Source organism: Pelodiscus sinensis, chromosome 5 (assembly GCF_052426305.1).
Source record: "Pelodiscus sinensis isolate ZL-2025 chromosome 5, ASM5242630v1, whole genome shotgun sequence".
Lineage (NCBI taxonomy): Eukaryota > Metazoa > Chordata > Testudines > Trionychidae > Pelodiscus > Pelodiscus sinensis.
The window spans coordinates 43,926,126-44,053,730 of NC_143056.1; the positions used below are offsets into that span (position 1 = coordinate 43,926,126).

Consider the following 127,605-nt stretch of genomic DNA (forward strand, 5'->3'; position numbering starts at 1 on the left):
CGTGACGACGTGGTGCCCTGCCCAGCGCCCTGGAAACCAAACAGTAAACAGCTCGCGGGGGAAGGGCGGCTCAGGGCAGGCTGTAGCAGCGGGACGCGTGCAGGCGGCCGATGAGGAGACGGGTGGGAGCTGGGAGCCAGGCGCGGCGCGTGAGGCGGGCCGGTCTCAGGTCCCGAGCGGCGTGGGGCCAGGCGTGGCACTGCGGACAGGCAGAGGAGCGCGCGCCTTTCCCCGCTGCGTCCCTTCCGAGACCAGCTCCAGGGAGGGCCCCCCTCGGGACTAGCCCTGGGCCCCCGGACCCCTGCTAATCCCCTTCCGCCTGTATCGAACCACACGGGGTAACGTGCAGCAAGCCGCAGCCAGAGGCGCGGGCAGCAGAGCAGGCGCGATGTTTGTGCTGGGCAGAGAGCGCTCCCTCTGAAAGGGGGGCAGCGCTCCCCCATGTGCCCAGAAGAAAGGTTCCTTAGGGTAAAGAGAGGGGCGGGCCTCGAGTCTTCCGTGCTGCGGCAGAGTTATTTTGTGTCCGTGAACCATCTCGTGTGATCAATGACACACCCCCTTGCCACTGGGACATCGCCCTTTCTCAGCCTGATACTGGGAACTCTCATCGGCAGTGCTAACTTCTTAGATTTGTGCTACCCAAGAGGGGTAGCCCTATTAGTCTGTAACTAAAATACTTAAAAAATAACGAATGGTCCTGTAACACCTTAGAGACGTAACCAAAAATATAGATAGTATATTATGGCAGTTACTGGCACTGAAAAGTGCCTGGTCCTGTTAGATTCTTCCATAAGGTAAAGGCAGGCACAGAGGAAGTTGAAATTTGTCAAATCCTTCTGTTTTTCACAAGCACAAAGCAAAGTGAATCTTTTGATGAATAGACTATTGCTACGTTTTCCCAATATTTGGAATTAACTAATACTGGAAACCTCAGTGATTACCTCAAACAGCTCAGTAATTACACAAAACAAAAATAGACATGGCTAATGGATTTTCAAAACCATATTTAGAAATGCTATCACTCTTCTTCAATAGTGAATGATGCTGATAGTGCTACCTAAGAACAGCCATACTGGGTCAGACAGAAGGTCCATCTAGCCCAGTATCCTGTCGTCTGACAGTGGCCAATACCAGGTGTCCCAGAGGGAATGAACAGAACAGGTACAGGTGGCCCCCGATTTGCAACACAATTGGATCTTGGAGAAACTTCGCAAGTTGGGGACGTCGTAACTTTAACCCACATTTACGGTAGGTATCAGGCGCCGTCGTAAATGAAGGGCCGAGGACATAAGTTGGGGGTTTTCGGACCCTTCTGCACTTACAAAAATGCTTGTAAGTGCAGGGGGTTGGAACTCAGGGGGTTAGAAGTCAGGGGTTTCCTGTAACCAAGTGTTGCTCATTCCCAGCATTGGAGATTGCCATCATACTGATATTCTAGCAGCAGCAGGTTTAGTCTAATGATGTAGGATAGGGTTAAGAATTGATCTCATTTATATGCAAATATCATAATTGTCTGTTCAGTCCTAATCTATATACCTGATTTAAAAAACAATGAATGGTCCTGCAGCACCTTAAAGTGCATCTACACTGCACCCTTAGCTCAAAATAAGCTATGCAATTTGCATAGCTTATTTCAAGTTAATTTTGAAATAGCACCACATTTTGAAATAAGCTGCCTACACAGCACCAGATTTCAAAATAGTGTGCTATTCCAAAACATCCTTTAATCCTTGTGGAACAAGGTCTGGCCCACTATTTGATCTGAGGAAGTGGGTCTGGCCCACGAAAGCTCATAATCTAATAAACCATCTTGTTAGTCTTTAAAGTGCTACATAGTCCTGTATTTTGCTTCAGCTACACCAGACTAACATGGCTACATTTCTATTACTAAGGTTTACAGGGACATTGGAATAGTACACCCGTTATTTCGAAAGCTATTTCAGAAGAATCCCAAAATAGCGCTGCTGTCTGGATGCACCCTTAAAGACTAACAAAAATGTAGCTAGTATCATGAGCTTTTGTGGGCACAGCCCAATTCTTTTATCTGAAGAAGTGGGTTGTGGTCACAAGAGCTCATGATACTAGCTACATGTTTTATTAGTCTCTAAGGTGCTGGGAAAAAAAAAGTTCAACTTTTTTCAGTTACAGACTAATGTGCCTACTTCTCTGAGACCTATGTACCAGATTGTTAGGCTAACTAATTAATTAGTTAATTATTCGGATTGTTTTATTTTTACCAAAATCTATGTAATGTGAGTACCAAAATATGATTGATAACTGAGGATTATGTATTTATTCAAAATGTAGATGTATGGCTGCATCATCCCATCCCATGAAAATATTCAAACAAAAATAGTTCTTCCTTGTAAAGTAAGTCATGTATGACCATGTAGTCCCATGGAATAAGAAAGTAAATAAGATCAGACTCTGACTGTGATTCTGTTACTGGATCTTTTGTGAGTAGAGTCTTGTGCTCACATAACTCCTCCCCCCAATATTGTTCTGCTTGCAGAGCCCACTGTAGGACAGGTACCTATGTCTGTACTTTAGACCAGAAAATCAGAGCAAACAGATTAAGAGAACTCATTCTGGGTGAAACCCTAGCTCTACTGAAGTCAATGACAAACCCTTCTCCCCATTTTGCAGATAGTCTGTGGCATGTAACTCAGACCAAGGAAATGTTCCATAGACAGGAGGGGATTTTTATTTATATTGTACAACAAGCATTCATATCTCCATAAGTGCATTCAAAAAGACAAAGAGTTGTTTCTGTGCTGCGCAAATCACACAGCAAAATCTAGAGGGTCCAGAGCTTTAAGCCATCTTTAAACCTTTTGAATTGTGAGCTGCATAAATCAGAACAACTTCTAAAACTTAATCTAGGTTGGTTAAACATGATGTAGGAACACATTTTTGTGTATTAGCATAACTGTAAAACTAAAGGATTTACATCTATGATGTCATAAATAAAATTCAAGATATTCTAATTGCCTGTTGTCTCCACTGTTTAAGCAAATGTCGTATGTCCAATTTCTACTTCTGGACTTTTCGTTTTCACCACAGTGTGTGATAAACACTGACTTATGTTTTCATCAGTTGTGTGTAAAGAAGTCTGATCAGACACCACTCTTTGAGAGGGGGCTCTCCTTACTACTTGTAGATTTCTGTTCAGTCCCTCACAAATCCATCTCCCAGTACTGCTCTTCGGACCACACATTTTGCTCCCTCTGTGCCAGTGGTTCTCAAAATTATTTGATAAGCCCCCCCCCTTCTTTTTGTCTGCAGTAAGCACTTCTCCCTAGTACATACACCTACTCCGTTCTGAAGGCAGAATTGAGAGCAGCAACTGCTAGCTGAGCACCCAGCTTTGAGGGTAGTGCCATGCCAGCAGCAGCACGGAAGTAAAAGCAGTGATGTGAAAAATAATATTTATCAATATCACTTTTCACAGCAGACTTAGTGCCCCATTGTCACCATTCAATGTTGCCAGTGCTGCCACCCCAGGGCTGTAAATGGAGCTCCGCTGCCTCCAGTTGATGAATAGGCTGGGGGGAAGGAGAGAATCTGACCCTGAGCTTTCTTCCAGTGAGAGGTCGGAAAGGAGAGCCTAAGCCCAGATGGTAGGGTTTCTGGCTGTTCCCCTTCATCTCTGTCTTCCAGGTGTTCGTGGTTCTTTTGCCTGAGCCCCAGCCACGTTGGACTAACAGCTCTTTACAAGAAAAAAAAGCATGCTGCTTGTGCCTCCCTTGAAATGTTCCTATGTCACCCTTGGAAGGCCTGCCCCATGCTTTGAAAACCAATGATCTATTTATTAGGAGCTTTGCCAAAAAACAGCACCTCAAATATATTTGAGTTTAGATTGTAAACTCTAATGCATGAACCTCACCTTGATAATTGTTTCTCACAACCAGCACACTATTAAAGCTAAATCTGTATGTCAGCTCACAGTTTGGTACTGCTGCCCATTACTATAGTGTGTTGGCACTTTTCACATAAAACAGATTGGCAGTATCTGTTTCTAAGTGTTGGATGTCTGACACTAGGATCAATGCTTGAGATCTGTGTCATCTGATAATAGGAGATTCCTGTTTAATGTTGTTGTTAAAACAGGAAGTTACATAAATATTATCATCATACAGTATGTAGCCTTAATGTTGAGAGGCTATTTATCTACAATATGGATACAAAGTATGGTACATGTCTGCTCTTGTATCTCATTTTGGGTAAAGAGGCAGAGTATACTGTTGAAGCCAGAGAAAACAGAAGTTAAATTAACTAAATCTAGAATAGCTGTAGTAACTTCCAACAATAAAAGCATTCCTGCAGGTAACCAAATGCTACTGGGGCCGGCAAGATATTCCTGCCTCAGGAGCTTTCCTAGTGCTATATCTAGAAGAACCACTAGTCACCTTGGGCTGGAAGCTGTAGAAGATTTGGTTGGTTTCACTCATCACTGTCCAGGTAAGATGCAGCACCTGGGGAGTATTTCAGACTTGTCTCATCTAGAAATTCTGCAGAGAGCATCTAAAGGATATTGCCCCTGATTAGGCTTCACACTTATTTCTAATGTTAGTAATTCCTGGTTTGGGGAATTGAATCCTTGAAACAACCTTTGAGTGACCCTATGCTTCTCAAGACATTGACACAATTTCTGAGCTTAGTCTAGACCACAGCCTTCTTTGTTGCCCTTGCTCCTTCACTACTGCAGTCAAGTTTAGTGTCTACTCATCTGATTTTAGAGACAGAGAAACAGTCTCTGCCTCCAAGCTCATAGCCCCTGCTGCAACTTTATCTTCATTCCAAATTACTTTTAATAAATTTGTATATTCCCCCTCAGAAGAGCTACTGAGTTTCTATACCCAAACACAGGGAATCAGGGAAGGGAAGGCACCTTAAGAGGAGGGAGGAGGGAGTTATTTTAAAACATGTCCAAGGGGAGGGAAAGAAATCTACAGCCACTAGGCTCTCCCATCTAATAGAAAATGTATAACTATATCCATCTTTGCATGGGTATAAATAAAGGATAATAGAAAGAGGGAATGAAGTAAAGGGAGGAGTTGAAAATTCTTTGATAGACAACATGTATTGCCATTTGAACTGTGATATTTTGGGTACTTATGTTTATGCAGCATAAAAACATGAGATGCTCAGGTTTTGCTATAGCAGGATTTGCTAAAGATGGGCACCAGAGGGAAGTTAATGGTTTCTATAGTGTTCAGGCTCTGCAGAGCCTGGACTGCCTTGTGAGAGTGAGGTTCCAGTCCTCATAGCTGCAGAGAAAAATGTTACTGAACACAAGCCTAAGTGTTTTTCTTCTCCTTGATCATGTACTGACAGTGATGTGTCCACTGTTAAATACATACAGATATATTGCTAATAATTGAGGGAGTGGGAGAAGGACATATTATGGGAAGAAAGATAAGGAAAAAATAGAAGGATTTGCTGCAGAAAATAAAACATGCAGAGGGAATAATGGTATTGTCCAGAGAAAGATGGCAAAATGAGAATCAGGGCAAAATAAATCCTATAAAGTAAGGCTATGTTCCTCCTCTCCCCACTTCCAATGTTGCTTCTGGGTCATTTAAGTTCAGTTACTCCATGATCAATCTAGTCCTGACCTTTGTTTTCCTCTGACTATAGGAGGCTTCTAGGAATCGTAGGTTTTCACTGACAGACCATAGTGTAAGGCCAGCAAAGTGAGGAGATAGCATGAGAAATGTTGTTTGTATGTGGAAGTTTGGCAGTAGCACATTGAGCCCCGCAGTTAAGTAGTGAATATGCCTATTAAGTAACTTTTCACAGCACTTGGCTGTTAGTCTCATTAAAGACACCAAAAACAGGTATAGCATTTAAGTTGAATGCTTTTATTGACAATGTCTCTTAACAATAATAAGCAAACACTGCTTAAGTTTCATCCAAATTCACTTTCCACATCTCAAAGACCTCAAGGTAGAAAAAAATAAAATAAAAATATAAATATCTGAGAATCCATCTTAATAAATAAAATAAAGACACAATAAAAACGTTTTCATGGAAAACTTATGTCAGAACATTCAGACCACCTCAACAATGCATGATCAGTACAGTTACAATGAACATTGATGTAGAAGAACTACAGTACATGGATATAGCTATTTATCTCTATCTACTAGAAAATGATATATTGTCTCTTTCCCAGTTAAGATGGGTCATTGCTAAAGTCATCAGAACACGATATTGCCAGGAACACAGTAGTTATTGTTAAATCAGCTGCACTAGATACGAGTTGGAGATACCCAGCACCAGGTTAAATTCCAATCATTAAACCAATAGATTAATTAATGCTAGTGAATACTAAGTAGGGAAAAGAAATCACCAACCCAGCCATGTTGGACATGCTACAGACTACCAGCTCTCATGGATGGGTCACTGGGGACAAGACAAACTCCATGCGATTTGCTACATCTCTGGAAGAGGTCTGAGGCCTGGCTGCAGATCATTCTGCAGGGTCCTTTAGCACCGGACCGGCCTACGCAAGCCCAGGGGGAAGGACGCTTTGCCCTCCCCTAATCTGGGGTGTCGGGCTGCAGGAACCCCCCCAGGAAGAAGGTGGATCCTTTGTGGTGAAAGGCCCCCCACACACATACAGCAGCAGATGGGAGGCTCGGGATCCGCTGTGTTCACCCCTCGCCCTGCAGTCAGTGCCCTGGAGCTAAGGCCCCTCACAAAGCCAGCAGGGTAGGGGAGCTGAGCGAGTCGGAGGAGGGCTCGTTGCTACTGCTGCCCTTCCTGTGCGCGGCCGCACAGCTGGGGAAGGAGTCGGCCTCGGGGTAGGTGAAGACGAAAGTAGAGGTGTAAGTGCTGGGGCAGGGGGTGCAGGTCACCACTGGGGTGCAGAGCGGCTCCAGCTCCCCGCACGCCCCGGCCGCCAGGGGCTCCCAGTCTGCCGCATAGAAGGATGAGGAGCCGGCTAAGTCCATATCGGGCACAGAGCGGGCAGTCTCCCGGGACGCGTGCGGGAAGAGGAATTCATCGAAGGGCTCGGGCTTCAGCTCCAGGCCGCTGCTTCCTTTGGGAGGCTCCGGCAGGGGCTCGGGCTGAGCGGCCTCCTGTATCATGGGCAGAGCGAAGGCGGCCTCCTCGGACTCTGGGGAGCTGGGCACAGGCGCCTCGCTCAGGCCGCTCAGGTCCAGCGAGGAGACAGCGAGCTCCTCGGAGAACTGCAGCTCCTCCGGGATCTTGCAGGCTGGTCGGTGCGCAGCCAGGATGAACTGGAGCTTCTCCTTCTCCTTCAGCAGGTTAGCGATCTCGGTCTGCAGCGCTGACTTCTCCTCCTCCAGCTGATCGGTCTCCTGCGGGCACAGCGAGAGGGGAATGAGACAGAGTCGCAGGCGTGCCCGGTGCCCCCTAGGGGCGCACAGGTGCTCGGTGCGCGGCTTGTGGTAGGGGTCGGAGGCGGAGGAGAACTTACCGCTTGCAGCGTGTCTGTCAGTTCTCGCCTCCGGTTGCGGCACTTAGCTGCTGCCATTTTGTTCCTTTCCCTCCGGATCCTCCTCTTTTCCTCTTCCTCTGGGGACAGCTAAGGAGAGAGAACGAGCACGGTTAGAATCCGCTGCCACCCCACGCCGGTGAGCCCTGGCTGCCTCACCACCGCCAGGCCAAGCTCCCCTTCCGGGTCTCTCCCGCCTAAGCCATGTTAAGGTGCTCATAGACTGCGTCTAACAGGCATGCCAAGGAAGGTTCTGAGCAGGAGAACCAAGCGAACTCCAGCTCCTCGGACAGTCCTATTGGCGCTGAGCCGGGTTATCCCTCAGCTATTCACCCTTCCCATTCAGTGCAACTGATAGGTCAGTGTCTTCTGCTGAGCGGCTCTCGAAGAGCCGTCAGAATTGCCCTTCCCCTTCTATCCCCCTGCCCAGATGCTACCTAGGGACGATCGCAGAGGGCTGTGTACTCACCTGCTCGATTTTGCCCCTTCTTCCAATGCTTTGCCCTCTGCCTCCTGCGCTTTTGACAATTCCAGCTCTCGAATAGGCGCTGGCTGGAGGAGTAGGGACCCCGTAGAGATGGGCCCGGTTCTGGGAGGGTGCCACTGAAGAGATTAAGGTGGGCTGTACCATCCATTGCAGATCTGGACTGGTAGAGATGGCAGTCACTGTGGGTACGAAGTTGGCACTTGAGACAGCTAGGTCCGTGCAGAAATCCTGAAAACACAGAGAATTGATATTAGTAACAGAAGCCTAGGCCTGGATGAGGAGGAACCCCCTCTCCCCGTCCTGCACCCCCTCACCAGGCATATCAGACACAGTGACCCAGAGGCTTAGTTCTGTGCTATTTTGAGCCAGGCCTTCAGCCCCCGGAGCTAGGCAGGCTCAAGCGCTGCGCTACCATCATCAGACTCCACATGAAAAGGGGGTTTGTTATAAATATCCCTGACGTCTGCACTGACGCAGGCGCCGCTCCGGAGTCTCCTCAATGAACTCTCGTTTTATCAATGAAACCGCTTTACACACCCGCCGCAGAGCGGAGCCTGGGCCACAATCCCTCTTCCCTGTTGCAGGGACCAGACAGTGGCCTCCCCCACATCTCAGAGTAGCCTCCCCCCCCCCCCCCCGCACACACACACTAACTCTCCAGGACAGGGAGCTAGACTGCTGCCTCCTTCTCTCCCATGCAGAGGCACCGAGGAGAAGAGGTGCGCCCAGTGCAGGACAGACCCTTCCTGATGCGGGTTATCTCTGCACCTGAGTTGCCCCGTCTGTCACTGTGCGATGTTTGGAGGCGCAGACTGCTCCCCCTGCCCGCAGCAGTTACTGCCCCGGGGGCCGTCACCAGCCAGAGTCCCGGTCCCTCACCTGCTGGTTGACAGGCGAGCCCATGCTGGAAAAGGAATCCGCCGGGGAAGTGTAGTAGGTGAGGCTGTCCCCGGCCGGAGAAGCGCTGCTGCAGCGGGAGGAAGACGCGTCATAGTCGGTGGTGAAGCCTTGGTACATCATATCGTCTAGGCTAGGATTGTCCAAACCCCGTTTAGGCGGTGAGGCTGTCCCGGTTGACTGTGTGTCTGTCCGGGCCGACTATCCCTCTGTCCGGATTGTCTGTCCCCAGCCGTATCTCTCGTCCCTTTCCCGGCTCAGTCACTCAGATTAGCTCTGCTGCTGGAGTAGAGTGCGGAGCCCCACCTTTTAAACCCTCCTTTGTGAATGAAGCCTATGTCGTCACTGGCAGACCCAACATCTGTGGGAGGGGGGACGGCGGGATGCTCCGCCTCTAAGCTTTCACCACAACTTCCGCCTCCCTCTCCCATCTTTTACGTAATCCAGTGGGCTCGCCACTCCATGTCAAGGTGGTTACCCTGAGAATTTTCAAGGGGTCTGAGCCGCTCAGGGTCAGGAAGGGCTGCTGGTGTTCCCCCTTCCATAATGGTACAGTCCCAGCTCGGGAACCCACTGACGCAGATATCCTTATATGGGATACATCCTGTGCAAGGGGGTGTGACTGACGGGAACCGCTCCAGGCTGCAGCCAAGTGAGGAGCGCGAGTGTGTGTGTGTGTGTGTGTGTGAGAGAGAGAGAGAGAGAGAGAGAGAGAGAGAGAGCGAGCGCTTGGGCTATGTAGGCAGATTGCAGGTCCTCTTGTTGAGGCCAAACTCAGGTTCAAGTCCCTGCTGCAATAGCGTCCCACCCCCACAAGGAGAATCACGTTCGGTTAGTTAGAAACCTCCACAGAGTTCATTCACCTTTAAGGCCCAAAGGTGACTTTTTCAGCCCTTCTGCTATCTGCACCTGCTTCCTCTTACTCAGCCCCGTTCAAATAGTTCTAAACAAGTTCGATTGCAGCTATATTACCACATGATATTAAACTTGCTTTTCACTTTACATACACGTCTGAAGACAAGGTCCCTGACCAGACGGACTCAGCTGTTAACAAACAAAATACAGAGGAAGGTTGGGAAAAGGATAATAGGGGCAGCTTGGGAAAAGCAGTGTAAGTAAGCAGCAGAAATAGAAGGCCAGTCTTGTTAGTTTCATTATCTTTTTTTATTGTTGATTTTTTTTAAATATCATAAGGCTTTCCTAATACCTTTTAAAGGTAGATGGAAAACAATAAATGTCTTTGCTATTATTTAGGGAAGAAGGATTGTGCTGTTTTGTTGGTTGTTAGAATAACTTTTAAATTATAGCTTAGCTGTAAAAGAGCTGTTGATCATGAAGAAATGAACAGTTGTGTTGGGGGGGTTGTTTTGTTTTTGAGAAGCCTGTATTTTATGTTGTACTTTTTATCCAGCATATTTAAGTATCTGGTGTTGTCCTATCTTATCTAACATTTCTAAATTAATATGTGCATTCTATATAATAAGCCTGTTAATTGTATACAAAGTGTCATAAAGTAAGTAGATTTCTTGTTATTTGCTGTGTAGTACTGCCCTTGCAGGGAGTCAGGTACTGTGCATTTCACTTTAGGATATTGTAAAGTATTTGGAGAAAAGTTAATCACATTTTTGTTCACCTTTAAAATGCTTTTATATAATGAAAACTTGCAGCTGGAGGAACTGCCTTTACAAATCATAGAATCAAAGAATCATGGGACTGGAAGGGACCTCGAGAGGTCATCGAGTCCAGCCCCCCGCCCTCAAGGCAGGACCAAGCTCCGTCTACACCATCCCTGACAGATGTCTGTCTAACCTGTTCTTAAATATCTCCAGAGAGGGAGATTCCACCACCTCCCTTGGCAATTTATTCCAATATTTGACCACCCTGACAGTTAGGAATTTTTTCCTAATGTCCAATCTAAACCTCCCCTGCTCCATTTTAAGCCCATTACTCCTTGTCTTGTCCTCAGAAACCAAGAGGATCAAAGTTTCTCCTTCCTCCTTGTGACATCCTTTTAGATATTTGAAAACCACTATCATGTCCCCCCTTAATCTTCTTTTTTCCAAACTAAACAAGCCCAGTTCATGAAGCCTGGCTTCACAGGTCATGTTCTCTAGACCTTTAATCATTCTTGTCGCTCTTCTCTGTACTCTTTCCAATTTCTCCACATCTTTCTTGAAATGTGGCGCCCAGAACCGGACACAGTACTCCAGCTGAGGCCTAACTAGTGCAGAGTAGAGCGGCAGAATGACTTCACGAGTTTTGCTTACAACACACCTGTTGATACAACCTAGAATCATATTTGCTTTTTTTACAACAGCATCACACTGTTGACTCATATTTAACTTGTGGTCCACTATGACCCCTAGATCCCTTTCCGCCATGCTCCTTCCTAGACAGTCGCTTCCCATCTTGTATGTATGGAACTGATTTTTCCTTCCTAAGTGGAGCACTTTGCATTTCTCTTTATTAAACTTCATCCTGTTTACCTCTGACCATTTCTCTAACTTGCTACGGTCATTTTGAATTATGTCCCTATCCTCCAAAGAAGTTGCAACCCCACCCAGTTTGGTATCATATGCAAACTTAATAAGCGTACTCTCTATCCCAATATCTATGTCATTGATGAAGATATTGAACAGTACGGGTCCCAAAACAGACCCTTGCGGAACTCCACTTGTCGTCCCTTTCCAGCAGGATTTAGCACCGTTAACAACAACTCTCTGACTACGGTTATCCAGCCAATTATGCACCCACCTTATCGTGGCCCTATCTAAGTTATATTTGCCTAGTTTATCAATAAGAATATCATGCGAGACCGTATCAAATGCCTTACTAAAGTCTACGTATATGACATCCACCGCTTCTCCCTTATCCACAAGGCTCGTTATCCTATTAAAGAAAGCTATCAGATTAGTTTGGCATGACTTGTTCTTCACAAACTCATTTTCTGCATTTTGCTTTATATGCACTGCAAAAAGAGCTGTGTTATCTAGTGGTTATCAGTGCAGTCACCCTTATCCAAAACCTATTGAAGTCAATAGTGAGGCTCCCATTAACTTGAATGTACTTTGGAACCTACCGATATCATGGGCCATTTTCCCAATCCATCCAGAATATATCATTTCACTTGCAGAAATTTGAATGGCAATTATACCTGTTTGTGTCCAAGAAAAGGTGCAAGTTATATCTACTTTGTGAACATAGATTGTATCCCTTTTATTTTTTCTTAAAACAATATTTATTATACAAGACCCAACAAACTTAACTAAAAGCTAAATAAAAAATGATGCGGTGTATACTGGGTGTTATGGAGCAGTTACTCACTAAAGAAACACACGTATTTTATTGTAAATAAGTCCGGATCCCTGGCATAGAACTCTTTCTGGCTATACTTTGGGACTGGAATATTACAGAATGTACATGTGGAAAATATAACCGCCTCCATTTCCTGCATTGGGGAAAATGTTACACTCCTGTGCAATTATTATTCCTGTTATTAAATATGTAGAATAATAGCTGGGAATATAGTGAATAATGGGCACAGGGAGGAGTCGTTAGTTAAAGTCCACCCTGTGCTTTGAAGGAGGACAGTGCCACAGGGGAGGCTATTGTTATTTACTGGGCACTGAACTTCCTAAAAAAGCTGTATACAAACAGTAATGAGAGGGAATTGTTGAGATATGCCCTGTGCCATGGTATGTAGATAGGGGGCTGCTTGCCTGGGAGACTGCCAAGCAGCGGTGGTTTCAGGCAGAGGAGTTTTCTCCTTTCCCAGAGTTTGGATTTGCTGTAACTCTCGTGGCAATGAAGTTCGGAGACACCCACCCACAGTGGGGATGTCAGGCAGCCCAGGCTCAGGTCAGGCCAAGTCAGGAGGAGCCAGACCGCAGACTCGCCTGGCACGGGAGACAAGAGATCGCACAGCTATACATAGTAACAGGGAAGCTGCAGCGCTGAGTCTGTTTACAGCAACAAACAGAGCCTCGGGCGCAGTCTCCAAGCAGGGAACGTCACAAGATCCAGGCTGGGATGATCCTGCTGGCAGCAGCTCCTGCTGCCTGAGCTCATGGGCTAAATGCAGCGCTTGATGCTGCTGCGCGGTCACCTCCATTCTTAGAGATCTGGGCCACGGGGGCGGAGGAACCGGGCCAGCGGCTATGTCAGATCACCAATACTGGCGGTCGCCCCCCCTCCCCCGGGGCGGCGCGGGGAGCCTCTCTGATCTCTTCTGCAACTCCTGCCCCAGGATAGTCTTGCTCTCTCCCTGCCCTGGGACTGGGCTGCCCCAGCTACAGGGTAGCCAGAAACTTGCTGCGATTCTGGATTACTACCCCAGTTGTGCTGGTAGATGTTCTGGCTTCTTTCAGGCAGATTTCGGAGCTGGAAATCTTAGTCTTAGTTCCATCTAGTGTAGAGAGCTATGGCATGGGCAGAACTGTGCCTAGCAAAGTGAGGCTGAACATAGTTGCAGACTGAGTTCTGCGGGGCAAGGAGCTTGATCTTCATTCCTGTCGTATAACAGCTGTAGAAAAAACATCAGGGCAGTGAAAAATCAAACCCAGTGCTCATTAGCACAAAATTGAGCAACCAGTGTAAATAGTTGTTGGGTCCTTCCTCTCTTGGGCTCCCAGCCTGACTCCCCATTTATTGTCAAAGAGAATTCTACTCTGTTCTGCTGCTTATAATATCAGAGCAGTCCCCATGATGTCGAATGCCGCCAATGTGAAGACTTTGAAACCCAAGTTAAGCTTCTGTATATTTAGAGGAGTCTTTCTTTCAGCCCTACTGCTTTTTGATATGTATGCTTCCTGTAAAGTGCCCAATACCTGGTGCACACTAGACAAAACAAACCATCAAAGAAGGGTGACAAAATATTTGTTGACAAGACATGTATTTGGTGCCTGCAGAGGGAAGCTGGTTTGTTCTTCTCATCTCCAACAGTTACTGTGTATACTCTGTTTGTATCAATGGAAAGTACACAGATGCTGCACACATCTACTATGAAGACAGGGAAACAGGGAAACTGAAAACACATGACGTGGGTTTGTTGTTTCCTTCTAGCATGGTGCACATACATTTATACCGCAGCACGTGAGACAAAGGAGGAAGGCAACACCATTCAGCAAGCACCACCATGGTGATAAAATACAGTCACAGCATAAAAATACTGTGTACATGGCTGAGGCTGAGCTTACTGTCTGTTCTTTCAGCTATGCCAACTTCAGTACACTGCGGCACAATCTGTATTAGTATAGCAGGCCCTAGAGACTCCACAAATAAGATGGGGCTACCACTGTGCTAGGTGCTGTATATACATATAGAAGGAATCAGTCCCTGCCCTAAAGAGCTACACTGAAAATTAATGTAGTATCTGAGTGGTAGTCCAGTGCCTTGTCCTCTGGCTCATGCTACCTTTTTGCATAGCTGAGACAACAAACAGTTCTGTGCCATCTCTGTGGATGGGGCAACATAGTACTAGGTCTGTTCATGTGCCCATGCCATTTTTAGCTCGCTTGGCCATAATTTATGTCTACATTTATACAGGTTAAAAGTCCAGAGGGGAAAATAGGACATGGTAGCCTGAACAGTGCACATCTAAAAAGAAGGGCAAAGGGAGGGAGGAGATGAGCTGTTCCAAAGGTTCGGAAGGGAGGATAAAACCAGATCCTACTTTAAACTGCTGCAGCTGAATCCCATCTCCTCAGATTAGGAAGTGCAGCATTTAGCCTGGGACTTTTATTGTTTCGACTGTTTATAATCCTTTTCTTATTTTTATTTCATATATGACTTTGCTAAGTCCTTAAAAGCCACAGTAGAAAAGCACCTGAGGTATGTAGCACAATGTAATACACAGTGGAAGTCAGCCTCTGGTGCTGAAGATGGTTAAGTGTAGTTTTTGCTGCTTGCCCTAGCATTGTAGTATTCTCCCTGGCATCCGACAGGAACAACTCTGGTGCTAATCCTCTGTCAACTAAAACTAACCACACAGAATGGATCCATGTGTCACTTTCCACATCAATATGATGACACTAATGAGCCTGAAGTTAAACATGAGCTGTTGATTTTGGGGGTGTTCCAGACTGTCACTGTGTGCCAAGGGGACACTTTGCTTTCTGGAACTTAAAAAAAACAACCAACATGACAGATTTAAAATGCTGTGCAGGACTGAAACATGCTGACTGCGAAACTGGTTACTGAATTACTAAGCTCCCTCCCTAACTAATTGGAAGATCCTACAAGTGCTACACATTGTACCAGTGGAAACTTACACTGAAACCTTATCAGGGTTGGGACTATGTCTTTATTTTTTCTTTTAAATGCAGGGCACACCTATGGTTATATCTATATAATAATTAATAATAATAACAGCTTCATGTGAATTGATTCTCTAGGGAGTAAAATACTGCATATGCACACAGCTTGGCATCTCATGTATTCTCTGTCCTGCTATGGGCTTATCTACACTTAGCTACCATGACCCCTGGATGCTGTTCTATAGTTGAGGACCCTGGAATACAGTGTGCTTCACTCATACCTCCTTCTTCCCCTGACATATCCCCTGCCTTGCAGGCTGCAAGGTGATGTAGATATTCAATAACTCTATGCCATTGTCATCTATTTAGCATTTATGCAGTGGGATTTTGCAGGGGTTATTTCTGCTAGATCTCTGGCCTTTTCATGCCACCAGTAGTGGTGCAAGGCATTTGAAGCTGAATGGAGAATTTAGACTCAGATTTTTTGATTTGTCTTTAGCGTGACATGCACACTCATAGTGCTGCAGGCTAATAATCATGCATAGTCCTAGGGAACAAGAATCAATCCAGCAGTGAAACAGGCATAAAATAGCCAAAATAAAATGTTCCCAAAATTTATAGAATCAGTGAGTTCCTGAAAGATTAGATGGAGTGATAAAGAAGGTGCTCAGGTTCCCCAGTGACAGGCAGCAGTATAAAACTCTAATACAGATAACTTCCTTTTCAGTTAAACAAAGAAATTAAGGAAACTACAACTGTGCCCTTTCCTCTGGAACCAGAAGAGAAGCATAAAACAATATCCTATCGACTCAAATAGTAAAACTTAGCCTTTATTTCAGCTGAGGGTCTCAAAGCCCTTTATGGCATTGGCTGTGAAGTTATGGTACTGAAGTTCTCACTGCATGTGCTTGCCATAGGATCTTCAACACTGTGAGTTTTCTTTAATTCTCTTAATCAAGACATCTTAGAATACCAGTCAAAGCACAGTGCATGTACTTCTATAAGGAAGTCCCATAGCTGCCATGATGTTTTAAGCAGCAGCAGGGTGCTTATGCAATGGAGCCAGACTGCTAGAATAATGCTACATTATATGCACGGACCCTGTACTCTCAGGAAGCCATCCATCTATATTAGATATGAAAGTAGTAACACCCTGTTTTCTTTGTTGCCAAATAGGTGTGTCCCTCTAGCAACAATATGACAAAATGTTCTTAAGCTACATATGTAAGAAATGTTGAAATCAAGAAGAGGCGGAAGCTCAGTTTGGTTGAGAGGATCTTTCTGCAAAAGTTCAACAAATTGGCAGAAGCCAAAGAAAGGGATAGGGTGTCAAAGACTATTTGGTCCATGAACAAATAAATCCTGAATGCTGAGACTACAAAGTGCCCTGGAGAACTGCTCCAGAGGAGAATCATTGTCTTTTCAGGGGCACAAAGGGCCACAGAACTGAAGATCTCATGGGAAAAAAATCCAATACTTTTACTCTTACTAAGGAAACAACCTGACTACAGGCAGTCCCCGGGTTACATGGATCCAACTTACATCAGATCCCTACTTACAAACGGGGTGAGGCAACCCCACACTAGCTGCTTCCCCCCAGCAGACCAGGGAGATGCGAAGCTAGCACCCCCCTCCCAGCAGACCAGGGAGATGTGGAGCAGCTTTTCTCAGCAGACACCTCAGCTTGAGAATAAAGGACTGAGGGAAGTGAGGTGTGGGAGAATAAAACTGAGCTCTGGAGAAATGTTTGGCTAGAGTTTCCCCTACAATATGTACCAGTTCCGACTTACATACAAATTCAACTTAAGAACAAACCTACAGTCCCTATCTTGTACGTAACCCGGGGACTACCTGTATATTTGAACAAACCCCAAACCCTTTCCTCACCTCCTTTTTATGCAGTATTATATTTAGATACCAAGTTACTGAACAGGCTGCATAGAAGGAAGATTTTAGACAAAAAACTTCCTTTTTAAACTCTGCCAGCATTCATCTTACATGCCAGTGACCAAGCCATAAGAACTCTCAGAGATTCAATTTCATTTATTCCAGGCTACAGCATGAAACCTCAGTGTGGATTACACATACTTGTTGGTGCTAAAACAAAATGGAGAGATTTGATGTTTGCTGCTTGTTCCAGATAAACTGCAGACCACACTGGACAGCAAGACTGAATATTACACAGACACAGAGAAAGTTGTCAGCTGCATGAAAAGATGCTGCCACTGCAGAAATAATGGTCTCAGCAAAGAAGCAAGAGAATATAGGATGAGACAGAGCCACAGCTTGAGTGAATGTCCCTCCCTTAGAAACAAACAGTGGAAAATCACCCTGAGGAAACTGAAATTTGTTAACAAGTATTTATGAACTGAAATAAATATTTTATTTTATATAACTTTTAAAAATAGTTTATGGTTACTCAAAATATAAAGAAATATATTTACATAAAAGACACTGTGTGATGCAGCCATCCCACTCCTTTTGCTTTGGTAATAACGGGAGAATGCAAGTTGCCAACCCTAGCACTTTTGTTGGGAGTGAGGTCTTTTGTTTTGCCTCATCCAAAACTAGCCCTTCAGCAATATCAACATTTAGGGGGGAAAAAACCATTTACTGATACAAAGGGGCAAGTGTAACACAACCAACCTAACCCTAAATTGTGATTACTGACCATCCCCAACCTTAAACTGATGTAGTTGATGCACTTATTCGCCCAATGAAACATGTACATTTTGATAGTCAAATGACCAAACAGCTGCTCCCAATCCAGCTCTACAGTGCAAAGAATGTGCTCACACAGGAAATATTCCAGAAATATTAGTACAGCATCTCTGATTGCAAACCCTAAAGTAGGAGAGTCTCAAAGCTGTCAGTTCCAGGACACATTACTTCAAACTACCTACTGCACCAAACTCTCCCATCCAATACAATGACAAAAACAAGCAGAACTGTGGGCCTGCTCCACTATAAGGAATTATCCAAAGTACAAACTTTTTAGACTGCACCAGATCTATCCCCCACCATTGTGGCAGCCATAAGGACAGATGCAATTCTGGGCTTTTCTGACACAAAAGACAAATTTCTTTTGTATTCCTGATGCCCAAACTATACCCAGATCTATGTGTTCAGTGATCTAAGAATCCACTCAGCTTTGCAGTTCGTATAGCAAAGAATTAAAATGTGTGACAAAAGGAAGAAAATCCTATTGTAAGAAGCCTGGGTGGTGCCAGGACAGGGACAAGAGAGCCTTTCATCTCGTCTGCTTCATCATTTCCAAGCCAGTCTCTTGTTGGGTAGACAAAATGGTGGGGCTAGTTGTTAGGGATTTAAATTCTTTACTATTTCATGGCTACTTGGTAATACATCTTAATGTTAAATGGTTGGGTATCTGACTCCTGCTTCTAGCTGGTGGCTGTTTATCTCACAAGCTCCTCCTCTACTGACACTAACTTGGCCCCCTTTTTGGAAAGTCTCAACAGAGGGCCAAGCACTGAATGGGGCTGGGCCTTAGAGGCTGAATTTTTCTCTCCCTTTGGAGGCAGCTCCCCCAGGGCCAGAGCAAAGCACAGTGGTAGGGCAATGTGTAGGACAGTTTGTCTTTTCAGCGCCTCCAGTGGCCAGCCAGCTGAGCAGCCAGTGCTCTAGATTCTTGTTGCAAGTGACAGATTTTTGGCTGGGCAGGATCCCCCTCTTGCAATGACGACATAATATCCAGGGCTCCATCTAGTGAATGTGAGCACTAGTGAATTTGAGTTATCTGCCCCCACTTGCCCACATTCTGAGGCTGAACAACTAATCTGAACTACTGCAGGCAAAGTTCTCTGTCCTTTCCTGAGCTACCCCAAGCCATTTTCACAGGAGGGGAGGAGAGAGTTGAAAAGCCCAGTTGATCAGGAAGGCTCTGCTTTCTCTTCCCATGTGAGTAATGGGGTTAGGACAGTTCCTCTTCTCTTCCCCCTCCCTGCAGAAAGACTGGGAAGGGGCAGAAGAGGCTAAAAAACCCCTGGTGGGGCCTCCCCTCCAGGCTGGAAGAAAGTGAGGAGGGTTGAAAGTAACTTAAATTTCTCACAAGTACTGTCCTATCACAACCTGCCCCCTCTTGGAGGGGACTTAGGGCAGAGGATGGGAGGGTTATGATACCAGCCTGCAGCAGGAGCACAGCTGGGAGAGCACACTGCAAGCTATGGCACCTGTCAGCTGGGTCTCAGTGGAGTGCCCCATCCAGCTCTTGATGGAGTACAGCCAGCTCTTGCTTTCACCTTTGGAGGAGATTCCCCACTGCAGTCTTTCCTTATGGATTCCCAAAAATTTAATGTCATCATGATTCCCTTCTTGACTGTCCAATTACTTTATTTTTTTTCTTATCTTTTAAAGCGGCTGTCCCATTGCGGGCGTGCTCCCAGGCTTTGCTCCCCATCTCCCTGGTCTGCTGGTCGGGAGACGGGGAGCAAAGCCGCGGAGCACGCCCGCAGGGGGACAGCTCAAGCGCGCCCGGGCTGTCCCGCTGCAGGCGTGCTCCAAGGCTTTGCTCCCTGTCTCCCTGCAGACCAGGGAGACGGGGAGCAGCGTTTCTCGCCCCAGAGGACGGGGGCGGCGGACCGCGGCGCATCTGGGCGTCCCACCGCTCCCGTCCTCCGGGGCGAGAAAAGCCCCATTCGTAACTGCGGATCCAACATATGTCGGATCCGCGTAACTCGGGGACTGCCTGTATTGTGTTGCAAAAGGGTTGAAGTGCGACTTTGTTGCTTAAGGTGAGGTGGGCTCTCAGGCCTAACTCAATTAGTGCTGGGAACAATGGACATTTATCAAGAAAGCAATTTGTGATGTCTGGCCTGGTGGAGATCTGAGCATTTGCAAAGATAAATGAGCCCCAGAAAAGCTCTCCAAAGAAGGGTGGCCACTGGCTTAAGAGACAACAGCCTATGCCTATAAAATCAGAAGAAATTGCACAAGTTGTTATCCATTAGTTGGAGGGACTCTGACAGCAAGGGAGTCTCATGAAAGGTGGATTCCAGATTTCTGAACTGGACAAGCAAGTAAGACTTAACCATTGGATGAAAAATACCATATTAATTGGCTAATAAGTATAAGCGCTATATTGCATTTTTATGCTTTTCTTTTATCTATAACCTTGTTCTCAAATCCTGTTACTTGCTTTTATTGGAATCTCAGTCTTAAACTCAGTTAAATAAACTTCACTTTGGTTTTACCATAAGTGACTTTTGCTCAGGAGAGACTTGAACTGAGGTGAAATCAGTGAACTGAGGCATGCTACTCCCATGGAGACAGCAAAACAGTCTATAGTGCAGGATCCAGAAGTTAAAAGAGTGGGCACTCAAATCTAACAAAGTTAGGTGTGAACTGCTAGCTTGTCAGAACAACGCAGGGCTCACAGAGCCCAGAGCAATCTGGGTTGCCAGCAGCTGACAGTGGGGAGCATTTGTCCTGCGAAGCTCCCTGTACAGCAAGCAGTGGTACTGATTCACCCCAGACACCTCAAGTAACCCCCCAAAGTGTCTCACCTATCCTCCTAAATTGTTTGTTTGCTCTGATGATTTTCAGTAAATGGGGATTCAGCAATTCCTTTCAGCAGAAAAATCCTGCTTCTACCAGATGTCCCACAGTCAATGCTGTGGAGTGACAAACCCAGCACAGGACTTGATGCATTAAATTCGATTATCCATTCTGTCTGATGCAGGTTGGGAGTAGAAGCGGAGGGATATGAACTGGAGATTGGAATAAAAAGATAGGAGCTAATTGGAAGACAAGTCAAGAGAGAAGAGGGTTCTTACCAAGTGGATAGCAAAACCAACTTCCTGTTTGCATTGTCTAAATATACATCCCCTGCCTGCTGACTGCTTCCTGGGGTAGGAACTACCATAGTAGGATTCACACATGTGTTGTTCTCTGGCTCTCCCATGTGCTGGATGTTCCAACTTTAATTTCAGATAAAGGACAATTTAATATAAAAATCCAGGCCAAGTCTTATGCATGATGTGCCAAGTTAAACCTGTTCTGCCACTCCGCCCTCTAGCTGAGAGCTAACCCAGTGGCAGAGATGCCAGCCTCTTCCTTCCCACCTTTGTGGGCTGCCTTTCAGGCTTAATTAAACACAAGTCAGTGTCCATCCCTAGGCCCAGCTGTAGAAAGGGGAACCTACATATTTCCAGAGTGGGAGACACACAAGCAGGAAACACAACCCCTAAAACTTGACCTGCCCCAATATGTTAATAATCCTCTGGACTGGGGTACTATATATGCATGCCTCCTGCTAGAAACAAACATGATTATTTTTACATGAGGGGTAAAGGAAATAATGAAAAGCTGCTTCTGCGAGGAAGTGTGGACTGAATCAGAAAAAAAAGGGATGTGTATGAATGGAGCCAAGTTAGGAGAAGGCAGCTGGGAGAAAGAGAATAGCCTTTGCTGCACTAGATAGCTCCACTGCCAACTGTTTTTGAGAAAAATGGTATTGCTTCCTTGCTAGGAAATGATCATGTGCATGGCCACACACGAACCTACTGGTCATTTGCACAGACACACATGGCATAAGCGCAGGAGCATTTACATGCATGCACGCATGTTGTGCAACACACTCCATGCACCAGCATGCACACAGGTACATGACCAACCCCACTCAACATGCAGGCACGCATGAGCACAACTCTCCCCCCCACACACACAAACGCTCAATGTACAGGCACATATAGGTGCACATCATGAACAGGAGACCGCGAGGTCGAATCCTGATGGAGTTCAGGGTTGGGGGGCTGTTTCATTCTTTGCTCCTAGCAGAGGAAAGGCCGATCCAGGGCGAGGGCCCGGACACTTGGAGTTCCCGGAGCAAACCCCACAACACCCGCCCAATCTGCTACGGACCCCCGCATTTCCAAGAGAGAGGGCCCCGCGCGGGCTTGCCCCCCCGGCCAATCCTCGCGCTGTTGCTGGGCCAAGCCGGCCGCCTGACGTTGCCCTGGAGACGACGGAACGTTGAAAACATACAAAGATGTTGACGTGAGTGCGTAGTTCCCATGTCAACGGCCGGGAGACGTCATCATCTTTTCCCTCCTCCCTCAGCGCTCGCGGGCGACGCAGACGCGGCGTCGCGGGGAGGGGAGGTGATAGGGCCCAGTCCTTATGGGAACAGGAGGGGTGGAGCCTAGTTACCATAGCAGCTAGTGGAGGGTAGGGCCTAGTCACTATGACAACGGGAGCGGCTGTTGTTTGTTTGTTTGTAGTTGTGATTAGACGGGTGCGGAATGGCGGGTGTGTCTGTTCCGTAACTGCGGGCTCTGTCTGGGGCGTGCTGGGCAATTCCTGGGCCCGTCTATCTCCTGATCTCGTGTCAGCTCTCTCCTGCGCCCCACCCGGACCTCCCTCCCGCAGGGTTGGGAGAGCCCAGGCCGCACCCTCGCAAAGCCAAGGGAGACCCGCGGCTCCCGGGACCTGCCAGAACAGGGCCTCCCGACCCTACCGTGTCTAAAAAGACCCATGTTCTGGAAGAAGTAACTTAAAACTTACAGAGCTCTCTGGACTTTTTCTTCAGAAAGAAGCAAAAAGGCCCATTTCTCTCCTGGCTTTAAGTCCTTTGAGAGGGCCTGGCCCTTGCAAAAAGGCTGGGGCAGACATTGGCCCCTGTGATAACCATGATTGTCCCCTCCTCAGCCTTTGAGGTTGCTAGCTGTGGGAGAGGTGGCTAGCTATGATCCTCAGCTACCGTAGCTGTTCCTGCACAGCTTTTGTCCATCCTCCTCCAACGCATATGCTTCCTGTTTGCAGGGTTATGTGTACTGGGGCTAAGGGTGTTTATTTTTTCTTCTCACATCAGGTTCTTGCTGTGCGATGTTCAGTAGAGAAATCCCTTTTATGTGACACACACAAAGCAGGGAGATTTCCCAGTCTGATAAAGCTGGGGAGACCCACCTACAGGTAATTCCTGATATGATGCCCTCACATGGGTGGGTCACACAAGCCAGGAGGTTTCCTAAAAATGAAAATACTGGCATGACAAGCTGTGCACGTACAGCTGCTAGATGAGAAAGGACAAAACATAGAGTCTCTGTCTAGAGGCACATATGGTACATCAGGTGCCTACAGGGTGGGAATACCCAGCACCTCAACCTGTTGAGGCTGGCAAACTGAAAGTCAGGTTCTTTCCCACCCCTACGCTGTTGTCATCATTAGGTGTTTTATGTCAGCACTGTTTGACTTGGCAGACAAAGGGTAGCAGGCTCAACCCACTGGTTTTTGAGGGATGATTTCTGCACCACAACCATGAACAGTGCTTACGTCTGGGGATACCCTCATCCCAGAGCCCGAGGCAGGCAAAGGGTGTGGTGGGAATTACCATTTACTTTTCATGGACAAGCCACAAGCTGTCTGGCTGTGTCTAGACTGGCCAGTTTTTCCAGAAAATCAGCCACTTTTCCAGAAAAACTTGCCAGCTGTCTACAATGGCCGCTTGAATTTCTGCAAAAGCACTGACTTCCTACTGTAAGAAATCAGTGCTTCTTGCGGAAATACTATTCTGCTTCTGTTCAGGCAAAAGTCCCTTTTGCGCAAAGCTTTTGCGCAAAAGGGCCAGTGTACACAGCTCAGATTTGTTTTCCGCAAAAAAGCCCCAATCGCGAAAATGGCGATCGGGGCTTTTTTGCAGAAAAGCGCGTCTAGATTGGCCACAGACGCTTTTCCGCAAAAGGTGCTTTTTTCGATTAAAAGCATTTCCGGAAAATCATGCCAATCTAGACGCAGCCTCTGTGTTTCCTAGGTAATGAATGTGTGCCAGAAAGCATCCAGCAACTACCTGTATACTTGAGGGATAGTAACATGTGAGAAGGTGTAAAGTCAGAGAGGAAGATGCTGAGAGGAGGCTATATTCCCTGAAGCAGGAATCACACTCTGACACTGACCAGCTGAAATACAGAGATGTTTGAAGTCCTCTTTCAGAAGTGTGATGAAGGCAAAGATAGTTTCCTCTTCACCCCCCAGTGTCCTCAAGGTCATGGCTTTTCCTATTACTTTGCTGATAAGTCTTCTTAAATTCAGTCTCATCTGCATTTACAGCATCAAATCCATATCAGAAGAGGATGAGGAGGGAGTTGTGGAATGTATTTCCTTAATAGAAGGGGGGACATTTCATCCCATATATAAGGGAATACTTTTCTCTTAGGCTGCATCTAGACTGGCATGATTTTCTGCAAGTGCTTTTAACGGAAAAGTTTTCAGTTAAAAGCATTTGTGGAAAAGAGCGTCTAGATTGGCACGGACGCTTTTCTGCAAAAAGTGCTTTTGCGGAAAAGCGTCCGTGCCAGACACGCTTTTCTGCAAAAAAGCCCCGATCGCCATTTTCGCGATCGGGGCTTTTTTGCGCTAAACAAATCTGAGCTGTCTACATTGGCCCTCTTGCACAAAAGCTTTGCGCAAAAGGACTTTTGCCCGAACGGGAGCAGCATAGTATTTCCGCAAGAAGCACTGATTTCAGACAGTAGGAAGTCAGTGTTCTTGCGGAAATTCAAGCGGCCAGTGTAGACAGCTGGCAAGTTTTTCCACAAAAGCAGCTGCTTTTGCGGAAAAACTTGCCAGTCTAGACGCAGCCTTAGGGTTTGGGGATAGGCTGCCTCCAGAGTGTCAGAACCATGTTGGAGTTGGGGAGGTAAACACAGTCTTCTTTAGCTGAGGCTTATGTCTATCTGGCATGGGTCCTGCCCTATGAGCTGTTGGCAGTTTTTGCCCTCTGAAGTAATGGGAGATGACTGAGGAATAGCCTGTGAGATGGACCTGCTCCTTCTCATCTTATAAATCTTAGTGAGGGATCTAAGTTCCACTGATGGGACTGTCCTTTCCTTTCAGCATTTCTCACTGACGTGATAACCAACACAATGGTGTGAATCTTGCCATTTATCCTCAGACTCTCCCTTTTTCAAAGTGGGTTGTGGACAAGAAGGCCATCCTGGCAAAACAGTTTGCTACTGTTGGCCTTGAGGCAATAATCCTGTTGACAGACACCGGTAAGGGTGGGAGTTGAGTTTGTGTGGCTCTGCACTTTTCTCCCTCAGGGATCCATGAAAGTGATGTTGAATATTTGTTTATTTTCCCCAAATATTCCACAGGGTTCTGTCATGTTTCCCTTCTAATTGATGTATATTGGGTAGCTGGGCATTGTGCTGAAAGACGGCTAGGGGTTCAGTAGCATCACTGTGAGTATGTCTACACTCGAACTTGAGTGACAAAACTTTTGTCATTCACAGATGTTTAATCCTCCCTCCCACTCATGAATGACAAAGTTTTGCTATGGTTAACTCTGCTTTTTTGGCAGGAATGCTCTCCTGTCAAAAAAGCAAAGCCTGCTCGTTGGGGATGGAAGTATTTTGTCGGCAAAAGCACTGATAAACAGAATGTCTGTCTGAGATTGGAATGTGGATCAGAATAAGATGGCTGGTGCTTGGTCCATATAATCTATGCTACTGGTTGGTTTAGGAGTGATGTCTGCTTAGCCTCAAGATACAAATGGTTTTATTTTTCCAAATTAAGTCATTTGTCCAAATCCGCACAAAGACTGTTCAAAAGTCTGAAGATTAATTGTTTTTATCTGCAAAAGGTCAATCTTTTCCTCTGACAGGGTTAAAGGGTGAACTGAAGTCAGTCAGATTTCACTGAGTAGGAATGAGTTGGGGGTATAAAGAGACACTGGGGGCAAGACACTGTTTCCAGGGATGAAATAATTATTGCTAGGGAGTTTAGAGAACAGAAAGTACAGGGTATTCAGAGAAGCAGGAAGTGAGAGAAAGACTCTGAGAATGCACGTGCCCAGAAGAGGCTTCATTTGCTTTTCTTGGAGCTGGACCACAATCTGTTCCTTCTCTTACAGAAGGAGTGTATCTTGTTCTGCACCTAGGAACGCAAGTGCTATATATGGCTGTCACGAATGGGAGCTGCAAAGGAGAGCTTAACTTACCTGGAGAGTGAGGAAAGGGTTAAGCTAACCTTAAGCTATTCTGCACCTGAGGGAGGGGGCTTTGGGCATTGAGCCAATGAAATGCAGCTAAAGAATTTCAAACCGGGGGAAGCAGTCTCCTTTGTTAGAGAGAGACGGGAATCTTCTTCAGGCACAAAGGGAAGAAATTAACTTCCCTCAAACAGATCCCCTGGCTTCATCAGAATGTGTGAGTAGGAAAAAGTTTAGGTTGTCCGTCAGATTTATTGTTTTCCTTATTCGGGGTTTGGAAATTATGTCTGAGATGGTTAATTGTCTTTTTTTCTTTCTCTTGTAATCAAGAATTAATCCTAGGGAGAATCCTTGAGTTTTGTTTCAATTCATGGCTTTTTAACACCAAGTCATTTACTATGCTTGCAACGATAGTCTTGTTTTAATAATAAAAGCGTTTCCTTTTTTTTTGTTCTGTTAACTAGTATTGGTTGATATTTTGTGTCCTTAAACTTAAGGGCTTGGCTGCAGACACATTATTGGAGAGAGAGCACAGGTTCATTGTTCTCTGCCTGAGTGTTCTTGTTTGTTTTCCAACTCCTTGGGGAAAGGAGGTTAGGGGTTTTGCCCTCAGGGAAGAGATTCCAAGTGATTTCTTTCCTGGAAAAAAGGGTACACTTGGTGGTGGTAGTGCTACTGGATTTCAGGAGAAACTGAAATCAGGAAAACATTTTTTTGGCTCTGAGAACTGCAGAGATGGGATTTGACAAAGTTTTTATTTTCCTAGCCAGACCCCATTACCTACACTCGAAGTGCTAGGTTGGGGATTTCAGCTGTGACAGTGGCTAATGAAGGTCAGGAGGTAGAAGAAGGATGAAGGGGAGTATAATTGTGTTTGTGTGTGGTGGGGGAAGAAGATGATCTGAGCAGCCTGGGAAAGAGATGTGAGTCTTCTAGGGAGCTATGCAGGAGGAAGCAACAGTGATGAAGCAGCAGAATCAGAGAACAGGGCTGAGCTAGAGCTCAAGGAAGATTTGGCGAGGAGAAAGGGAGCTCAGAAATGAGAGAAGAGAAACACATGACTTAGAGCTTTGCTTCTGTCAAGGAGGAGGCTACTCATCCTGGGGTTGGAAACAAGTGCTGGAGTATTTGAGATGAGAGGTGGCATCAGGGTAGGAGCAGAGCTGGACTTAATGGGGGGAAAGAAGGAAGAGTAGGGGTCATTATCAAAGGGCCCCCAAGGGGAATGTGCCCTCTTGTTTAACAACCATCACCTCCAGCCAGGAGCCGGCAGATTAGAAGCTAATGGGAGCCACCTGGCCCACTCAGGCCCCTGTCCCTTCATGTCTTGGGAGCCAGGGCAATGGCTGGCTGCCCAACAACCCTTCTTACCCTGTTCCCTGAGGTGAACTACCTCTACACAGCTGGACACTTCCCAAGCAGGCTGGTGGCACAGCTCTGAGCTCTGCCCCCAACATGCTCTTGCCTCTCCGTGGGAGGAGACCATTACCCTGGAGCTGGCTCCTGACTGCAGAGCTTGGCTGCCATGAGATGCTCCCCGAGGTGCTCACTCACTGCTGCCCTGGAGCTCCTGGCTGTGCAGAGGCAGTCTAGCCCAGAGAGGAGGACAGGGATGGCCACTGGGCAGGCAGCCATCCAATGCTCTGGCTTCCACAGTGGGGAGAGCCAGTGGCCTGAGTGAGCTGGGTGGCTCCTGCCCATTTCTAATCTGCCAGCTCCTGGCAGTAGGTGAATGTGTTGAAACAGCAGGACATGTCCCAGCAGGCTGCACAGTTTGAAAACCTCTGTGCTAAATGGAAGGCAGAAATCTGAGGGAACATGTGACCTCACATGACCCCACCATGTCACTTCTGCCCCTTGGGGCATATGACTCTGCAGCTCTCCCATCACCTCTGGGGGCCACATGACTCCACCTGGCCCCCATTGTCTCTGTCCCTCTAAATATAGAAGTTAAACTACATCTATGCTGACTGGATGTATTGTGGGCTTCCAGCTTAGGAAAAAATCATGCTGTCTTGCTTCCATCTCTTTTGCTCTTCCTTCCTTCTCCTTACTCTGGTCCTCTTCTTCCTTTCCCCAGTCTCTGATCTGCTGTCATCACTTTTCCCTTCATCTCCCCTTCCTGCTCATCTCATCTCATTTCTTCTTTCCCCACCTGCCATTTCTTCTTATAGAATTTTGGTTTCCGGTGTTCCTACTTTGATGTATCATAAAGGGATTATAAGCTAAGTGTCTTCTTTCTTCAACATTTCCCTTTGAGTTGTAGGCAAAGCTTTGGGGCCCCCCATGGCTGCTGCCTCAACCATCCTATGGATGGACCATGGTGGGGGATTACCTGAGGGCAGACCTGGTGTGGGAAAGCAGCAGGGGTTGCTCTTATACACTCACTGTAGGGGTGGGAGGTGGAGCTACCCTGCAGACTTCTCTGCTCCACTGCCCATCCCCCAGCTGGGTCACTCCATTTCACCACAGCAGCAGAAAGCAAAGTGCCCTGCTCTTGGCCCCAGTCCACTCCCCGGAGCCCTTCATTGCTTGGGGGATCAACCCAACTGGGTGAGGGTGGCAGGGTGAAGCAGAGCAGGCTGCCAGGTAGCTTTAGCTCCCACCACTACAGTGAGTGTGGAGGGGGTGATCCCTGTTGCTACTGCCCCATGCCAGGCCCTCCCAGGTAATGCCCAGGGTTGCGTCACACGATGAGGGGGCTTGGGGTGCAATGGGCGTGGGAGGGAGCAGAGCAGGGACAAGAGGAGGAGGGGCACAGGTAGAGCAGGGTTGGGGCTTGGAGAAGGGTGAAGTGGGGCAGGGTAGGGCTTGTGGTGAAGGGTTTGTCCCATGCCCCATATTTGGCCCTGGTTGTAAGAGAAAAGGGGAGGTGATGCTATGGGTGCTGTCCCTTTAAGAGGAATCAGACCACATTATGTTGTCTCATGTACCTTTAAATATCCTGTGAAGGAACAGATGGTTCTTCCAGGGAACTTACTGGAACCCTGGCTGGGACAGAATTGTGCCAGGAATGGAACCTGAGCAGCACCCATGCTTGTATATAGCTGAGGAACAAGATCTAAGGTTCATGAGAATATGCATACAGATGCACTTGTATTTGTCTAATTTCTGTATAGCAGCTAGTCCATAGAGAGATAACAGCCTGCTACGGCTGCAAACTAATGGAGTTACTCTGTTAGCTCAAGTGATAGTGTGCTTTGGTGCTAAATGTCCTGGATTCAAACCCTGCTGACAACCTGTGGGAGGTGCTGTTTTACATGCATGCATTTATGCTTGTCACGTGGCCACATTCTCCTATATGGTGGAGTTAAAAGATCTAAAACTCCACGAGCACATGCTATATATATATATATATATATATATATATGTATATATATATATACACACACAAACAAACACAGCACATATGTAAGAAATGGACAGGACTCAGAGTGTTTCTGCAAATCATAAAATCATAGAACACGAGAACTGAAAGGGACCTCGAGAGGTCATCTAGTTCAGTCCCCTGCTCTGACGGCAGGACCCAGTACCATCTGCACCATCCTAGATAGATGTTCATATGCTTTCCACACAACATGCTAATGATGCCCAAGCCCCATGTGCACATACATACGACGTACCTGCAAGAAACAGTCTCCATGTATGCACACACATCTTAGCCTCCAAGAGCTAAGGGTGTAAAAATCTGAGCTGATGACATACTGTGTCTGAGAGAGGGAGAATGAGAGAGCTCCAAAGCAATGCAGGTCATGGCAGAATGCTTTATATAACCCAGAGCCACAGAGAAAACCAAAATAGCTGCCTCCCTGCTGCTCAGTTAAGTCTCCTCCATCAAACATGGATAAAATTAGAGCAGGCAATGACGTTCACCTACGTCTGCACAGGGACTCCAGGGAGACAGAGGGAGCCAGGCTCAGGGCTCTGCCATCAACTGCTCGGGCTGCCAGAGCTTTCATAAAGAATCTGTCACTAGGAATAGGGTGTGAGTGCAAGCACAGAGATAGGGAAGAGAATGAGGGGAGAGGACTGAGACATTACTGTTAGATGGTCATAAGAATGTTCCAAACCAAATCCCTGCCTCTTGGGGAAAAAAGCCTAACATGTTTGCACACAAGCTGGCATTTCCCAGCTATTCACCCACGGCTCTGAACTCCAGCAAGCCTGCTTCAGAAACAGCTGATGAGCCCTGAAGCAGGTGAAGCTCAGAGGATATTCCCTGTAAGAGTGACTCCTTGAGCATATAAGCTGCAAAGCACATGTGCTTCTGATGAGTGACCTGTACAACAGTTGTAATGCAGTGGGGTGGTCCTTGCAGACTTGCAGTAGTTGCCTGGTGGAGAGGTGCCCCAGAGCTGGCGGTGACTCTCCCAGATCCTTGCCGTCTTGTGGAGGGACAAACTATATGTTACTTGGAAAGTGGCAGAAAAACAAAATCAGAAAATGCTGTATGTGAAGGCAGAACCTTCTCAAACAGAACTGAGGCAAAATGTTCACACAGTCCTATGATAGCCACCTACATCTATATTGAAGGGAAAACTCAGTGAGCTTTGGATCACTTTTCAGAAGTGCTGAACACAACTCTTGTGAATTGCAACAGGAGCTGGAAATGCTCAGTACATCTAAAAATCAGGTCAAATCATATGTTAGGTGCCTAAACCTGATATAGGTGTCCAATCTCAGTATGTCTGAACATTTCAGTCTGAGCTTTAATGTTGTTATGTTCAGTAATCTGAGCACAGGATAGTAAGCCAGGCAATGAGTTATAACTCCAGCTCAGATGCTTACCTGCTCTGTGACCTTGGGTAGATCTTTCCCTCTGGATATGTCTTAATTTCTCTTTTCTTTACCTGAGGATAATGCCCTTCACCAATATTCTGGAGGTGAAATGGCAGTTCATGAAGACTGATGGAGTTAATATTTGTAAAGCACTTTGAAAAGGACAAGAGCCCTAGGGAAAATCTAAGTGCTAATTATTAGCTACAGAGAAGAAGAAAAAAAGTACATAAGGTTTAAAAATACTTTTCTGTTCTGAGACACATGCATCCATTAATGAAAATAATGTATGCCTCCATCCGCAGGGGTTCTGCCATCCACCCCCACCTTGCGACAGTGCTGGAAGCCTCTGGCCTTGGAGAGATGGCTCAGAACTCAGTAGGTTGCTCTAGGCAGGAATCAGAGGTATAAATAGCAGCACAGCAAGAATCAAGCTAGACAATCATAGCAGCAGCTTCTCACTCTGGACTTGAAAAGTCAAAGAGAAGGAAAGAAATCTCTCTTCATCTCCCCCATAAGTCCCTGAGAATTAGTGACCCAGAAAAGGAAAGGTGAGAAATAGCCAAGTGTGACATGACCGGTGAGGGCTCCATACCCATCAGGGCTCAGTCCTGTCTTGACTCTACCCTGGCTAACTGGAAATGGTAAGGAAGGAAAATGTTTCCAGGTCATCAAAGGCAAAGAGAGTCACACACTATTTCTGGGGGCCTGTCATTAGTGAGGATCCATGTCTGCCTATCATCTCCTTTTTTAACCAATGTATGGTACAGTACTTCAAGGCACCATCGCCAGACAATAATGAAGACTCATTAATTTCATCTGCAAATAAGCACCTTTATGCTTTCCCCCATGCTACCCCTCATACTTCAGTGGCAGTCCCTGTAAACACCCACATAGCTACCTCATTCTGCAACTTCTCATCTCTCCATATAACTCCTCTTTACAATATCTAAAAAAACACTTGACAATGGATGGTTTGTTGGTATACTGATACCACTGCCTGCCATGCTGATCAATATTGTTTCCTTGTACTTCTCTGTTGGTCTACCTGTATCCATCTGTTCTCTCTTGTCTCAGACTTAGGCTATGTCTACACTGGGAAGGGTTGGCAATGAAAGTGCTGTCGACATGCAAAAGTTGCCCAAAGTGAAAACCAGTCAAACTGTTTTTTCTGCCTCCCATTGTCAACATTTCATGGCCACATTGCTAGCACCCTGTCGATAGAGAGAGCAAAGCAACGTGGATAATCATCCCACAGTGCAGTGTTGTGGAAAGGCAGAGCTGATCTCTGCACTTCTTGGGATTCCTTCCTAGCTCTATGAGCTCTCCGTGCTAAGGATGTTAAAGTAGCACAGCAGTGTCTCCAGCCCTCCCTCTGCAGCAACAGTCTGCCTGCCACTCTGCTGCTAGCAGGAAAAACAGTAGCATTCCAATTATTTGCTCTTTGTTTGTTCCAAACAGAGCAACTCACTCAGCTGTCAGATACTAACCCAGAGCTTTGAAAGGGGGGGGGGGGGGAGGCAGCGCATGCCTGCAGTGCAGCAGAGATCACAAAACACTGAGCACAGCCATCAGGTCAGGAATTGTGGAATACTGGCGGAAGTCAGTTATCTCGACAAAAACTAAAAGAGTCCAGATTACCATACTGCTAGGGACTCATATACCACATTTCCTCTTTTTTAAAAATTTAAATCCCCACTTTCATTAATGATGAAAAATCATCTAAGAAGGGGAGTAATTGCTCCTCACATCCCAGCTGTGCAACATCGCATAATACTTATGTCCTATCCACACCGTCTGGTTATACTGCACCCTCATCATGCAGCACCATCATTGCTTTATACAGGGGAACCTACTCAAGGGAAGCTGAAAGCAGATAAGAGGCTTTGAACTACCTGCTGTTAGTGAGGTGAAGGTAGCACAGCTCTAAAGAAATGTAACCTTTGTGCCTCCAGCAGAAATCTTGAGAGGACAAGAAAACACCCTGCACTCCAGTACCTCTGTTCCTTGGTCCATCTCTTGGGAGATCAATTGCACAACAATGGTGCCATAAGTAATACATGAATGTAGAATATTATGAACATTTATTATGGAGAGCAGCATGTTTACTCTCTGTTTCTAGTGGGAACTAAATTTCAGGTTGGGATCCCTGTGGGATTATCCAAAAGAGTCGTGCACATCAGTGGTATCTGTGCTGGTCAGATGGATAGGGGTCAGAGTTAATCTGCAACCTCTGCTGCAGTTTAGTGGCTGGGAGTCTCCTGAGAATGCCCTTGGGGAGCGGGGTACAATAATGAGCTTTGCACTCAGTCCAGGTATCCCTCATGATATTTAAATCATTAGGAAGATCTCAGGAATGAATACTCTTCCCTTGAACAGCAGCAAGGAGCCCTGGCACTCGTGTGGTCTAATGGGGATTTTGGCAACAAAAGTGCCTCAAATGTTGCTCATTCACAATTGTCCCTACGCCCAGAAATAACCCACATTGGCAGCTGGAGCTCCTGCACAAAGAGGAAGCAGGGGCTCCCAGCAAGGTCAGAAGGAAGAGCACCCTGTCTAGTCTGACATCCCAGGGGATTTCAGCCTTGGCGACTTGGAAATCCCCCAGTCCTAAAGCTGCCTTGCTGACTCAGAGCTGACTCAGGTACAAAGCAGACTCCAGAATGAATTTCACCCTTCCCAGAAGGCAAGCACCAGCACCTGTTAATCATTCCCAGCTGACCTTAAAGAGGGTTTCTGGAGCATTTCTATTCCCACTGCACAGCAAAATTATCTTCTATGCTGCTCCTATATATCCACTCTTAATTAGCTCTTCCTAGTCCCCATGTCAGGGCAAATGTGCCTCCACCTGCTTATCCATCCCCACAACCCTTGTTTCTGTCCTCATGGCAGCTACAGGGCCTGTCTGATGCTGCTTTTGTCTCTGCTTCCATATCAAACATTGATGAGTGTGAAATTGTTAACCACATTCTTTTCAGCATTGCTTAGACCTTGCCAGGGCCATTTGTCTTTGGCTGCTACAATTAGGATGCTTTTTTGTCGCTGACTGATGTTGAGAAAATCAGTGTTTCTGAGACTTCTGTTTCTCTCTTCCAGGTCCTAAATTGAGCCCAGTTGCTGAGCCTGTCCCTTCCTAGGGAACCCCAGAATGCAGAAGTTGCATATTTTCACAGTCGCAACATCTGCTGTGGTCTAGATGAGACACCAAGCCCAGGAGAAGTCTCTCTTTAGAAAAGTTATTAATAGTCCTTCTCTCCACGTGCCAGGCTGACTTTCTGCCAGGGACAAGTGCTCCCCTCATGTGCCTATGGAGAAAAGGTACTTCCCAGTGCTCATTCACTGCTTCCCATTCCTGCCTTCTTGTACACTGATCTCTGCAAAGGGTATGAATGTATCCTGCTGATTCAGTCTTCATTAGGCCAACTTCCCCTTTCCTAAAGGGGAATATTGATAACACTCAAGTCACCACGGAGTGCAGTTTGTGGATGACATCCAACAAACATGCCATTTAATTGTCTCCTTTACTGCCAAGCATCCTACATCTGGGTAGTATGCAACGGCCTTGCTATTAAAAGTTTTGGGTATTTTTTGCAGTACACCAGTTAGATGTGCCCCTCTCAGGAGGTCGTTAGAGAGCTGTGCCTAATATAGGTCTGCAAATAGCCAGCAAAGCTTTTTTGAGTCACACAGATGTGGCTTCAATCTGGATAGAGCCATTTAGCATGGCCTTCTATGTAAAGCTTAGCTTGGTACTATTTACTGAATCTGTGCTTGTCCCTGGCATGCAGATTCCTTTGAAATACACGGTGAAATGCACTCTATGTAAATGTAATACAATTTGTTCCCAGAGTGATGTGGGGATATTATTATGAAGGCATCAATAGTAACTCCATACTTAAATAGTTTTGCATTTAAAGTAGGGAATCAACTTCTTCGGTATATATGAAAAGTGGCATTTACCCTGTCCCAAATTACATCATTCACTCTTTCAGTACAGAATGAAGTTTCTGAGAATTGATAAAGCGCCCTGTTAGTTAGCATAGGAATTAATATTAAAATTAAAAATAGGTCCTTTATGAAATATGGACAACAAAGTAACACACCTATTCCAAGCTTTCATTAGGCACTATGGGGATTTTGTTTAGTATTCCGTAATTTGGTGACCTTTTCCTCTACCCTTTGAGCATATTCCTGCATCAGTGCCCCTCTCTGCATTATTCTAGGGGATAGCACTATGGCACATATATAACGAGGGTAGGAGATGCCCTGGAAAATTATGGAAACCAACAGTCTGTGTGTGACTGGGCTATCAGAAGCAAACTTTGTTCCAACACACTGAAATTAAATGCAGTTACTGTGGTCCTTCAGGCTATGATCCTAAAAACAAAATTGAAGAGCTTCTTGCTTCCTTAATCAACTCCTGATGAAAAAAAATCAAATGTGCCTTTAAAATCAGTTTAATCTCATCTGGCTCACAAACACTATTCTATCTTAATCTTAATCACATGGTATCATTACATAGCATAAGATTTCTGCGGAAGAAGAAACTTTCAGCTATGTAGAATAGAAAAATATAATGAATCCTATTTTTTTTAAAAGACTCTCTCAGTGTAGTGTACCAACAAGATTTCAGTGAGTTTTACCTTTGACACAGCAAAGTTAAGGTTGTATTGACTCAATATGGTGTTATATTGCTTCTTAATATAGTATGCAACAGATAATTTAAAAAAAAATAATTGCCCACTAATAGGAATTAATCTTTCCTGTTCAATTTCAATAGTTCCTATTCCAACCTCAGAAAAAAGGCAATTCAGAAATCTCATGTGGCTTCCTTGCATTGGCATCCATTTTTATTGTTGTAAATCTCATTTGCAGATGACTTTTGTTGCTTTCATGTCTGTCCAGAATATGATACCTCAGGCTTCGTTCTTAGATTTTTCATTTTGGTTATGTTTTGCATACTCAGCTCCCATGTTGTGTAGTATTGTACCATAATGTCCTTTGTACAGAATCTCATCATATGCAGCAATTACATCTCCATAGTTCCAAAAGGACTCTGAGGCTACATCTAGACCAGCAGGGTACCTGTGTTTTTTCCTCTTTTTGTGCAAAAAACCCCTCTTCCTGGTCCACACACACCTTTTTGCAAAATAGCTCTTTCGCAAAAAGGCATTCTTCCTTGTAGAATGAGGAATACCTACGTTGGAAAACCCCCTCTGTTCTTTTGATGTTTTTGCACAAAAATGCACTTGAGGTGTGGACTCTCTGCAAGTTTTGTTGGAAAATCGGCCATTTTTTCTACAAAACTCTGCAGTGTAGATATAGCCTGAGAATATTTGTCTCAGACTTTTAGGCTATGTCTATACTGCGCTCTCTTACGCGATAAAATATGCAAATGAGGCGAAGTGGTGAATTTTTTCACAAAAACCTCCACTTGCACAAGAGCTGTTCTGCTGCTTTTTTTCAGGCAGAACGGCTCTTGCACAAGAGGGGGTTTTTGCACAAAAAGGACTGTGTAGATGGCTCCTTTTTGCACAAAAGCCCCTTGTGCAAATATGGTGGCTCATTAACACTGCTTCACCTCATTTGCATATTTTATTGCGCAAGAGAGCGCAGTATAGACGTAGCCTTACAGTATTGGGTAATTTCATGTTTCTTGTTTGAGTTTGTCTAAAAATGGATAGTACTTGAGTCATGCTTACTTCAAACTATTCTACCTACAGCACCTTGCTTTCATAAGTTCTCTTGAAAGCAGATTCACTATAATTAGATTTGGAAGAATTAGATTTTTATTGGTAAATGTCAGTTTCACCATACACATACAGAACCATGAAAAAATATTTCCATCAATAACAGAAATGTATAGAGAAGCAAAGAAAAATGCTGTGTGAGAACACAGAATTTGATTGATGGATATTTATTTGGTATATTTTGATGTGATGTTGACAATTTGTGTTTTAATAGTTATAAAGCTTCAACTTTTTAAATCTCAACATTTACTGTCATTAAATAATTATCTATATCCCCCATAATCTCCCTGACATATGAAAATTTACATAGATATAAAAATACTAAAGACACATAATTTTGTGCAACTGTGAACATTTAAATCCATAATAATAAAAAGCTTAAAAATAAACATTGGTATTGTGAACATTGTAAAAAAAAATAGAAATCTAATTTTTCCAAGTTCAACTACATTGCCCTCACCAAGCATGAATTCCACTCTTAACGAGTACTTTTGCAATTGTATTATAATTTTCACATGGCTTCTTTAACACAGCATGGTAATGAATGCTCTGTTTATGCTCTGTTTCTATCTCAGCTGTAAACCCTTCTAGCTTACTAAATAATTGCTGGAATTTATTCTTCAAGCTGAACATAGGCCTATTGTGTTTAGTCAGTGTTTTGGAAACATCTGTCACTGAACAATCTTGTTGCAGGACAGCACCAAACCTACATGCATGTGCATTAATTACAGTATTCAGTTCTTTGCTAATCTAATATATAAAGGAGAATGTTTGTAAGTTTGTGCGCTAATAACTTAGGTACTATAAGAGCTACCGTAACCAAACTTTCCGTGGGATAACCTTTCCTCCAGAAGGTTTAAAGGTACTTTTGGACCAGATTGGGCCCAATCTCAACCTGTAAAAATAAAAAATAAGCTGCTGCGCTGTGCTGCAGGGGCAGCCCTGCCCACCCTAGGTCATGTGCTGGCCACCTGCGGCCCCAAAGCGCTATCCAGGACTTGCCCCGCCCCCACACACACAACAGCTTGGGCAACCGCCCTTCCCCCTGTGGCTACGGTTACCAGGTAGTCTTAAAAAAAAAACCAGCCACACTTGATGAGGGAGGGGAGAGGAACCGACCGGGAGGGGAGCAAGGCTGGCTAGGAGGAAGTGGGGGGCTGGGAAGCAGGGCTGGTCGGGGGGACTTGTCGGGGGCAGCAGGGCCGGCCGGGGGAGATCGGGGAAGGGGTGGCCGGCAGGAAGCAGAGCTGGTCTGGGGGATGGGGAGGAGGTGGCTGGGGCAGCAGGGCTGGCTGGGGAAGATTGGGAGAGGGGCGGCTGGTGGGAAGAAGAGCTGGTCGGGGGAGGGTGGGGACAGCACGACTGGCTGGTGGAGATCGGGGGGGGGGGTGGCCGGCAGGAGCAGGGCTCGCCAGGGGAGGGGAGATCGGGAGGAGGAGAACAGGCTGGCAGGAAGCAGGGGTGGCGGGGGAAGCAAATTGGCCGGCGGGGAGCAGGACCGAGCAATGCCGGGTAACTCCAGCTAGTCTGAAAATATTTCAGTTTAAGTGTTTCAGTGACAACTTCTTTGCAGTCCTAAAAGCTCTTCTTGTCAATCCGCCCAGTGCCATGCAGTAATATCCTCAAATAGCATTCTGAGTGGACCACTCATTTGTGGCTTCTGTAAGGACTCTTTTTGGGGAAATCCTTTGTTACTGATTATATGTCCTGCAGAACAATCTCGTTCAGTCCAATCTAGCACTTAATCTTGTTTAATTATTTTTTCAAATTTGTTTAAGGGCCTTTTGTTTGGCACACTAAAGAACACGATGCAGTCTCACTTTATGGTGCTGATGATTTTCACCCCCATACTAGATTATAATTACTTTATTTCATTCCATTTAGCTCCTCAAAGACAAGAGATGTAATGCTTTGGCACACTTCTTATGCTGAGACAGTCCCAAAAGGAAGTCACTTAAACATGCAGTTAACAAAAGGAAAGGTGAAAGGACAACATTTTGCACTTTCTATATCATCAGACCTTTGCATCTGAAAATGTTCTTGCAGTTGTTCTCATGGATAGCTCCTGCTTTCAACAAACTTTTTCAAATCTTTTGGCTGTTTAATCTGTTTTGTTATGTTAGAATGATCATACTGTTAACACAATCAATTCAAGGAAGAAGAACAAAATAGGTAAATATTGCCAAACTATAAAAAACCCTAGGGAATCTGTCAGACCTAGGTAGGTTCTGCTCAAAACTAGGGTATACACATTGTTCAGCTTTTCATGGCCTGGTCTGTTTGCCAGTAGCAGTCAATCATGATCCAGTAACAGGCTCTTACAAAGCACAATGCATCTTTGCCATCTTGGTGGGACAAGTCTCATGGCTGAAATACGGGTATTGGGGATACAGTTTGGTCAGGAAGGACCCAGAGGACAAAAAGGCAGATGATACATTATAAATCAAGAATATATACAGTTACTGTGATGTCCAGGAGGATGTGATATATGCAAATATGCAGCTGCATGGGGTACCAAGAATTTGGGGCACCAAATTGCCCCAAATTTCATGATGCCCATGCAGCTGAGTGCTGCATATATATTCTGGTGGGTCCGAACCCTATCCCCCCAGCTGGCCTTGATTCCTATGAGCTCTGCTCCAGTTCCTGTTGCCAGCCCCATCCCCTGGCTGTCACCACCTCCATGGACTGCACCAAGCCTGCACTCACTGGGAAGCAGCAAGCGGTGGGAGCACAGTTCAGAGGACTGAGGAGCAGGGGCAGCCACACAGACAGCAGCTGAAGGAAAGCAGCAGTTTCCCCTTTAAACTGCTGCTTCTCTCTGGCTGGCTTCTCTTGAATCCTGTGGCCTTCACTTCCGCTGCTCACTTCCACCTGCCTGCTCCCCTGAGTCTTCAGGTGAGCCTTCCTCCTTGCCCAGCTCCTGTCTGAGGTTGCCAACCAGACACTATTTGTGGCAACGGCATCCAGTCTCGAAAAGGTGGCAACCTTACTCCTGCTCCCAGAGCGCTCCCCCACAGGGTGTGTGTGCTGTTGCTGGGCTTTGCAGGGCTCCAACATTGGTAGGGAAAGACCTTGGAAAGAGCTAATCATAATGGGGGACTTTATCCACATATCCATTTAAAAAGTAATCCATTCCAAAAACTTATTGGAAAACTTATTGGGAAGCTTGAGGCCACTCTAGCCACAGTGGGAGTGGAGGTTTGGGCTGCCGTAGGTGTGGGTTTGGGCTGTGGTGGATGAGTGGGGTCGTCTAGGATTGTGTTGCTGCAGCAGAGGAGGAGGAAGGGAGCCAGAGCTGGGCCCCAGCCACTACAGAGTTGGGCTGGAGCTTGTCTGTCTGTGCTGCTCCAGCTGTGGCATAACTGGGCCAGGACTGGGCTGTCTTGTCTGCAGCAGTGTCTGGTCACCCCAGCCACTGCAGGATTGGGCTGGAACTGGGCTATGTCACTCCAGTTGTGGCACAGTTGGGCCACAACTGCCCAAGGCAGAATCTGTGCCAGTGCCAGGCAGCCCTGGCTGCAGCAAGTTGGAAGGCAGGTGGGGTGGATCAGCCCTTCACCAACTGCTGCAGGTTTCCACCCTGCATGGGGCTAAAAAGATAGCTGCGTGGCAATGTAGCTTATAGGGAACTTAGGTGGGCTGGAGGCCTACAACGACAGTGGGAAGCTTGGTCCTATGGGGCCTTGAGAAGTGGCTGGAAAGCTCACCTCCCCTAGCTTTAGGTTCACCCACTGCGCATGGCTGTGGTGTCTAGAAATGCAGCTGTAGCTGAGCCACTGTACCTTAAGCATAGACATAGACTGAGACACAGGAGGTAATTGGCCTATTCTACTTGACACTTGTGCGAGGCTTAATTTGTGCCAGGACTTGCCGGGGCTGAACACTGGCATCTCTAGGCTTGGCAGTTCATAGTCCCAGCATCTCTGGGCTTGGTGCATCTGTTTTGAAGGTAAAAAAAATTGTGAGAGTCTCACCTAATTGCTTAAGCTTTAACACCTCCTTAATTAAAATTAAGCTCTGAAAGGTGGAGTACTGTATCTCAGCCACATTTAGTAATAATGACACACTGGAGGTCATAGGAGAGGAACCTAAAAAATAAAAGGTTTAAAAAGCCTGACCTCAGAAGAAAAAGTAAAAACTGGGCAAGTTTCATCTGATGAAAAGATGACCTGGGTGAGGATCTGATAACTGTCTTCTAATATGTCTCAGCAGATAGCTGTGTGACTCTGTATCTGCAAAAACAATGAGGAATCTTGTGGCACCTTAAAGATTTATTCAGGCATACATTTTCATGGGTTCAAAACCACTTTGTCAGATGCATTAATATGTCTTCTAATAGGTTAAGGGTGGTTTCAAAGAGGACTACAATCTGAGAAAGTGGGTCTGGCCCACAAAAGCTCATCATCTATTAAACCATCCTGTTAGTCTTTAAAGTGCTACATAGTTTTTCCTTTTGTTTTAGCAAGATCAGACTAACACGGCTACCTCTCTACTACTATTCAAGGAAGACTGTGATCAGCTGTATTCTCAAAGTCGACAGTTGTATGTGAGACAAATAACGGACAGCAAGGAAGATTTTCGATTAAATATTAGGAAACTTTGTAACTACTAAGGGTCTTTAAAAAGCTCTGGAACACGCCTCCGGGGAGGTTTCTAAGACCAGGCTGGGCAGACACCTCACAGGGATGGTCTACGTTACTCGGCCCTGCCAGTGTGCAGGGGAACTAGACTTGATGACCACTCCAGGCTCTTCCAGCCCCGCACAATTTCTCCCGAGTCTCTCTCCTTCTCCCACGGTCGGTCAGTCGCTGTCTGGGCCGATCACCCCACGCAGGTAGCGCCTCCCCCACCCCAATGCCTGCACTCTCCCGACACCCCGCTTCCTTTCCCCGCCTGCCCCCCGACTCGCCCTCACCCGCGGGCTCCCCCCTCTCCGGCTCCCCCGACACGCCGCCCAGCGCCGCCGGCTCCCCCGCCTCCCTCACGCGGCGGGCCGGCGACGGTCACGTGGCGAGGAGAGGCGCGGCCTGCGGGAGCCGGATCCGCCGCCATGCCGCTGCCTGTGCCCGGCTGCCCTCGGCTCGGCCCGGCCCTGGCCCTGCTGCTGCTGCTGCTGGGCCCGGCGCGGCCCATCTCCTTCCAGCTGCCGGGCAAGGCCCGCAAGTGCCTGCGCGAGGAGATCCACCGCGACACGCTGGTCACCGGCGAGTACGAGATCGGGGCCCCGCCGGGGGCGGCCAGCGGCCCGTCTGCCAATCTCAAGGTGCGGGGGCGGGGCGGCCCCGGGCGGGCGCTGAGGTCCTAGGTTCCCCGCGGGAGAGTCCCGGCTCCCCGCTCAGGCCGGGCCTGTGCGGGTCGGGCAGCGGGGTGACTCGGCCCTGACCGGAGCAGAGCGGGACCCACGGAAGGAAGTGCCCCCCCCCCCGGCCATCGGTACGGCCGCACCGGCAGGGGGCCAGACACAGGCCCATCGGGGTGCCCTGTGCACACGGCACGTTGGGGAGGAGGGGTGACAGCTATAGGGCCCATCGGGATACACTGTGAGCACACGGCACGCTGGGGGAGGAGAGGTGACAGCCATAGGGCCCATCGGGATACACTGTGAGCACACGGCACGCTGGGGGAGGAGGGGTGACAGCCATAGGGCCCATCGGGATACACTGTGAGCACACGGCACGCTGGGGGAGGAGAGGTGACAGCCATAGGGCCCATCGGGATACACTGTGAGCACACGGCACGCTGGGGGAGGAGGGGTGACAGCCATAGGGCCCATTGCGATACACTGTGAGCACACGGCACGCTGGGGGAGGAGGGGTGACAGCCATAGGGCCCATTGCGATACACTGTGAGCACACGGCACGCTGGGGGAGGAGGGGTGACAGCCATAGGGCCCATTGCGATACACTGTGAGCACACGGCACGCTGGGGGAGGAGGGGTGACAGCCATAGGGCCCATTGCGATACACTGTGAGCACACGGCACACTGGGGGGGAGAGGTGACAGCCATAGGGCCCATCGGGATACACTGTGAGCACACGGCACGCTGGGGGAGGAGGGGTGACAGCCATAGGGCCCATTGCGATACACTGTGAGCACACGGCACGCTGGGGGAGGAGAGGTGACAGCCATAGGGCCCATCGGGATACACTGTGAGCACACGGCACGCTGGGGGAGGAGGGGTGACAGCTATAGGGCCCATTGCGATACACTGTGAGCACACGGCACGCTGGGGGAGGAGGGGTGACAGCCATAGGGCCCATCGGGATACACTGTGAGCACACGGCACGCTGGGGGAGGACGGGTGACAGCTATAGGGCCCATTGCGATACACTGTGAGCACACGGCACGCTGGGGGAGGAGGGGTGACAGCTATAGGGCCCATTGCGATACACTGTGAGCACACGGCACGCTGGGGGAGGAGGGGTGACAGCTATAGGGCCCATTGCGATACACTGTGAGCACACGGCACGCTGGGGGAGGAGGGGTGACAGCCATAGGGCCCATTGCGATACACTGTGAGCACACGGCACGCTGGGGGAGGAGGGGTGACAGCCATAGGGCCCATCGGGATACACTGTGAGCACACGGCACGCTGGGGGAGGAGGGGTGACAGCTATAGGGCCCATTGCGATACACTGTGAGCACACGGCACGCTGGGGGAGGAGGGGTGACAGCCATAGGGCCCATCCGGATACACTGTGAGCACACGGCACGCTGGGGGAGGAGGGGTGACAGCCATAGGGCCCATCGGGATACACTGTGAGCACACGGCACGCTGGGGGAGGAGGGGTGACAGCCATAGGGCCCATTGCGATACACTGTGAGCACACGGCACGCTGGGGGAGGAGGGGTGACAGCCATAGGGCCCATTGCGATACACTGTGAGCACACGGCACGCTGGGGGAGGAGGGGTGACAGCTATAGGACCCATTGAGATACACTGTGAGCACACGGCACGCTGGGGGAGGAGGAGTGACAGCCATAGGGCCCATTGCGATACACTGTGAGCACACGGCACGCTGGAGTGTGTGTCACAGCAATAGGGCACATTGGGGTACACTGTGAGCACATGGCGCACACGGGGAGTGTCTGACAGCCATAGTTCCCATCGGGATACACTGTGAGCACACGGCACACTGGGGGAGGAGGAGTGACAGCCATAGGGCCCATCGGGATACACTGTGATCACACGGCACACTGGGGGAGGAGGGGTGACAGCTATAGGGCCCATTGCGATACACTGTGAGCACACGGCACGCTGGGGGAGGAGGGGTGAAAACCATAGGGCCCATCAGGATACACTGTGAGCACATGGCACGCTGAGGGGGAGGGGTGACAGCCATAGGGCCCATCCGGGTACACTGTGAGCACACGGCATGCTAGTGGGAAGGGGTGACAGCCTTAGGGCCCATCGGGGTACACTGTGAGCACACGGCACACTGGAGTGTGTGTCACAGCAATAGGGCACATTGGGGTACACTGAGCACATGGCGCACATGGGGAGTGTCTGATAGCCATAGGGCCCATCGGAGTACACTGTGAGCACATGGCACATTGGGGGTGTGTGATAGCTGTAGCACATGGCACACTGAGGGGGTGACAGACATAGGACCCATGGTACACTGTGAGAACATGGCACTCTGGGAGTGTGACAGCCATAGGGCTGATCGGGGTACGCTGTGCGCACACAGCACACTGGGGGACTGACATCTTATAGGGCCCATCATGGTACACTGTGAGCACTCGGCACACTGAGGGGAGTGTCAGTTGTAGGGCTTATCAGGGTGTGCTCTGCACACAGCATGCTGGGGAGGTAACAGCCATAGAACCCATTGGGGTTCACACTCTGAATGTGCATGCTGGGGGGATGGGTCACAGACATAGGGCCACACTGGGGTTCACTCTGTGCACATGGCATGTTGGGGGGATGGTTGACAGCTATAAGACATAGTGGGGTTCTCACAGTGTACATAATATTCCCAGAGGATTGTGCCACTCAGGAAGGATTGGTCAGAGTTGCATGGCCGTATCCAGTCTGATCTCTGCACTAGGAATGTAGTGACTGTGTTGCCGGGATTAACTTTTCACGTTGCAGGGTTGGCAATACAGATAGGGAGAAGTTTGGAGGGCCATACCCAGGCTCACTCTCTGCATGTTGCATAGTCTATTGAGGAGAAGGCTATGAAGACAGTGTTATGGGGAGACTATTCCATTCTTGCTGTTGCCATGGGTATTTGGAGCAGTTTTATTCAGGGGAGGGTGGCAGTTTGGTGCACTAGCATTTGATGTGAGGAAGAAAGCACAGAAGTGTGAGCACAAGGAAGATGTGAGAGAATGTGAAACGATTGTTGGAGCTGAGGCTAAGACCAAGCAGCATGTGCATGAATCATACAAAGACACCATCTATGTGAAAAACTGCCATTGTAATGCAGCTTTGACAACCTTGCTTGCATCGCACCCAATAATATGTCCTCCCTTGTGGCCTCTTCTAACTTCACAAGCACCACCCACTGGTATTACCTTTTGAATCAGTTTCCTAGTGACCTGCTCCTTTTTTCTTAAATATGGAATATTTTCCCCTTATTGTCCCTATTTTCGGTCCCGCAGGATGAGAATTTATGATGAATGTAAGTCCAATGTCTTATGAATCTCAGGGTCAGAAACAGGAACATTATCCCACTGGAAAGGGAAGATTCCCAGTTTCAGTGAGGGGCACAATATATCAGCCCTTATGCTACTTTTATGTCTGAAAGGCTCTTTTAGATCATTTTAAATTTTATTAAATGTTAAGCTACGTCTGCACTTTAACTGCTGCAATTATGCTGTTTTAGACTTTAGCTGTAGATGCTCACTGCAGTGATCTGTGGGGTTCTCAGGTCATTTTAATGAATCCACCTCCCTGAGAGACGGTACAAAGGGTAGGGATTTGAATGACCAGTCGACTATCCGATAAGCAAATGCTTCAGAAAGAGGCAGCAAGAGGGGGAGAAAAAGAAGGGGGGTTCAAAGTGGCAGCTCCACATAGAACCTGGGGTCAGCTGGGCACTCCTGCGCTGACCCTGGGCTCCATGCGGTACTGCTGCTTTGAAATGCTGTGTGGAGCCTGATGCCATGCTCCCCACACCATTTCAAAGAGGCAGCGTCACATGGAGCTGGGGATCAGCTGGTGACCTAGAGTCCCCAGCTGACCCCAACTTCCATGCAGAGTTGCCACTTTGAAATGCTGTGGGGAGGATGGGGCCAGCAGTTGACTGCCTTTGAAGAGTAGAAACAGCCCTGAGGTTGTTGCTATATTTTAAAGGCGGAGGCGCCCCATTGACTAATTGAATAGTCAATGCAAATTGCATCAACTATTTGATTAGACAGTTAATCTAAATTTAACATCCATAAGCAAGGGCAACAGAAGAATTCTTTTGATCAAGCACTATCTACACCAGGGTTTATATTGATTTAACTGTCACACACAGGGAATATGGATTTTTCATACCTTGAGTGATATATGGGTAAGCATAACTTAGTGTAGATCTGGCCTAAGTTCTCTCTCTTTCTCTCTCTCTCTCAGCGCTGTACATTCTTGCGTTCCGGTTACAGTGTAAGAACAAAGGATGCAAAATGGTATAAGAACTCAAATATTTCTCAGGATAGCCTTGTCAGTATGTAACTTTAAAAACAATGAGTAGTTCTGCTTTACCCATAAAAGCTCATAATACTATATATTTTTGTTAGTCTCTAAGGGTATGTCTACACTAGCCCCCTATTTCGAACTAGGGAGGCTAATGTAGGCATTCGAAGTTGCAAATCAAGCCCAGGATTTAAATATCCTGCGCTTGATTTGTATCTTCCCGGCCGGTTGCCACTTTTTTGAAATTTACAAGTCCGGACTAACTGCCCGCGGCTACACGTGGCAGGGACCCGGTAGTTCGAATTAAAGCCCCTAATTCGAACTACCTGTTATTCCTCCTGCAAGGAAGTTTAACAGGTAGTTTGAATTAGGGGCTTTAATTCGAACTAACAGGTCCCTGCTGCGTGTAGCCGCGGGCAGTTAGTTTGAATTAAAGCCCCTAATTCAAACTACCTGTTAAACTTCCTTGCAGGAGGAATAACAGGTAGTTCGAATTAGGGGCTTTAATTCGAACTACCGGGTCCCTGCTGTGTGTAGCCGCGGGCAGTTAGTCCGGACTTGTAAATTTTAAAAAAGTGGCGACCGGCCGGGAAGATGCAAATCAAGTGCGGGATATTTAAATCCCGGGCTTGATTTGCAACTTCGAATGCCTACATTAGCCCCCCTAGTTCGAACTAGGGGGCTAGTGTAGACATACCCTGAGGTGCCACAGGATTACTCACTATTTCAAATATTTCTGCAGTTGTTTTTCTGATAGGTGTATATATGGATTATAGAGCCCCCATACAAGCAGAGATGGTGCTTTGAGGCCTTTTCAGAACTCTGTGCTTTCACCTCTGTTCTCACTCAGTGACCTAGTCTCGCCTGGCTCTTTGCTTGCCTGTCCTTTGTACATCTGATTCCACTTCATTTTCTAAGACTTTTGTCTTCCACAGAAAGCCTCACACAGATTCCTGATGTAGCATTACACTTGTGCCAGGGTTGGATTGTGGTTTTGCTGCCTTATGGGGTATTGAGTTTAGACTGGCAGGGGGAAACATGATTTATTTATTAAAATGTTAAACAAGCTTGAACTGAAAATTATCTCCATTTCCTGGCAGCACTTCAGGCTCTGTAATAGTCTGGGGAATTTCTTGCTCCCCTTCCATTGTCATACAGGAGTGTTATGGCCAGCCCTTGTATTCTAAGGGTGCTAACTCATTGGCTAGGTTTAAGCTCCTTTTCTATTGGGTGTGTTTGTGCAGTGCGGGAGGCACCTTCCCCACAGCATGGGTCACTAGGAGGACAGAAAAATGTCACTGACATGGCCTCAAACTGAGAAGCAGCCCCCCAAAAAAGAGAGCGAGAGAGACACTTATGTCACTCATGCAACTCAGAGCTCTAGTGTTCCTTTCATGTTCCAGCCCTGTGTGTGGGTCATAGAGATTCAGGACTTTCCACTAAGGCCCGATTAACTCTTATGGAAACCTGGGGCTAGTAGATTTTGTGGGGGGTCCCTAAGGTCTGAGGTGAGGTTAAAAATTAGGGATTCAGTGTGCAGGACAGGGCTGCTGGGGAGCGGTGTAGGGTTTGGGAGGGAGATAGAGTGCAGTTGAGGGTGTGGAGGCTGGTGGCAGGGAATTGGGTGCTTACCTGTTGCAGCTCCTGTTTGGCTAGTGTGGGGGAGGCAGGGAGGAATACAAGTGGCTCTGCACTTGCAGGCACCGCCACCACCATGATTCCTAGCCAATGGGAGTGGAGCCTGCAGGCAAGTGCAGGAACGGAGCTTCTCTGCACTGCTATTCCCCTGGCAGGAGGAGTGGGGAAGAGCAGCTTGTGGAACTGCTTTCTGTCTCCTGCCAGGCAGAGCTGACCATGCAGGATCCTTAGTGCCGGTTCCTCGCTGCTTCTCCTACCCTGCAGCAGGGAGCCAGTGCTCAAGCTGCAGCCATATGGGGGCGGTGGGTGCTGAGGCTTGGAGACTGACCATGGGGCTAGAGCAACAATGCCGTCTTGACGCACTGCAGAGGGAAGCCTAGAGCTTCACCGGGAGTTGGATCTGGCCTGTGGGCCTTAGTTTCCCATCCCTGGTGTAGGAGGTTGATAGCTATTGTGTCTTGTATTGAGGATGGTTCCTGTAATTGAGCTGGGCCCTGTGTGTTTGTGAAATCCCAATACTAACAGTGGTACCCTCTGTTCCCGAGGAATCTGCACACTGTGCCAGCTGGCCACAGAGTCGATACTCTTGGGTGGATGACGTCTTGCTTCGACCTGGTCACATGCAACTGTCTCATTGTTCAAGCCGACAGAGTGGGAAATTGATAGGCTGTTTGTCAAGACAGAGAACAATGCTTTGTCTGTAGGGGATGGCATTACTGTAAATAATGTTTGAACATTAAGAATCTCCTCTTTCAGGTTACTCTGTCCTTCCATAAGTGTGTTGGCTGGGCTATAAGCTGCTTCTCCCTCATGCCAAGCTTGATGGGTAATGTCCCTGATTGAGTCTGGATAATGTTCATCCAATACTGATGGAAGGAGCTAGCAGAGCTGCCATTGTCCGATGTGCTACTTCTGGGCACTGCACTTCTTAGTGTATGCGCAGTGTGCCTCGGGTGGCACATCACCAGGATTCATTGCTTAATTTAGTCCATTGGTTGGATCATTAGCTTCCCCAGGTATTGGCTGGGTACTGAGGCGATGAGTAGGGATGTAAAATCCTGTTTAATTGTTTAACTGGTTAAACATTGTGTTTTATCAGTTAACCAATTAAATGGGAAGCGCTCCCCCCGTGCTGCCGAGGCTGGGCTGGAGTCCCCCCCATCTCCGCCACAGGCAGGTGTTGCTTCAGACTGGCTGGAGCAACCCTTGCCTGACCATGTCCCCAGGCTTCCTGCAGACAATCTACCTACAGGGCACCCACGCCTACCATGGACAGGTGATGCTCCAGATGACTGGAGCAGTATCTGTCCATGACGGAGACCTGCTCCAGCCCCCACCAGTTAATGGTTAACCTGAACTGGTAAGCGTCATCTGTTAAGGGTGATGCTTACAGGTTAACCTTTCCCATCCCTAGTGAGGAGTGTAATTTGAACGCTGATCCATGTCCCTCCCTCCCCCCCAACCCACACACACACACGTGTTCTATTGCTAGTGTTAGAAACAAAGCAAAAAGGGGTCAGGCCTGTGTACCACACAACCTCTTCTGTGGAAAGGTAGCATTCAGACCTTAGAATCAGAGTTGGAAGAGACCTCAGGTGGTCATTGAGTTCAACTCCCTGCCCAAAGCAGGACGAACCCCAACTAAATCATCCCAGACAGAGCTTTAAGCTGGGACTTGAAAACCTCTAGGGGTGGAGATTCCACCCCATCTGTAGGTAACCCATTCCAGTGCTTCACCACCCTCCTAGTAATGTAGTTTTTCCTAATATCCATCCTAGACCTTCCTCACAGCAGCTTGAGACCATTACTCCTTGTTCTGTCATCCATCACTACTGAGAACAGCCTCTCTCCACCCTCTTTGGAACCACCCCCCTTCTGGTAGTTAAAGGCTGCTGTCAAATCCCCCTTCACTCTTCTCTTCTGTAGACTAAATAAGCCCAAATCCCTCAGCCTCTCCTCCTAAGTCATGTGCTCCAGCCCCAATAATTTTTGTTGCCCTCTGCTGAACTTTCTCCAGTGTGTCACATCCTTTCTCTAATGGGTGGAGTGGGGTGGCAGAATTGGACACAATGCTCCAGATCAGTGGTCCCCAACCTTTCAAGGTTGCCGGGCGCCAGGGGGCGGGGCCGTTTGCCCGCCGGGCGCCAGGGGGCGGGGACACTTGCGCCCGGGGGCGGCCCCCCCCCCATAGCCGCATGCCCGGGGGCGGCCCCCCCCATAGCTGCATGCCCGGGGCCGGCGCTCCCCCCGCCATGCGCCGCGCGCCCGAGGCCGGCGCTCCCCCCGCCCAGCGCCGCGCGCCCGGGGCCGACGCTCCCCCCGCCATGCGCCCGGGGCCGGCACTCCCCCCGCCATGCGCCGCGCGCCCGGGGCTGGCGCTCCCCCTGCCCAGCGCCGTGCGCCCGGGGCCGGAGCTCTCCGTGCCATGCGCCGCGCGCCCAGGGCCGGCGCTCCCCCTGCCCAGTGCCACGTGCCCGGGGCCGGCGCTCCCCCCGCCATGCGCCCGGTGCCAGGCCAGCCCCGAGCACCTGGCGGGTGCATGGAAATGCCGCTGCGGGCGCCATGGCGCCCGCGGGCACCGTGTTGGGGACCACGGCTCCAGATTGTGGCCTCACCAGTGCTGAATAAAGGAGAATAATTACTTCTCTAGATCTGCTGGCAATGCTTCTCCTAATGCACCCTAGTATGCCATTTGCCTTCTTGGCTACAAGGGCACTCTTTTGACTCATATCCAGCTTCTTATCCACTATAATCACCAAGTTGTTTTCTGTTGAACTGCTGCTTAGCCAGTTGGTCCTCAGCCTGTGATGGTGCTTGGGATTCTTCTGTCCTAAGTGCAGGACTCTGCACTTGTCCTTGCCAAACCTTATCAGATTTCTTTTGACCCAATCCTCCAATTTGTCTAGGTCACTCAGGACTCTATCCCTACCCTCCAGCGTATCTACAGGTTGGACCTCCCTGGTTCGGCACCCTTGGAACCTGACTGATCTTGGATGAGGGATTTTGCTGAACCAGGGGAGGTCATTTCTGTACCCCTGCCACCAGACTCCATGGCCTGGCTGCTGGACTCCTGGCTGGTTCCCTACCTTCTGCTGGCCCCATGGGCAGCCATCACTGCCATGACTCTGGGACCCTCCAGGCAATCGCATGTGCTGTGCTGGGGCTCTGGGATCTACTAGGCAGCCACGTGTGCCACGCTGGGGCTTTGGGACCTGCTGAGCAGCCACATGCACGGCTGTGGAGCTCTGGGACCTGCTGGGCAGCCCCGCTCATGGTGCTGGAGCTCTGAGACGTACTGGGCAGCTGCGTGCGTGGTGCTAGAGTTCCAGGACTTGTTGGGCAGCTATGCATGTGGTGCTGGAGCTCCAGTACCTGCAGGCCAGTCATGCGTACTGTGGCTTCCTGTCCCACTGAGCTACTGGGACCCCCAGCCCAACCGGGCAGCCATGTGCGGGGTCTCCCAATCGTACTGGGCAGCCTCACTGCTACGTGCTGGGTGGCCCCACCGTCAGCTCGCTGCAGGCAGCCTACTGTCCTGCTGGCTCTGCAAGGATCCTTGCTGCTGGCCCACCACCAGCACTCTCTTGTCCTGCAACATCCGTGCTGGACCAGAGAATCCCAGCTGAGGGAATTTCAACCTGTATGTTTCCCCCTGTCTTAGTGTAATCTGCGATCTTGCTGAGTGCAGTCCATCCCCTCATCCAGATCATTAATAAAGATGTTGAACAAAACTGGCCCTAAAACAAGACTGACCCTTGGGGCACTCCGCTTGATACCGACCGCCAACCAGACACCGAGCCATTGATCACTTCATGTTGAAGCTGACCATCTAGCCAGCTCTCTGCCCATCTTGCAAGTCTATTTATCTAATCTGTACTTCCTTAACTTGCTGGCAAGAATACTATGGGAGACTGTTTCAAAAGCTTTGCAAAAGTCAAAGTATATCGCATCCAGTACCTTCCCCATATTCACAGAGCCAGTTACCTCATCCTTGAGTCAAGTTTAAAAGGCAGTACTCCAAATACAAAGAACCCTTTAAAATGGGTCCTTTTCTGTTTTTCCTTCAGCAGACTCCAGTGTGCAGATTCAGTACAGTATCGGCCTGAATAATTGTAATCTGGTTAATTATAGTTGTTCTGTGAATAATACGCAGGATAAGTTAACCAAGAAGCCTGACCAAGTGTATCTTGTAGACTCTCATATGCTTGGATAAAGATGGAGATCTGAATAGGAACTGCAATACCAAAGCAGTGATCCACCTAGTGATCCATCCTGGATCTGACACTGACAAGTACCACATAGTTCCAAGCAAGGTGCAAGAAATCCCATAATACACAATTATGGAATAAACTACCTTCAGATAAAGTTTCTTCCTAACCTTCTACCAGTTATGATTTATACTCTGAAGCATGAGAGTGTACAGTCCTTATTATTTTTATCTTGTCCAGTGGATCTGGTTGTTCTCATTATAAATATCTGAACCTTTAACACTGCTGCATACTGAGAAGAGGTTTTAATTAAGCTGTGCAAAGTTATGGCTCTCCTGAGTGGAACCTGCCAATGTGCTGTCAATTAATGTAACTTTGTGAGAATTGTCTCTAGATTTGACTAATCGAAATAATTTTTTTATGTTAGCACATATCAGCAGTTACTCCTTTTACATACTTAGTTTGTCTGATCTGCAGTCCTGCATCTCAGCTGTGATGTGAATTGCTACTACCAGAGACATTGACACTCAAATAATGCTCATGTTAGAGCATATTTGCATTTGGCTTTTAATGGCTCACGCCTGCCCCTTCTGCAATTCTGCAGCTGGAGAGTCAGTCCTGTTTGTCCCTCATTATCTCTTGCTGTAGGAGCCAGAGAATCTGTCCTTTGGGAATTTACAATTCTAGCATCTAAGGAGAAGCTAAGGAGGCAATGAACAAGGATTCTGAGAATTAGAAAACTTAAATTTGCCTGTGTCCAGGATGTTTAATTAAAAACCAGTGAAATAAAATCTTACATGTTTTTTGCCATCCTGAGGGAGAAGATGAATTGAAATGGGGCAAATGGAAGCAAAAGGCAGCAAACACTAATAGGGCCTAGGAAGAGCCTATTAAGTTTGTCCATGTGTCATTGGGTGACTGTGCTCCTGCCTGCAACCGTCTTGAGCCACTGTTGCTGTCTGTCTCTCCTACAGATAACTGACTCAAGTGGACACATCCTCTACTCCAAGGAGGATGCCACTAAGGGCAAGTTCGCCTTCACCACTGAAGACTATGATATGTTTGAGGCTTGCTTCGAGAGCAAGCTTCCAGTAGGTGAGTGCAGAAAGCTGCTCCCAGCCCTTCCTTTTCCTTGTCTTTGGTGGAGTATGTTGGGTGAGGGGTAGGGGAGAAGCAATTTCAATGTGTAGTTTGCAAAGCACTTTGGATTCTTCATGCTGAGAGGAGTGGAGTCCTCTGGGATGAGGAGTTTTGTGTTACTGGTGCAGAATAGCTGCTGCATGCATTGGTGTCAGGGGTGAAACGGTCCTTGCAGCTTCCCAGTGGAGCATACTGGGATCTTTCAGGCCCAAGCACAAGAGCAATGGGATCACCAACAGGGAATTGTGATGGTGACTGTAGGAGGAGGTGAGCAGCCCAGAAGTCTAAAGGGAGGAGACAGCCAGGAGCAGGGCTGACTGTGTTTGCTGTTCCCCTGGTGCCTCTGCAGGCTGACACCCTTTTGTCCTCCGCATTTGCCTACTTCGACTCTTTTGTGGTAGAGTGAAATCCCCTTCTTGGGTGCACCCTGTGGCAACAGCCCTATGCTGGGATGCCCCTTCCCAGAGGGGTTACAGCAACCTGTGATAGTTGCTTCTAGTTGCACAGGGCGCCCTTTCCTTTGAGTGATCCTTTGACAGAGGGAAGAGGAAGTGAGCCAGACGTCAGTCCTGTCATTATGCTGCAGGGACAATTGCCTAATGAGCACCAAGCTGCCATTTCCTGTGAGTGTGACGCATTTGCCACTCTCGGCTGAGTAGCTAGAATCAAGTTCAGGACAATTGCCCTGAAAACCAGAAGGCATCTGGGTTCCATCCTTGGTCTGGGGAGGGCTGATCTGATGCCTGTGGTAGCTTTACTTAGGCTTTGAGTACTCATCTTGCTCACAGTCACTGCAGTGGTTCCCTCTTGTGTGACGCCATTCCTCTCCAATCTTACTCTGGAGGATCCCAGAGTGCTTTGCAGACTGACCATAGAAATTGCTTCTCTCCCATCCCTACCTAAATGCACTTTGGTGTAGGATGGAGGAGCAGTTCTGCACCAGGTTTAGGACTAACTGAAATTAGAGAGAATAACCTGGCTTGGGATTTATGGTCAGGCTGTCGGTTAGCTGTAACACTTTGATTCTTTGCGGTGCTGGAGATTCTGTGCCATGTTGCATAAGAATCAGGGAGTTATAACCAACATCTGGACCAAATTAGAATTTGGGTTTTACTCTTCTCTCAGATGTCTCCTGTGGAGCACAATCCCCCATCACACTGCTTCTGGGGTTTGGGGGCAGTATTGACTCATCTGGGAGACTGTCACCCACACTATTGACTTCTCCTGGGAAGCCTCCCAGCAGACCCACCTACCCATTCTTAGCTTCCATAATCACAGGCTGAGTGACATGGCTTCAAGGCTTCTTGCTCATACAGCTGCTAGGAAGAGTTCCTAGCTTGGCCCCAGTCCCTCAGCTCTTCTCTCATGGCTTAAATGCCTATTTCTGGACTCCTTTATATCATTGTGGGTTTCCATAGTGAGGGGGGCAGAGTATAGCCAGGTGCAGCCTCCATTCAGAAACTTATTAGTGAGTGAGGTGACTCCAGAGTTGGGTGGCCTGGAGCTGCTCAGCTGAGCCTGTTGCCCCTAATGTCCTCTCTGGGGGGCTTGTACTTGAGGGTGCCTGGCTTTGCATGATAATTGGAAATCCTTATTCCCTTTGCCCCAGAGCTTGATACCTGATACCTTACAAAGAGTGCACTTTGCAAGTTGGGTGATTACCTGAATTTTCCCCATGTGTGGATACAAAGGAGTGTGAAAGCTGGTTGGCTGCACTATGGTGACTGGTGTGGTGAAGGCAGGAGACTGAACCAGGACTTTGGGGGCTTAAGTTTCTTGGAGAGGAAGATCCTGGCTCCTCTAGAATGTCAGCTCTGGTGGAATTGATTGAATTTTGCTGAGCTAATTCAGTTGGATAATTCTCCCTGCAGTCCTGTTAAGGGGTTTCCTACTGGACCCCTTTCACATTTGTGAGCAAAACATCCCCAGTTAGTGCTGCAGTCAGGGAGGGGCTCATCACTAGCAGAGCTGTGGCTTCCCCTGGGAGGGTAGGTTGGGCAGCAGGAACAGTTGGTGGAGGAAACAGAGCTGTTGAGCCAAGTGGGTTCTGAATAGCTAGGATTTCTCAACCCCCAGCCACAGAATTGGGGAAGAGGAAGTGAGTGGTGGCAGATCAGCTTCTTGTGCAGGGTCCTAGGATCTGGCACAGGGCAGCTTGCAAGACATGGGGATCTCTCCTAGCAACTCTTCCAAGGATGAATGGTGTACAACAAGCTCAGGGCTGGGACTCTGGGTTGGGGTGCAGAGTCTGGAAGGGAGTTAGGGACTTAGGGTGGGGGAAGAGGCTCAGAGTTGGGGTGCAGGATCTGGCAGGGAGTTGGAGTGTGAGATGGCTGGAGCAGGAGGTTGGAGTATGGAGTATTTACCTGGGGCAGTTCCCATTTGGTGGTGGAGGGGAACAGGCAGTTCCATGCAGCCCTGCACTCACCTGCAGGCACTGCCCCCGCAGCTCCCATTGTCCGTAATTGTTGGCCAGTGGGAGTTGTGGGGGGAAAGCCTCCAGGCAAGGACAGCCCAAGGGCAGAGCTTCTCAGCACTCACAACAATGCAAGTCTAGCCAGGGGCAGTGGGGAGAATGGCAGTGCACAGAGCTACTTGTCCCTGCCAGGAAGGGATGCCACAGAACATAGGGGCTTTACGGGCTGTAGTCCCAGGCCCTAAAATCTCTTTCTTAATCTGTCCCCATTACTGGGATTGGAGGAGTGCACCTCTCTCCCAGTCACAACAGCTCCCTGCTGGCGCTGGAGGAGAGCAACTCTCCTCCAGCCAAGGTAGCTCCCAGCTGCTCTGCTGCTGCCAGAGGAGTGCACCTCTTCTCCAGGCCCAGCAGGAAGCTGCTGTGTCCAAGGGAGAGACACATTTCTTCAGTCCCAGCAGGGAGCTGCCACAGCCCTGAGCCCCCCACAGGGGTTATTAAGCAGCTCCATGGCCGTGCAACTTAGGGGAAATCTTGCCCCCCAGTTCCCTCCTGCCAATGGAATAGTAGGGACTGGAGAATCACTTCACCACCAAAGCTTGGGGCAGCTCCTTTCCTGTCTATCTGGCACCCTACCTCAGGAACACGAGAGATTGTCTGTCTGGAGTAGTCTGTTCTCTTCCTGATATTCTTTTGGAGGCACAGACTTTTTTAACAGTTTTGTCTGACACACACAGGTTAACTTGCATGTTTTCCCTTTGAGATATAACATTAGTAGCTGTGTGGACTAGAGATGTCAACATGTAGTCCACTATTCGATTAACCGATAAGCCTAGGATTATTGTTAAATCTTGTAAACTACACATTTATCCCACTCCCTGCCTTGCTGCCTCTGGCAGCCTTCCCCATCCGTCCCCCCACATCCTTCACAGCAGCCTCCGTACATGGGGAGCTATGACCACACAGATAAGGGCTGCTGCCACCCCACATTGCTGCCTCTGTATCAGAGGCAGCAGCACAGGGTGGCAGAAAGCCATTCTGTATGGGGAGTTGGTTTTTAAACTGGCTCCCCATGTGGACTGGTTCCCACCTGGCAAACCGCGCTGATGCCTCTGATACAGAGGCAGCAGAGCAGGGTGGCATGAGGATCCCTGGGGACTATTGAATAGTTGTATAACCAATAAGAATTCATGTGGTTACACGACTATTCGATTACCCAATGTCTAACATCCCTAGTGTGGACACCAGTGAAGTTGCCCCATGCCCAGTTACTCCCTTCCCATTTGAGGATAGCTCCAGCAGCTCTTCTAATGTGGCCTGTGAAAGGCCCTGTCTTCACAAAGGGCTTTGCAGGAGCTGGGCAGAGTGAATCAGGACTCCCGATCTCTAAAAGCTCTGGATCACTACTCTTAACTACACCAATTCCTCAGCGACAAGAGGGAACAGAGAATTTATTGAAGGTCCTTGGGACCCATAAAAAGACACCCTGGGCTCCAAACCTAGCGGCCTTTCAGAGAATCACCACTTGAAAGCCCCTAAACATGTTAACCCCTCATAAAGTTCCTGTTCCTCTCCCCTATTGCACTCACCACTCTCACACTCTTCCTGCTGCGTGGTGTCAATCCCCTTATCTCACCCTTCAAGGTTTGTTGTCCTGTTCACCAGGCTTCTCGCTCTCCTCACCTCAGCCTGAAGGTCCCAAAAATCTTACCCAAACTTCTGTAACTTACATAATGTGCAAAAAATATATCCCACTGATTTGCGCGCTTTGAAGGACATTGCATGGCTGTTGGCTGTAGCTCCCCATTTTCCATCTCAGCCTCCAAATCTGTCTGCGTGACATACACAAAATGTGTGGCAAAATGCTGAAATGTGAAACCCCCGAGGTTTGCTTCATATCGTGGTGTCACTGGCAGATATAATGTTTTTTAGTTCTGTTTTAAGGATTTTTCTTTTCTGTGGGTATGTCTACACTATAGCGTTATTTCGAAATATCTTATTTCAAAATGGTTAATTCGAAATAAGTTATTTTGAAATAATGCGTCTACACACAAAATGCATTTCAAAATAGCGCGTCTACACTGATTGGATGGTTCCAGCAGGGCATCAGGTCAGTAGTTGCTTTGTGTGGCAGCTATCTAAGGCTGTGCTTGAAGGGACCCCCTTGGACAGCCGGTTCTCAGGTTTTCCTGCTTACTTGCCTACATTGCTGAGGGACAGCAAAGCATTTTTCTCTCTGATTGCTTTGGTTGCTCTCACTCGGGACACCACAGCACTCGGCACCATGGAGCCAGAGCTGCCTTTGGGCACTCTGGTGCTCATTTTGGATGTGTTGCTGCAAGCCTGGCAGCAAGTGCCGGAGACTGCCTGGCAGCTTCTGCAACAGCCCAACCCCCAGGCCCTATTCTGGACCCCCCTGGGGGTCATGCAGGCGCAGCGGCTGGACGCCAGTATGCCCCACCACATGCCCTGACTGGCACGGCACATGCACAGGTTGCTGCGTGATCCGTGCTCAGCAAGGCCCACATGTGAGGTCCCTGGGCTCCTTCCCCCCCTCTTCCCCCGCATAAGGGGACAATGTGATGGCACTCACATGTCGAGGCCTCCCCGGCTTCAGAAGACAGCAGTGATAGTGCTGGAATGCCTCGGGGCTCCAGGGTGAGTGTCTTTCTCCCTCCAGGCTCCTGTGACTCCTGGCCATCGTCCTCCTCGTCCTTCTGCTCTGTGCCCTGGCCAGGACCCTCTGCCCCAGGGTCGATGACCACCTGGGGGGCATGGACCGTCCGGCCCTACAAGATGCAGTCCATGGCAAGGGGTCTGGGTCTGCCCAGGTTGGGATCTGTCCCCTGTGGCCCTGGCATAGGCCTGCCTCAGCTCTTTTATTTTCATGCACACCTGCTCCTGGGTGCACATGTGGCCTTTGGTGGCCAGGCTGTCGGCCATCCGTCTGTGGACGGCTGCATTCCTGCGTCTAGTGCGGAGATCATGGACATTGGAGGATTCCCCCAAACCTCAATGAGGTCCATGATCTCCGCACTGGAACAGGAAGACACCTGCTTTTCCGGCCTCTGGCAGGCTCTTGGGAGCTGCCAGCCTGCTCCTGGGGAGCGGTGGAGGGCTGGCTGGCACTGACTGGCTTGCTCATGCTGGCAACTGGGTCAGGGGCAGGGCCTGCGGACTCTGGGCTGGCAGACCTGGAGCTGGCATAGGCACTATGGCCAAACAAACTCTACCCCTTTAAGGGCTCCGGGGCTGGTGTGGAGAGCAGAAGAGTTCTCCTGGTTTGGCCCAGAGTGGCCACCAGGGCACCCTGGGAAGGGCTGGAGGCCCCCTATTTCGAAATAAGCATCTAAACAGCGCTTATTTCGATTTAGCTATTTCGAATTTGGCGTTATTCCTCGTAGAATGAGGTTTACCAAATTCGAAATAAGTGCTCCGCTATTTCGATTTTATTTCGAAATAACGGTTTGCCTGTGTAGACACTATTAAAGTTAATTCGAAATAAGGGCTGTTATTTCGAATTAACTTTGATGTGATATTGGAGAGCAGGACTCATAGATTTTGGTCTCTGCTCTCGGAGGGAAGTGTTACCTAATGGTTAGAGACAATAGCTGAACACATAGTTCTGACACAATTGTAGCTGATGGGGATAAAGAGATCTGCGATATTTTCCCACCTCAGCTTGAAGTGACTTGGTGTAACACTGGATTTTACTTATTTGTAAATTGGAGGAATGACACTTGAGTATTTCCTAAGGAAGCCTTGGCTGTGCTCCTTGACAAGGACTCTGAAGTACACAGTCTGGAGAGATGAGATCAGAACTTGTGCTGTCCAGGCACCTTCTTTAGGCTGCAGAGTATTCAGGGCCATCTCTATGGGGGTTTGGGACCTGGGGTAAGCTCCTGTCCCAGGCCTGAGGCAACCCCGCTTGTGCCCCAGGCCCCACCCGACCTCCTTCTGCCCCTGCTCTACCACCTCACCTCTTCTTGCCCATACTCCCCCCTCTCTCATCCTGCTTGCACCCTTTGCCTGAATCCCCCTTCCCTGACAGACCCAGGGGATTACTGGTGTGCCTGGGATCGGACAACAGCAAGGTTGTCTGTCCTCTTCCCCTCACTGCAGCAGTGGAAGCCACAGAAGTGGAGCAACCCAGCAGCCTGTTGTGTTCCACTGGCTATCTCCCAGCCAGGTTCATGGGAGAAGGAAGCAGAATGACCCAGCCCTAACCAGTACACTCGCCCATACTCATACCACTCCACTTCCCACCACCAGTGACTGGGAGATGGCAGAGTGTGGAACAGGCTGCTGCATTGCTCTGCTTCCATCAGCTCTCACTGCCATGGTGAGTGCAGAGGGTCCTGATCCTCGCTGTCACCTCAAACCAGGACCCCCAGTAATTTCCCGGGCCAGTTCCCATCACTGTGGGTCCTGTCCATAGGAGGTTGGGACAGCCGCTGTGAGGGCCCCCCAAAGCATGGGACCTGGAGTGGTTGCCTCAAATTGTCCTATGGATGGGATGGCTCTGAGGGTTTTGAATGGGGAGGGTGTCTCATCTAAAAACACTTCCTGGGTGGGACATGTGGTGGAACAGGCAGCTTGATGTGGCTGAAATGCATGGTTCTCTGGAAAATTCTGTATATTTGTGTTCTTTTCCCCTGTCCTCTCCCAGAGGTGATAGTTGGCTGTAGTCCTGAGTGCCTGTTGGCTCCTCTGTTCTCTCCTGGTTTGTGTTTTGGCTGTTACCCTTTATATTTGCATTGCACTGGGGTGGCTGTTGGCTTTAGCCCTTGCTCTACTTGTGTGTGTGTCTAGCCTGCTTGCTGAATGAAGGTGGCTGTGTCTCCTCTGCCTTGGGAAGTCCTATTCAAAGTTTGGGCGCACTTTGGCTGTCGCGGTGCCAGGCAGCCGTTTGTGTCCTGTGTGCTTAGTGTTTTTAGCTATAGTTTGTTCTCATTATCTGTGGGAGCCTGTCCCTCAGCCAGGGCTTGTTCAGAAGGTCCTGTGATTTTAAGCAGGACTGTGTTGCCTCTCCAGCTGGCTGGAGACTTGCCAGGGAAGGAGGAGTGATATGAGTCTCTCTCCAATGGGGGGCATAGTGAGTTCCTGGCAGCCTGAAAACTGCACACAATGAATCCTTTCATTGCACTTCCAGGAACGGGGCGGATGCCGGACCAGCTCGTGATCCTGGACATGAAGCATGGAGTGGAAGCAAAAAACTATGAGGAGGTATATCCCTTTTCTGGTGCCAGTACCTCAGAGCTCTTTCCTATCACTCACGTGATGCTGTGTTTGGATCAGGGACTTGTGATGGGAAACTGCTTTCCCAGCCACAATGACAGCCTGATTGCAGCTAGAAGCGTCTGTTAGCACCTCATGTGGTAGAGTTTTAAAAAAACCTGCTGCTCTAATTCTGGGAGGGCTGAGGTCCAAGGTATAAGTTTCTTAGCCAGCCAGCATGGTTTTAGGTATTAGAGTCAATAACAGGTTAACGCCAATAGTTTCCACTGCCCTAACAGCAGAGGGCAATGCAGGGAAAAGGCAAATTGTCCTAAATGTGAAGTGTTATACTTTCTATTCACAATCATGAGAGGTGCTTATCCATAGTCTCCTAGGTGACTCAGTAGGGTTGTTAAAATGCATTTATTTTTGTAAACATGTAATTGCTGAAATTTACAGCTGTTACATTTTTACATGCAGAAGAGCAGGCAGGAGCTGGTGTTGGTGGGGAGCTGGCTTTTAGGCTGGCTTTCTCTGAGCACTGGCTCCCTCACGGCTCTCCCTCCCAGAGCTGCTGCCTGTGGGAGTTGGCACCCTGTGCCTTTGTATCAGAGGCAGAAGGGTGGGGGTCAGGCAGCTCTGCGGGAGCTGGTACACATGCACCAGCTCCTGCCTCCTCCCTCCCCCACCTCTGACACAGAGGCAGTGAGGCAAGGATTGCTGCATGTAACTGTTAGGATTAACCGATGAGTCCAGGCTCATCCGTTAATCATGTACACACATTAACGTTCACATCCATGGGACTCAGCTGCCTTTCTAGGGACAATTGCAGCATTTCTCACAGTCATGAGTAGGGATGCTAATAGGTTATCGGTTACCTGGTGTCAGGGCTGTTCCCCTACTCTGGCACTCTTGAGTGGAGAAGGTGGGGGCCTGCAGAAGACCTTAAACACCTTGCCACTATAGGCTCTGCTTACAAAAAAAACCTCCTCAGAATCACAGATGTACTGACTCTGCAAGATAGGCTGCCACCAACAAGTGATTTTTGTAAAGAACCCTGTAATAAACAGGAAGGGACACTTAGGGTACGTCTAGACTACATGGCTCCGTCGACGGAGCCCCCATCATATTGTATGGATAGTTGGAGTTATTTTCTCCAATGTGCATTACTTTACACTTACCCACATTAAATTTCATTTGCCATTTTGTTGCCCCATCACTCAGTTTGGTGAGATCTTTTTGAAGTTCTTCACAGTCTGCTTTGGTCTTGACTATCTTGAACAGTTTAGTATCGTCCACAAACTTTGCCACCTCATTGCTTACCCCTTTTTCTAGCTCATTTATGAATAAGTTGAATAGGATTGGTCCTAGGACTGACCCTTAGAGAACACCACTAGTTACCCCTCTCCATTCTGAAAATGTACCATTTATTCCTACCCTTTGTTTCTTGTCTTTTAACCATTTCTCAATCCATGAAAGGATCTTCCCTTTTATCCCATGACAACCTAATTTACACAAGAGCCTTTGGTGAGGGACCTTGTCAAAAGTTTTCTGAAAATCTAAGTACACTATATCTACTGGATCCCCCTTGTCTACATGTTTGTTAACCCCTTCAAAGAACTCTAAGGGTACGTTTACACTTGCTCCCTATCTTGCGATAGGGATGCAAATGTAGTGTACTGAAATTGCTAATGAAGCACGGGATTTAAATATCCCGTGCTTAATTAGCATAATCGCGTCCGACCGTCATTTTGAAATTGCATTATTGCGAAATAAAATGCCCCGTGTAGCAGCGTTGTTTCGAGAGAAACCCCTTCTCTCGAAATAACTGTTACTCCTCATACAATGAGGTTTAACAGTTATTTCAAGAGAAGGGTTTTCTCTCGAAATAATGCTGCTACACGGGGCATTTTATTTCGCAATAATGCAATTTCAAAATTAGCGGCCGGATACGATTATGCTAATTAAGCACTTCATTAGCAATTTCGGTACACTGCATTTGCATCCCTATCTTAAGATAGGGAGCAAGTGTAGACGTACCTTAATAGGTTAGTAAGACATGATTTTCTTTTACAGAAACCATGTTGACTTTTGCCCAACAAATTATGTTCTTCTACGTGTCTGACAATTTTATTCTTTACTATTACTAATTGGCCTGGTACTGACGTTAGACTTACTGGTCTGTAATTTCCAGGGTCGCTTCTAGAGCCCTTTCTAAATATTGGCATTATGTTAGTTGTCTTTGACTACACAATTAGTCAGTTACCCACTTCTTAACATTCTTAGGTGGGGAAGGGCTGCTGTCCTGGCCTCCCTCCCAGAGCTGTCCTCTTTTCAGATTTGAGCTCCGCTCCCCTTTTAACACTTTCCTACAGCTTCTGCATGCCTGGCAGGAGGGAGCTGTCTGAGCCCCTTTGTTGTTCGGCATCGTATTTTGCTATCCCTTCATAGATACCTATCTCTTGTCCTCCTCAGTCAGTGCTGCTGGACTGCTTTGGGGAAAGGCATTGTGCTGGGAGTAGAGCTGAAAGCTGACTTCACTCTCCTGCTGCCTTGATCACACATGGACACATGCAGCTGGATTTGTGGGAGGGAGGGATATTTGGAGATTGGCTTGGCTCCAACTGTGCTTTGTCCTTTGTGTCTGAGATAGGAGTCTAGTTTGGGTAGTTCCATGGTCTGTGGACCTGCAGTCTGCTCATTAGTTCCAGAAATTAGGGAAATACTCTCCCCATTTTACAGATGAAGAGTGGAAGCATGGAGAGGGGAAGGGACTTTCCAGAGGTCATATAGGATGCCTGTAGCTGAGCCAGGAAAGGAATCTTGGAATCTCCCATGTCCAGGGATGAAAGTAACTTACATTTCTTACCAGTACTGTCATATTGTGGGACTTAGGGAAGGGGCTTGGAGGGGTTGTGATATCACAGTACCTGTAAGAAATGTAAGTGTGAGATGGAGTGCAGGGAGATCAGGGCACAGGGTTTGGGTCGTGTGTGTGTGTGTATGTATGTAGTGGAGCTCAGGGCAGGGTGTTTGGAGGTGAGGGGAATTCAGGGCAGGTGGTAGAAATGTGGGGGAGTACAGGAATTGGCAGAGGTGGGGGGGGGTGAAAGAGTCAGGCCACAGTGTGGAGGAGTGCAGCAATCGGCACGGGGTGAGAGGTACAGGAATCAGGGCACTGGGGTGGGGAAAGCTTGGGGCGGCGGGGACTGCACTGCTTGATCGCTGCATCCCTTGAGGCTGGCCAGGTGATGGGGGACCGTGCTGCTGTTCTGCTGGATCGTCTGGGGCTGGGTAGGTTGGTGGGGGTCCATGTTGCTGGTCTGTTGGATCCCCTGGGGTGGTGCTGCCTGGCTGCTGCATCCCCTGAGGCTACTGGGGACCACACAGTCGGACATTGGATCCCCTGGAGCTGGATTATGGATACTCTGTGACTGTGCTACCCAGGGGCTTTAGGTGCTGGTGTAGGCCCACCAGTGCATGGTGGCTGACAGCATCCAGACCCCTGCGACCAGCTGGGCACTCTCTTTCTGGTGTGCTACAACAGGGCACACTGTCTTACTTTCACCTTTGCCCCAGTCTCAGTCCTGTTTCTCAAGTACAAGACCATTCTTTTCCCTTCTGGGAACCTGAAGTACACAGCTGGGCTGGGGCAGCCCCCACAGAGAAAGCAGAGGAATTACTCTTCAAGAAACTTTTCATAAAATTACCCTGTAAATTCCCCTTTTCCCACAAGCAGAAGTCACTGGCCCTCCTTTATATCCACGCTGAAGTCCACAGTGCTGGCTCATTTTATATACAGATAGGTAAGATTAGAATCATAGAGTCATAAAGCTGGAAGAGACCTCAGGAGGTCATCAAGTCCAGCCCCCTGCCCAAGGCAGGACCAATCCCAACTAAATCAACCCAGCCAGGGCTTTGTCAAGTTGAGACTTAAAAACCTCTAGGGATGGAGATTCCACTACCTCCATAGGTAACCCATTCCAGTGTTTCACCACCCTCCTAATGAAATATATTTTCCTAATATCCAACCTAGACCTCTCCCACTGTAACCTTTTCTCCCACACTTATATCCAACCTAGACCTCTTCCACTGTTCACAGTAGTGACGGATGGCAGAACAAGGAGCAATGGTCTCAAGTTACAACCCTGGCTGGGTTGATTTAGTTGGGATTGGTTCTGCCTTGGGCAGGGGGCTGGACTTGATGACCTCCTGAGGTCTCGTCCAGCTCTATGATTCTAACTTGAGACCATTGCTCCTTGTTCTGCCATCTGTCACTACTGAGAACAGCCTTTCTCCGTCCTCTTTGGAACCTCCCTTCAGGAAGTTGAAGGCTGCTATCAAATCCCCCCTCACTCTTCTTTTCTGTGGGCTAAACAAACTCAAATCCCTCAGTCTCTCCTTATAGGTCATGCACTCCAGCCCCCTAATCATTTTGGTTGCCTTCCGCTGGACCCTCTCCAATACGTCCACATCCTTTCTATAGTGGGGCCCCCCAGAACTGGACACAGTACTCCAGATGTGGCCTCACCAGAGCTGAATAAAGGGGAATAATCACTTCTCTGGATCTACTGGTAATGCTCCTCCTAATGCACCCTAATATGCCATTCGTCTTCTTGGCTACAAGGGCACACACTTGACTCATATTCACCTTCTCATCCACTGTAATCCCCAGGTCCTTTTCTGCAGAACTGCTACTTAGCCATTCGGTCCCCAGCCCGCAACAGTGCTTGGGATTCTTCCATCCCAAGTGCAGGACTCTACACTTGTCCTTGTTGAACCTCATCAGATTTCTTTTGGCCCCATCCTCTAATCTGTCTAGGTCACTCTGGACCCTATTCCTGCCCTCCAGTGTATCTACCTCTCCCCCTAGCTTAATGTCATCTGCGAACTTGCTGAGGGTGCAATCCATCCCCTCTTCAAGGTCATAAATAAAAATGTTGAACAAAACCGGTCCTAGAATAGATCCTTGGGGCACTCCGCTAGAAACCGACTGCCATCCTGACATCAGGCCGTTGATCGCTACCCGTTGGGCCTGACAGTCTAGCCAGCTTTCTATCCTTCTTACAGTCCATTTATCCAATCCATATTCCCTTAACTTGCTGGAAAGAATATTGTGGGAGACTGTATCAAAAGCTTGCTAAAGTCAAGGTATATGAGATCCACTGACTTTCCCACATCCACAGATATCCCAGTTACCTCATCATAGAAGCTAATCAGATTGGTCAGGCACCACTTGCCCTTCGTGAATCCATGTTGACTATTCCTGATCACTTCCCCCTCTTCCAAGTGCTTCAAAATGGATTCCTTTAGGATCCCCTCCATGATTTTTCCGGGGACTGAGGTAAGGCCGACTGGTCTGTAGTTCCCTGGATTGTCCTTCTTCCCTTTTTTGAAGATGGGCACTACATTTGCCTTTTTCCAATCATCTGGGATCTCTCCTGATCTCCACGAGTTTTCAAAGATAATGGCCAAAGGCTCCACAATGCCAACTCCCTCAGTACCCTTGGATGCATTAAATCTGGGCCCATGGATTTGTGTAGGTTTAGCTTTTCTAAATACAGTAAAACTCCAATTGTCCGGTATCCAGTGGTCCAGCACTCTCGATCGTCCGGTACCAACTAGAACCCTGAAGTGCTCCAGCCAGCTGGACAATTGGAGCTACTGTGAGCCCCATGGGCGCTCGCAGCTGGGAAAGGGAATGGGAGAACAGGGGAAGGGGATTATACCCCTGTGACGGGTCTGCTGGGACCTACACTGCGACCGGGTGGGCGGTGGGCGGGGAACAGTGCGGCGAGGGGCGTTGCTGAAACTGACGAGGCAGACTTGGGGAAGTGCCGGAGCAGAGCAGCTGGGGTGCTGCCCGTTTGGTCCCTCAGCGCCGCCCGTCACCCCCCTGCTTGGCGCCCAGCAGCATCACAGCTGCTCTGCTCCGCAGCTTCCTCAAGTCCGGTGCTTGTCAGTTTCATCAGCAGCAGTGAGGGACTTGGGGAAGCGGCGCGGAGCAGAGCAGCTGGGGTGCTGCCGGGCGCTGAGCGGCGGGAAGGGGGGGGGAAGAGGTGTGGTACTGTGGGACCAACCCGGCAGCACCCCAGCTGCTCTGCTCCGTGCCACTTCCCCAAGTCTGCTGCTGCCACTACTGAAGCTGCGGAGCAGAGCAGCTGGGGTGCTGCCCAGTTGGTCCCACATAACTACTGCAGTTTGGGGGGTGGGGAGCCCGCTCCCCTCCCGGAAACTTTCGGCGGCGGCGCAGGGCTTCCCCCACCTTCCTGCAAAACGGCGAAGGGTTTGCCCCTCCCCGTGCCATTCCCGGCCCACCCCCTAGATGCAGTGCAGGTCCTGGCAAGCCCGTCACAGCCCCGCACCGGAGTACCTCTTGATACTCCGGCATATCTGATAATCCGGCACCACCTAGGTCCCAAAGGTTCCAGATTATCGGAAATCTACTGTAGTTCCTAACTTGTTCTTTCCTGACCAAGGGCTGTCTACCTCCATCCCATACTGCGTTGCCTAGTGCATTTGTCTGGGCGCTGAACTTGTTTGTGAAGACAGAGGCAAAGAAAGCATTGAATACTTCAGCTTTTCCCACATCATCTGTCACTAGGTTACCTCCCTCATCCAGAAAGGGCCCCACGCCCTCTCTGATCATCCTCTTATTGCTAACATGCCTGTAGAAACCTTTCTTGTTATCCTTCACATCCCTTGCTAGCTGCAATTCCAATTGTGCTTTTGCCTTTCTGATAACTCCCCTGCATTCTTGAGCAATATATTTATACTCCTCCCTAGTCATCTGTCCAAGTTTCCACTTCTTGTAAGCTTCCTTTTTGTGTTTAAGCTCACCAAGGATGTCCCTGGTAAGCCAATCTGGTTGCTTACCCTATTTGCTTTTCCTGTTGTGCATTCTCTCCTGGATTCCTTTCCCCTTCATATAAGCATCCCAGGGAATTGTTCTCCTGGAGATTAGGCATCAAGGAAGTAGGCTGGGTCTGCCCCAGTGTTTCCACCCCACAGTGTATGCAAGGCAGAGTGTGGGTGGGCGGGCAGGCATCCCTAATCATCCCCACTGGCAAAGCTGGGCATTAAGGCCAAGAGGGAACCCTATGTTTACTCAGTATACAGAATCCTCCCTTCCTCCCTCCACTCTGTATTCTTCACTTGTGTTAGGATGAACATAATCAAAGGAAAAGAGATGAGAAGAGGTGCTAGCAGCTGGAGTGGCAGAAGAGAGGCTATTCAGTCCCACAACAGTCAGGATGAAATAGAGCTTGAAGCAGTGTTCCCATAATATTATCAGAAGTGTTATAACAAGACATGAAAAGTAATTATTCCACTTGACTCAGTACTGCTATGGCCTCTGCTGGAGAACTGTGTGAGTTCTGAGAAGCATATTTCAGAAAAGATGTGGATAAATTGGAGACGTCTAGAGAAGAGCAGCAGAAATGAAGATCTGGAAAACATGACCTTCAAGGAAAGATTGAAAAAAATTGTTTTTGTTTAGTGTAATGAAGACAACACGGAGGGAGGATATTGTAACAGGCTTTAGTTACCTAAAAGGTTGTTATAAAGTCAAGGGTAATAAATACTTCTCCTTCTCCACTGGATAGGACAAGTATTGGGCTTAAATTGCAGCAGGGGAGATTTGCGTTAGACATTAGAAAAACTGCCTAACTGTAAGGGTAGCTGAGCACTGGAACAAGTTACCTAAAGATGCTGTGGGACCACCTGTATTGGTTGTTTTTAAGAACAGGTTAGACAAACACATGCCAAGAATGATCTAGGTAACGCTTAGTCCTGTCTCAGTGTGAGGACTGAACTGAATGACTTATCAAGGTCCCTTTCAGACTTACATGGCTATTATTCTAATATCTAAAAATAGAGTGTCCAGTCATGGGCAACTCCCTGATTCAACAGCTCATGTGCATTGTGGTGAAGACTTTCCTTGGCCTAGAGTAAGGGACAGTGAAAAAGCTGGGTGCCTAGTATCCACACAAGTTTCTGAGTCTCCTTCTGCAGAAGAGCTCTTTTCTTTCTGTCCATGCATATTTCCTCCCAAGTTTTCACAACACAAGTTGATGAAGGGCCCAGTCATAGCTGGCAGAGGAAGGATTGCCCTCTAGTGCACAGTCTGTGAATTAGATACAGCTGGATTCAAAGGACTCTGCTCCTGCCTCTTATGTTGAAATATGCTACCTGTCAAGGCCTTCTGCAAAACTTCAGCTTCTAGTCTCCCTTTAACTGTGACTCTGATTCTTACCTCAAAGACAAATGGTTGATTAAGTCTTGGGGAGAGGGAGGGATGGATGAGCAGGGTTCGTGAGGAGATTGTTCACACAGATGCAAGTTTTTGTTATAGATTGGGCTCACCCTAGTTTCAAACCAGGTAAGCCGCACCAATGTTGGTCACTTTCACACCAGTGCAGTACAACTGGGTTGGAATATGCACCAGTGTAATTGTGCCACTGCAAAAATAACTGCTTTAGACAAATCCTCAGAGCATCCATGCTTGTTAGTAATGGAATAGTGGCATTATAGTGAGCAGGAGGGGTGCCTGGATGCCTGGGTGTATTTCTAGTGAATTAACAGATCTCCCCTTAGCTGCACCAGTGTGTGACCTATTATCCCCCTTCAATCCTGCATGTTTGGCCAAAGGTGTGTTCGGGGCTTGGCCTATGAGAAGCTTAGGGTTTTCCCAGCACGGCCTTTCCATTCACCACCCTTCAATTCTGGATGAAGAGAGCAACATCTTTGAGGAAGTCATCCAAGTCTCACTCACTTCCACTCTTGTTTCATGGGGTGTGTCTCAGAGATTTAGTCACTGAGGCTATCTACACTGAAGCAAAAAAGAAAAAAACTTGTGACAGCGAGTCTCAGAGCCTGGGTCAGTTGTCTCAGGGCTCATGAAGCTGAGGCTTTTGGGCTAAAAATGGCAGGAAAGAGGCTCAGACTGGAGCTGGAACTGGGAAACCCATCTCCATTGTGGGGTTTTAGAGCCCAGGCTCCAGCCCAAGCCTGAAACTTCTCACTTGCAATTTTTAGCCCCATAGCTTGAGCCAGAACCAGTTAACCAGTACTCTGATGACTGGTGTGTCTGGTTTTTTTTTATTCAGTGTAAATATACCCTAAACTACTAGGAACGATTGTCTGCTGTGAGCCCCTGCATGGGAAGGGGATTAATTGAGAAGGCAGTGGCAGTAGGAATGCCTATTCTTTCCAAGGGTACACATGGTATGCGTAAAGCCCTTTAATGAAAAGATCAGTTAGCTAATATTAGTTTTTGATCCTAAATATCTTTTTAAATACAGGCAGTCCCCGGGTTACATGGATCCGACTTACATCGGATCCCTACTTACAAACGGGGTGAGGCAACCCCGCACTAGCTGCTTCCCCCCAGCAGACCAGGGAGACGCGAAGCTAGCACCCCCCCCAGCAGACTAGGGAGATGCGGAGCGGCTTTTCTCAGCAGACACCTCAGCTTGAGAATAAAGGACTGAGGGAAGTGAGGTGTGGGAGAATAAAACTGAGCTCTGGAGAAATGTTTGGCTAGAGTTTCCCCTACAATATGTACCAGTTCCGACTTGCATACAAATTCAACTTAAGAACAAACCTATAGTCCCTATCTTGTACGTAACCCGGGGACTGCCTGTACACTCTCCCTTGCTGCTACTTTTTAAAAAAGCAACTGTTTATAGGGCAGCATGCTCCCCAGTTCTATAAACACACACAATCCACAAAAACCAGCTGGAGCTATAGAATACTCTCTGCTGTCTATTTGACTCCTGGGGGAATTCTGCATCTCTACACAAGCACAGAATTATTGTTCCCTACAGGACAACAAGATCCAGGTCCAATAAGGCGATTGTTCCTACCTTATTTATGGAGCCTAGGTGACTTATGTAACAATGCAGACAACAGAAATGATCCAGGGAAAGATTTTTGATTAATAGATTCTTTACTAAGCATATTAGCACCTCAATATGGTTTCAGAGAGCAGATGACAATACTAATAATGGTGAATAAATGGCAGGAATCTTTGTTATTACGGCACTAGGGAGGAGAATATAAATGTAGCAATGGCAAGAAATGTAAACTGCTTTCCAGCCAAGGCTGATTCATTTAAATAATTGATTTGATTCATTAACATATTTAAACAATTATTATATAGCTTAACTTGCATTTATTTAAATTTTTTATATTTACATTTTTATTACATTAAAATGAATGATGCATTTCTTATTTCCTAGTTCATGATTAATTTTTTAATTCTAATTTCTGACCAGCTTTATTTGTATAAAAATTCAAATTCAATTAAAATACACAAACAACTAAAATTATATTAAATGTGCTGAATATATAAGAAAAAAGTTTATCAAACCACGCTTTGCATTAAAATTAACTAATTTGTTAAACAAAGGTAATATTTGTAGTTAATGAATTGACATGATTTTTGTGATCACCACGTCTAGGATTTTAGAACAAGTAGATCTTGTCCTATTATCTTATCCTAGTCTCTATTCATACTAAGGATGTTAAATTGCAGGTAATTGACTAATCGAATAGTTGATGCATTTTGCATCTCCTATTTGTCTAGTTGATAGGGTGTCTCCGCCTTTGAAGTGTAGAAACAGCTCTAGGGCTGTTGCTACTCTTTAAAGACAAAAGTGCCAGATGGAGCACAGGGTCAGCTGGGGACTCCCCACTGACCCCGGGTTCTATGTGGCGCTGCAGCTTTGAAACGCTGCAGGAGTGCCGAGTCAGGCTCCCCACAATGTTTCAAAGCAACAGTGTTGCGTGGAGCCCGGGATCATCTGGGGACTCCCTGCAAACCCTGGGCTCTGTGTGGCGCTGCCGCTTTGAAATGCCATGAGGAGCCTGACTCCGGGCTCCCCACTGACCCTGGGCTCCATACGGCCAGGCTGGCTCCCCACTGATGCCAAGCTCCTGCAGCGGTGTTTCAAAGTGTCAGCACTGTGTGAGCCCAGGTCTGGTCCAGACTCTCTGCGGCATTGCCGCTTTGAAGTACTCCCTTCTTTTTCCCTCTCCCCCTTACTGCCTCTTTCTTATAGAGGCAGCAAAGGGGTGGGAGAAGCGACTAGTTGACAAGCTTGTTGACTATCCGATAAGCAGGGCTCGACAAACAATGTAATCTACTCACCTGTGGCGAGTAGATTTCACCCCGGAAGAGCCGGCGCAGAGCAATCTGTGCATGCACAGAACGATCTGTGCATGTGCAGAGCCCAGAACCGCACGGCTGGCGAGCGGGGCTTGCCACCGCTTGGCGAGCCCTGCCGATAAGCATTTGCTTATTGAATAGTCAACTAGTCCTTCACATCCCTAATTTATACACTGGAAGAGGGGAAACTAGTTTTCTGGTCTTTTGACTCCTATTGGTTTTTTAACTTTGAGTTAGTCATTAAACTGAACTGAATGAATAAACTAAAATGAAGAAAATATTCTCTCTGCTCTCGAAGAAGAGGCTACTGTGGTCAAAAGCTGACTCTAGATGCTGAGACAGTGACTTCAATAAGTTCAGTGGTTTGATTTCTTTAAATATTGGCACCAAACATATTGCTTAATATTAGTTAATTAATTTGAATATAGTAACTTTAGACCTTAATATAGCTTGTCTTAATTTAAAAAATAAGTGTATTTAAAAAATCCTGTATTTACATTTAAAAAAAAATCAGATTTAAATTTTAAAATAAACAATTTGTATTCATCCTGTTCCCAGCAGCCCCTGTATACATAATATTCACATATTGTGTGTAGGGATGTGAAAACATAACAGCATTTACACGCAGGCTCCCGGTACTCATGGGAAGCTGGCTTAAAAGCTGGCTCCCTGCATGCACCAGCTCCCTTGGAGCTGCCTCCCTCCCTCTGTATCAGAGACAAAAGCATGGGGGGGGGGGCAGTGGGAGCCAACTGCAACTGCCACCCCACATGTGACCATGTAACCCAGTGATTCCCAACCTTTTTCCCATGGAGGAACCCCTAAAATAATTTTTCATTTCCTTAGGAACCCCTACCTATGAAAACGTTTGCTTGGCCAGAAAAAGTTGACAGCGGGGAACGCAATTCAATTACTGCTAAATTCATAGAATCATAGGACTGGAAGGGACCTCGAGAGGTCATCGAGTCCAGCCCCCTGCCCTCAAGGCAGGACCAAATTATTGTCAAGAAAATGTATTTGTAAAGAGCTGTTATATGTCAGCTTACATTGTAAGAAAAAAAATGTATTTATTTATTCCATGATTTCTTGCGGAACCCCTGACGATGGTCTGCGGAACCCCAGGGTTCTGTGGAACCCTGGCTGGGAAACACTGGTGTAACCGCTGAAATTTTCAGTGGTTATATGTTTACATAAACACATTTTAACATCCCTAATTGTGTGTGCTCACATTGATGCCTTAGATTTAAGTGCAGAGTAATCAAGTTACATTCCTTCTGGAAAGGGGAACTTAGAACTTTCTGATTTGGTATGTTTAAATTTTCAACCCTGAAATTGTTACAGTACTGGTGTGGGCTTTGTAACTGAATTTCCTGTGCCTTTTTTCTCTATCCTCCTTGCAGCTTGTGGGGAGGGCCTGAGTGCAGGTCTTTGGCATGGAGTTTATCATACCAACCACAAAAGAACCTGTAATTTTTCTTGTAACTTTCAGCCAAATGGCAGACTCCATCAGCCCAAGCCCCAGAAACCAATTCTGAAGGAACAAGAACTAGGCAGAAGCAGAAGGGAATATGTTTAATACGTGCATGCATGCTATGTTCCTGCTGTGAGCAGGAGCAGCTATAGATATCTTGCTAGAAGTGGATGGGGTAATGGAGTAATAGTGTGGAGACCCTCACTGTTTTGAAGATGCCTGTGGTTTTCTGGTCTGCAGAGGGCACCATCCCAAGGGAGAAATGGCCCAGGCCCAGACCATGTGAGGTTGAAAAATGATGTCAGGCTGGTTGCTTAGACCCATGTAAGGATTGCTGTTTCTAGCTCAGTGAATCACCGATTTTCCCTTAACAGATTGCTAAGGTGGAGAAGTTAAAGCCCCTGGAGGTGGAATTACGGCGCCTGGAGGACCTCTCTGAGTCCATTGTCAATGACTTTGCTTATATGAAGAAGCGAGAGGAGGAGATGCGGGACACTAATGGTAAGAGTGCATATACCCCCAAGGAAGACTGAAGCTGTAAGAGCTATATTCTTGCTACAGCTGGTTAATGGGACAGAATTTGAAGATTAGGCCAGGGGTTTTCAAACTTTGTGATACCGCAACCCCCCTCTAAGTTGCTTGTGACCCACAGTTTGAGAAATGTGGGATTAGGCAATTACAGTTGTTGCTATCTGTTCTGAACTCTGTTGAGAGACCTTTAAGCTTCTGGGATGAGTACACTCAACAGTCCTCTCTAGAAGTCATTTCCTTCCCTCCCACACAATGCTCATGATTCTGCCATGGGAATAACCTCATGTTGGTGCTGCATCTGCTCAGTACCCAGTACCCTCCCTCTGGCCCCCAGATCTCCTGAAATTTCACCATGGACATTCTGCAGGGTTGAGGGAAGAGGAATTCTGAGAGACCTTCCTCTCCTCAAGAGGATCTTTTATCCTGACACTGGGCATCTGAGCTTTGGTTTGGTTTGTCTGTTTCAGAGTCGACCAACACCCGGGTCCTGTACTTCAGCATCTTCTCCATGTTCTGTCTCATCGGATTGGCCACCTGGCAGGTCTTCTATCTGCGTCGCTTCTTCAAGGCCAAGAAGCTGATTGAGTAAAGGGGCAATTCCCCTTCCCCTCTTCTCAAACCTAGCTGGACACCATTGGGACCCAGCCATGGCCTTTCAGAGCCATCTTGCAGATGATTCATGCTGACTAGAGGTTTTCTGCAGGAACTGTCCCCTAAGAGGGGAGGGGAGTATAAGCACTGGAGACTACAGAGGGGATTCTGATCTCCTGTTGGATGGTGGGTTTGGGGACTCCTAAGGCAGTGATGAAATAAACATTATGTTTCAATGACAGCTGCAGTTGGTTTAGCACGCTGTCTTTTCTCCTTTTATATTCTAAGCTTGGTGATGTTGCCCATCTGTTTGTGACCATCACGTTATTCTGAACCACTTGAACTGGCTAAGCTTATTAGGTACTATGAGCTAAAGTATGGGAGGGGGGAACTCTGAGCTCTGATGTTCTGGAACCCAACCCTTAATGAAACAGAGCTTGGTGCAAAGTAACAGGGGTTACAGTGCTAGAAGTGAGAGAGCACTGAGCTTTAACCTGTCACAGACCTTGGTGTTTCTTCCTGTGGGAGCTGGAATTTTTGTTATGATGGGTCAGTGCATTCAGGTGCGTAAGGGTTGGGTTGGGAAGAAGGAGAGCTAACAGACTTGGCAAGATGTTGCAGAGCCTGAAGAGGAGAATCCTGCCTGACTCAAACAAGCTGTTGAGAGTTGGCCCCACCTTGTCCCCAGGTGTCTATCTTGGATTTGCTTCTCTTTCTGAAATGATGCGGCAGTTTCCTGAAAGTGCCTTGGTCACTGAGAGACCTTTTTGTCAAACAAGAAAAACTTGCTCAGCTACAGATTGGCAGTGTAGGCTTGGGCCCCTTTTTGGATGGGAGCATGGTAGGTTGGGAATTTTGTGAAGTCTTCTCATCTGAGACAGCTAGAGTTAATGTTGAGTATAACTTGGAGGGCCTTCATTCTCTATATATGACATGCCCTACTTCGTGTTCTGGGGATGTGTGGAATGCCCTAAAGCAGTGTTTCCCAATTTTATTTGGCCATGGAACCCTTTTAAACTCGGAAGAATTTTGAGGAACCCCTACAGCCGGGAGGAAAATTTGTCGAGGGGAAAAAAACCCCAAAAAACAGGGAGACCTTGTGGCCAAAATGCAGTCACGCATGTCCTGAGCGGGCTTTGGAAATGCAGAGTGACAGTGGGGGAGGGGAGGGGAGGGGAGGTGTCTGAAAGCCAGCAGGAAACCAGAGAAGGTTTAAGAGAAGAAGGTCTCTTGAGGTCGGGGGGGGGGGGGGGGTGGAGACCTAATTCTCGCGGAACCCTTACTTTCACTTCCACGGAGCACCATTTGGGAAACACTGCCCTAAAGGCTGACATTCAGAGGAGCTGAGGGAGTGCAGATAAACTGGAGTATAGTACACAATGAGAACATGGATATGCCCCTACTTAAAGATCTCTTAAGTTGATGAGAGCAATGAGACAATGACAGAAATGTCTTGGGGGCTCCTTTAAACTGGTGAGAGCAGCTGTGCTGCACTGATTGAGAAGTCCTTTGTTGTCCTTTGTTGTTCAAATATGGTGTTGGATTAAACAGGCCATGCTGGAGAAAACCAGGTAGGTTCCTTTCTCAGATTTGTCCCACAGGAGTTTCCGGGCAGAATGATGAAACATTTTCCATTTTCTCTGCATTCCTTTAGAGCCAAAAGCCCCGCAGGGCTTACCCCCTCATCCTTCCAGCCCATAGGTCTCCCTGCTAGTCAGACAAAACATTGTGTTTTCTGAAATTACTTTGTGGAACGTTTTCTAGTCTGAATTTATCTTTCTGCTGTTTAAAAAAAAGGCCAGAGGCTATCAGGTAGAAAGAGGAGAATATCTAAAGACCCTCCAATGTCCTCTAAATTCATTAGACATGTTGGAATTTTGTATCATTTGTCCTGAAATTTTGTATGTTTTTAGACTCTTTGCTTTTTCCTTACTTACAAGATCCTGACCGTGTTAATTCTACCTGCAAGTGCCCAAACTGCTTTTAGTTTCTGCTTTTTTAATGGTTCTATTCAGAACCCAAGGCTCTCCTGGTTTATCACTTTAAGCATGGATAAGCTGTTACACCACCACAGCAGTGATGTCTCAGGATGGGATTGAGCTAGAAAAGGTAGTTATAGGTAGTTTACCTTCCCACAATCTGCTGCTAAGGCTTAAAAAAGGTGAGAATGAAAAGACTTATTTGGAGCACCTTCTCCTATCTCTGCTTTTGCTCCCCCCCCCTTTTTTCTAAAATGGCACAGTGAGGTCTCTTCATAACTGAGGTTGTGAGGCTAGCATTACACCCAAATGACTGTTGCTCTGTAGTCACATTGATACTGCTCAGCTTCTGTCTCTGCTTTTAGCTCCTATGGTATGGCGATTGCGGAACAGACATGGGGAACTTGCACAGAATTGCCTGTAATTACTGGTCTGGGGAGTTTGTCATTTTTCTTAAATAAACTTTCCTTTGGATAAATAACCTCCTGAATTGTGAGATTCTTATCCCTCTTCATGCCACGTGCTTCTTGCCCTCCTGACTGCAGGCACGCAAACTTGGGAACCTAGGAAGCCTCAGTATCTCAAAGAGACTTCTAATTTCCTCCACTCTAACCTCGGTAACTGCTTGTACATTACATTTGTCTAAGAGGTAAGTGAATTCTGGGCTGGTGAAATGGGTCAAGTTGATAGGCCTCGAGATTGCAGGACTTCAGTTTGCAGAATAGGTACAACACAGGTGTCTTGCAGGACAGACAGCACTCACTCTGACTTAGAAGGAGCACCTCTAACTCTTGAGTGTCTATAGTTCATTAAATCATTGCCCTCTCTACTACCTGTGCCATCTGATCATGTGGGGGCCACTTTGTATGGAACAACTGGACTGAAGCCATCTAATGGTTTCGCCAAATAACTCTCAGCTGGTAACTGACCAAGGCTGGTGCTCTGGAGGTGAAAAGCTCCGTATCTCATTGTCTGTTTCTTGTGACATAAAGTCCGAATTAATTCCTATACATTAAGGCTACGTCTACACTGGCATGATTTTCCGGAAATGTTTAAAACAGAACAGTTTTCCGTTATAAGTATTTCCGGAAAAGCACTTTTTCCGGAAAAGTGTCCGTGCCAATGTAGACGCGCTTTTCCGCAAAAAAGCCCCGATCGTCATTTTCGCAATCGGGGCTTTTTTGCGGAAAAGAAATCTGTGTGTCTACACTGGCCCTTTTCCGGAAAAGGACTTTTGTCCGAACGGGAGCAGCATAGTTTTTCCGGAAAAGCACTGATGATTTTACAGTAGATCGTCAGTGCTTTTCCGGAAATTCAAGGGGCCAGTGTAGACAGCTGGCAAGTTATTCCAGAAAAGCGGCTGATTTTCTGGAATAAGTGGCCAGTGTAGACACAGCCTAAGAGAAGTGGAGTTAACCTCAAGTCTGTTCTACAGAGAGAACTTACATTCCCAAATGGGCTTGCCCCATGTGAGTGACAAACATGCACTGAAAGGAGGGACTACAAGGCCATTCCCTTATCGTATGCAGGCAGCGAACTCTGCTGAGCCCCTGTACCTCTTGCTGGGAGACACTGGGGCTGTGTCTACATTGGTACCCTTTTCCGGAAAAGGGATGCTAATGAGACCAGTCGGAATTGCAAATGCCGCGGGGGATTTAAATATCCCCCGCGGCATTTGCATGAACATGGCTGCCGCTTTTTTCCGGCTCAGGGTTTTGCCGGAGAAAAGCGCCAGTCTAGACGGGATCTTGCGGAAAATAAACCCTAGGAATAAGGGATCTTGCAGAAAAGGGTTTATTTTCCGCAAGATCCCGTCTAGACTGGCGCTTTTCTCCGGCAAAACCCCGAGCCGGAAAAAAGCAGCAGCCATGTTCATGCAAATGCCGCGGGGATATTTAAATCCCCCGCGGCATTTGCAATTCCGACTGGTCTCATTAGCATCCCTTTTCCGGAAAAGGGTGCCAATGTAGACACAGCCTGGAACTTTAATCTTGGAAACCTCCACTATTTCCCAAAGTGCCCCATACAGTGAGAAGAATAGTCACTAACTCTCCTCATAACCAGTGCTGCTGCATCGTTCTTGGGACACCCCCCGGCTTTGCTGGAATAGTACAAGGAAGGATTTCAAACCCATGTTTTCAGGAGAGCGTCCATTCTGTCCGGTGAAGTTTTGTAGCCAAAACAAATCCATGTTTTTATGGCAGCTTACTTTCTCATGTGCATACTACAGATGTCTCCAGAAGAGCTGCCAGACCTTTTAGGGTTGGCTTCAGGTACAGTAGTCTAGGTCCTCTTATTCTGTATTCTTATAACATATTTGTGTTATGTTTACGCAGGGCATTGCACAATGGAGCTCAGACCTGTGGCTGCTACCGGAATAATAACTGGGAAGACAGCACTGCCATTCAGCATTTCTAGGAGGGAAATTCTCAGTCCTGTCAGATAAGGTGTAGTCTCCCTGCATAAATTTAAGTATATAATGACTATATACCGCTGTTCTTTCTTCTGGATAGTTTGGATTTGGGTCTGGATCGCCTCAAATTTCTTAGGGTATTGATGTGGCTTGTTAATTCTGTTCCAATTCTGAGCAATGGGCTCAAGCTTGTGACATACACATCATCAGTAGATGTCATTATTGAAGCAAACTGCATCAGACAGACACTGCCAGGCCTCTTCTACCCACTCATTCTAACTGAACATGACTAACAGTTACTACAATATTATTTTAACTAGAATTGCTTTAACTCAGCATATATTCTCATATATTCCATCTCTCTTCTTGAGTCAGGGCAAATTCTATGCTCCATACAAAATACCTACTGCAGCTGCTCTGTTGTTATGAAAGTAACATCCTACTCCATATTCCACATCTCCCACGATGCATCAAAATGTGAGACAAATAACCTTGATGTGGAACACCTGTGTTTTGTTGTTATGCCATAACTACTGATATATACTCATTTTTTTAACCAATGCATGTAAAGGTTGTTTTCTCAGTGTATGAATCAAATAATCAATTTGGCAACTTTGGAGAGACAAGTGTAGTACAGTCTAACTTAGGAATCTCAGACTAGATGAGGTAACAGTCCTTTGTTAAATTAACCTCCTATGAGCCTGTAAAATGCTGGACCTAAACCTTTGTGATGGAAAGTCTTAGCTTGTTCCTCATTCTAAGCTGACAATCCTGTCTTCAGGTACAATTTAACGCACTCCTCCTTGTGGATCCAGTACATTGAGTGGTTTCTAAGGATATGAACCAGTAATCAGTTACCCGGTAAGCATCACCCTTACTGAGTGATGCTTACTGGGTAATAGTTAACTGGTTACCTGATGAGCAGCCCTCTGCGTATGGTGGCTGGGGCCAGAAGTTGGCCCCAGCAGCTGGGGGCTGGGAGCTGGTAGAGCCTGTCCCAGCCCCAGCCCCAGCCCCGCCTGGGGGCCAGGAACCAGCAGAATAAGCCCCATCCCCAGCACGGGCCAGGTGCAAGAGCCCTGTGGGCTGGCGGGTTGGAGTGGTGAGTTCCTGCTAGTTTGTTAACCAGTTAAACATTAGATTTAACTGATTAACCAGGATTTTATATCCCTAGGGAAGTGAAAGGCATGGGGCTTTAATCTGCACCAAACTCAAATACTGGTAAGTAGTGAGGATTCAGCATTTCAACTCTGACTGGCTGAAGACATTTGTGGCAGTTCACAGGGAGCAAGACAAGGTACCTTACAGTTGATTGTCTTTTGCATAAAATATTCTGTGTGGTTCTTCATACACAAGTATTTTATTGCATAAGCATAGAGGCGTGTATGTTTAATGTATGTAATTAAAGATGTTATTACATAACTTACACGTTAAGCCACACTGTTCATCATGCAGCCTGCCTGGTTCATCTTCACTACCTAAAATAAACTGTGAGGCCTAAGGTCTTTCTCTATTTATCTCCTCTGCTGCCCAGCAGTGCTACCAAGCTAACCAAGGAAAGAAAGAGAGCAAAAGTACTCTGCATAGACTAGGAATGCTAGGAGGAAGTACGCACTAGGAGCGCCAGAGTTATGGGTCATGGGAGAGGAGTGGTAATGAGGAGCAGGATGCTCATGCAGTTTTATTTCTGATATTTGCCACAGTCCATTTGATTAAGAGCATTTCCTGTGTAGCTAAGGATTAAAGATAACCGGTATATGTAGTATATAAAGGTGAAATATAAGAATTAATATTGTAACAAGATAAAACAACAGCTTAGCTAAACTAACTAAGGCCTAAGACCCAAATACTTGACATAAGCCACTAACCAATAAGTAACCCTAGATCACAAATTGTCACAATATAACAGTAACCCTCTTATCACAAGATGTCACTAACATGAATAACTCACACAGAAAACTAAGTTAAAATTCAGGAGGAGCCTTAAGAACATGTTAAAAGGGTGTTTCCCATCAAACCCCTCTCACATTTACCCTTTTAAACAACAATGAAGTGGTTATGCTGAAAATTTTACATGTTGGCCTTTGTAAGAAGAAACTAGTTTATTTATATTACAGTGATGCTTAGAGGCTCTAGTCAGGATTGGAGTGCCATTTTGCTTGTAATTACACAAACATATTTGTCCTTGCTCTGAATCACTTCCTGTCTAAATTGGAACAAGATGTAGTGGGAGGTGTGGAACAAACCACATAGTGAGGGGAACGATAAAGTCAGTAATAGGAACACAGCTTGCATACATTTCTTAAGATTACAGTTGTGTGTGTGTGTGTGTGTGTGTAGTTAGATAGCTATCAAGGATCATTAAAGGCCTATGGTGATTCTTTAGTTTCACTTATTCACTCTTTTTAGGAATGCTAATACGGTTTTTAATATTTATTTTCTTATGCAGCACTATTAAATGTTATAAGGGACGGAGTCTCCCTTCCCACCGGTATGTGAACTTGCCTGAAAGGCCCAATCAAGTAAATGGCTTCTCAGTATATCTACCCAGAACACAATTTAGGCAAACACCTATTGCCTCCTGGCTCACGGATCCAAGGTTGGTGACAGACATCACTGGGCCATGGGCAGTGAGGGAGGGGCTTGGCTCTGTGCCCCTATAAGAGGCAGGGCCTCAGGTAGAAGGGGCGGGTCTAGAGGCAGCCAGCCCTCAGCACCACCTGGATTGTGCTGCACCTCTCCACCCAGCGGTCAGCATTGCATGAGGCTCCAGCAGCAATTTAAAAGGCCCAGGGCACCAGTCGCTGTTGCTGCCATGGTAGCAGCAGCAGTGGCCAGAGCCCTAGACCCTCTTAAATTGCTAGGTGCTGGGACAACTGCTTCTTTACCCTTCTCCCTGTCAGCAGCCTCTCTGCATCCTGTACTTAAGCACCTGTGTCTGAAAGAGGGTCAGGGCTTCACATACTCTCCTCTTGTCAGTGTCTCCCATTGGCTAGCTTAGGCAGCTCCCAGTGTACAGTGATGACTCTGTGGATCACATGCTCAGGTACCTATCTGTTCCCATTCATTGTACAGAAATCTAGATACCTAACTCAGGCTTTGTGGATCACAGTAGTGTGCTTGTGATTTTCTAGGAACCTGAAAAGTTAGGCACCATGATGCTCATCCATTTACATAGCAATCTCAATGTAAAATTTGAGTAAAGATAAAGCACAGTAGTTTTTTTTCTTGGATGTAGCTTGTGGATATTAAGCTCAGGCAGGGAGGGGGGAATAGGGTTAACCTGCACTAGCTATATCAAGGTTTAACTCCACTTGCCCTCACTAGGATTTTACATTACAACAGTGATTCTCAGTATAAAACCACACTTTTTTGTAGCAAAAACATGGCTTCTCAGGATTGCATAGTAGCTGGGGTTATCTGATTCGCTGAGAGTATTTAAGAGAGAAGCTGGATGAAGTAGTATCTTTTATTGGACCATTTTCTGTTGGTGAGAGAGACAAGCCTTTGAGCCACCCAGAGGGCAAATCTACAATTCAGCTGCTAAAGCTACAATACAGTTATGGTGCTGCAGCTGAGTTGCTGTAGTGTAAATACTTCCTACATTGGCAGAAAGGGATTTTCTGTCAAAGTAATCTACCCACCATTCTGCGAGGCAGTAGCTAAGTTGACAGAAGAATTCTCCCATTGACCTAGCCACATCTACAGAGGAGAATAGGTTGACTACAACAGACAGTGCAAAATTTTTCACAGCTCCCAGTGACAGCTTGTTTGATCTCATTTTTAAGTGAAGACAAGGCCTAAGGCTTGCATAGCTATTTGCGTGTCTTTTGGTGCATCTCCTTGTGCCAATTGAGGTGGATAGATGTCTATTACATGTTGTCGCTTGAAATGTGTTTTACAAGTTTGAGAATTTGCATCAGAGTGAATTATTACATGGTGCAGAATGTTTTTAATTCATTTTGTAACAGATGAGTTTGGCATATCTCAAATGACAATGAGTGTTTTGTCATATGCTTTGTTGGACCTTTTTGTGCCTCTGAAACAGCTGAGCCTGAGGTTTTGTTGCAACAGTAAAATGGTTGTATTCATCTATGTTGTAAGTGCTCGACATGGCCTGTCATCTTTCATCTTAAACTATTCATTGGCTTTTTTCCCCCATGTTGCCCAAACAGGCTCTGTCATGGGATTGATGATAGTTGGGTAGCATTCCCAATGCTCATGCACACACACAGCTGATATGAGAGCTGCTATTTCCTTGAGGCCACCTTTGATTTGTATTATTTCATTTTCTGATACTAGTGATTTAGATGTTGAATAATTTACTCCTGAGAACTGTTACACAAAGAATAGTTAGTGAATGGTTCTCATAAAACGTAATCTCATCTCCTTGGTGGTTTCCTCTCACTCATTTTCCTTCTATAGTTAATCACCTTGAGGTATCTTTGCCCTTGAGCTGTTGAGTCATGTACAAACTAACCCAGGAATGGGTTATAAAAGAACGGCGTCCTGCAGGGTTAGTTCTTGGCTGGCCACTGCTGCTGCTATGTTTACCCATGCCTCTGCAGGTATGGGAAGATCGCAGCTCTCATTGGCCACGAATCGCCATTTGCTGCCAATATGAGCGGTGGGAAGTGTCACGGACTGGGAGCCACTTCCTGCTGCTTACACTGGTTGTGAATGGTGATTTGCAGCCAACGAGAATTGCGATCCTCCGATACCTGAAAAGGTGCAGGTAAACATGGAGCTGGGGGCCTGCCAGGGATCAACCCTGCATACTGCATCTGGCCCAGGGGCCAGAATTTCCCCACCCCTGAATTAACCTGTGTAATTTTGTATAAACAACATTGGGGGGACTAGGTTATATTATAGCTTTAGACAGAGGAACTCATCTCTCTCTGCTTTGGGACATGGTGCCACAATAGATGCAGCACAAAATCTTTGCAGCCATATCACATGAGACTTCTGCCTGCTTTTCTGCAAACTAGGAATGTAACAGAATAACTGTTTAAATGGCTAACTGATCAGCATGAGCTGATCAGTTACTGTAATGGTTACATGCCAGCCCCCTGAGAGCCAGCTGCACTGCAAGTTCTTTAATATAAGCTTTATACTGCAGAGCCCACAGAGCATAACCGCTAATATTTTCAGCAGTTAGATTTACTAATTAACTGCTTTTTAACATCCCCACTGCAAATCTTCCTTGGTTTCGTTCACCCATTCCTGCTTCCCAGGTTTTTTCTTCCCATTCAGTGTCTTGTTATAGAATAATTTTCCTCCAGGTGTATAAATATTAGTAGTGATGTTAAATGATTAACCATGAGCATACTGGTAAGCATGAGGCTTACTGGTACTCTTAGCAGTTATCCAGCCCTTGCTGGTGAATTCCAGCAGCGACATATTGCATCAGGCTGGAGCAGCACCTGTCACAGAGGAGCCAGCAGGACATCATGGCTGCGGTGGGACTGGCAGCAGGCACTGAATTAAAAAGTTCACCATTTAAACATCCCTCAATATTAGCTATATTTTCCCATGCTGAATTTCATTCTGTTTTTATATTTCTAGACACTTTTCATTTCTCTCTCATTGGTCTGGTCTGCTGCTCTTAATTTAGTAACATTTAAGAACTTTATAATGTGGGGTCTTGACCCTTTTGAAGATCATCAATGAAGATATTAAATTACTTCCTATCAACAGATCCATCCATGAGTCTTCGTATTCAAATCAGTTTTGATTAATCTTTCAATTAAGATTTTTTGTCACATAATATGGAATGCTATGCTTCATCAAAATCCAAACATATTCTAACGTAAATAATTTCTTATTGGCTTTTTTTTAAAAGCAAACAGGTCTGTCTGACCGGACATATTGGCTACGTCTAGACTGGCATGATTTTCCGCAAATGCTTTTAACGGAAAAGTTTTCCGTTAAAAGCATTTGTGGAAAAGAGCATCTAGATTGGCACGGACGCTTTTCCGCAAGAGCACTTTTTGCGGAAAAGCATCCGTGCCAATCTAGACGCGCTTTTGCGCAAAAAAGCCCCGATCGCCATTTTCGCAATCGGGGCTTTTTTGCGCAAAACAAATCTGAGCTGTCTACACTAGCCCTTTTGCGCAAAAGGACTTTTGCCCGAACGGGAGCAGCATAGTATTTCCGCAAGAAGCACTGATTTCTTACATGAGATCGTCAGTGTTCTTGGGGAAATTCAAGCGGCCAGTGTAGACAGCTGGCAAGTTTTTCCGCAAAAACAGCTGCTTTTGAGGAAAAACTTGCCAGTCTAGACACAGCCTGTATTCACTGCCAATGTTTCTTATTAGTCATAGTTCCATTACCCTCTTTAGGCCAGATTCTGCCATTCTTCCTTCTACTGAGGAATATTTTACGATGCAAGTAGTCTCACTGATTTGAGTAGGGCAACTTGCAGAGTAAGTAATGCTGAATATAAGGGTTGTAGATATTTTGTGATTTTTCTTCTCTCATCATTTTATGGACAGAAGTTAAATCTATAAGATAATAATGGACAAAATTACTCATTTTAAAAGGGGTACTCATTTAAAAGTGATTTTCAACTTGTCTTCAAGTATCCCACTCTTTACTCCAGACCCGTTAAACTCACTAGGGTGCGTCTAGACTGGCAAGATTTTGCGCAAAAGCAGCCGCTTTTTTGCAAAAATGTGCCAGCTGTCTACACTGGCCGCATGAATTTGAGCAAGAGCACTGACTTTGTAATGTACAAAATCAGTGCTTCTTGCGCAAATACTTTCACGCTCCCGCTCAGGAAAAAGCCCTCTTGCACAAGAATACCAAGGGGTATTCTCAAGGGGACCAGTGTAGACAGGGAAGAACTGTTTTGTGCAAAAAAGCCCCGATGGATAAAATGGCGATCGGGGCTTTCTTGCGCAAAAGTGCGTCTAGACTGGCTACGGATGCTTTTGCGCAAAAGCATCCATGCCAATCTAGATGCGCTTTTGCAGAAATACTTTTAACGGAAAAACTTTTCCGTTAAAAGTATTTCCGCAAAATCATGCCAGTCTAGACGCAGCCACTAATGTTTTCATTGTGCAAGATCCCTTCTTCATGATGCAGGGATGAGTACAGGTTAGTCAAGAATACTATCTGAGCTTTCACGTGCTTCTGTAAAAATCCTTTATTTATGAAGCTGAGAATGTGGCACTACCATTTTTTCCTTTTAGAACACCTTAGCTTTGGAGGACAGGCCAGACAGAAGAGAAAACTTAGTGTGTAGATAATTATGTCACACAACAAATTAACTGGGCACATTATTGCTCTTAAAATATAATGAAAATGCTGAGTAGTTCTTTAGCCCTAGCAGCATTAGCTAGCACCATCATAATCATATGTATATATATGTTTGTTTTGTTGGCAAATAAGCTCTTGTTTAAAGTCATTAGTGCTTTCTTATAACAGAGGAGTTATTTAAACTTCAAGACTCAATATTATTTCTTGGTCTGCTGATAAGCTTACTTTGTCTTGGGTAGAGAAAGATTTGACATTGAGTTGCACAAAATAGTGTAATTCATTCTTTATTATTAAATGTTTGAGCTGTTTAATTTAAATGACATTAAGCCCATCACAAATCACCTAATCAGAAATGCCTTGCTGCCTTCTACCTGATATAGAACTAGACTCAACCCTCCCTTATTCCATTCTGTGCTTGATTACAGAAGAGTTTTTAATTGCACTAACCATGGAAGTCATTCGGAAGCTCGGGCTAGTCCAGAACGCAGCCCTATATTTTTAATTGTGCAGAACCCTATTGAACTGCGCTGACTCCCTCTGCTGGTTGCTATTTGCAAAGCCCTGAATACTTTTGATCCAACTTCCTTTAAAGGTGGTTGTTCATCCAAAATGCAGGACAATGTAGCACTTTAAAGACTAACAAGATGGTTTATTAGATGATGAGCTTTCGTGGGCCAGACCCACTTCCTCAGATCAAATAGTGGAAGAAAGTAGTCACAACCATATATACCAAAGGATACAATTAAAAAAATGAACAAATATGAAGAAACTCGCACAGATACAGACTATTTTCATATTTGTTCATTTTTTTAATTGTATCCTTTGGTATATATGGTTGTGACTACTTTCTTCCACTATTTGATCTGAGGAAGTGGGTCTGGCCCACAAAAACTCATCATCTAATAAACCATCTTGTTAGTCTTTAAAGTGCTACATTGTCCTGCATTTTGCTTCAACTACCCCAGACTAACACGGCTACATTTCTATCACTGTTGTTCATCCAGGCTTCCTTGCAGCCAAACACAACCGAATCACCGGCCCTTTCTCCAGCAAGAGCTTAAATAAAGTGGCATTAGCCAATAGGGCCACTCTTGACATTCGGGTCTGGAGAAACGGTAAAGACTTTAAACCCGAATGGCAGAAGATTTGTGACGAAGCAGGTGCATAGTCGCGGTCAGGCTTCCTCTCAGCACCATTGGTGCCTGGCCAGGCTCCCTCGGAAGAAGCCGCTTTCTCATGAGACAAGCTAACCGAGACAATGCGAACCCCCGGGCCCAGGTTCAAGCAATGATGGGTGAAGAAAAGGTCCCAGCCAACGGGACTAATGGAATCCACAGGGCTTCCCTCCCACCATAGCCCACCCCCTTGGAGTGCTCCTCGCAGAGCCCGCGCTCAACGCCCTCCAGCCCCGCAAGTGTTTTCCCCACGACCCCCCCCCCCATAGAGCCGCTCTCGGGACGCTCCCACAGAGACCCCCCCCTTAGCGTGGCCCCCCAACAGCGCTCTTCGCTCCCTCTTCCGCGGGTGCGCGCTGGGCGGCGGGAGCGCGCAGGTCACGGCGGCGGCCGGAAGCGATTCTGGGACTTGCGGGAGCCAACATGGAGCCTGTCGGGGCTGCGGGGCCTCGGTGAGGGAGGGGCGTCCGACCGGTGCGGAGCAGGCGTGGGGCGCAGCGCGCGGCCTGGGACGCGGCAGGTCTTTTCTGCCCGAGCGGGACCGCCCCTCTCCTGCGAGCGCCCGGCTCTGCGGCGGCCGGACCATGTCTCTGGGCGAGTACGAGCGGCACTGCGACTCCATCAGCTCCGACTTCGGCAGCGAGTCCTCAGGCCGGGCCGGGCCCCGCGCGGGCCCCAGCCTGGGCGCCGAGCAGGAGGAGCTGCACTACGTCCCCATCCGCATCCTGGGCCGCGGCGCCTTCGGGGAGGCCACCCTCTACCGCCGGACCGAGGTACCGCCCCGGGCTCCCCTGCACAAGGGGTCCCAGGCCTGAGGGCGTAATCCGCCCCCGGTTGTGGCTGAGCCAGCCGCCTCCTCCGCTCGCCAGGGCCGCGCAGCACCAAGCGGCCGCGCAGGCTAGCCCCTTGTGAAGCTGAGGCGGGCATGGCTAGCTTGGCACAGGCCCCCGCCCGGGAGAGAGGTTCTGTGGCCTCTCTCTTACCTTGTGCCTGGAAAGAGGGGCCCGGAGCGCCCCGCAGATAAAACCCCGCTACCGTCGGTCCCTTCTGTCTAGGAAGCCGGCACCTGCTTCCTAGACAGAAGGGGGACCAGCATGGGCCTGGCCACACCTCTTCAAGTGTTGCTGCCACTGGCGTTGCTGTTATTGTCTGGGCTGAGTGCTCGCCAGTTTACTTCCAGATACTTGCCAATCTCTTTAGGGGACTGGGATGGCAGAGAAACTGTGGCGTGGTGTGTGCTGAAATAGATATAGAGCTGAGTGTTTTCAGCATAATGCCTTTCCCGCGGGAATCCTCCTTTCTGCATTGAACAGGAGGAGTGGACTCCAGAGAGAGCCTTTGGGAAAGAAGGGTAGTTCTTGAACGAACTGTCTGTCACTGGCTTGTCTCGTGAGGGGAGCTAAAATACAACAAAGTATTGCCATATGCCTTTGCAGGGGCCTATGTGGACATCACCTGGTCATGGCTATCCGAGATCTAATTATTATGGATGCTTACCATTGCAAGGCAGATATCTTCTGTCATACATAGTACAATTTCTGTGTCATACCCAGGCCTGAAAGCTAATTGTTTGAACAGAAAAGCTGAGAAATTGAGGTGCTATTGGCTTGCCCTATGACAAGTTTCTCCCCAAAAATAGGTTAAGGCCCAAGTGATGACTGGAAATGGTTTTTTGGACTTGTGTCTGGCTAATGATGCTTAGAGGATTGTTGGCCTTTTAGCCTCCCTCATTTTTAAAGTGAGGCATCAAGAAGCCTTGCCATTAATTGACCTCAAACTTTTCTGCTGCTTTCACCCGTTATGACAGAAGCCATCTTGCAGAGTTGACTGAAGCTCTAATAGTATGTTCACAATCTCAGTAAAAACAGAGGAAACTCAAACATAGAAACCAGAGATCTCTCTCCTCCTCTTTGTTACATCCATCCAGATTCTTCCATTGATTTTTGTTGTTGTTGTTGATGCTGGCAGAGAGAAACACTTGATTCCCATTATAAAATTGTCTAGCATTTATTACATCTGCCGAAAGCAGATATTATAGCATGGATGGCTGAGGACAAACGATGTTTCACCGAGGCACTGGCAGAATGACTCAATTAATGGATAGTGTAATTCCACAATTGGGTTGGTCCATAAGGGCAGACAGTTAACATTTTCGGTTGCTCCTGAAGCCACCGTTAGGAGAAACTTGCGCCATATCCTACATTTATGTTTGTAGGGAAAATAATGAATCATAGCAGAATTATTGTTATACTGAGGAAAGCACAATGTGTTTGTGCAAGAGAAAAACCTGACTAATCAAAACAACAGCAAAAACCTCCCATACCCCTATAATACTTTACTTGGTAAATTTCTAATATGTTTTAAAACAAGGGAGTGCTAGCTGACTAGAAAAACAGGTGGAGTAATTTCTAGACTCCAAAGTAGAGAAACTTTTTAATTCTGTGCAAAAACTTTGTCTGAAATCTGTAAGCGGGAGAAAGTGTGTTTACCTTTCATGAAGGTTTAATTTCCTGATTCAAGGGTACATGTTGTTCTTTCCCTTTCCCAGCAATATGTTTTAATTAAAAGTCTTTGTGTTTCAGGATGACTCGCTTGTCGTGTGGAAGGAGGTGGATCTGACCCGATTGTCAGAAAAAGAGCGTCGTGATGCTTTGAATGAAATAGTTATCCTTGCTCTATTGCAGCATGACAACATCATTGCCTACTACAATCATTTCATGGATAACACCACACTGCTAATAGAGTTGGAATACTGTAATGGTGAGATCCCTAGTCCCACCTGTAAAAGGGAGGATGCTACACAGCTCTCAAGCAGAATCTCTGCTGCAACATTAACTGTATTTCTTGAAAAATCTCAGAGTGGTAGCCATAACTTTAAAAATAACAAGTAGTCCTGTGGCACCTTAGGCTACATTTATACTGCAGTGCTATTTCGGAATAGCAGAATATCCCGAAATAGCTATCCCACCTCTTAATAGCAAGCCCATTATTTTGGGCTCACTCTTCTGACGTCCCTGTAAACCTCATTCCACGAGGAGTAAGGGACATTTTGGAATAATGGGTTATTTCAAATTTGGTGCTGTGTAGACAGTGCCAAATTACGAAATAAGCTATTTCAAAGTAAGGACAAAATAAGAGGTGCAATTTGCGTAGCTCAAATTGTGTATCTTATTTTGAACTACAGAGCAGTGTATACATAGCCTTAAAGACTAACCAAAATATATAGAATCATGAGCTTTTGTGGGAAAACCCACTTCATCAGATGAATTGGAATGGAAATAACTTGAGTGACAAGACTCAAAATGTTCCTCTGCAAGAAGTCAGTTGTGCCCTCAAAAGCTCATGATACTATCTATATTTTTTTATCAAAGGGGTAGCCATGTTAGTTTGGATCTGCAAAAGTGACAAGGAGTCCTGTAGCACCTTATAGACTAAATATAAGGTGCTACAGGACTCCTTGTCGATTCAATATTTTTTGTTGCTCTCTAAGGTGCTACAGGACTACTCACTGTTTTTAAGGGTTTTTTAAAGTTACAGACTAGCATGGCTATCCCTCTGATAGGTTTATGTGTATTATCATTCCTCATGTCTGATTTGTGTCTATTTATCCTTTGTCATAGAGACTGTCCAGTTTGGCCAATATATATGGCAGACACACATTGCTGGCACATATCATATTAGAGGATGTGCAGTTGTATGAGCCCCTGATGTTGTGGTTTATGTGGTTAGGTCCTGTGATGGTGTCGCTTGTATAGTTACGTGGACAAAGTTGGCAACAGGATTTGTTGCACTGGTAGGTGCCTGGGTGAGTGTATCTAAGGTGTGATGTAGCTGCTGGAAAGGATTTTTTCAGGTTGTAGGGTTGTCTGTGAGTATTGGCCTAACTCCCAAGGCCTGTGAGAGTGAAGGATCATTTTCCAGGATATGCCTTAGATTATCAGTGATGCACTGGAGAAGTTTAAGCTGAGGGCTGTAGGTGTTGTTTTCCTTGTTGAGCCTGTCTTGAAGTAGTTGACTTCTGAATACTTGTCTGGTTCTGTCAGTATGTTTCCTTACTTCCCCAGGTGGGTATTTAAGTTTTAAGACTGCCTAATAAAGATCTTGTAGGTGTTTGTCTACAGCCAAGCCCTAAAATACAACTGGATTTGCTCTGATCCCACAGACAATCAGTAGTATGATGTCCTAGATGGAAGCTAGAGGCGTGTAGCATAAGAATAGTGGTCAGTAGGTTTCCCGTATAGGATGGTGTTTTGTGACTGCAGTTTATTTGTACTGTAGTGTCAAGGAAGTGGCTCTCTTGTGTAGACTGGTCCAGGCTGAGGTTGATAGTGAGGTGGAAATTGTTGAAATCCCTGTGGAATTCAAGGGACTCCTTCCCCATGGTCCATATGTTGATGTCATCAATGTATTTCTTGAGCATTTTCCAGAGAGGTGGTATACATCCAAATCTTGTAGTGCAGATAGTGAAGTAGGATATTGCAGGATGCCAAAGAGAGAAGCTAAGTGATCAGGCTTGGTAGTTCCGGAGACTGACCAGTTTGTGAAGAATTGTCAATAGATGGAGCATTGAAAGAAGTGGAGATATTTTTAATACAGAACTCTAAATAAATCTCTCACATTTGAGCATGTACATAGGTCTTTCTGCACTGTCCTTCTATCAGGTTGTCTGCTCCGTCTTCCTGCCAGTACAGGGCATATCTCTGTTTTAGAGATATGGACAGCAGACAAGCATCTTTTTTAAATGAGCCTTTTCTTTTGGTAGCGTTATAACCAGTACTTGAAAATCCACCACTCTTGCGTAAGAAGGAATCTTTTCTGAGCAAGTGCCATCAGCTTTTGTAGACATCTTCTATTGGAAAAATGGTTTCTAGCCCTTGTGGCTGTAGAGAGAACTCAGCCAAGTTTAAACCAATGCAAATCCGAAGAGAGATTGATCCTGTTTTGGGAATAAGGAGGCCAGCAGATGTCATTATTGGGAGGGGTAAGGGGCCAGGCTATTGCTAATGTTAAGGAAGCTGAGAGAAGAGCGAATGTGCAGTTGCTATTGTTAGAACGAGAGAGCTTTGGGTGGTGCTACTATCTCCACTTCCTGGAATAGGGGGCATTGTTGTGGGGGAGCCCAATCAGCCCAGAAGATGATTGTGTGTGTTTGGGGCGTTCTGTCAATGCTACCTGCTACTCGAGCAGATGATTTTGTGTGGGGAGAAGGTCCTTCATACTGCCACCATCACCACAGGAAAGGTGAGGACTCCACACATGCACAGCATTTTGGAGGTGCCTCACACTCAGGGTTCTCAGCTTGTGGGAATATTGGCAGGAAGAGGCCCTTGTACAAGAACCCTGCAGTAGAGTAGCAAGCAGAGGACCTACTTTCATTGGGTTTAATGCTGGCCAGAGCCTCTCTGTTCCTCAGGTCTATTGCCCTTGTTTTTAGGTGAGATTAGGTTTCAGTCTAGGAGGAGGGGAAACATTCTTTGGCATCACTGGTGGGAATCCTGTCACTCTGACAGAGACCCTGGATTTGGGGCCAGTATAAATTGATGTGAGGGTGCAGAGAATTGGCCATCATTAATAGTCACACTCCCACCATTTACATATATGCGTGTACATGCACTCTCTTTCTCTCTCTCTCTCTAAATTGTTTTACTTGAGGGCAGAGATGACCAGGAGGAGGGTGTGTGGCTTTAGGCATAGCTATATTTTGGCCTAACAAATGGGCTTTGTGTTTGAGCTAGTCATTGTTGGGTGTTGGAAAATTGTATAATCCCTGAAGATTATAGTGGGGAAAATGAAATACTGGAAATGTTACTCTTCTTATGCCTCTTTGTTTTATTTCTGCTGCTAGCAGTGGGTTCTAGTTTAGTAATTAGATGTTTCTGCATTGTATCCTTCCAGATAACTAATGAATGTGTTAGATAAGACCATGCCTAGTTCAGTTATTCACAATGCCGTTAGACATCTCTTGAAAATGGGATGCTTTAAAAGTTTATTATTGCTCTGTCTTTGCAGTTCTTCAGCCAAATTTCAGTCCAAGATAATTTATTTTCAGTTTTCAAGCAAGATTTCATTAGATACTCTCAAATATACCTTGGCGATCCAAAACCATGTTATGGACAGAAATAATATTGGTAATACTTGTCATTTATATAACTCTTCTCTTCCAAGGATCATGAAGGGATTTACAAATGTAGTTAATTATTATCCTCTTTTTACAGATGAGGATTCTGTGGGAAGTTGTGACTTGTATAAGGTCACACAGCAGTAGTGGCAAAGCTGATACTAGACTCAGATTCATCATGAAAGAATGCTACATAATACATTTGTGGAAAATAACCTGAAGTGTAATTGATGGGGGGGGCGGCGAACCTGGGAAGCAAGAATGAACAAGAAAGACACCAGTGTATTAGACAACAAGATAGACGTGTGTTTGCAATGATTTGATATGACAGTTAAAAAGAAAAAAGCAAATAGGCATCACATAACCAAGCAGGGAGATAAAGTGTCTCCTTGCATACGACAATGGAGATACTGTACCTGAAACACAGCATTTATTTCTGGGCAGTTCTGTTCCAAAAAGATGCAGGTACATTTAAAGGAGTTCAGAGAATAGTAATAAAAATGACTAAGGGGCTGCAAGTATGAGGGGGAAAGGGAGTTTGATTTTTGAAGCAGGAAAAGAGCTAAATATATAAGCTTGGCTTTTAAATTACTAATGGGGAAGATGCATTGTTTTAAAATGTTTTAGAAGTGTGAATGCAAAGTGGAAAAAAGTTTCCGTGCAGCCTGGGTATGACTAGGAAGAATGGGAAGACATTAAGCAAAAGGAAATTTACACTGAATATCCTTATTGGGAGATCTATAGACCTCTCTCTCTCAAGGGATGTAAAGGAGTGCCATCACCACCTCTTAGGAAACCTGAGAGTTGGGGGGGAAAAAAAAGCCTTGGAGAATGTTCTTCCAAATGTCCTGTGCCATCCCCATGGAAATGGAAAAAGAGGGCCTTCATACTTTACATCTATGATAATCATCACTAGAACACGAGCAGAGGATGGCTGAGGACTAAAATGGCACAGGAGGTAATCAGTGGAGATTGGGACTTGTCAATAAGATGCTGGCTTGGTCGGGAGTTTTTTCTTGCTCACTGCTTTCCACAATCCATTTGTACATCATTCCATTTAGCTTTCCTTGAGCTTCAACTCATCTTCCTGGAATTGCAAGGCAATATAAAGAGAGAGATTGATCACCAATTAAGGCTTCTGCTCTGGTTGTATCGCTGTTGCCATGTAATATATCTTTCATCAGGACATTTGATAGTCACAAACCTAGATAACGGGACTGGCATAGGCAGGGAAGATGGGGATGTAATCACTGCTGCTCTTGGGGACTTTTCTGAAATGATTGGTGTTATGTTTATTTTGTGTTGAGTTTTTTTTGCTCTGCTTTTCAGAGCAGTTTAGTTTGGTTTCCTGTGCATGGTATAAAAGCCAGCCCATTTTAGGAAGCACTGTTTCCTAAGGAACTAAGGAGAACAGGCTATTATTTCATATCCATCTTTTAGAACAAATAGAAGGTGAGGCTTAGAGAGAATAATCTCTTTGTGACGGCAGCCCCTGTCCGCCGGGATCCCGGCCCCCCATGGACAAGGACTGCTGCTGTAGCAACCTCTGTCTACGGCCAGCACCAAAGTACCATTGTATCAGAGGCAGCAGCATGGGGTGGCAGGCAGCCGGTCTGTGAGGGGAGCTGTTTTTTTAACCGTCTCCCCTCATGTACCAGTTCCTTCCTGGCACCCCACGCTGCTACCTCTGTATCAGAGGCACATTGAGGGAGGGCAGAGGGCTCCTCGGTAGTGGGGCCATATTTCATTGGCTGCCGTCCACACTGCTGAGGACTATAGAATAGTCACTAACTGCTAAGAATTCATCAGTTGATTGACTGTTCAATTAACTGATAGCTAACATCCTACTTTCTAGCTTTAGAGATGCCAGTTTACTTATTAATGAAAAGAGGTGGGCATTCTGAAGAACTTGTTTATGGGAGACACTGCAGAGTCAAAGTGAAGAGCACAAAGGGAGAAGAGCTACTTCTGAAGAGGGGCTTCCTAACTGGATTCAAATGATACATCAACAGAACATTTACCATCATTAACTAAGATGTTCTCTCTCTCTCTTTTAATTATAGGTGGGAACCTCTATGATAAGATCCTGCGGCAGAAAGACAAGTTGTTTGAGGAAGAGGTAATTTGGGCTGTTTGAGGAGAGGAGTGGCATTGGTTTCCGTGCTACTTGAACCTATCTAGTTGCATGGTATAATTACCTACACTCCTTCCCATAGCATTAGCTTACCTCTATTCATGTCAGGGGTCTCTTTCTTGTATCCTTTGGGCTGTAGTTCTGCCTCTCCTTTTGGACATCATAAGCAGATCTGAGGCAAAAGGAAGCCTTTTTCTTTGTCTATAAATATCTCTAGACAATCATACCATGCAAAGAATAATGGAGGAAGAATCAGTGGCTGTGGCTCCTTTATAGTCTCAGATGAGATTTTGCTCCAAGATTTTTCCATTCTGCATTCCCTTCTGGCTATCACTCTGCTTATTTCTCTGTTACGGCCTTCCAAGGGCTTTTATAAATATGGCTCATTCGCTAACTACTTTATAAACATTTCTGATGATGGGCTTTTTCTTGGGCCATACTTGTTACTTTACTGTTCTTTTCTCATTAGCTCGTACATTCTCACGTCTTCCTTCTCCCACCTTATATTAAGATTCTCACATTTGCACAGCTTATAAAATAAGTTTAAAGAATTTGAGAGTGTTGTAAAGATAAAATGGTCCAAGTTAGGAGTTGCAAACTCCAACCTGCCCCAAATTCACTCAGTTTATTTTTACTGGTAAGTAAGATTTTTGTAGCACATATCTCAGTGCACTTTGAAGATTACTTACAGAAAGTTATCTTGTGGTGGTTCCCACTTCTAAGGATTCCCAAATTGGGATATTCCCCAGGGAATGAAAAAAGATGACCTCCCTGATGGAGCCTCCAGCCTGGATATTCATGGATGATGGACACTAGGTTCTCTTTGTATCACTTTCCATGAGAATAGTGTGTGTTATTTTTGGGCCTCATGTGGCCTTTGTTTCTGCCTCTATAGATGGTGGTGTGGTACCTGTTTCAGATTGCATCAGCTGTGAGCTGTATCCATAGAGCTGGAATCCTTCACAGGTAGGTGTCTAATGTAACAGAACTCGGGTGAAAGTGGGATTCATGTGTCCGAGTGCAGAATCCATATGAAAATCTCTGTGCTCCCACTTCTGCAGCATCATACCCTTAGTTAGCAGGAGGCATGGGGAGATGGGAAATCTGACTATATCTGTTTGATGTTCTTTGGGAAGCTTTACTGCTCAGGGCATGTCTGGGTGCTTTGGCATGAAATGCCTGCTCATCTCATGAGTTCAGGTTAGAAACTGCATTGCTGATTTTTCACAGTGAACTAGAAAATAATTGCTCTACATGGCCCATGCTGCAGCCATTGGACTCTATTTATTGAGTAAAAATAATTACCAATAAAGGGAATAAATAAACCTCTGACTTGAAGCACAAAACAAATTTATTTCCTAAATCAGGCAGGTTGGAGGTAATCACTAGTGGAGAACACTGTCCCCATCTGCAATAATATCCCAGCATCAGATCAGTGTGTGAATCTGCATCATTACTCATGTGGGCTAACCACATCAGACCAGTGCTCCATGGACTGCAGTGGCTGCTTCTTCATAATTCCAGGTGCTGATGTTGATATGTAGAACTCTAAATATAAAATAGTGGGAGGGACTATGTTTTCAAGGAGGGGCTTAAAGCTCTGGATTCACATTCCTTCATACTTGACTGTCTCCCAACCTTCAGGGCTTAGTATAAAGCTCAACTGTTCCCAAAGGCCTTTTCCTAAGGCCAGGGGTGCTGGAACAGTTTGTATAATGGGGGAGCAGGGGAGGAGCTGAGAGCTACTGAATCAAACTGTTAACACTGTATATAATGGAAACCACTTCAAGCCAGGGGATTTGGCAGTACCCCTAGTTCTAGCACCTATGTCCAAGGGTGAAGCAGAGCACTCTTGTGTTTAACAGATAAGTTCTAGGATTGGGGAGCTTTTACACTTTCTTATGCTAAAAAAAATTTCCATGGCAGATGTCAGAGAATGGCCCATTTCTGAAAATGGAAAAATAAAACTGTCTTTAATGGTCCTCATTAGGGTTCACAGGAGAAAGAACCAGCCTGTACATTTGTTTGTGCATGGGACTGTGGGATGAGAAGCTCTGTTAATAACTGCAACACTAGGCATTCCATGTCTGAAGAAGTGCTAATGAAGTATGATACAGTGAGAGACTCCATCCAAGGCTAACAGAAAAAGGAAGGCAATAAGTTCAATCCAAATCCTGAGGAGCAGAAAAACACTCAAGTGCCTCAGCTTCATAGTGACCCCTCTCTCTCTCTCTCACCAGAGATATAAAGACATTAAATATCTTCCTCACAAAGGCAAACCTGATTAAGCTGGGAGACTATGGGTTGGCAAAGAAGCTGAACTCTGAATACTCCATGGCTGAGACTGTGAGTATTTTGTAGCAGAGCAATTTTGGGGCAATGTAATCAGAGATTGTTTTTTTTTTTTTTCAATTACACATGTGACTGTTTGCTGGATGGGGAAGTCCTTTGTAGTGGAGGGTTGGCAGGAACACAGACATGAGGCTGCATCAAATGGAGGGGGATTATGGAGAAGAGATAAATTAAGCTGGAGTTAGGGGCTTGAGTGCTCAAGTGAAGGGAAGGGATGCTAGCAAGGAGACATTGGGTAAATTTCAAAAGGACTGGAGGAGAACAGAGGCAGGAGTGCTGGTCAGCCGTGCTGGTCAGTTCTACATTTTTCCCTTCTGTTTTGTATGTGCCCTTCATGGAGCTGAGATATGGAGGGCCTTGTCTTGGGAGCTATGCCAGGTCCTGGGAGGCTGCTGTCCACCCTTCTGAGTTCGATCCTGCTTCCCTGATCCCCTCATGTGAGTCAGGTTCTGGAGGAGTCCCTGTACACAAGTTTCATGTGAGCTACAGGTGTCCATCTCTGGTGGGAGAGTGGCTGAGAGTCCATATCTCTGAGCCTTATGGTTATGTCTACACAGCAAATACAAATCCATAGCTGGCCCAAGCCAGACAACTTGGGCTGCAAGGCTATTTCATTGCTGTGTAGACTTCTAGGCTCCAGTCTGAGCCCGGAATTCTGCACAGCAGTAAAACAGCCTGAGCCCCATATGCCCATGTGAGCTGGCACAGGGCGGCAGCAGCAGGTTTTCTTTTCTATATAGACATACCCTACGTGAGCCAGGATCTGGAGAAGCCCTACACTTCTGTGGGGAGCTGTGAACAGCACCAGGAACAGTCTGCTGATGCAAGTGAAGAGTTGAAAACAGTCCTGCTTGATGTATATCACAGCCCTTCCAAAGCTGGTGCAGGGAAATGGAAACACCTCCTGATAAATGGAGCAATGAACACATCTCAGAGTTATTGTTTTAGTCTGTGTTCATTTCTGTGGGCTGTTCTTAGTAAGCTGAGACCATCACACCTCTCCAAGCATCCTGTGCTTTTAGGATTATCCTGTAGGGTATCTGTATATAAAAAAGCAGTTGCGGATGATTAATTTCACCAGTATAGCAGAACAGTAGTTCTGCTATAGTTAGGATTGAGAACGTTTTGCAGTTTAAAGGATGATTTTCCTAAGATCTTATCTACACTGGATATCAATGTAGAATTTATGAAAGTCGATTTTCTAGCACTCAGTTTTGTAAAGTCGAAGGTGCATATCCCCACTGTGTGCAAGAATTGAACATAATTAGACATAGTGCATCCCCCTATAAGGTGGTTAGCATCAAATTTGAGAGCGATGCTTTGTGGGTAGCCATCCTACAGTTCCTGTCATCCCTTTACATTCTGGCTTATGCTCCCAGTGCATGCTGGGACAAAAACTGTGCAGTTGATGGTTTGGGGTACATGTTGTCATAATGTACTCATCTCCTCCCTCTCCTCAACTTGGAAGCAAAGGCAAAAATCTTTTCACGCCCTTTTTTTCCCCGGGTTATCCATGCAGACACCATAGCAGAGTAAGCATGGAACCCACAATGGAGCCCATTCGGCATCAAAGTATTATGGCAGTCATATTAACCATCATTTGCCTTATCCTGGAGTATACCCAAAGCATATCTAGGGTCCACCAGAACAAGGAAGAATCTTGAAAGGACATGAACATGCTTTTCGGTGAAGCACTTGAGTTGTATGACTGGCAAATGCTACTAGCATTTGATCCTCTTGATACAGTGAATGCCGGTTCTGGTGCCATGAGACAAGCACAGTCTGGTGAGACTGCATAGTTATGTAGGTATGGCATGATCAGCAGTGGCTGCAAAACATTCACATGCAGAAGGCCACTTTCATGGAAGTTTGCAAACTGCTTTCCCCCAGCACTGAAGCACAGGAATAACAGAATGAGACTAGGGATGTGACTGATTAACCGGTAAGCATCACCCAGTCAGGTGATGCTTACTGGCTACAGTTAACTGGTCGGGGCTAGAGCAGCCTCCCAACAACTGTGGGCTGGAGCCCAGCTGGAGCAACCCCTGACCTGAGCAGCAGATGGGGGTGCTCCAGCCTGGCCAGAGCAGCCCCTGCTTGTGGCATGGGGCCGCTCCATCCCAGCTGTCCCCATTTCAGCAGTTAACTGGTTACATAACGTTTAACCGATTAACTGATTAAATGGGATTTTACATCCCTAAATGAGATCTGCACTGACGGTGGAGAAGTGAGTGGCAATAGCCCTGTGGAAACTTGGAATGCCAATAGATACCTGTCAGTTGGGAATCAGTTTGGATTCGGGAAATTTACAGTGGGGCTATTGTGATCCAAGTAAGCAAGGCAATCAATACCTTTCTTCTACAAAGGGTAGTCACTCTGAGAAACATGCAGGACTTTATGGATGGCTTTCCTGTGATGGGGTTCCCCAAATGTGGTGGAGTGATAGACAGAATGCACATCCTTATTTTGGCACCTGACCACCTTGCCAAAGACTACATAAACTGCAAGAGGTACTTCTCAATGGTTCTGTAGGCAATGGTGGATCATAAGGACTGTTTCACCAACAACAATGTGCGATGATTGGAAAAGGTTCATGATCTTTACAAACTCCTGTGTCTTCAGAAAGCTGAAAACTGGAACTTTTCACAGACCAGAAAATTAACATTGAAATGCCAGTAGAGATCCTTGGAGACCCAGCCTACCTCTTGCTGTTGTGGCTCACGAAGCTGTACACAGGCAGCCTGGACCATAGTAAGAAACAGATAAACTACAGGCTGCGCAAGTGCAGAATGGTAGTAAAATGTACTTTTGGACATTGAAAGGGAAGGTTTTGCAGTTTGACTAGATTAGATCTCAACAAAAGCAACATTTCCATTGTTGTGACAGCCCTGCTGTGTGCTTCATAATATCTGTGAAAGTAAGGGGGAAAGTTTTATGCCAGTGTGGGTGGCCGTGGCATAGTATCTAACCAGTAATTATGAGCTATGCTGCCTGCTCTGAGGTCTGCTTGCCACACTGGTCACACAGGAAATGAAACTCAGATTTTCCCTGGGCTTTTCCGGTGCACCTGGAAAGCAGTAGAGTTAAAAGTCCTGGCCAGAGCATTCACAGTGGGGCACTGTAGGACATCTCTCAGAGGCCAAGAATGCTGACTTTCACAGTGCTGCATCAACACAACCATCAAGTTGACTTTGCAAAGTCAAATTTAGTGTTACTTTTTTTGAAAAGCAGGAATATGAAAATTGATTTTAATGTCCCTTAAAGTTGATGGAATGGGCGTGGTGGTGTGGTTTTATTGTTTAGAAAATCAACCTAATGTGGCTGTGTTTGACCTAACCTCCCAGTGTAGATCAGACCTTAGTGTTCCAAAATCTGCAAGCCTGTCCATGTTGTCTTGAAATTTGCTGTGTCTTAGGGGTGCAGGGGTTTGTGATCCAAATTTGGGGGCCATTTGACCAAGGGTTTCCCTAGATGTGACCCCAACCCACCCCCTGGAGGAAAAAACTTTTCTTAACGTTCACAGATTCTTCCAGCCTCTTGTGGAGCACAGCAGACTTCTGAAATACTAATGGTTTAATGAGACAGGAAGGGGAGGGTGAACTAGAAATGGCGAGGGAGTTGTGTTGCAGGGAGTATTGGGGTGGAGGGGAGGAGAAAGAGATACCTGTCTTCTCTCACAAAACCAAAAGCACCAAGCCACTCAGACTCTGATGTAGCCCAGGTGTTTGGAGCACATTGTCCTGGAACATCTAATACAGTTCTGTTAAAGGAACTCTTTTTCTCCCTCCATGATCTAATGTGTGATGTTTCTAAAGTATCTGCTACTTTGTAGTTTAATTCAGAGTTTAGATTTCAGACAAGCAAGAGAATTCAGAACAAATGGTATTTTCTCTTTCCATGTTAAGCAAGGGGATATGAATAAAAATTAATTTTATTTATGATATAATTACTGAAAGGAACATTTTACACTTTAGTCTGAACAGTCAACTTGAGCTCACCACAGTCCCTTTCAGCAAGGAGTGACAATGTTAGAATTCTGATGCTGAGAATACTCTTGCTGTTAGCAGCTGATATCTTACTTAGACTGGGTCTCCCAGCTCCATTGTTCCTGTGGTGATTAATAGGCTTGGAATGGGAGACTGCTCTGAGCTCTCAATCTGTTAAGGATTTATAAATTAGGACACCTGCCAACACACACTTTTTCACACTATTGCAGCTGTTGGTGTTTTGTTAAGATGCTTCCTTCCTTTGAAAACTTCCTTCCAGAACATCAGCACTATTACACAACTCCATAACAGTGGGAATTTATGGTTATTGTACCATGCCCTGGTAGCTCTTATGTAACAGGACCATGTTAGTTTCCTCACATTCAGAAATTCACCTTTTGTGTTGAGAATTTCCATGCTTGATTTTTTCTCAAAGGGGGCTCTGTGGAGGAGGGAGGTGCTCTTTTTTTGGGGGGACGGGAGTGGAAGGTTTGATCAAAATTCATTGTGACAGTTTTGGATCCTCCGAGGGTGAAAGTAAATGCATGCTGAAGTTGATATTTGACTATGTGACTAAAGCTTGTGAAGTTATATAACTACCACCCAGCTGAAAGGAAAATGCGTAGTGGATGATAAAGTACGAAGGGATTGAAATATTCCCATGCATGTGTTCAGTAGGCCACTAGTAAAATTATGAAAGACTAATGAAAAACTCACCTCCTTTGTGACAAGCTGTCTGTTTTCCCAGGGTCTGTGGCTAAGACAGTTTGCATAAGGAGGATCATTAATGTTCCCTTTGATATATTCTCATTTTTTTCTTAATTTCATTCCACAGTGGTTAGTCTGACTCATTGCTAAGGGGAAGAGACTATTCATCTGGAAGCTTCTTCTAAGTTATACTGTTTGTCGTGTTCATTCTTAGTTTCTCAGGGTATGTCTACACTACCACCCTCGTTCGAACTAGAGTGGTTAATGTAGTCAATCGAAGTCGCAAATGAAGCCCGGGATTTAAATATCCCGGGCTTCATTTGCATCTTGCCGGGCGCCGCCATTTTTAAATCCCCGGTAGTTCGGACTCCGTGCCCGCGGCTACATGCGGCACGGAGTAGGTAGTTCGAATTAGGCTTTCTAATTCGAACTACTGTTACTCCTCGTGGAGTAACAGTTCCACGAGGAGTAACGGTAGTTCGAATTAGAAAGCCTAATTCGAACTACCTACTCCGTGCCGCGTGTAGCCGCAAGCACGGAGTCCGAACTACCGGGGATTTAAAAATGGCGGCGCCCGGCAAGATGCAAATGAAGCCTGGGATATTTAAATCCCGGGCTTCATTTGCGACTTCGATTGACTACATTAACCACCCTCGTTCGAACTAGGGTGGTAGTGTAGACATACCCTCATTGTGATTTTGAGCTGTTCATCTTTCATGTGGTGTTCATGATGGCTTCTTCACTTAACTAAAATATAGATTCCATTGTTGAGGAAAGTTCAGTCCTGAAGTGAAAGTCTTCCAGATGGGACCCAGGACAGCTTTTTGGCTTCCTGATCCTGAAAGCTTCCCTCTTTGTTCTGAAACAGAGCAGCTTTTGTCTAACACCCCACAGTCAGAGCTGCTTAGCAGCTATGAGCTGGCAGCTGCTTTCACATGCTTTGTCAGATCCCTTGCCCTTCATCTTCCCAAGACAAGGTGGGAGGTTAGGAAGGAATGAATGGCTGAGCCTGAGGTGTTGTCATCACCTACTTGGCAGCCCAGTGTGCCTTCAACTGCAAAGTAGTGAAGTGGGAGGTGTGGGCTATAGGTCCTCTCTCCTGAAGGTAGTGACTTCCACTATGTGCTATATCAGAGTCAGAGCAGCTTGGGTACTATGGGTTTTCTGTAAACATTAGAAAATTAAGATCTGCAATGGAAACATTGATGGGCCCATAATTATTATGGTGGGTCTGGGTGGAATGTGTGTGAAGATTTTCTGCTTTTGTTGTCTAGCTGGTGGGAACCCCATACTACATGTCCCCAGAGCTCTGCCAGGGAGTGAAATACAACTTCAAATCTGATATCTGGGCTGTGGGCTGTGTTGTCTTTGAGCTTCTCACCCTGAAGAGAACCTTTGATGCTACAGTAAGTCCATAGATTGTTAATGTTCTAGTGTCTCTACTTGTCCTATAGCTTTTCTAACTTTTATTTTAATTTCTTCATGGCTATTGATAATGTGAGTATTTATGAAGGTGAGGGTCTGAGAGCACTACCAAGAACTGACGGTAATATGGGCAAACTTTTCCTGCCTGGCTTTGTTGATACTCTTTGATTCTCCTTGCAGACACGGAGAGTGCAGATGGTCCTGATTTGTACCATTGTTTGAAGGGAAATGTTCCCTTTTGACCAGAGCAGGACTTCATGAATTGTCTGTGCAATCAAGTTCCATCTTTTTTCCCTCCGTTAAGTTTTACGCTGATTGTTGGGAGTTTCACAGTACAACATCCTGTTGTGAGCGTTTGTAATCTCTGGACCTCTGAGGATTTAATTATGTTGTTTTGTTCCACAGCTTGATTATGTGAGGAATGTGGCTGGCTGGCACAGCTATGAGTTACCGCACAGCCATGTGGAGAACATGGCTGGCTGGCATATGTGGGTGGGTGTCAGCCAGTGTAGTGTAGTGTAGCCATGTGGGGAATGCAGCTGGTTGACATGGTGTGGCTGTGATATGTTCTGTGCAAAGTAAGGGGCCAGTCACATCACTGTCCTTTTCTGACTTTCCATTGTCAGTGATACCTAGGCTCCAGTACATGAGTGCCTGTGTGGTAGCTTCAGAGCTGGACAGCTTCTGTTCATTGATGGAGCCTGACATGCAGGGAGGAGCCCATCCTTCTCTCCCTTAGTGGCTTTTTTGGAGAAAAGCTTGGTGTTACCACCAAGCTCTAGATTGGAAAGGCTGCCTGGAAGATGTAGCATTTCTGCCGGGGAGGTGACTAGGTTGCTGCAGTACCTTATAGCAGTTGCACTGAGAAGAGGAGGGACATGTCAAATATCCATTCAGAGAAGGAGATGGTAAACATCAGAGGACTGCAGCAACCCTCTTTGGGAAGCTCAACTCCGCTCAGTTCCTTTACAGCTGGTCATTGTTTCTTTTCTAGAATCCCCTAAACCTGTGTGTGAAGATTGTACAGGGAAATCGGGCCATGGAAGTTGATTCCACTGTGTATTCCTTGGAGCTGATCCAGATGGTGCACTCCTGCCTTGATCAGGTTGGTAATGTTCTCTTCACATCCTCTGCCCAATTGCCTCAGTCTGATAGCTCCAGAGCTGTGGATGTGTATTTCAGAGGGGAGTATGTATGTGCAGTCAGATTCCCACATGCAGCTGCTAGGGATGTAAAGGTGTAATCCTGCCGGGTGATGCTTACCAGTAACCGGTTAGGCCTAGCTGGAGCAGTATGTGGATGGGGGGCTGCTCCATCTTGATGTGTCTGGCCCAGCCAGAACAGCCCTTGTCCGCAGTGCAACATGGCTGGATAGTTAAAGTTAACCGGTTAAACATATAGTTTAACTGGTTAAACATATATTTTAACCAGTTAACGTTGTGAACAGGATTTTACATTCCTAGCAGCTGCCTGTCTGTTTCTGGTGTATCAGTGAGAGTGACCTCTGCTTTCTCTTGGACTCTGAGAACTTCCTATTTGTATTAAGGATGTTAAAGACTGGTCGACTATCTGATAAGCATTTGCTTATTGGATAGTCTTTTGACTAGTCAATAGGCACTTCCACATTCCTACTGGGGCTCTTGTACATTTCAAAGGAGGAATGCGGAACTCCGTGTACAGCCCGGGGCCAGTGGGAAGTCCCGCTGACTCCTTCGAGTTGCACGTGGATGCCTTCTTTGAAATGCACAAGAGTCCCCAGTGGGGGCTCTTGTGCATTTCAAAGCCATGGAGCCTGGGATCAGCAGCAGACTCCCCAGCTGATCCCAGGCTCCCAGGCATTTCCCCAGAATGTGCGGTGCAGTGTCTGTCCTTTTGCGCTACACATCTGCACAATTCAAAGGGGCAGCTGTGGGGAACCCAGGATCAGCTGGGGAGTCCCCAGCTGACCCCAGGCTCCTAGCAGCATGAAGTGTAGCAGGGAGCCCGGGGTCAGTGGAGGACTCAGAGTCCCTTGCTGATTTTGGGCTCCATGGCTTTTAAATGCACGAGAGCCCCCGCTGGGGGCTCTTGTGCATTTCAGAGAAGGCACCTGCATGAGGCCTGGAGTCAGCAGGACTTCCCGCTGGCCCCAGGCTGTACATGAAAGTTCCGTATTCCTCCTTTGAAATGTACAAGAGCCCCAGCAGGGGTTCTTGTGCATTTCAAAGCCATGGAGCCCAAGATCAGCGAGGGACTCTGAGTCCTCCACTGACCCCGGCTCCCTGCTACGCTTCATGCTGCTAGGAGCAGGGGCTCTTGTACATTTCAAAGGAGGAATGCGGAGGTGCCAGTCGACTAGTCAATGGTATTTCTGTTGACTAGTCAATTAACCGCATTTTAACAGCCTTAATTTGGATCCCTTTCCAGCTCCATGGGTTCTTGGGGGAGAGAGGAGGGCTGATAGATTTTCTCTGATGCTGATTATTGGCAGATGGTTAGAGGCCAAGGTTTTCACATTCATCAGCAGGTTTGTCAGCATGGAAGAAATGGAAGCATCCTCCCAACATGATCTGTTCTGGCTCTTGCTCTCTGGGCTATGCCTTCTTGGCTTAATGTACTTGTTGCGCTCAGAGCATGTGCTTCTTGGAGGCAGTTAAAGTGCCCATATCTTTGGAGTGTGAGTCCATACTTTGAATATCTGTGCTGTCCAGAGACATGATGCTCTTTGGTTCATTTCAGTTTAAGAGCTTGTCTTTCTGAAAGCAAGCAGGACATGAAGGAGAGACCAATGGGAGTTGGAATGACTATTCTATGCCAGGCTTTCACTGTAGACAATGACCCCCTTTCCTTAGGGAGTGACATGTTGTTCACCTCTTTCAGGATCCTGAGAAGAGGCCAACTGCTGATGAGCTGCTTGAACATGTTCTTCTCCGTAAACGTAGGAGGTAGACAAATGTTCTCATCTTGGACATAGAAGGGCTGTAGGGGTCAGGAGGGATCTCGGAGCTTTATACAAATTAATAATTTTGATGCTTCCCAAATTTAGCCCTTAGATTGATTTCTGGCTGATAGATGATGTGCCTTGAAATGAACTCCACTCATTGTGAAATAAGAGAGTGGATTGCTGCATGACAGAGTCATGATAGTACCTTTTAATTAATCCATGTACCTGTGAGAGCATGAAGGGCTGAGGAGTGCCCATCTGCCCTCTTTCACCTAACAGCTGATATGCGGAACTATGGTGTTTTTCTTTAAGACTCCTCGGGTGGACCGTGGTTACTGACATTCAAGTTAGACCTTTGGGAACACACAGCAGTGTTCAGACACTTAAAAGGGATTTTATAATGACCTTACATCTTCTGTATCCCATGAAATAAGCCTAGTCCAGCATTTTTCTCTTTACCGCTCTCTGTAGAGTTGGGATGAAAATGCCCCATTTCAGTGGGTGCCCCTACTTAGATGCACTAAAGACCATGTTGGCAACTTACCAGAAGCCTGCGGGCTGTGCTTGATTATATGACTACCCTCATCTGAGGAGCAGCCCACAGAGACTGCAAGTCATGTCCTGAGATGTGCTGCTTCAGGGTGTTTTAAGTGGTTTGGCTGAGATGCAACCTACCTATTCCTTCATAAAGGATGAGGGTGGCTGTGGTCCGTGCTGTTGGAGTGTTTGAATTACCCTTTGGCCACCCTGCTGGTAGTAGATTTATTTCTTTGTTTTAAGGTGCTTTTCATTGGTAGGCAGCCCCGAGTATGATGCTACACAGTGTTGTCTTGCTGAACATGCCATCTTTAAAATGAGATTTAAAACCCACATCCTGTCCACTTGTGGTTGTTAATGATCCATTGGCATTTTTCACAGAAGTTGGGGTATCAGCTTCAGCACTGTGGCCAAATTCTGGCTCTGGTATATACTATTTGCCTCTCTTAATTCCCATGACCGTTTGATAGCTCTGTGGTGTTACTTCTGCCCTAAAATATGTATTACTGTGGGATGTGTAAATAGCTGCTGTGATCCACCTGGAAGGAGCAGCATTTCATTTGAAGGGAAAGTAATCCCAATATATGGCTTGTCAATTTTTGGAATCTGTAAAGTGTTTGGGGCTATAATAATATGTTGTTACTATTTTCTGTAATGTTTTTATTTTTTTCATCTGTGGTAGGGAGATGGAGGAGAAAGTCACGCTGCTAAATGGGCCAACCAAACGACCAAGGTAATGATTTGGACATATATTTGAAGATAGATTTGTGGAGAATAGCTCTCACCTAGAAATTTTGCTGCAAGTGTTAAAGATGAGGCTGTAAAATCCTTAATGGGAGTATTAGGGTATGTCTAGACTACATGGCTCCATCGACGGAGCCATGTGGATGAGTTTACTAGACATAGGGAAACAAAGCGGTGATTTAAATAATTGCTGCTTCATTTACATCAAAATGGCCACTGCGCTGTGCTCATCAGCTGTTTGGTGGCACAGTACGGTAGTCTGGACGCTCCGCGGTCAGCAACCATGGTCATTCCACGAGGCATAACGGAGTGGTCGACAAAGGCTTCCGTTGTCGACCGCGGAGCGTCCAGACTACCGCACTGTGCCACCAAACAGCTGATGAGCACAGCGCAGTGGCCATTTTGATGTAAATGAAGCAGCAATTATTTAAATCACCGCTTTGTTTCCCTATGTCTAGTAAACTCATCCACATGGCTCCGTCGACGGAGCCATGTAGTCTAGACATACCCTTATAGTTAGGAAAAAAAAAAAAGCTGCCTTGAATATTTTAAATAGAAAGGTGGGGTAAAAATATTTCAATAAACAAACAAATAAATAAAAACTTCAAATGCTAGAGACTTGGAGGGTGGTGTTGTATGCACATCAGTGTCTGAGGCTATAATTTGACCTCCCATCCTTTCAGGCTCATCTCAAGTAGAAAGATAGGAGTCTACTCCATGTGGGGAGAGTGTTGGGTGGATCATTCTGTTTCTGAGATAAGTCATTTGTTTGAAGGAGCCCCAAAGTTGGCAGATAACATGCAACTAACTGACACTAAAGCAGCATGTAAGACCCAGTTCAGAAGAGCAGGAGGTATCTTGTGTGTGTGTGTGTGTGTGTGTATGTTCTCAGGTTACATTTTTATGTCACTTTGCTTGATGAGTGACTTAGGGGAAAGGGCTGGGGTATGGAGGAGGTGCTGTTTGGATTCTGAAAAGGCTGCCAAGCACAGCCTATTTCTGTCAGCTGTCTATCCTTCTCCAGCAAGAGAGGGCTGGTTTACGCCTCTTCCCCCCCCGCCATGCTTGGCTGTCTGGTAGTTTGGGCTTCATGGACAGTATGAAGGTTGGCTCTGGCCTAGGGTATGATCTAGGAATGTTAAATTGCAGATAATCAGCTAATCGAGTAGTCGATGGAATTTCCATAGACTACTCGATTAGTTGATGAGGGGGCACTCGCTACCGGTGGCTCTGCTGTTTAAATGTAGTAAGAGCGACCGTACTGGGAGGAACCAGTTTTTAAGCTGGCTCCCCCCAGCACTGGCTCCTGCTTCATCCCCTCCCCTTGCTGCCTACGATATAGAAGCAACAAGGGGGGAATATTATTAGTTGACTATCCAGCTTCTCTGTTACAACCCTAGTATGATCTCTGATTGGCATTGGGAGGGTAAATGACATAGTCACAGTGGGTTTCTAGGCCAGATACAGAGGATAGTCAGTATAGACAGAACTCTTCAGGCCATAGTGGAATAGAGGAGATATGTTTATACTGTGTAGAGGGTGAAATGTGAGATGTTGGGGAACAGCAGAATGGTTAGTTGGGTAGATAATGGATTTGTAGCACAAGGGAGATGATGGGCTGTATGTGGTGGACAGAAACGTAAATGGAATAAGATGAACGTTGACAAGGGGACAAAACTAACGTTGATATTTTCTGATCTTTTACATGTGCAACTTTCTATAAAGTTCTGTTAGCAACCTTTTGATGGTGGTAAATTCTGAATCCTAATTCAATCCTAATGATGATTTTGCTGGAGAATTCCATTTTATTAAGTTTGGATGACGGAAATGGTCTTATGCTCAGAAAACTCAAAAATAGTACAGGCAGTCCCCGGGTTACATGGATCCGACTTACATCGGATCCCTACTTACAAACGGGGTGAGGCAACCCCGCACTAGTTGCTTCCCCCCAGCAGACCACGGAGATGCGAAGCTAGCGCCCCCCCCCCCCCCCCAGCAGACCAGGGAGACGCGGAGCGGCTTTTCTCAGCAGACACCTCAGCTTGAAAATAAAGGACTGAGGGAAGTGAGGTGTGGGAGAATAAAACTGAGCTCTGGAGAAATGTTTGGCTAGAGTTTCCCCTACAATATGTACAAGTTCCGACTTACATACAAATTCAACTTAAGAACAAACCTACAGTCCCTATCTTGTACGTAACCCGGGGACTGCCTGTACTGGAACAATAACTCAAATTAGCTATGATTGTGGTGTGGAGATGAGCACAAATTAACTGAGGCGGGTAGAACAGTGATTATACTCAAACAAAAGAAAATTACAATAAATAATCCATAGTTTTTAAGATAAATGCCATAAGAAACTCACATTCCTAGAGATTAGTTTCCACTTTGAAGCTTTTGAAAATAAGGAGGTCTAAAAGATAGCCTTTATTTTTTAAAACGAGGTGAATTGGTATTCATAACAGCCATCAGCACTCCAGGACATAGTTATCACTGCCTGCAAGCACCATGCTGCTAGTGAGATGTTGAACTATTCATTTGACTTGTGTTACAGGTTTTCATAAAACTGTGTGTGTGAGAGTACTCCTTTGATCCCAGCTAATGAGCTAATTTTTATCAACTTCTGCAATAAATATAGCTGTTTTTCTGCTGGTGAATTATCAGTTGGATTTTCACAAAACAATTATTTAAAAGCATTGGCTTAGCCCTGTGTGTGACTGTGTCAGTCCTTGTGTTGTTCAGAAATGACTTGCTTTGACTGTAGCTTCTGTTTTGTGGTTTGTTGTTTGTGGAGTGATTGGTAACCCACGTTACATAGCATGTTTTTGCTCCCAGGTTGGATGGCTGAAATTCTGTTAGAGGGAATTATGTTTTTTTGTGTATGTTTGCCTGAATATTTGTGAAACTTACTTTTCTCAGCACTTTTTCCTGAGTACTCATGAGACCTTCACATTTGATGCATACAGACTGTCATGTCAGTGTTCTAAATGTCATCAGACTGGATTCTGTTGTTGTTTGAATGATTGTTGGGAGCTCTTTTTTCTGCAGTGCTCACCCAGCTCTGTTCCTGAGCATGTTTAGAACACACCAGATTAAGGATGTTAAGGAACAGGTATTTTGGTAATCGTGTAGTTGATAGTTTGCTTAGACTATACGATTAATTGAAAGCAGGAGCTCGCCCTGGGACCGCTACACCACTGCATTTAAAATGCAGTAAGAGCCGTAAGCTCCCTGGGCTCTTACTACATTTTAAATGTAGTGGCACAGTGGTCCCGGACTGGGGCGAGCTGGGACTGCTTCATCCTGGCTTGTGCCAGGTCCAGAAGCCCCTGTTCGCATCGGGCAGGAGCTGCTCCGGCAGCAGCCTCTGGGTGCGGACAGGGGCTGCTTTGCAGCAGCCTCCCCTACTGTCCCTCCCCTTGCTGCAGGAGTACTTGATTATTTTCTTTGCCCCCGCTTGCTGCCCGTTCTGTATGAGAGGCAGTGGGGGAGGCGGCTCTGCAGAGACAGTGCTGAGAGAACCTGCCTCATACAGAGGCAGCAAGCGGGGGCGAAGTGAGTAGTTGAGTACTCCACTCAACTACCTGATAAGCTTAGGCTTATTGGGTTGTTGAATAGTCAAATACTCACTTACATCCCTACTCCAGATCTCAGTGTCTAAGAAGAGAAGAATTTTTGTAAAGAAAAACCTCCTAATGCTTGTGAAGTGCTGCAGCTCAGAACCAAGCAATCCAGTTCTCTTCTAGCTTCTTCTCAACATGAGAACCAGAGGAATGGTTTGGGTTGAAAAGTGTTGACAATGGTCATAGATTCATACTAAAAGCACTTGTGTTCTGTGGCGGGGTTTTTTTAATACAGATCGAGCACCGTCAGTGAGACACCAATTGCAGTGGTGACTTCACGCACTAGTGAAGTGTATGTTTGGGGGGGTGGAAAATCCACCCCCCAGAAGTTGGATGTCATCAAAAGTGGCTGCAGTGCACGCCAGGTGTGTGCTGGAAACACTCATTTTGCTGTGGTGACGGTGGAGAAGGAGCTTTACACTTGGGTGGTAAGTGAGCCCAGCAGAAAGAACTTGGGGATGCTGGGAGGCCAGGGATACAATATCTCAAAATTAGAGTATCCAGCCATGGGTCAGTTTATCAGAATATTAGAAACAGGAGCATGGGGGCTCAGGAAGGAGAGAGATGAAGTATAGACAAGTTTTTGGGGATTGGATGAAGTAGCAAAAATGATTGAAGGCATTGCTAACCTAAATCTCTCAAATATATTAATATTTTTATGGCATGGCAGGGTTCTGCTGTGCGATCAGGTGTTGAAGAGCTGCTTCATAATTTAGGGAGTATGTCATGATGCCCTGAGCCAAGCACCGTCCTTTCCCTCTGCATCCTGAAGTGCACTGGTGGTCTTGTACTATTCCAGTGGCCTGTATCTGTTTTTTGGAAAGGGTTTTCAGAGACCATACAGAATGATTGTGGGAGCCCATTAGAATGCAGGACTGATGTGCTGAGTTGCAGGAATCATGGCTTGGCTGGATATAGGTAGGATTCTGAGTATTTTGCAGCAAGCTGGTTCCAGATTCTGCAACAAGAGCCCCTGCTATCACTGACCAAGATGGAGTGAAAAAAATTGAATTTTACAGTGAATTTTAAAGCAACTCATTTTAGATTCCCCTGTTGCTTTGGTATCAAACTAAACAATTGTATTTTGCACCTATATTTTCAGTGTTCTTCAGATTTTTGTATGGACAACCCATAACTGCAGCATAAAACCTTTTCAGAGGAGAAAGGGAAGAAGCAAGAAATGTTGATAATTGAGTAGGGTCTCTTGGGGAGCGGGATTTGTCCCATAATCTCAGTTGGGGATTGAGACAAATATATTCATTACTAAAATTATCAGTGAGATCATTAATATTGTTGATATTTTATTTGTCATATTTAGGTTTAATCAAAATGAATGGGGAAGTTCACGATTCTCAGAGCTATTGTTTGTCTGTCTGCAGACATTGCTGCATCAGACACACTTGTTGCATGTGCTAAAGGATTTCTTTACACCCATAAGCTTTAGTAGAGCATGTAATAATAAAAGCTGGAATCCCTGAGCACAATTCAGCAGTAATGAGTTATATTCTTCAGCCTCAGAGATTGTGGGGCTTTAACCATATAATGCGTCTGTCCATTTGGGTAAACATAGAAGAGGGGAGCATTCATTCCTGACCCCCATGGCCATCAACAGACAGCTTGAAACCTGGTTGCTCCTCCTTAGGGCTTAACCTAAGCTACCTGAAAGCCCAAGGTGTCATCTGAGTGATGCTTGATGTTATGCTCCACTGAGACATCAGTCCCTTCCTTAGGATAGGGTAGCTAAAGCACTTTCCCTTGTCTCCATTGCTATTTTCTTCTTTCTTCCTCATCTTCAGAAGCTTCAAGGATAGTAACAATATCCCCCTGAGATCTGGATATGCATCTTTACCAAGCTTCTATGTATTGCAGAATATGCAGGGGGGAACAAAGCTTCATGGTCAGCTGGGGCATGGAGACAAAGCTTCCTATCGGCAGCCAAAGCGTGTGGAGAAGTTGCAGGGGAAGGCTATCAACCAGGTGTCCTGTGGGGATGACTTTACTGTTTGCATCACAGGTGAGAGATTGATTGGGTGGCATGAAAAGAGACCCTGGTTTGTTTCACTGTGGATCAGTTAGCCTCCAAAACCAGATCAGCAAAGCAACTTTACAAGGGGAAAAGGCTACAATTTGTCTTTCTCTGAGCTCCTCAGACAAGAGGCCTGCTGGTCCCAGCATGCAATGATCCATCTTAATATGAACAACCGGGTTACATTTCAGTCAAAGATTTTATAGTCTCTGAAACCACTCCTCTGTATTAAAGAGGAGGGTGACCACAGGGATTGTGCTCAGGTGGTTAATAGGCAGCTTGAGGCAAGCTCCATGTGCTGATTGAGTTTCCACCTTCTTTCATGCAGATGAAGGCCAGGTGTATGCCTTTGGCTCAGATTATTATGGCTGCATGGGTGTTGACAAAGCATTTGGGTCTGAGGTCCTGGACCCCCTACATCTGGATTTCTTCCTTGGCAATCCTGTGGAGCAGGTTTCCTGTGGAGATAATCATGTGGTTGTTCTGACTAGAAATAGAGAGGTCTACTCCTGGGGATGTGGGGAGTATGGTAAGTATAGTCACACCATGTCCTCTTCCTGGGTCCTGTTCCAAGCTTTCGAGGCCTGTAGATTTGGACACTGTTTGGCCCTGAGAAGGAATGGGGAGACATCCACTTTTACTCTCAGCTGGCAGGATCGTGGCTAAGATGCAGTTACATAAGGCAGAGAATGCAGGTGGCCTGCCTAGGACACCTTGGGAGTCAAAAAACACTTAGTTGTTCATGGAGGTTTCTTTCCAATTTACATTGAGACAAGAGGAATGAGCCTTTGGATTTTTCTCTCTAAAGTTTGGAGGCAAAGTGATTTCCTTAGGAATAGATACTCTCTGCCTTTGGGATGGAGGATTCCTTGGGAACTGAAGCTGTCTTTGGAGGGGTTGCCCTGATGAATGGGAAGCAGCACTGTTTTCCCAGAAGCAGGACTCCTAGCTTTGGGGGATTCTTCTAGGAGTGGGGAAGGACGAGGACATGCTCCTCAGTCATGGGAATATTGTGCATAACTGTGTCTCACCAATGTCTCTTTGCTGACCCAGGGCGCCTGGGTTTGGATTCAGAAGAGGATCACTACACCCCTCAGAAGGTAAAACTTACCTGCCTCCTGAAACATCTCTTGTGTATTAATAAAGGTGCAAATGAGTCACTGTTTTTGAAAATTTGCTGCTTGAGTTTGTTTTTCTGAAGGCACTGCAGAGTTTTGAGGGTTCCATATACATATTCACCTAACCAGTCACTGGCCCTAGATTTAATGGCAGCTATGTGTCTGTATGAGAAGGTAAATATAGTTCTTAAAATGCTCCCCCTGCCTTATTACTTCCAACTTCACTGCTCTGAGACCTCCTTGCAGAGAGAAACAACAAGGGCAGAATTTGACAAGAAAGCTCCATGGGAAGGGAGCTTCCCAAACTATTAGTACCAAATTCCATGCCCCAGATATACAGAGGAAAATTGCGCTTCTCTAACCTACTGGAATTCTTTCAGCGTTTCACAAAATAATGGCAAAAGGAAAATTTGGTATAATTTGCCAAAGATTATTTGGAAGTCCATATAAAATCCCTCTCAAAAAGGAGTGGGAGATAAAGTTTATAAACCACCTGATAAAGGATACTAATTTTCTTCATGGAGGGGTCAAGTGTTGTTTGGTGTATTAAAGATTAGAACAGGAGGATGAAGGGGTGGAGGGTTAAATTTAGAGGATTATACAAAATTAGGTAGGTTAGTCAAGAGAACACTGAGGCATTCTGGAACCTCACAAGGAAACAACGAATTGTGTGCATGGCTGAAATGTTTAATGTGATTATTTTCCCCCATTCACTACAAAGATCACTCCTCACTGTCTTTTCTTTATCAAAAAGATGTTTAGATAAACAGTCACTTGATCTTACAATTGTTCTTACTTCCCTTGCACTCATTGTATGTTCTAATTCAGTGAAGTATCAGATGCAAAAGATAATACAGGATAGAAGATGCAGAAGGGAAGAAAAACGTGTTGGGGATAAAAGCCAAATTCTGATAATGCTTAAGAAGTAATTTCCCTTATGGAATAATATTTGCTAATGCAAGATACCATTAAGGTCACAAGCTTGGTAGGATTCACTATAGGATTCACTGTAGGAGCATATATTGATATGAATGAATTTTAGGTCATGTAACCTAACTAATTGTCAAATTGTCAGGAATATATAACTTCCCTGTGGGCAATTTATCCTGTTATGAAGTTTCTTATACATTCATCTGAAGCAGCTTGGATTGTTAGGGATAGGATGAAAACTAGACAAGCCACTGCTTTGAACCAGTCAGGTATTTCCAGTGTTCTAGGTTTGGTCCTTGGTTTCTCCTCTGTAGCTGGTAGGATTTGATCCCTGGCATTTGTTTTCAATGTAGGTGGATGTTCCAAAGACCTTGAATATCGTCTCAGTCCAGTGTGGCTGTGATGGGACTTTTCTGTTGACCCAGACAGGCAAAGTGCTGGCATGTGGACTCAACGAGTTCAACAAACTGGGCCTGAACCAATGCACATCTGGGATCATCAACCACGATGTGAGTGCATCTGGTGTTCCTGTGCCTGCTCCCAGGGTTACCTAGAAGATGGGGAAGCAGAGGTCCCCCAACAATGGCAAGGAATCCATCACATGGGATACGTCCATCCACTGGATTCCAGCTCAGAACTGCAGGGGGAAGGGAAATCCTAAGGCACCTGCTAGTATGATGAGGCAAATCATTCCACAGTCTCTCATCTGCCAGTGGGTTCATTTCACTTCTGTGGTGGTAAAAACAGCATGTTAGCTGCATCTGGGGAACTTCTACAATGTAAGTGGAATGTGAGCTGGTAGGAGTAGCTTGCCTTCTTGCAGGGCTGATAGACCCAGCACTTCTCTACCCAAGACCTACATAGACAGATCGTGGCTGGTGAATGTGCATGTGTGCGCGCCCCTGGGGTTTTGGCACTGGGCGTTATCTGATTGACTGGTCTTTTCCTTCAGACCTACCATGAAGTTCCCTACACCACTTCCCTTACTCTGGCCAAGCAGCTCTCCTTCTACAAGATCCGCACCATTGCTCCAGGAAAGACGCACACAGCTTCCATAGATGGTGAGACCTACTCACAGTGCAAGTCGTGCTGTGGAACGGCTCCCCTTCCCCTCTCCCAGTTAGATGAGTTAGTTGTAGTCCACGGAGATAGGTTTTCATTGTACACATCACTGGCTTATATGCTGTGCTCAGAGTTAGTAAGATACCATTTGTGCTGGGCCTTTAAATCCGCTCTATTCCATTTAATTCCAGTGCCACTGAGCACTGTATGTGTTCCTGAAGCCCCATCCACTGATTGTGAGCTGAATGCTGACCCCTGGGCACTGAAGATTTTAGATTGGGTCTCAGCTCCCTTTGCCAGTGGCTGTCAGTTCCTGGAGCAGGCATGAATTTTAGGTTTTTCAGCAGCAGTATCAGAGCTTGGTTCAGTCCTTTTAAGGGAAAGAGAGGCTTGTGTATAGAAAGGATGATACCTTGGAAAAGCTGATATTCAGTTTCAGAACCTGATCAGGAATCTTGGTTCCCCCTGTCAGAGTACCTCAGTTGAGGGACTGGGATTAGTCATGGAATCCAGAGTTAAATATGGGAAGCAAAAAGAATTGAATGTCTGGGGGATTTGCATGGGTTGAAGTAATTCTTACTGGCTTGTAGCCCCTTCCGGCATGACCAAGTTCTTAGCAGACTCCTTTTTGGTCACGGGCCATTGCTACTAATTCTCTCTGCATACATTGTTGTTTCCTGTCTCTGGTACCTGCTATGATTCTCCTCATTCCTTCTCTCAGAACGGGGTCGCTTACTGACCTTCGGCTCCAACAAGTGTGGACAGCTGGGCGTTGGTGACTATAAGAAGCATCTGGGAATTAACCTGCTGGGAGGCCCCCTTGGGGGTAAGCAGGTGATCAGGGTTTCATGTGGAGATGAATTCACCATAGCTGCTACTGATGGTGAGTAGGAATTTGGATTCAGTGGGCTCCTATGGGCTGGGTCTGCGGAATAGTTTCAGATATTTGGCTCCCATCTTGTAGTGGGAGCATTTCCTGTATCTTCTGCTATTCAGAGCTGCACAGAATGGCTGCAGTTTTTGCTGTTATCCTAACCTCATCAAGCTCTGAAAGGCTGTGACTGAAACAGGGAAATTTTTCCTATCTTAGTGCCATATCAGTGGGGCAGTGCAGCACAAAGTTTTAGCTAATGTCTATGGTGAGCTGGAGACTGGCTACTAGACTTCACAATGCACAATTTTAGCCTTCCAAGAACTAGTTAGGAGCAGGTTGACTAGATGCCCTGTCTGTCTTGAAATGGAGTAGTTATGGAAAAGAAGTGAGGTCTCTATAATGAGTCCAGACTGGTGGTAGAGTAATAAGGTGTTTCTAAGTTCAGGCTGATGGATTAGTTTTTCCTTAGATAATCATATCTTTGCCTGGGGCAATGGTGGGAATGGACGTCTGGCAATGACACCGACAGAGAGAGCTCATGGCTCCGATATTTGTACTTCATGGCCTCGACCGATTTTTGGGTCCCTGCATCATGTTCCAGATCTGTCCTGCCGTGGCTGGCATACCATTCTGATTGTTGGTGAGTATGATTCAGGGACAGGGGTTGCTTCAAGGACATTTGTTGTGGTAACTCAGTACTTACAAAAAGGGCTTGCTGGTTGGGCAGGGGAGGTATCAAAATCATTCTGAGGAAACTCATTGGTGAGTTCATGTTAGCCCCAGTACTTGGAAGACTGGCTTTGTCCTGTCTTGATTTGTACCACCTTTGCAAGAGCTCTTTTCCAAAGAGATATTTTTTCTTTCCATAGAAAAGGTGCTGAATTCCAAAACCATCCGATCCAACAGTAGTGGCTTGTCTATTGGTACTGGTGAGTAATCAGTCCTGGGCAGAAGCGATGTGGGTCACTCCACATCTGGGGCTTCTGGACAGAAGCAGCTTTGACACAAACTGGAAAGCTTCAGACATGTGCAGTGTCATTTCAAAGGGCTTTCAGAGCCAGTCATTACCCACCAAACCATCACTGCTTCTTGCCTGCACTGGGTTTCTCATCTCCTTCCTTGCTGGGGCCAGCTGACTGCCTCCGTCTCTAGCATTATGGTACCTAGGAGGAACATGATAATAGGAGGGTATATGCCTCAGCGCTGTGTGACACATGCTGTCTGTGTAGGTGCCAGTAAAACTGGTCCTTGTAATTCAAACCCGGTTTCAGTCCAGTCAAACCCTCTAGAAGTGTAAGACCTCAGAAAACTAGAGCAGCTAGAATTGTTGAGGAGCAAATACCTCAGCTCCTTCCAGGAGATGACAGATGTAAGTGCCAAGCACCAGAAAACAACATCTTGTATACTCAGGAGGAGGTTTACAGATGAAGTTAGATTGAGTGCAGACAGGGAGCCTCATTGTCTATGCAGGGTGGTTCTGTTGTATCCAGTCACTGTGGTGTCTATGTATGAATTATGGTATCTGTGTAACTGTACAGGCTCAGGCCTCTGTATTTTTACAGACATGGTCGTTACACCCAGTGCACTGTGTGAGTCGATGCACGGAAGTCTTATCACGGGGTTTCATTTCTTTCTTTGAAAGGCCTCAAAGAATATGAGGGACTTTCAATAACAAGAGGGAGGCCAACTAGCGCACAAGATGAGGAAAGGCTAAGCCTAAGGGGAAGGATCTGAACAGCAGGGGAGAAGAGTAGCAAGAGATGCAGGCAAGCACTGAGCTGTATGGGGCCTTGAAGATGAGAAGCTTGAACTTGATGTGGAAGGCAAGAGGACTTTTGGGTGGGGAGGGATGGGAATAAGAAGTGAGAGTGTGTGTCTTGGGGAGGGCTTCATGGTGTTTTCTGAATTGTGTAACTGGAAGAAGAGATAGTCCAGGCAAATGCACTCACTCTCGGGGTTCTGAAGTTAAAGTAGCTTCCAGGGGGATATGCTCCTTTTCTGCTTTATCTGGGATCCATTAGCAGCTGCATTCCCTGAACTGGCAGAGTCAGTGAAATGTGTAAATTTGTTGCTTTTCTTTCTTGTCTGCCAGTGGCTCAAAGCTCCACAACTGGTGGTAGTGAAGAGGAGGAAAATGAACGGGAATCTGAGACCCCTGATCCAAGTGGAGGCTTTCGAGGAACCATGGAAGCAGATCGTGGAATGGGGGGCTGGATCAGTGCCACAGAGGCCATGGAAGACAGCAGTGCCAACAGCAGCTCCTGTCCTGGCTGGCTACGTAAGGTAACTAACTGCCTCATAAATTTATCTAGTCACAGAGTCTGGGATCACAGTTCAGGGAGAACAAACTGCCTCTTCTTCCTCACAAGGCCGAGCAAGAGGAGCTCAAAGAGGCTTCTCTAAATGTTTGTAGCCTCTATTCTTCCTCACCAAAAGGCACAGGAGACACCCGCTTCACCAGATTGACATTTTTCTGCACTCCGTTCTGTGGGAATTAGGCACATAGCAGACACCACCAGTTTGGTCAACTTAATGTACCCTGTACATCCACACACCTCATGCATCATGTGAAAGCTCATCATGCCTGCTTTAAGATGAGGTACAATATGGAGCTGTCAAGTAGTGCCATTAACTTAGAAATAGGATAAACAATTATACCATTAATACTTTGAAATACTTGCATTCATTTGTTAGCTTAATTACTCTAGGCATTACTGGATTCCATAAAAATGGATTTCTTTGTGACCCAAGGCACCCCAACAATCTAAAGCAGTGGTTTTGAAACTTGTTGGCGTATGACTCGCTTTGCTCAGTGCAGTCCTTTCTGCAGACCACCAGCCAACCATCCACGATGACAGAATGGGTCCAGGATTGGTTGGGAGTGGGGGGACTGGTGAGCTGAAAGTGTAGTGCAGTGCCAGGCTACTCTCCAGAGGAGAACCTCTCACTATTAAGTCTGACTTCAAACAAGGTGTCTGCTATGTGAGGAGCCCTTAAGCCAGGAGTGGGTGGTAATTTTTGCAGAGGGACCACGCCACAAATTCTGGGAAATCATTCTGGACCGGTGACAGGGCTGGGGGGAGAGAGAGAGAGAGAGAGAGAGAGAGTTGCCACACAAAGATTGTGTATGTGACACAGACTGGGTGTTCTGGTTGCTGCTGGGTAATTAAGAGATTCCATGTGTTGTCTCTCTGCGACACTAAAAGCTCTCTTGTTTTGTTCCTGAGCCCTATGTCTTCTCCCTTCTCTGTGGAGATGGAGTACATGGATGGGGGGGTCAGTGAGAGAGGGACTGTGAACTGGCTAATGGAGAAATCTCAAATAGTGCACTGCCTCTTTAAGAAAAGCACTCACCTCAGAGTAGACCTCAGCAGCAGTTGTGAGACCTCCTGAGCCAGACTGTCACCTCTCCCTGACCCCTGCTCTGCACAAATAGGCTGCAAGGGGAGGGAGCACCCTTACATCAGCATTTCCCTCTTCTCCCCCTCCTTGCCTCCTTCCATCTGCACAGCTAGCAGTAGACTCCTGGCTGGGCGCAGCTGCAGGACAGAGCTACATTGGAGGAGGGGCACCTGAACACATGCTGCCAGCTGAGCGGCACCGCTAATAAGCTGGGAGGCATGTGAATCTTTCCTGTGGGAGGCTGACCAGATGGAAATGTTTGTAGGCTGGATCTGGCCAGTCTGACTCTATTTTTGCCTGCCTCTGCCTTGTTTTCCACCCCAAGAGGGTGCCTGGTGCCCTTACTAAAAATATGCTGAGCATTTGGGAGCAGGAGGAATCTCTGGCATAATGTTACTTCTGTGTGTGTTCAGGAACTGGAGAATGCTGAGTTCATCCCCATGCCTGACAGCCCCTTTCCTATGAGCACTGACTCTTCAGAGCCTGAAAAGGAGACTCTTCCCTACCAGGAACTTCAAGGACTCAAAGTGGCTTCTGATGCCCCTGCTGAATTCAGCAAGCCCAAGACAGAACCTCAGGTAACATATACATACCTCCCATAATGAATGATTGATTAAAAGCTGGCAGGATCTATATATGGCAATGTTTGAGTTGTGAGGAGGTCCAGTGGGTGCCACTGAGCAAGGTTAGTTAATGGTCTGGATGAGAGCAGAAAAAGGCATGTTAATGATGTTCATAGTTAATGCTAACTTGGGAGGAACTGTGAATACCGGTCAGCAGACAGAAATTCAAGGGGTCTTGATAGGGTAGACATGTGGCAAGGAAATAAAATGAGTTTCATATTAGGAAAAATGCAGCTAATGCATCTGGAGAAATATAATCCCGTGCTGAGAGACTCCAGTGGGAGGGAGGAACCAGGGAAGCATGGACAGGCTGGAAATTATTACAGGAGTTTACTGTGATGCCATCCCTAGATGAAATGCTAATTCCTGACTTCCTTGGGAAACCAGGCAGGAGTGGGGAGGCACCAGCAAGATTCTCAGAGTGACAAGCAGGTAGGGACAAGAGCTGCAAAAAGGGAGAGGGAGGAAGGTGTGTCCTAGTTTGGGGTCATGGGAGTTGGCCGTGAAAAACATAAGGGTTAATATCATGCTGACTTGGTTCCCCAAGGATCCAGCACTTAGTGCCTGGAAATCTGCAACTTCAGCAGCTCTGGTGCCACTCTTTGTTTATGACATAAACAGTAACTGGCCTGGGAGGTTTCACACATAAAGACTCCCTTCCTCCTCTTTTGGCAGCAAACACATTCAGTTCCAGCTCTGCCCTGTATAGAAGGAAAGGCAGTGTCACCAATTGCAGCCTGTGCGTGCAGCATTTTGCAGACTGAAGTGGAGCGGCTGCAAGGTTTGGTGTTACAGTGTTTGGCTGATCAACAGAAGCTGCAGCAGGAAACCAGTCGTCTCAGTGCCCAGCTCCAGAGGTTTTGCCAGGGGACAGAGGGAATTCAGCAGGTGAGAATACCCCCTTGTGTGAAATATTCAGGTCACTAATTTAGGCTGAGAATCCTCAAAGCCCTTGGAAGGTGGGAGAGAAGGACTTAGATTGTTGGATTGAGTGGGTAGGAGGAGCTATTAATCAAACTCAAATCTCTTAAGTCAGCAGGAGATGGGACAGAGCAGAGGGGTGTAAGGTAAAAATTCCTTGTCTGTTGCTTTGGCCAGCTGCAAGGATACTCTGGTTTACTCTGTGGCAATAATTTAGTAGCCATGCAGCCATTGGGTAACTTGTATTTCTTCTTCGAGTGATTGCTCCTGTGCATTCCAATATAGGTGTGTCCATATTGGAATGGACATGAGTAACACATCTCGAAGAATCACAGTTACGAGGTAAGTAACTGTTCGTTCTTCTGCCCAAGAATTGGGGAGCACTTAGATATAGTGTGCCCTGGCTGGGACTGTCATAGTAGCTCTCTCTGTGATGGTAGAAACTGCATGTGGAATAGCCAGCAAAACGTGTGTGGTCTGCAGCTGAGTTCTGGAAGTGACTGACTGTTTTGTCTGGACAGCTGCAGGTTCTTTCCAAAGGAACACAGACAGCTAAAGAAGATATGGAAACAGATCCAAAAACTGACTTGGATTCAGATTCCTGGTGTCTCTTGGGAACGGACTCCTGCCGCTCCACCCTCTAGTCTCCTGTGCCTGCTAGGATCCATCCAACTTCACAGCACACTAACTGAATGCAGAGAGCAGCTTTCCTGGCTTTGGGTCACTTGCAGACAAGGAGTAAGGCCGGAGGCTCCAGAGCAGCACCCATGTACATTTGGTGGGAGATACCTCCTTTACATATGATCTAGGAGTGAGTTTTGAGAAGCAGAGTCTTGAGCTCCAGGTTGTGGTCCAGCTCAGTGACTATGGCAGCAGCAGCTCCTTTCTGTACCTCATCTGTCAATCCTGCCCTTGAGGCAAGATGACCCTGGACCCATCATGTGATGGCTCCAGTAGCAACTTGTGGCCCTTTTGTTGTTTTGCTGTTTCCTGGGAGCTGCCCTTGGTACCCCAGCATTAGTCACCGCATTTCTATATGAGAGAGAGAGAACAGTTGAGTGTGGAAGGTGGCTGAATCCTGTCTCCCCACTTTCACTTTAGAGCAGTGAAGAACTCTGAGCTGTTTCCAGCAATTATGACAGTGGGCAGAGCCCTAAACCTGTAGACAGCTCAATGCTGTTCACAGGCAAAAGAGCCTTGACTGTGCTTTACTTTAGAGGCATTGGGGAAATGGTGATGGAAAACATGCCCCTGGCCTGAGGTGCAGCCTTTAGCCATACAGCTGTGCCCCCTAGTCCTAGAGATAAAGTTCAGATGTTCTATTTTGAGAGCCTAGCACTCAGCTAGTGCTTTTTCACTCACCAAGCACTGCACAAACAGGAATATTGGATGTAGTTTGCAGTTGTAGCAGAGGAAACAGCTTGAGATAGGGTCCTTGAGTTTAGATCAGCTGCTTTATAACTAGAAAAGAGGAGTCTGGATCTCAGGCTGTGATACACTCATAGTTGCACAGACACGGTAAATTGTGGGTGCCAGAGCGCCTCTTGTTATGTTTGATTTTTCAGTGTGAGCCAATTGCTACTCCTGCTTTGCTTCTATTTATCCCTCACCTAATGCTGGTACACAGTTTCAAGGCTTGTGAGGCCTTGTCAGTATTTTCTTTCCGTCCAGTGTTTTGACAGAGTAGGAGCACAGCTGCCCCCTCAGCATAGGCATCTAAAACAGTGAATACAGGATGTATCTTTCCCAATGGCAGTAGATGGTTTGGCCTGAGGCCAAAGCTGACCCTTTCTCTAGCAGTACCAGGTTCTCTCCCAAGGAACTTGAAATGGCCTGACAGCTGGGACTCTCCCATATCCCTAGTAGGAAGTGACTTTTTTCTAAATTGTTTAGCTAATTGACATGGTGTAGATCCTCTGGAGTGGGAAGGACTTCTAGGAGGCAGTTAGTTCCTTATCCTTCCCTAAGGTGGGGCTTCTAGGAAGTAGAGTCCTCTCCTTTGCAATGGAGGGGGCTATTGTGTCATTACCCCTGAACTGTCCCCATCACAAGCATCTCTAGTTTTGCCTTGTATTTTTCAATGAGAGCTTTTTCATCTGCCTGAGAACTTTTCTTCATCTTCTGTCTGGGGACAGATGCCAAGGCATCCTGCTTGGAATCAGTGCTTTTTTAGGATCTTCCCTAGTATTTTAGATTGAATCAAATGCAGTTTGTTCTGCACAGCAACTGGGCAGAGTTCTATCTGGCTGTCCTTATTGAGGGAGGGAAGGAGAGGGTCAGCTCCAATGTAGGGTCTTGAGTGCCTGGAGTTCAAGAGTTGCGTGGCTACTATTGCTGACTGCGCTCTCTCTTCTTCCATATGTATGGGAGCCAGTTCTCAGGTTAGGATTCCCAGCATAAGAGTTCTGTTGCTGCAGTGAAGATGGAGTCTGTCATGTTGCAGCAGTGGCTTTGAGAAGGAGCAAAGTACTAAGCCTGAGCTATGTCTACTAAGCGAGCACCAAGCTGATAGGAGTTGCTCTCCTGCAGTGCACTGCTATCCTCATTGCTCAAGGCTCTGCAGTTGGGAAGCTAGGTGCACAGTCTGGATTCCCCTTGGATCTAATAAAGGATTCATATCCCTGGCAGACGGTGTCCAACCTCATATTTACCTTAGAGGATTCATGCTATCCAAATTGTGCCTACTACAGACCACTAATTTTCACACCAGCCAGCTATGCAACCAAAAAAGCAGTTTAAACCCAGCACCATGTTTTGGACTGGAAAGTAAAGGGAAAATGGGCAGAAGTGCCTTTGAACAGTTTCAAACCCTTTTTACTCTTCCCCTTTTTGTGTTCCTAGCTCCATACGTCAGTCTTCTGCTCGTTTTGCTATTGAGTTGTTATAGAAGAACATGACTTATGCCTGCTCTGACACTGGCAAAGTAACTAGTTTGTCATTGTCTTTCTTTTGAAAGATTAAAGAATGGAGTGGTTTGTAGTTTGTTTCAATAAATGTTTAAACTAATTCTCCAGTATGTCCTGACTCTGCATATTCCTTTCATTCCTCTATCTCCCCACTCCCCCTCCCATAGTGCAGAATCAAGGCTTGGGGCAAAGTCCTGTTGAAGCAGGGTCTCCTGTGTTCTCCTTCCACCAAGAGATGTGGAAAAATGCATGCACGCAGTTTAAGTGGTATGTTCATATCTGTGGAGTGGCAAGTTTTGCATTACAAGAGAAATCTCCATGAAGAAGCTCTGTGTTCCCTGAGACACCTCGTCTGTTGATGTTGCTTTTCTTCCTGATGATGCCATTTTTACAACAGCTCCAATATGGGGTATGAGTAGCAGGAAGAGGTGGGCTCAAAAGAAGCAAGATCCTCGTTCTCTTAGAAGAGATTTTACTGGAGCTTTAAGTGTCCCACAGTCACTTGCTCAGCTGTTATAACAAGTTGTTCTGCTGCCAGTTATGCTGACTTATTATTTGTATTACCATAGGACTAAGAGCACCATTTATGGATCAGGGTCCCACTGTGCTGGGTGCATTTAACCAATATAAAAGCTGTCTGATTCTCTCTCACTTCTCTGGAAGTTTTATTCAGGGCCTCCTGCGTTCCATGGTGTCTATATGCTTACCTGAGTCAGCAGATGAACTGAAACAATAGCTCAACAAGAGCACTGAACTGCCCATTGTTAGCTCTGAAACATAAAGATGGCAAACCTATTAACTCTTGACGTAATACCATTAACTTCTGTGGTGTTACCCCACCAGACAACTTGGCCTGCAATTTCAGTGTCAGCATTAGCTATTTAATCTGCTCATCGTTTTAGCAGACCCTTCTAATGAATGTGTGCCACTACCAATTATCTCCCACAACTTCCGAAGAGCTAAAAGTCTCATTTTCCCCACTCTCAGCTTCTTCCTGCTGACTTGTATGATGCAGATCAGCATTGTTGACTCCAACAATTTTTGGCACATTGACAAGAGGGTAAGACTGGTGTAAAATTGGATTTAATAATCTAAACACATTACAGGTTACTATATCGATTTTCTTAACTGCTTTCATGTTTAGTTCATTTAAAACATTTTATCCATCAGGTCAGAGGAATTTCCATTCTCCCCCTCCTGTGCATTTTCTTGCTGTTTATTCCTCTCCTGCCTTCTTGTCACCTCTGCTACCCCCCAACAATAAAACCAGAAATGGAGTTACTAAGCCACATGCCAAGACCCTTGTAATCATTCTTTAAATCCATTTCATATCCTGGGTCTGGATTTTTATTATTTCTTCTTAGGCTGTAAGCTCTTAAATGCTTACACAGTGCCCTGCACTATGCAGTTTAGCCAATTGGTGCTTTTCACTTATTGTGGGGACAGGAGAGCTACTTCCTTGGGAGACTCTTCTATCCCTCACACTCAAGGACTGACTATATAGCCTCTGACTAAGCCTAGTTCAATCTGGCCTATATGTAGTTATTCCAGGCTGTGCTGGGGCAGGATTACCATGGCCCTTGAAGAAAAAGCTTTTGATCATATTTTTTCTCACAAATTACTTGTTCTTCCAGTGGTATCCGTACACTGCTTGTGACCCACTTGCTAGGGTTTTGTTAGTATTGAACAACCTTCTTCTAACACGAGAAAACATGCAGTAAGAATATCTGACTGCCAGGATGCTCTCCAGGGAAAATTGAGGTTGGAAAGAACCTTGCATCTGAG

The 127,605-nt window shown here is 46.5% G+C and overlaps 3 protein-coding genes and 2 long non-coding RNA genes across 8 annotated transcripts; 4 read left to right on the forward strand and 1 right to left on the reverse strand.

Annotated features, from left to right (window-relative positions):
• Positions 1–5,843: 5,843 nt before the first annotated feature.
• On the reverse strand, positions 5,844–9,145 carry FOS (Fos proto-oncogene, AP-1 transcription factor subunit). The gene is made up of 4 exons (XM_006117769.5): positions 8,835–9,145; positions 7,938–8,183; positions 7,451–7,558; positions 5,844–7,331 (listed from the first exon to the last, which is right to left on the reverse strand). The coding sequence occupies exons 1-4, from the start codon at positions 8,973–8,975 to the stop codon at positions 6,702–6,704; spliced, it is 1,125 nt and encodes a 374-aa protein (XP_006117831.2). The 5' UTR covers positions 8,976–9,145; the 3' UTR covers positions 5,844–6,701.
• A 12,651-nt stretch (positions 9,146–21,796) lies between these two features.
• On the forward strand, positions 21,797–24,098 carry LOC112544897 (uncharacterized). Its single transcript, XR_012903378.2, has 3 exons — positions 21,797–22,224; positions 22,935–23,035; positions 23,874–24,098. It is a non-coding gene; the product is annotated as an uncharacterized LOC112544897 (long non-coding RNA).
• A 1,564-nt stretch (positions 24,099–25,662) lies between these two features.
• LOC149524309 (uncharacterized) lies at positions 25,663–38,670 on the forward strand. Its single transcript, XR_016349621.1, has 3 exons — positions 25,663–26,268; positions 33,924–34,145; positions 38,462–38,670. It is a non-coding gene; the product is annotated as an uncharacterized LOC149524309 (long non-coding RNA).
• Positions 38,671–41,575: 2,905 nt separating this feature from the next.
• Positions 41,576–77,044, forward strand: TMED10 (transmembrane p24 trafficking protein 10). Its single transcript, XM_075926857.2, has 5 exons — positions 41,576–41,843; positions 53,023–53,143; positions 60,757–60,830; positions 73,837–73,963; positions 74,461–77,044. The coding sequence occupies exons 1-5, from the start codon at positions 41,631–41,633 to the stop codon at positions 74,580–74,582; spliced, it is 657 nt and encodes a 218-aa protein (XP_075782972.1). The 5' UTR covers positions 41,576–41,630; the 3' UTR covers positions 74,583–77,044.
• A 10,690-nt stretch (positions 77,045–87,734) lies between these two features.
• On the forward strand, positions 87,735–125,930 carry NEK9 (NIMA related kinase 9). 4 transcript variants are annotated; one of them, XM_075926859.2, is made up of 22 exons: positions 87,735–88,184; positions 89,994–90,171; positions 95,593–95,648; positions 96,559–96,629; positions 97,904–98,009; positions 103,984–104,115; positions 105,129–105,239; positions 106,994–107,058; positions 108,277–108,327; positions 112,194–112,386; positions 113,828–113,972; positions 114,313–114,513; positions 115,038–115,084; positions 116,386–116,541; positions 116,985–117,093; positions 117,816–117,977; positions 118,438–118,608; positions 118,838–118,897; positions 120,061–120,251; positions 121,784–121,948; positions 122,669–122,881; positions 123,442–125,930. In XM_075926859.2, exons 1-22 carry the CDS (start codon positions 87,996–87,998, stop codon positions 123,556–123,558), a joined length of 2,889 nt encoding a protein of 962 aa, XP_075782974.1. In that variant the 5' UTR covers positions 87,735–87,995; the 3' UTR covers positions 123,559–125,930. The 4 variants fall into 4 exon arrangements, with proteins under 4 accessions (XP_075782974.1, XP_075782973.1, XP_089634558.1 ...); XM_075926858.2 differs by having other exon boundaries at positions 87,739–88,184; positions 123,436–125,930; XM_089778432.1 differs by lacking the exons at positions 87,735–88,184; positions 89,994–90,171 and adding an exon at positions 90,217–94,487 and having other exon boundaries at positions 123,436–125,930.
• Positions 125,931–127,605: the final 1,675 nt, after the last annotated feature.

What these genes read in the sequence shown, in the direction of transcription:
- TMED10 (XM_075926857.2), top strand. Translation starts at nt 41,631, where the DNA reads ATGCCGCTGCCTGTGCCCGGCTGCCCTCGGCTCGGCCCGGCCCTGGCC. An exon ending in CGAGAGCAAGCTTCCAGTAG is followed by an intron (nt 53,144 to 60,756) that starts GTGAGTGCAGAA and finishes TTGCACTTCCAG; the next exon opens with GAACGGGGCGGATGCCGGAC. An exon ending in GGAGATGCGGGACACTAATG is followed by an intron (nt 73,964 to 74,460) that starts GTAAGAGTGCAT and finishes TGTCTGTTTCAG; the next exon opens with AGTCGACCAACACCCGGGTC.
- NEK9 (XM_075926858.2), top strand. Translation starts at nt 87,996, where the DNA reads ATGTCTCTGGGCGAGTACGAGCGGCACTGCGACTCCATCAGCTCCGAC. An exon ending in CTTTACTGTTTGCATCACAG is followed by an intron (nt 113,973 to 114,312) that starts GTGAGAGATTGA and finishes TCTTTCATGCAG; the next exon opens with ATGAAGGCCAGGTGTATGCC. An exon ending in CTGGGGATGTGGGGAGTATG is followed by an intron (nt 114,514 to 115,037) that starts GTAAGTATAGTC and finishes TTGCTGACCCAG; the next exon opens with GGCGCCTGGGTTTGGATTCA.
- FOS (XM_006117769.5), bottom strand. Translation starts at nt 8,975, where the DNA reads ATGATGTACCAAGGCTTCACCACCGACTATGACGCGTCTTCCTCCCGC. An exon ending in GCTCGCCTGTCAACCAGCAG is followed by an intron (nt 8,184 to 8,834) that starts GTGAGGGACCGG and finishes CTGTGTTTTCAG; the next exon opens with GATTTCTGCACGGACCTAGC. An exon ending in TGACAGACACGCTGCAAGCG is followed by an intron (nt 7,332 to 7,450) that starts GTAAGTTCTCCT and finishes CTGTGCCCGCAG; the next exon opens with GAGACCGATCAGCTGGAGGA.